The sequence below is a fragment of the Rhinatrema bivittatum genome, chromosome 16 (assembly GCF_901001135.1).
Source record: "Rhinatrema bivittatum chromosome 16, aRhiBiv1.1, whole genome shotgun sequence".
NCBI classification, from domain to species: domain Eukaryota; kingdom Metazoa; phylum Chordata; class Amphibia; order Gymnophiona; family Rhinatrematidae; genus Rhinatrema; species Rhinatrema bivittatum.
In genome coordinates, this window is record NC_042630.1 from 38,138,962 (window position 1) to 38,283,140 (window position 144,179).

Sequence of the window (144,179 nt, forward strand, 5' to 3'; positions counted from 1 at the left end):
CCACATCGTCCCTGGTCCAGCTCCCTGCACAGTTACTAACTACAGTGGCAAGTGCTGGCGCCGCCTCTAAAGCCCGACAGCAAGGTGTCCAGATAAGTTAATTCATCTAAAACGTCTTCAAGGGGGTAGTGGCTCACCACCTTTAATTGGCTTACCTAAATCAAGTGGCTTAGATACCGGTCTAGAATTATTAAAATCCTCTGTTTGTTTTATAGGGCAAACTACCGCCTTCCTTAATGCCAGAGGCATTGTTCCCTGTTCCTAACTGGGCCTGTTTATCTGCCTCCAGATGATTTTTATCAGCCATGAGGGGCAGGGGTTGAGGTTGCAAGGAGCAGGTCTCGCTGTGCTGCGATCTGACCAGAGCTGTTATTTCCCTTTAGTGCACTGTAATCCTTTTTCCTTTTCCCACTCTGAAGGCCATTTTGCGACGGCCTGCACGACCCCCCCCCCCCCCTCATTTATTCAATCTCGGGCCCAGGAGAGGTGCTGGGCACGCGTTAGGAAAGTGGGTGCTCATTACTGGGTGCCCATTTCCCGTGCTGATTTTATTTTGCATCGGCCCCAGCGCGTTTTCCAAGATTTTACGTGTGTTTGAAAATGCCCATGTACCTGCGTACATGGAAATTCCTCCTCAGCCCCCCCCCAAAACAGCTAGAGGCTATATCCACGTTGTTTACGCCCGTATCAGGCAAGCAATTTTAAAACGGGTCACTGCCGCGGGTAAACCACCGTTTTTTTATGCACTGAAATATCTTTAGAAAATTACCCTCCCTATGTACAGTATTCGCTCTGCCAGGCCAATTTTGTAAGGTAGGGGAGTTGAGAGAGATTGAGTAACAGGCCGATACAGTACAGTGCGCTCCAGCAGAGCCAGCCACCTCTCCTGGGCGCCCGCCTCCTTGGCAGCATGACACCCCCCCCCCCCCCCCATTTAAATATTCAATCTCGAGCCCAGGAGAGGTGCTGGGCGCGCGGTAGGAAAGTGGAGCACTTTGTTAACCCGCAGTTGGATGCGCGTTTTCGATGCGCTAGCTTTACCCCTTATTCAGTAAGGGATAATAGTGCGTAAAAAATACGTGTCCAAACCCCCCCCCCGCAACTAATAGCGCCCGCAACATGCAAATGCATGTTGATGGCCCTATTAGTTATTCCCGCGTGATTCAGAAAGTAAAATGTGCAGCTTGGCTGCACATTTTACTTTCAGAAATTAGCGCCTACTCAAAGGCTGGCGTTAATTTCTCCGGGCACCGGGAAAGTGCACAGAAAAGCAGTAAAAATTGCTTTTCTGCACACCCTGCAACTTAATATCATAGTCTGAGGTCTCAAAAGTTAAAAATAATTAAAAATTTAAAATCAGTCCGCAGCTCGCGGGTTGAAAACTGGCCGCTCAATTTTGCCGGCGTCCGGTTTCTGACCCCATGGCTGTCAGCGGGTACGAGAACCGACGCCGGCAAAATTGAACGTTGACTGTCAAACCCGCTGACAGCTGCCGCTCCTGTCAAAAAGGAGGCGCTAGGGACGCACTAGTGGCCCTAGTGCTTCCTTTTACCGCGGGCCCTAATTAGCATAATTTTATTTACTGCATCACGCGCACAGGACACTGGCCTGGGCACTTGCCCGCTCTCCCACGTTTCTTTCTGTATCGGCCTGTAAGTTAGTAGGAAAGGATGACGGTTGAGACAACAGGCAAACAGTGAGGGAGAGAGGTCAAAAAGAGTCAGACAGAGAGAGGACTCAGGTGAAAACTGCTTCTGCCTGCCAATTGGAGTTGGATAATGTGTTCCTGTGCTTTTGTGGTGCTTGGTGACTCACAGCTGGCCAACTGTTCTCCTACTCCTCTGCCTCCTGGTCCAAAGTGAAGCAGTTACCTTGGCTAAAGATCTTCTAGAGCGGTAGGGTTTTTAAGTTGACCAGATATTTTGCCACCTATGGTTGCCAAGCAGCCATAGCCTACAAAGGCTTCTGAAGCTCAGCTGGAGTGTGGCTTCTTCTGCCGAAGAACAACGCACCATTAGGGAATTCTCAGCTTCTGGAAAACTCTGAAGATTCTTGCAAAATGTTTGAGACTTGGAGAGTGAGAATCGGGTTGCTTAAAGGTTTTCTGCCATTTTGTGTCTATGGGATGACTGCTGGGCGACTAAAACTTAAGAATTTCCATACTGGGTCAGACCAAGGATCCATCAAGTCTACTAGCCTGTTTCCAACATTGGCCAATCTAGGTCACAAGTACCTGGCAGGATCCCAACCAGTAGACAGATCTAATGTTGCTAACGAGCAGTGATAAAGAATGGCCACTCCCCAAGTCTACTTAGTTAATAACAGTCTATGAACTTGTCCAAACCTTTTTTTAAACCCAGTTATGCTAACTGCCTTAACCACATTCTCTGGCCATGAATTCCAGAACTCAATTTGCATTGAGTGAAAATGTTCCTAACAGTGCAAGGGCCGTTAGCTGTTTTGATGCGTGTAGATGGCAGGGGTACAGGGAAAGTATAGCTGGTCACGCTCACCTCAGTGCAGCTCTCTTCCTTCACTCCCTATTCCATCCAGGTGCAGTTCTCTTTCTCAACCCTATCACTCTTGTTATGCTTGTCCCCCCTGCCTCCTACTGCAGCCCATTGGAGGTCAAAGACCTGGCCTCTTCTCCCAGGCAGTAGCTATAATTGGACCCCCAAGGCTGCAGTAGGAGGTAGGCGGGGCAGCTGCAAATCCTTGGCATAAGGAAGATGGGGCCAGCATTTGTCTTTGGCTGGAGAGGCCTGGAGCACTCTACCAAGCCACCTGTTCTCCTTGGGGGCACTATCTCCACCTGAGTTTGTTTTGCACATACCTTGACTAGAATGAACCTCATTCATGAACCAGGAAACATATACTCTAGGGAAAGATCTTAATGAAATGTACTGCTAGGGCTTTTCTTAATATTTACATTGTGGCGAAGAGAACGTCCTGCTGGAGCTCATAGGATGTAGTAGGAGCAAGCAACTTATCAAGGTGCAGTGGAAAATTCTTTTTAAGCAGGTCGGTGGCACTCACTACCATTAAGCCTATTTCTGTATCTTTCTGCCACATTTTCTTGATCTCTAAATGCATCTCTTGACGCGAGTATCTTCTCTTTCTCCATATTGTGTACAGAGTCTGCGCTGGATACCGACACATCTATTAGTAATACTGCTCTTGCATTGTTCTCCTTCAGCAGTATGTCTAGTTTTCTTGCATGAAGCTTTTTATCAGTCAGAATGGACATGTCCCAGGCGATCACAGCCTTCTGTTCAGTTCTGTTAGGGAGCCCAGTGTTTTTCTGATACAATGACATAATAGTATTTACACAGCTTCCAGCAGCAGAGCTGTGCCACTGGGTTGTACCTTCCTGCATTCAGGCTTTTCTCAGGCCCAGTGTCTCCAACTAGGCTTGTTTTGTCTTGACAGGGACAAACCTCATTTGTAAGGCAGGGTTTTATTTGTCCCTGTGCTGATACTTGCTGCTAAGAAAACTGCGTCTGTGCCTGCAACAATGATAAATTACAGACAAACGGTCCTACATTATTTACTCTGAGGAATCCCTAAAAGCCAGAGAGGATATCTTTCAAACAACTGCATACGGCGGCAGATACGAATGTAAGGGGCTGTGAGCATATTTGCTATGGTATTATATAGTATGTGCACGTTTACTAAAATATACCCACTTCTACCGTATGCACTGACGTAGGCTTACCACCTATATTGGTGGATTTGAACGCACGGCCTTTACCCACTCATTTTAAATATATAACGTATGTATATTTTATGTGTGAAAGTAAACTAGACCTTACCTGGGCCCATGGAGGAAAGTACCAGTTTACCATTTACTCCACCCGTTCACCCGGTCCTTCTCCAGAGCGAGACCCTCCTGCTTCTTCAGCCTGAACTTAGTCCATCCAGACTCCCCCCCCCCCCCCCACTACTAAGCACGTTTCATATCACAGATGCCAGATCACTAACAGTTTGGAAAATTTTTTTTTTTTTAAATTGCTACTTATGCAAATAGCGGTTAGCCCTGTCCCAGAATGCCCCTTGTGTGTGTGAAAGTGAACACGTGTGCGTGCATATTTCTACTTTTACAAAACACAAACGTACAGGCTACTTCCATGCTGTATTATGCAGTCGTAACGTTTAGAAAATTCACCTTTCAGCCACCGAGGCCCGGGTTTTCCTGGGATCCCACTTCTCTTCCTGCTATATGGACTGACAGGGCAGAGAGGTCAGGAAGAGCCCAGTGGGTAGAAACAGAGAGAGGCCCAGCTCCATCCCCTGGGTCTGACTGGAGGCCCCGGGAATGGGACTGCTGGGTCAAAAAAACCACCCAGTCCTTTCTTATCTCTTCCTTCAGACCTTTATTCTCTGCTGCTGGGCTAATGCAATTCCAGTTGTCAAAAGCTCCTGTTTATAACCTTCAGTCTCACTGCTGCATACCCAAGGAAAAATCAGACCACTGCTGTGCTGAGCTGCTGAGAGAAATCTGGGACCCAGCCCATCGCCTCTGCTGGTGCCCTGCTCCTTGTTCCAGGTCATCAAACAGGCTTCATCCGCTCCTGCTTTTATTTTATTTATTCGTTGTGTTTTACATACCGTCGTTCGGTGAAGCCATCGCAACGGTTTACAAGATTCAAAGGGAAGTTAGTACCTTAACATATGCAAATTCAGGATATAACAGGACACGTATTATATTCGAAAATGAACGGTTAAAGGGTTCATTTTTAAACTATCCCCTGCCTCTATGGATGCTTAATATCCATGCATCTAAGAAAAGCTGGCACTGTACGTCCCCAGGCAAGAAGGGGAAAAAAAGCAGGAGCGGCTCAGCCTGTCCTGGACGAGCTGGAGTCAGCCCCTTCACATAATCCAGCTGCGCTTTTATTCTCAGCAGAGAGAAGCATGCAGGCACCAGGGCCGGCCTTACTGTAGGGCACTGCAAACCAGGGCAACAACTTACTCCTGCTTTCCCTCTCTTCATGAATGCGTCTTACTGTCCTAGGTCAACACTGGACTTCCTTCTTGAAATCCCCCAGCATTGTGTCCGTCTGGGAGAAGTGGGTGGGGTTTTGTTTTGTTTTTTTAACTTTATTTAATAAGTTTTCAAGGCGTACAATCAGATCATCCAGCTGCAATCAGCAGCCATCTCAGCGGAAGCATGAGAAGTGGTTTTGATCCCTCAAATGGAAATCTGTATCTGGCAATACTGGCATAATTTCATTAAAAAAAGAACGTCTGTCTGGTTAAGGGATTTCCACCTCTGCGGCTATCGCCTCAGTTTTAAATAGGGATGGGATGTTTTCAGCTTCCTGGTTTGACCAGGCTCCACATCGTGTCAGATCCCCACTAGGTTCTGGTAGCAGAATATTAACGCTCCCTTTGGCGGGGGGGCAGGGGAAGCCTGGCTACGCAGGGTGCTAAGGTTGGCCCTGACTCCATCAGCCTCCTCTCCTCTTTCTGGCCAATAGGGAGAGAAGTGCAAATCTTCCCGTGCAGTGCAAGCACTACTGGAGGGATCCAGGGCTTTACTCAAACTGGGAACATCTCTCTACACCAGAGAGACTCTCCCATTTATCCGCCTTGATTACAAGGCACCAAGGATGCTGCTGCTGTTGCCAGTGGAGTACATTTTAAAAGAGAGCGCGCCCGCGTACTTTTGTTCGCGCATCAGGCGCGAACAAAAGTACGCTGGATTTTATAAGATACGCGCGGATCTTATAAAATCTGGGGTCGACGCGCGCAAGGGGGTGCACATTTGTGCAACTTGCGCGCGCCGAGCCCAGCAGGCGCTGCCCGTTCCCTCCGAGGCCGCTCAGAAATTGGAGCGGCCTCGGAGGAAACTTTCCTTCCACCCCCCCGCACCTTCCCCTCCCTTCCCCATCTAGACCCCCCCCCCCTACCTTTATCAGAAAAGTTACTACTGCCTCTGGGCACACCCCCAGACTGCCCACATGCCCCCGATCCCAAACCACGCCCCCTGGCCACGCCCCCGATTGCCCCTTTTTGCAAGCCCCGGGACTTACGCGTGTCCCGGGGCTTGCACACGCCGCCGAGCCTATGCAAAATAGGCTCGGCGCGCACAGGGGGGGTTTAAAAGGGTTACGTGCGTACCTTATGCTCGTAACCCTTTTAAAATCCGGCCCAGTGTGTTTTGAAAGGCGCACCCCCGTTAATCTAAGGCTCATCCCTTTGGGAGAGGCTAACTAGCACCCCCTCCTGTGTTGCCCACAGCTATTTACCATTGATGGTGCACCATTACAAAACCGAAGGCACGGAGGTCATTTCTTTTGTAGTAAATTTATTCAGTTACAGCCTCTCTGCTCTTCCATAATATTTACAAAAGAATGTTCTGCGGCCGATTGATTTACAAATAAGGTTTCCTTCTCCTGGTCCCGGACCTCACCGAGGTTCTCCTCGCCAGTCTCTCTTCTTCCCAGCAAGGCTCTCTGAAAAGATCTGTCACTTACTTTAAAAAAAAAATAATACATATATACAAATCTATACAATTCCCACCAGAGTTCCTTTTTACAAAAAAAAGCCCCAAAAAACAAATATCCTTAAAAAGACAAAAATAGAGGTCTCTGAGGTAAACGTTTCGGGTACATTCATGATTTAATACTTTTATTAATTCTTATTATTGTTTCTTCCAGTGAGGGTCGTCCATCTCGTAGAAGAGAACGTAGCCTTCGCTGGACTGCACCTGGTTCTCCCGGATTGGAGACACTCTGCCATGGAGGAAACCAGAGAGGAAGGAGTCACTACGTTGTCATCCCAGCTCTGGGAAAGTTGGGGGGGGGGGGGGGGGGTGAAAGCTGACAAGCAGGCAGGGTCTGCAGTATTGTAGCAGGAAGGGAAAACGGGTCAAGCTTGGGGCTCTTTATTTGCCATCAAATTTTTTTTTTTTTTTTTTTAGCAGGGCAGCGAGAGGGAACAGGATCACGGGCTGGTGCTTGGGAGAGCTAGGTTCAAGTCCTGACTGTATTATGGAGACTTGTCACTTCCTTCGACCATTTGATTGCCTGTTGCTGTACGTATACACTTAAAGGCCCGCTGCAAGACTCCACTCACAACCGTCTTGCAAGCTCTGGGGGGAGGGGGCAGTGATTCTCTGTGAGTCAACTTGCCCAGTGCTAGTGTAAAGCAGAGCTGCTTACCTGTAACAAGTGTTCTCCGAGGACTGCAGGCTCAGCCACACAAGTGAGTAATGACAGCTCCAGTGAGTGTTCTGGAAAAAGTCGCTGCACCACATGGAAGTAGTGATGATCTCACTGAAAATGGCAGGTGCCCTGCCTCCACCAGCTGGCAGGGGAACCTGGACTGGTGTATCAGGGCGAGGAGGAGTTAGCACAGTGAGGTCCCATGACACTATTGCTGGCAAGCACCACTGAAGTCGGGCAACTAAAGGTTATCTAGAGACGGGTTCCTTCTTCATTTTCATGATAGGCACCAATTGCACTGAGGTAGAACCTGCCAGAGTTGGTTTTGAGGCCAGACTCAGAGATGAAGAAAGTATTCAAGCATTTTTTTTTGTGTGTGGAGCAAGAAAAGGGATCCAAGGCCTTGCCCTTATATGAGATGACAAACCTCTACCTTTTAAACCCATAAGATCTTCTGGTGGCTTTCTTCCTAAGAGCCAGAAGAACCTGAGATGATCATAGCAGTGAATCCAAAGGAACAAACTAACTCCCCTCTCAACATCCAGGCTGTGAGGACTGGAGACTGGATGGTGGGGTGAAGTAACCTTCCTCGATTCTGCAAGACTAGAGTTACGGTACTGTCCAATCCGGTAGGTTTCCTAATAGTAACTCCTGAGGAGTTACCTTACTAAAACTCAGTAGAAGCCTAATAGTATCTGCAATAGGGAACTCAATGTACAAAAAACCTTTTCCCCAGTGAAGGCAGACGTCTTCTGATGCTAGCTTGCTCTTTGACCTTCTCCTGCAGCAGAAGGTCTGGACCTCTCTGTTCAGTAATGGATTCTGATCCAGGGCACCACTTGTGCAGGTCCAGGATCTCATTGAAAGGCTGCCCAGATAATTTTTTTTCTGCCAGATTCATATTTTTGTTTTTATTGTTTACCGCTTCGGATAATCTCTATGAAGATTTGGAAGGCAGTATATGAATGAATGAACTGTATGGCTCTTAAGGCCATCCCATGAGAGAGAACCCAGTTCCCTACCATGAGCGCCTCCCACCACAGAGGAATAAACCTGTTCCTTCCTGCTTGTTTAGGTAGAACACTAGCCAGTTGTCTAAAGTAGGACAATTTTGTCAACCACCAAATCTCTGAGAAGGCTCTGAGCTATCCCGAAACACAGATGTGCTCCCTTTGTCCTCAAGTGCCTTCAATGCACTGCAGCTTTAAGGTCCATTGGGCTGGACTCACAAGGAGAAGCGCCAAGACCACTGAAGCAATATGAACCAAACCTCTCTGCATGTTCCATATGGATGTATGCCTGCTGACTCAAATACTTCCATCACCCTGGATATTAATTCAGATATCATGTTGGTGGGAAGAAACAAGCCGATGGACTTAAATTAGATTTGGGGTAATTTATAGCAAATCCTACTAACTTCAGCACCTGGCTGACACTGCACATAAAATCCATTAATTCTCCCCAAGATGTGCTCTTGATCAACCAGTCTTCTAGTACGGAAACACATGAATCCCCAAGTTTACACAGAAATGCTGTGGTTCCCCTTAGACAACCTGCAGTGTAGATGCTAGGCCAAAAAGCAATAAGCAGCAATGGAGATGGAATTTGCCTAGAGGGAGTCTGAGATACGTCTTGTGAGTGGGATGTATCGCTCTGTGGGTATCCATATCAGTAGCATCCAGACAGCAGAACCAGTCTCCTTTGTTTAGGTGGGGAAGAACTGTGCCCAGGGAAATCACCTTGAACCTTTCTTTCACTAGAAATTTGGTCAAGGCTCTTAGGTCTAGGAAGGGATGGAATCCTCCAGTTTTCTTGGGCCCTAGGAAATATTTTAGAGTAAAATCTCCACATCCTTTCCTGTGATAGGATAGATTTGACCTACAAGAGGGAGGACAGGTCCACCTCTAGCACTTCCTAGTGAGAAGAGGGATGAAATAACCCCAATGGAAGTGTGATTTGGGATTGCCAGTAAGTGCAATCTGTAACCTCCAGCTGCCTGCGGTCACTTGAGGCCACGTTTGCAAAAAAAGATCTTAACTGACCTGTAGATTACTTGAAACAGAGACAGGCAGATTGGCCAGATCCCTGAATCCAGTTCAAAAACCCACATCTGGTTTTGACTGTGAGGGTCTTCAATCTTCTGTAATCACACGGGCTTTCTTGACCTTATCCCTGAAGAGATTCTGTACAGTGTGGGGCATGATCACAAGCCTAAACCACAATCCTCCCTTAGATCTGAGGCTGACGACCATGAAAGCCTGTAAGCGCCAACAGCCATGGCAGAGGCTGTCTATGCTGCTGTGAAAGTATCACAGGACTGGATGCTTTCCACACCAGTGTTTGGCAGATGAGAGAAATGTCTCTGCCACTTTCAGGATAGAAAGCAGGTACTGGACCATACAACTCTGATTGAGAAGTATGCCTGAACAGAAAACCAACATAGAGAAGGAAATCCCCAGAAGCCTCTGCGTGTCTTTGGCCTGCCTGGGCTGAATGGACTCTGAGTTACTTACAGAATGTCCCTGGATATCTGTAGAGGCAGGCAAGCTGGCACCAGACAGGTGATGTCTATTCATAGAGTCACAAAGAAGAAACCACAGAGGAGCTTCAGGCAGTATTCTCAGGAGTTTGTAATCCACACAGTTACAGACGTGTTGATTATCTTGACCAATAAAGAGTTTAACAGAACAAAGAAAGCCATGGGAAATGGGCCACACCTCCTGGGAAGAAACTAATCAGGGATAGTTAGGGATGATTTAATCATACAGTTGACATTACAACTTATGTAAATGATCCTTTGGGCAATCATGCAAGACTCTAGAACCTTCTATCCTTTTCCTGTATTTAAATGTTATCTATAAAACAAGGGTCACTTCCCGTATCCAAGGAGATGCTGGTCAGTTTTGTAAGACTAAGAGCACCCAGTACCCAGCATCTCCCGAGAACACTTATATTGATTAATAAAAATACATTATACTTTTACTGAGTCTAAGTGTTCTTGTGTCCCTGGCCATAAGCATAGAGTAAGCTTTACATTTTTGGCACCTGAACAGGGCGATGTGGGAACGAAGCATAGTTTTATGAAAGAACGTTTTCTCCCGTTAAGGTCCAATGTCTGCAACCCATGCCCAGGAGTAATCAAGGGGTGGGCCTTAGATTTCTTGACCCTAAACAGGGCAGATTCCATGATACTTGGTGTCAGTGGCTTGGCCACTGTTGGAAACAGGATACTGGGCTTGATGGACTCTTGATTTGACCCAGTATGGCAGGTTCTTATGTTCTTAAGATCTCCCACATTCTTTTCTGTACATCCTGAAAGATTTGGTGGATGGACAGTGCCACCAATTCCTTAGAGGCATCAAGGTTCTTGAGGACTATTAATGGTACCTTGGACTCATCCTCAGCCTCTAACTCAAAGGGAAGTGTCTCAGCCGTTCTCTGTATAAAACAAAAAAAGGAAAAAGGAAAGGCCCCTCCCCCCCCAGAAGCCTGCCAAGGAGAGAGGTCCAAAAGGAAATCAAGAGAATAGTCCTCACAACCAGATTCTCTGCACCCCTGATGAGGACACCAGGATGTTCAAGTTTAAAACTAGAGCTGTAATCTGAGAAGACATCAACTCCTCAGTCATAGCCTCCTCAGGTTTCCTTGATATTTCGGTTGCAGGATGGGTCTCAGTGAGGCAGGACTTCTTTCTCTGTTCTGCTTCAGTTCAGTGCAGCGAGCACTCATGCAGAGTCTTGGCTTCAAGACACCAATGTCAGCACTGACTTGCTCAGTGCCTGGCCACAAGACTCAAGGTTTGGAGTTAGTCAACACCACATCAGGTGCAGAGACATTCTGTGCTGGCACAAAGAACTGGCTGAGATGTCGAGTGAGGACCTCAAGGATTCCTCTAGTCCAACTTGCTCTCAAATATTACTAAAGCCAGGAGAGGTCTCGTTGTCCTGGATAACCAGAAGGGAAATACCATGGCAGTTAATCTCAGGCTTTAAAGTCTGCTCCGGCTGAGTCTGTCAGAGCTCACCTCCTCTTACACCTGCCTGGGTGTGTGGACAGGGGTAGCGATTAACTCCCTGCTGATATTTCGGTGCTTTTGCTTGATGACAAATATTCTGGGATTCAAGTCCAAACGGAAGGAACCCGTATCCACGGCTCCTTAACTCCTGTACTATGCTTCAACCTTGCTGCCAGTGCATTGCCAACAGTTGGAGCTGCTCCGTGGCCTTTCACCGCTGATGCATTTTGTGCTGGTGGGATTTCATCAAACGTTTGCTTTGAGGAAAAGGTGCCCTCCCGAAGTCCATTCTGCAGAGCCTGATGGCCTTGAGTGACAACTCGGAGCAGATGTCACAATCAGGAACACCATGACTAGTCCCAAACCGTGCATGCAGCCTTCACGATTACCACTGTGGCCAAAAATGGATTGGGGGGGGAATGCATGGGGCACAGCAAATTCCCCTTACGCTCAGAAAAGCTTGGAAAGACTTTTTCCAGAAGTCTCTGTGAAACTGTCAATGTCTGTGCCATCGAACGACATCGTCCACTTGGGTGGCTGATATATCCTGCGCGTCCTCACAGAATACTGATTCTCCCCCAGAATAGGCAGGGGAAAGCCTGGACTCTATCCCTTTATAAACGGGGGAAAGAAAGGGTCACAGCAGGGCAAAGCTTTACTGGTTATGGCCACCCCCACATTAAAGCCTCAGCTTCTGAGCCTCGGGTGGGCTGCAGGTGTCTGCAGTCGGTGGCGGGCTTACCTGGAGTCGTTGTAGATGTACCAGCTGGACTGATCCCTGCAGTAGGCAGTGTAATGACCGTAGTGAACGCTGCCAGAGTGATTGCAGAGAGCATAAAGGTTGTACATAGGACTCCCTGCAAGAACAACAACAACAACAAAAAGTCAGTCAGTCTGTTCTTCAAGACCTAAAGGCAGAAAGAGCTGGAGCGGACCAAGGGGCACCGAGCCGCTACAAGCAGGACTGCTCGTGAGCCCCTGAGCGTCCGCCAAAGGCTGCACGCACGCTGAGGCACCCCCGGAGGGTTGACTATAACCATAAAGATACCTTTCAGCTTCAGCCTTGAGACAGTAAACAGGTGCATCCCTAGAACTAACCCTGCTTATGTTGACCAGACAGGTTACACAAGCCACTGTAATCCTAGATGGAGGAGAATCTGCTTAATCTCCCTGGCTTTTAGCACCTGGGGGGAGGGGGAAATCCTCTGTGCAGAAGGGACTTCATCCCCTCCCCTGACCTGAGGCCAGAGTACCAAGCTCTTAGCTTCTCTGCAAGGGGTGGGGGTACCTTCTGTCTTGTACCAACTTTTCCATGGAGCAGGACTGGACACTTGGGGGTGGGGGGCAGATGCAGCCACCCCCCCCCCCTTTTCCCAGGCAGATTCTGACTTTGGGGCTGGGGATTGACTCTCCTCTTCCTCTGCAGGACAGCGTGAAGCAGCGAAACAGCTATGGGAGAGGCAGAGGAGGAGGAGAGAGTCCAAAGCGAGCCCCGAAAACATGCAGACGACTGGAGCGCGGCCAGGCTGCGACCATGGACCGATCCAAAACTGGGCGGCTGGTCACCCCCTACTTCCACTCTCAGCTCAAGCTGTGATAAGCAACAGTGGCTGAGCGCTGGCGAGACAGGAAGCACAGGAACTGTACAATCCCCCTCTGCTTTAATATTTAAAAAGTGAAATTCTCAAAAGCAAGCAGGACCTGACAATGTGACCCACACTCTTGGCAATCACAGGCTAAATGTTCAGATTTGACAGTTTAATGAAAGCATCAGGGAAATAAAATGACTCACCCCCAAGGTCTCGGAGATAAAGGGATGAGCTCAGGGGCACTCAGAGTCGGCCCGAGCAGAGATCAGACACCAGGCAGAGGGCGGCAAAGTGACTTACCGCAAGGTCACAAACAGAGAGCCTGTGGCAGAGCAGGGATTTTGGTACCGCGGCCCAGGGAGATAAAGTGATTTTCTCCAAGTTCAAACACGGTCAGTGGCAGCAGGGATTAGGGATTTCACTGGGTTAGTAGTGGAGCATAACAAAGCCAAGTTGTTAACACTGGGAAAACAAATTCCAGTATAAAATCTTGACACATGCATAGCTAGGCCCAGTGGCTTGTCACTTTAATGCGGGTCTTCCCAAACCTGTCCTTGGAAACCGTGGCATCTCTAGACAGAAATATTTGGGGGGGGGGGGAGGGGAAGGGGGAGCCAAAGTGACGTTTCTACACATCACACCCACCTACACAGCACAGCCCCCTGCTTTTAAATTTGGCTACAAGAGACAATATAGAAAGAAAAGCCCGAAGGGCTTCAACCACCAGGTAAAACTACCATTCCCTGTACGTACCAGGATCAGTCCAGGACACCTGGGTTGTGACTCCGCACCAGTAGATGGAGACAGACTAAAACTTGTGGGCGGAGCCATATATGCCCCTGTGCCAGTCACAGCCCCTCAGTCTTACTCTGTCTCCAGTAGATGGTGCAGGTCTGGTCACAGCCCTGCCTGCCCTGATTCTGGTAGTTAGTCAGGGTTGCGGTTTTTTTTTTTCTTTTGTGCTCAGTTCTTAGGCCTAGTTAGTGGTTTTTTGCCAAATTAGGTTGTTTTCTTTTCGTCAAAGAGTCAGATCCCGGCCGCCCTGCCTCCCAGGGGGGTTGAGAGGTTCTGAGGGGACCGCCCCCCCCTGGTCGAGGCCGCTGCTAGGATCGAGGACCCGGCTCCACAAGTAGCAGCGTCAGGGGTGACACCGGGGAGCCCGGTTCACTCACCCCTGCAGGTACAGGGCTCCAGGACCCGGGACAGCGTCAAGCGTCAGTAAAAAAAAAAAAAAAAAAAAAAAAAGTGTTTCTGCTTTGTTTTTGTTTTCAGCCGGCCCTCCGTTTCCTTGCATCGCCGTTCCGTTTCGAGGGGAGTGCCGCTTGCAGGGGGTTTTTTTCGCCGAATTAATTAATTAATTAATTTTATTTCTGAGGCGCGTCTTGGTCTTCCCGCGTTCGCCGGCATGCCGCGCGGCTCCCTGTGTCGGGCCTGCGGCTTGGCGCGCGCGCGCCTGGCTTGTGAGGGCTTTTGTTTTTTCCTGTGTCCCAGGCGGGGAAGGGCCGTCTGGGGCACCTCGGGGGTCTCGCTCCCGGATCGCGCGTTCGCCGCCGCGGGTTGGAGGCGACATAGGCAGGCCTCAGGACTTATTCCCGCTTAGCGCGGGAGTGGCGGCCATTTTGGCCACAGGAAGTAAAATCGCGCGGATCGCGCCAGGGGATTCGGCCTTGCCTCCCGCGCTTTCCCCGCAGCGGAACGCGGCGGGAGGGGGCTCCTCGGAAGGGCTTCGGTCCGGGGAGGTTTCTGGGGCCGATTCTTCTGGGTCAGGTTTTTTTTTTTTTCTCGGAGGACGTTGCGCTATGGCTGCGCAAGGTGCGTGGGTACAAACGTAGCAAGCGCAGCCGAGGGGGGGTCCCTACAGAGGGTCCCCACAAGTTTCCTCCACGGAACAGAAAAGCTATGAGAGCTGCGGAGGGCCTCCAGGAGCCCTCAAGGGGGAATCAGGCCCCTCGGGGCATGCCGCAGGAATCGAATTTGGAGGATTCCCCTGTGGAGGATGCTGATTTTCCCGAAGAGCCCCTGAGGGGGGCCGAGGAGGCGGCGGTGGATGGCTCCGCCCAGCCCAGCGTGGGAACGGGAGTACAGACCGTGGAAGGGGATGACCCCAAGGTAGTCCGGTTCTGCAGGGAGGAACTGTCGCCCGTTCTTCCGGCCATACTCCAGGAGCTGGGGATAGAGGCCCCACCTGTGGTGGTCCGCCAAGAGGCCATTATGGATCCTGTTCTGCTGGGCCTTACGGGTCCGGCAGTTGCCTTCCTGTTTCATTTTTCTTCGGATATCTTATTCCGCGAATGGGATTGAAGGTCAGCAAGTCCATGGATAAGCTCTATCCGCTCCCAGGGGAGGCGCTGGACCTTCTCCGTCCTCCAAAGGTGGATTCAGCGGTCTCCGCGGTGACAAAGATCTACTATCCCGGTCACAGGAGCTATGGCGCTCCGGGATATCCCGGACAGGAAGTTGGAAGTGCAGCTTAAGAAGATTTTGAGGTATCCGCCCTGAGTGTGCGGGCCGCCATCTGCACTAACTTCGTTTTTGAGGTATCCGCCCTGGGTGTGCGGGCCGCCATCTGCACTAACTTTGCTATGGGAGCTAGTCGGCGCTGGGCCCATGTCCTTCAGGCGAATGCGGGCCTGTATGCGGAGGAGGCTTCTCAGGCAGATTGGAGGCGGCGATAGCATATGGGGCAGACGCCCTGCATGATCTGCTGCGTACATCCGCTAGGTCCATGGTGGCGGCGGTGGCTGCGCGTCGTCTCCTATGGCTGCGCAACTGGGCTGCGAATGCTCGTCCAAGGCTCACCTGGAGGGCTCTGCTTTTCATGGGGAAATTGCTGTTTGGCAAGGAATTGGATGAGGCTTCGGGGGCCCAGGAAATCGCGCCCTCAAAGATCCACCGGCTCTTCGTATAGGCCGTCTTCCTCTCGGAACCTTCAGTGGTAGCAGTCCTTTTGGGGGACACGAGGCTTCGCAATGAAGTTCGGATGGTCCATCCCTCGCCGCGCCTGCAGCACGTCATTCCACATGTGGGAGCGTGGTTACCTTTATTTTTCGAGGAATGGACCAAAGTGAAGTCGGACCAGTGGGTCCTCAACGGGATAAGACACAGCTCCGAGTTAGAATTTGCTCGCATCCCAGCGGACAAGTTTCTGGTCTCACTCTGCAAGGACCCCAAGAAAAGGGCGGCGGTGCTGGACACCATCCGATGATTGGGAAGCTGGGGGCCATTTCCCCCGTCCCTGTCGATCAGCGGGGCAGGGGCAGGTACTCCATTTCATTCGTGGTTCCCAAGAACGACGGCACGTCATGGCCAAGCCTGGATCTAACAGGGGTAAATAGATGCCTTCGTGTTCCCCACTTCCAAATGGTGACTATTCGCTCGGTGATTGCGTCGGTGCGTCCGGGCGAATTTCTGGCGTTCCCAGATCTCACAAAAGCGTACCTTCATGTGGGCATCCAGCCATCATGCCAGCGGTTCCTAAGGTTCTGCATTCTAAGAAGGCACTACCAATTTAGAGCGCTCCCTTTTTTGGGCTCGCGACCGCTCCTCGGACATTCACGACAGTGATGGTGGTAGTGGCAGCGCAGCTCCGTCAGGAAGGTCTCCCGGTTCATCCTTACCTGGACGATTGGTTGGTCCGGGCGAAGCCAGAGGATCAGTGTCGGCGGGCAGTGGCCAGGGTCCTACAGCTCTGGCAGTCCCTGGGCTGGGTGGTCAACTACAACAAGAGTCAACTGACTCCCACTCAATCCTTGGTATATATGGGAGCCGTATTCGTCACGAAGCGGGGCTAGGTGGTCCTATCTCAAGATCGGATATGCAAGCTGCAATCTCTAGTGCGGCGTTGGTTATATCTCAGCCGCCCACGGGTGTGTGATTACCGGACAATTCTGGGATTGATGGCTTCAACGCTCGCGTTGGTACCCTGGGCTTTCGCTCACCTGCGGTCCTTGCAGTCCTCGTTACTATCCCGCTGGAAGCTGGTAGCTGGTTTCGGAGGATTTCTACCTACCGCTCCCACTCGCGGGCCAGGCGAAGTCCAGCCTACTCTGGTGGCTGGATCCCAGTCTTCTGTCCTGTGGAGTGTCCCTTCTGGTGCCCAGGTGGACGGTGGTGACCACAGATGCCAGTCTCTCCGGCTGGGGAGCAGTTTGCCTAGGGACATCGGTGCAAGGGCTTTGGTCAGAGTCGCAAGCCCGGTGGCCTATCAACCGTCGGGAGACCAGAGTGGTCCGTCTGACTCTTCAAGCCTTCCTACCGGTGCTATGGGAAAGGCGGTCCGAGTTCTTTCGGACAATGCGAATACAGTGGTCTACATCAATCGCCAAGTCGGGACGAGAAGTCCGCTGGTGGCGCAGGAGGCGCAGTCCTTGCTGGCCTGGTCGGAACGAAACCGCAGCAAGATCGCGGCGTCTCATATTGCCGGGGTCGACAACGTCCAGGCAGATTATCTCAGCCGTCACCGCCTGGATCCCGGAGAGTGGGAGCTGGCGGACGAAGCGTTTCTCCTCATCTGCAGGAAGTGTGGGGGTTCCCCACATGAATCTGAGGGCCACGTGGCACAACGCAAAGGCTCCGCGATTTTACAGTCGGCGTCGAGAAAGGGGAACAGAAGGCGTCGACGCATTGGTACTCCCTGGCCGACGGATGTCCGGCTGTACGTGTTTCCCCATGGCCCATGATCGGCAAGCTTCTGCGGCGCATAGAATTGCAATCCTGGTGGCACCGGAGTGGACGCGCCGCCCGTGGTTCGCAGACCTCCTCCAGTTGTCGGGGGCGGTTCCCCTTCGTCTCCAGGGGTTCGCGGGGCTGCTTCAGCAGGGCCCTGTCTGTTTGGAGGAAGCGGATCACTTCTGTCTCGCGGCATGGCTTTTGACAGGAATCGGTTGAGGAGAAAAGGTCCCTCGGACGCGGTCATGGCTACGCTGTGGAGGTGCAGTCTACGTCCCTGGTGTATGTCCGGGTATGGGTAATCTTTGAGGAATGGTGTGTTGAGTGGGGTTTGGACCCCGCTGCCGCTGCCGTTTCCGATATTCTGGCTTTTCTCCTGGCCGGGCTGGCCACAGGCTTCGTGTGCAGTTCGCTACGGGTCCAGGTGGCGGCGCTTGGTTGGTTGCGGGGAAAGATCCGGGGAGCTCCCTGACTCTTCACCCAGATATCTCCCATTTCCTGCGGGGGGGGGCTAATCGCCTCCGTCCTCCCTTGCGTTCACCTTGTCCGGCTTGGAACCTCAACTGGGTTCTTTCCGCCTTAGGCTCGGCACTGTTTGAGCCCTTGAAGCGCGCTACAGTCCAAGATCTTACTTTGTAGAACGTATTCCTGGCGGCGATGGCTTCAGCACGCCGTGTCTCGGAAGTACAGGCATGTTCATGTAGGGAGCCATTTTTTTGCGGATCTCTGCCGTAGGGGTTTCCTGACGGACTGTTCGTTCTTTCTGCCTAAGGTAGTGTCGGCTTTCACTTGAATCGATCAGTGGAGCTTCCCGTTTTCGCGGTCGGGGAGTCTTCGGACCCGAGATCGAAAGAGTTGCGAAAACTGGATGTGCGGAGGACCTTCGGGCCCAAAGAATGGTTCTGCGGCGTCTCGCACAGCGATCGCCCGTTGGATCACGGAGGCCAGTGGCTCAGCGTACGTAGTGCGGGGGAAATCCTCCGCACGAGGGTCTCAAGGCTCATCCGACGCGGTATTCCGCTGCGTCTTGGGCGGATTCTTCTCAGGTCTCGCCTCAACGGATTTGCAGGGTGGCTACCTGGAAGTCGTTGCATACCTTCATCATACATTATCGGTTGGAGGTTCAGGCTACTGAGGCCAGAGGGTTTAGAGAGAGGGTACTCCGAGCGGGACTCTCTGCTTCCCACCCTCGGTAACTTAGCTCTGGTACTTCCCAGGTGTCCTGGACTGATCCTGGTACGTACAGGGAAAGGAAAATTAGTTTCTTACCTGATAATTTTCGTTCCTGTAGTACCAAGGATCAGTCCAGGATCCCGCCCGCAGTGCTACGCTAACCTAACGGAGAGTCCGCTCAGGGTTCTTCAAGATTAAAGCTATCCGCTTGTTTGTTCGCTCTCCCGGTTGGGGAGTTTTGGTTCCCGTAGGGGTTGGTATTGTTTCCATTTATGTAGCGTGTTGCTAGTTGGCTATGGTTGCCTTATTGCTTTCTACTTTGACATTACGTATGACTGAGGGGCTGTGACTGGCACAGGGGCATATATGGCTCCGCCCACAAGTTTTAGTCTGTCTCCATCTACTGGTGCGGAGTCACAACCCAGGTGTCCTGGACTGATCCTTGGTACTACAGGAACGAAAATTATCAGGTAAGAAACTAATTTTCCTTTAAAACTGATAGCATCGGTCAACCAATTTTATATGGGCGTGAAGTCTAAAGTCTATACAGGAAGGGACAGAATCTTAATATACCACATCCACAGAAATTCCCCTCAACAACAGGTGCAAAGCAGAGCTAGGACTTTTTTCCTTACAATTCACCATTTTAAAAAGTATATTCAAATTCTGGTGTCAGTTCAGTAGTGACACCAGAAGCAACACAACATTCCTCCACTGCCTGTAACGCACAACCCTGCAAAAATAAAAAACCAAAAAAAACCAGACACGCCAAATCTATATAGTAGACCTGCCACATCATAACAGCACTAACTTCAAGAAGTCAAACAGCAACAACCCTACACATGAGATGGCAGCAATACAAACATCACACCGAGCCCCCGAGAACTAGAAAAAGTGAACGAACCAGACTGCTGTAGATGCCCTTACAGAAGTTACATGCTAGCAGAATTCCTCACCTCAGTCTGTGCATGTGACAGATTATGTGGCATACTCTGTCACATGCACAGATTGATCCTCGCCTAATAAAGAATCATAAAAGCAAGTTTGCTTACTTACCGTAAATGGTGTTTGTAGATAGCAGGATGAATTGGCCCTGCTATCTGGGATGTCCTCCTTATGGCCCAGGGCGCAGCTTCTTTCTAAGAATACAAAGCGCACCATTACTGATCCTCCTCAATCTGTAAGATAGTTTATTTAGTGCAGCGAAGGTGATGAGGCTGTCCAGGGAGGTGGGAGGTTAGCAGAGCTAATTCATCCTGCTATCTATGGAAAACACTGTTTACAGTAAGCAAACTTGCTTTTTTCCCGTAGATAAGCAGGCTGAATTAGCTATGCTGTCTGGGAGTCCCCAGCTTAGGGGTGGGGGAGGCCTACCCCATGCAGAGGTAATGTTCCTCGTGTCCTCAACCCACAATGGCCGTGGACAGTCTCAACTTCCAGTTGAGTAGGGTAACACTGCCGAACCCACTGCCTTCTGGTCAAGGCAGTAGTGTGACGTGAAAGTATTTAGAGATGACCACGTGGCTGCTTTACAAATGTCCAGCAACGCTACCTTGTGGAGATGTGCAATTGAAGCTGCTACGGCTCTCACTTGATGCGCCTTGACTGGATTCGATAGTTCTGCTGACTGCTTTGAGTAACAAAACTGAATGTACTTGGATATCCAATTTGACAAAGTCCTCTTTGCTACCGGTAGACCTGGTGCAATAGAATCGAAAGACAAAAAGTTTAGAAGTTCTGTTCGCTGCATGTGTTCTTCACTTGTAGTAATCCAAAGCCCTCTTACAGTCCAAGGTGTGAAGAAGTCGCTCCCTCTCATTTTTATGTGGCCTTGGAAAAAAGGTGGGTAATGTGGTGATTTGATTCAGATGGAAAGCCGAGATTACCTTTGGAGAGATGTGTTCTTAAAGTTACTTTATCATGGTGAAATTGCAAGAATGGAAGGTAGTGAACCAAGGCTGTGGCTCACTGACCCACCTTGCTGAAGTTACTGCGACTAGGAATATTACTTTCCAAGACAAATATTTCATATGGTTATTGTTCAAATGTTCAAAAGGTGGGAGCATGAGCTGTTCCAATACCAGATTTATATCCCAGGGAACTGGAGGTTTTGCCACGGGTGGCCTCAATTTTAAGATCCCTTTCTTGAAACGCGATACTAGAGGATGGTTGGAAATGGGAAGACCATCGAATAGGAGATGATACGTCGCTATAGCGCTCAAGTGAACTCTGACGGATGATGTTGCCAGTCCTGTTTGGTAGAGCATATGCAAGATTTCCAGTGAACAGGAGAATGAGTCTATACTCTTCTCTTCACACCAGGTCATGTAACATTGTCATTTGCATTGATAATGTTTCCTTGTGGAAACCTTTCTAGCCAACACTAGGATATCCTGGATTCCTGTAGGTAACTGAAGGTGGTTTAATACTCTCAGTCTCCATGCTGTGAAATGTAGGGAGGAATGCATGGGGTGCAACAGGGTGCCTCCTTCCTGAGTCAGCAGATCCGCACTGTTCCCTAATGAGATAGGACTGATGGATAGCTGAACTAAATAGGCATACCAAGGTTGTCTTGGCCAGGCTGGAGCGATGAGGATGAGATCCACAATGCATTTCTGGATTGTACGGGGATTATAATGACATCGGGGGATAAGTGTAGAAGAGTCCTCCAGTCCATGGAATGAAAAACGCATCTTGGGTGAACTGTTCCAGGCTTGGATAGACTGAGCAAAATGCCCGAACCTTCCTGTTGTATATCGTTGCAAAGAAGTCCATGCATCGGAGGCCCCATGTCGCAAAAAGATCATTCGCTACATCCTGGTTGAGAACCCACTTATGAGGATGGAAGATTCTGCTGATTCTGTCTGCTTCGGTATTTATGATTCCTGGGAGATAAGTTGCCTGACTATATGGAGCACGCCTCTGCCCATTCCAGGATTTGAATTGCTTTCCTGCAGAAGATCCAGGAACCTGACCCTCCTTCCTTGTTTATGTAGAACATAACCACTTGATTGCCTGTGTGTATTATCATGTTCTTTCCCCAAAGCTGACCATGGAATGCGTGGAGGCCATTCTTTACTGCTCTCAACTCTAGGAGATTTATTTGTTGGGTTCTTTCTAAAGGCGACCATAGACCTTGCGTCTTCATGTGCCATAAATGAGCCCTCCGGCCTTTTGTTGATGCATCCATGGTCAGAACAAGTTGGTGCATCAGGTTCTGAAATGGGGCTCTCATAGTTAGGATTGGTGGGGACAGCCACCATGTTATGTCCTCCTTCATTGCTTGGGTTAGTGTCACCCTCTTGGACAATGGCTGAATAAACTGGGACCACTGAGCTTTGAGACCCCATTGTAGGCGGCACATATGCAGGCGAGTGTGTGGCACCATATATATAGCTGTCACCATGTGGCCCAGAAAGGTTAGGATCTGATGTTCCAAGGGGCATATACATTGTTTCAACTGTGATGCTAGACTGCGAAACGTTTTGAGCCCTGTGTGCCAGGAGAAAGGCCTTGCCTATGGTAGTATTTATGTTTGCTCCTATGAACTGGAGAGTTTGAGTTGGCTGAAGGCTGGACTATTCGTAATTTATTATGAATACCAGGCTTTCCAAGCAAAGAATCGTGTCCAAGTGTGTGTGAAGAGTAGTCACCTGTGATACTAGAAGCCAATTGTCCAGATAAGGGAACAGTTGAATTTCCTTTTTAATCAGGTGGGCTACCGCTATTGCTAAATATTTTGTGAAAACTCTTGGGGTAGGGTGTGGTCTGCTGGCCCAGGTTAGATATATAGCTTGAAGGACTGCAAACACTCGTACACATACTGAATTATGTAAAATTGGTGGTTTTGAATTTTTGCATTCAACATTGCTGCTTGGAAGGTTTTATATCTGAATTCATGCAGTATCAATTGCCTTTACTGGGAGGCATGATTTCTTTGACTTTTTCATTGCTGATTTGGCAACTACTGAAGCATGGGGCAGCTGTACAGCCCGATAGTGTGGCAATTTTCTCATCCGGAACTTGAGGTCCATCTTTCTAGATGTTGATGGCCTCGAGAAGGGGGGGCCCCCATGTCTTGTGCATGGGAGTCCCCATGGATGGGAGGGCAAGGCTGTGGGCTCAGCCGGAGCATCAAAGATCTTCAATATCCTTAACACCTCTGATCTCGGATCCAGCACCTTCTTGGTATCAATTTTTAAAAGGGATCCCACTTTTTCTATAAATTTGGAGTAGGATAGGTCCTTTGGGGGCGAGGACAGTTCAGGTGAGTCTTCAGGAGGGTCTGATGGGATTCCTGTGGAAGATCCTGGTGAACTTGGTGGAGAGTCTTGGGGCTCCAAATGTGGTTGCAGAGAGAACTGCAGCTGTGGTTCTTCCGTCTCGTCCTGAGAGCCATGCTCTTCCTGGATGGGAGACAGGTGTAATCTCTTTGGGGAGAGTTCCTCTACTAGCAGACTAGGCGGTGGATTATCTTGTTTGCCGCTTCCTAGCGATATGAAAAAGTTCTGCAAAATTGCGTATATTTGCGACATCGCCTGCGAAGCTGGTCCCGTATCCTGAGGAACCTGCTGCATCTTCTTTAGGGCGGTGGGTGTATTCCATTCTTGACACACATCTACCTTAGCCTTATCAATCTTGGTCCTTCGTGACACGGCTTCCAGGAGAATATTAGAATCAGGGCCTCTAAGGCGCTCTTCTACTAGGTCCTGGGCCATGTGCCATGTTTTGTGTCTTTTCATGAGGGGCTCCTGTAACTCAGGGGAGTGCATTTTCCTCTTTGACACTGAAGACATATCCAAGTAAATCCAATGAGAGGAGCCTGAGGATCCCATGGAATGTTGGTCATCTGAGAAAGGTGCTATTTCTTCTATGTCAGACGCCTCAAAACCCAAAAGTTCTTCCGGCAGGAACACGACTTGAGGGTTACGTTCCAGTGCTCCAGAACCATGGGAAGTCTATTTCTGAGAAGGCTTGTGCTTACGAATCATCTGCTCTTGTACTGGGGTCGACGCACGGCTAGTGTGCGTCATGTGTGTCATAGCTTGATGCTGCGAAGCATTTGTGATGCGCTCCTGCGTCATCCTCTCTTTAGGGAGCACCTGTGTTGATCGGATCGATGCACCGAGTGTATCATGTTGAGTCTGCATGGTCTGCACCTGACTCGACGCATTTTCTTTGCACCATGTGTCATGCTCATCTGGCTTCGCATGAGTTGGCTCAGAACAATCGATGCTCTTGGCAACTGGCTACACCTTTTTTGGTGCGGTTTTCAACGATGCATCCCCTAATGCCTGTCAGTTCTTTTGAGGTCACTTGCCTTTCCTGCTCAGCGTGGTGGGTCTTTGGCCCTGGAGAGGAGTGAGAGGAAAGACGTTCTGATACTGGGGCATATGAACCTGTGGATGCCTCTTCGTTCCTTATTGACCATCTTCTGAGCTCGCTGGCTCTGGGTGACATTCTCCCGCAGTCCATAAAGGTGGACTGGTCATGCTGTGGGCCTAGATGGATGTAACAGTAGTTATCTTTATCTGCGGGAAGCTTGGGCACCATGGTAGCACTTAAAAGTGTTGTTTTGGGGTTTCACATAAATGAAGAAATAAGAATCTGAGGAGAAGAAAGAAGTGGATCCACGCATGCAACTAGCTGCATGGAAGAAAAAGACCGAGGAGAATCAGTAATTGCATGGGAAGAGCCGCACAGGGTCAAAGCTCTGTATTCTTAGAGAGAAGCTCCACAGAGAACATCCCAGATAGCTTGGCTAATTGAGCTTGCTTATCGACGGGAAAAACAGAAATATGCAGACAAAAAATTAAATGGACAACCTAGGAAGCCAGACTCTACACCAGAAAAAAACAGGGGTAGCCTAGTGTATAGAGCAGTGGGCTATGACCCAGGGAAACCATGGTTCAAATCCCATTACTGCTCCTTGTGACATTAGCCAAGTTACTTTACCATCTGTTGCCTCAGGTACTACATTAGATGATTATAAACCCTCTGGTGATAGGGAAATACCTGAAGGTAATCTGCTTTGAAGTGTCAAAAAGTGGAATATAAAAATCTTCTACACTTTATGGGATCTGTACTGGGACCCGTGCTTTTCAAAATATTCATAAATTATCTGGAAAGGAATACGATGAGTGAGGTAATCAAAATTTGCAGATACAAAATTATTCAGAGTAGTTAAATCACAAGCGGATTGTGATAAATTGCAGGACCTTGTGAGACTGGAAAATTGGGCATCCAAATGGCAGATGAAATTAGTGGCCAATCCAGGCTATAAGTACCTGGCAAGTACCAAATACTAAGCCTATCCCATGCTACTGATACTAGTAATAGCAGTGGCTATTTTCTAAGTCAACTTGATTAATAACTTATCCAAACCTTTTCCAAACCCAGCTACACTAACCACATCCCCTGGTAACAAATTCCAGAGTTTAATTGTGCATTGAGTGAAAAAGAACTTTCACCGATTAGTTTTAAATGTGCTACATGCTAACTTCATGGAGTGCCCCCCTAGTCCTTCTATTAGCCGAAAGAGTAAATAACCGATTCACATCTACCCGTTCTAGACCTCTCATGATTTTAAACACCTCTAGCATATCCCCCCTCAGCCATCTCTTCTCCAAGCTGTGTGTTATAATTTTTTGAAATGTATAATTAAAAAATAAAAAAATAAAAATATATTTAAAAGCACGGGTCCCAGTACAGATCCCTGAGGCACTCCATTGTTTACCCTTTTCCACTAAGAAAATTGCCCATTTAATCCTACTCTCTTTTTCCTGTTTTTTAACCAGTTTGTAATCCACGAAAGGACATCGCCGCCTATCCCATGACTTTTTAGTTTCCTTAGAAGCCTCTCATGAGGAACTTTGTCAAACACCTTCTGAAAATCCAAGTACACTATATATACCGGTTCACCTTTATCCACATGTTTATTAACCCTTTCAAAAAAGTGAAACAGATGTGTGAGGCAAGTCTTGCCCTGGGTAAAGCCGTGCTGACTTTGTTCCATTAAACCATGTCTTTCTATATGCTCTACGATTTTGATCTTTAGAAGACTTTCCACTATTTTTCCAGGCTCACTGGTCTGTAGTTTCCTGGATCGCCCCTGGAGCCCTTTTTAAATATTGGGGTTACATTAGCCACTCTCCAGCTTTTCATTCCCCCCTTCCCTCCCCTCCCACATAATTAAAACTTATGCATTCTTTTCCATTTTAAAATGCATTACCTTCTCCAACCTAAAAAGGCAGATTGCATATGGAAAATAGACATTCAAAGTACAATCTTCTGAAGTAAAAAAATCACAATAACGTATATATTATCTAGGCATACACTGCAAAAAAAACAACACACACTTTCAATAACAATAGTTTAATAGGCTTAATAAATGACCTCTCTCATAGTAATCAAGGCGGTTTACTGGATCCCATGTTACCTCTGTAACCCATCATTATTTGTTGATTATAGCTATGAATGTTTCTTTTGTAAACCGTTGTGATCTTTACATGGAATGATGGTATATAAAATGTCTAACTAAATAAATATATATTAGGCCTATGGTAAAGTGCACTGGGTGTGGACTTGGCCCACAGAAAGCCAGGAATAAACTGAACTACAATTCCAGTACAGTAAGCCTTCCATATCATAACTGTCAGCACACAACCTATGAAAAAGCCATACTGCAAACATTACATCAGGCCCTAAACACCAATACACCTCCTATTAGGAAAACAGATTAAAGCCAGGTTGTTGAAAATCCCTACACAGACACTGCATGCTAGCAGAATAACTAAAGCCTCAGTCACACAAGCAGACACAAACAGATTCTCACCAAATACAGAATAAAGAGATCATAAAATATAAAGTGAAACCTGCTGACCAAAACTGAACTGAAGCCAAACTCAATGTTTGCATTGCTTACAATCAAGAAATATAAAACATTAAACATACCAAGAAAAAGAATGTCAAATCTGCTGAGAAATTCAGCCAATTAAAAACACCTATAAAAATGTTTAAAATACCACCAAACAATAAAATATTTCAAAACAGCAGATACATCACATCCAATAATTAAAACTAACAAGGATAAAAAAAAAAAAAAATCTCCCACTCTCCATACCTGGGAACTTTGGATTTCCAGCCCTCCTGAGATTGTCGTAGATTGGAGGGCGATGCACAAACTTTAACCTCTCTCACACACGCTCGCACCCACGCACCAGGCTCTCATACTCACCCACACCCAGCCACCCAACCCCCACTGCCTCTCAATACACAAGCACCCACACCCAACCCCCTCTCATACACATCCACCCAACCCCCACTGCCCTCTCAATACACAAGCACCCACACCCAACCCCCTCTCATACACATCCACCCAACCCCCACTGCCCTCTCAATACACAAGCACCCACACCCAACCCCCTCTCATACACATCCACCCAACCCCCACTGCCCTCTCAATACACAAGCACCCACACCCAACCCCCTCTCATACACATCCACCCAACCCCCACTGCCCTCTCAATACACAAGCACCCACACCCAACCCCCTCTCATACACATCCACCCAACCCCCTCTCATACACATCCACCCAACCCCCAGCGGCCTCAATGCACACACGCACACCCACCCAACCCCCCTCTCATACACATCCACACCCAACCCCCACCACCCTCTCCTACACATCCATGGTCACGCTCACCCACCCAACCCCCACTGCCCTCCCATACACATCCATGGTCACGCTCACCCACCCAATCCCCACTGCCCTCCTATACACATCCATGGTCACGCTCACCCACCCAATCCCCACCGCCCTCTCATACACACCCCCCCCAACCACCACTGCCATCTCAATACACGCACACACACACCCATCCCTCTCTCCTACACATCTACGTACATCCACTCCCACCCAACCCCCACCGCCCTCCCATACACACACATCTACCCAGCCCCCTCTCCTACACATCCCACACACACCCCAAATCGCCACCGCCCTCTCCTACACATCCACACACACACACACACCCACCCAACCCCACTGCCCCCTCATATATACACCTACTCATATACACACCCCCACCCACCGACCCTCTCATGTGTGTGTGTGTGTGTGTGTGTGTATGAGAGGGAGGGTGGGGTTGAGTGTATATATGAGTGGGTTTGTGTATATATGAAAGGGAGGATAGGTGTGGATGGGTCTCTGTATGGGAGGGTGTGTGGGACACACACCCACCCAACCCCCACTGCCCTCTCCTACACATCCACACCATAGATATATATATATATATGAGTGGGTGAGGGTGGGTGTGTGGGTGGGTGTGTGTCTGTATGACACACCCACCCAACCCCCACTGCCCTCTCCTACACATCCACACCATAGATATATATATATATGAGTGGGTGAGGGTGGGTGTGTGGGTGTGTAGGAGAGGGCAGTGGGGGTTGGGTGGGTGTGTCATACAGACACACACCCTCCCATACAGAGACCCATCCACACCCATCCTCCCTTTCATTCATGCACAAATACACTCATATATACACACACATCTCCTCTCATACACACTCACAAAGTCTCTCCCTCACACAGACACTCACTCTCGTAGGGCAAGTCTCTTTCACACACACATTTTGGACTTTTTCTCTAGTCACACAGCAAGGCCTCCTCTGCTGCTGGCTGCACGGAAAATGCTGGCGGCACCACAGTGACTCTTCTTTGGCCGCTAGATCGTCCTTTTGCTGGCAAGGAGTGGGAATCCTGCCAGCAGATCACAAGCCTGCGCCACTGCGGGACCTTTCTTTTGCTGGCAAGGAGTGGAAACCATGCTAGCAAATCACAATTGTGTGCTGCCGCGGGACGCTGGGACCTTTCTTTTGCTGGCAGGGAGTAGAAACCCCACCAGCCTGTCGCTGCTCCACGCTACCAGCACTGGAGCTTTTCCTGCCGGCAGAGTTTGCCTGAATGAAGGGTTAAGCAGCCGTGGCAGGAATGCACCAGTAAGTTAGACAGGCAGCCGTGCGTGGCTGCATAGACTTCAGCGAGCTCCGAGATGGATGTGTTTGGATGCTGTTGGGTGACTATGTAAGTCTGGGGGATTGGGAGGGGAGTTGGGAGTAAGCTCAGCGAGAAGCCTTGGCTTGTCTCGCAGATTAAGAATAACGCAATTATTTCCTCTTTCCTCACCCTGCTTCTATCCCCATATAGGTTAAGGAGTAGAAAGAAAGAATGCCCACACCTATGCAACACACACACACACCTCAATCTACACAACTACCTTCCTCCCCACTCATGTACGCAGGGGTAAGAAAGGGGAGAGAGTTCCCCCAGCCACATGCAGACCCGGGCACTCTCTGGCGTTCTAAAGGAATTGCCGGGTCTCCGCACTAACCCTGGCAGATTCTGGGAGCAGCTGTTGAAGTTGCCAAGCACTGGCGGAGGGCCCAAAGCAAGATATCATTGGGGTCTGCGTCAACAGGAAGAAAATGTGTGTGTGTGTGGAGGGGGGGGGGCATCGTGGGCCCTGGAAGAGGACTGCATTCGGGCCCCATTTGTGCTGAAAAAAAAAAAGCCAGAAGCATCCAGTCTGCGGGTGGAGCAGGTAAAGAAGGCGGGAGAGTCCCGCGGCCTGCGCAGGCGCCAAGAAGGAGGATCAAGCTGCTGGATTCAGGGCAGGAGGGAAAAGAATGAGTAGCGTGCGTGCGTGTGTAAGAGGGAGAAAAGGGAGAGTGTAAGCAAGCATGGGTGTGTGAGTATGAGAAAGTTTGTGTGCATACCGTCTGCCCCCCCTCCGCCCCCCTGCCTAATCCACAGACAATCTCAGGGTGGCTGGAAGTGGAAAGTGCCCAGGCATGGTCACACAAACACACACACACGCGCACGCACACACACGCACGCACACACACACACACCCCATTCCCCCACTGGGGGGGGCTGGCGAGTGAAGCAAATGCCTAGTAAAGAATGTTTTTTGGGGTTTTTTTTGTAAAATGCTGCGAGTCCTTTTTGTTTCAAGGGCAGAGGGTTGAACACTTACCTGCCTTCTCACTTGCAAACTCTTTCAGGCACAGTTTCTGGAGAGGGAAGTCTACATGGATGGAGCATTTTTTGATGGAGAACCTGGTTGTGAAAAACCTGTTCAAGTCTGCAGGGTGACAATGAGTTAAGGACACAGGCACTGCACTATGGATTGTGGCCAGGCCCCAGAGGTGGTGCCAAGACACAGCAGCACATGAGAGGCCACCTCTGGGGGGAGGGAGGGGGCGGGGGTGCTCACTGCCCGGCACCCGACGGGAGAGGGAACAGAGCCATTAATAACAAGGACCAGAAACAGCTGCAAAACCCAAGGCATAGGGAGATAAAGAAGCATGTTCCAAGGTCACACAGAGTGGCAGGGGCAGAGCTCAGATTAGAAGAAGTGGGAGGGGACTCAATATAAAAAGGGGCAAGGAGAATCAGGCTCCTCTACTGGCAGAAAAGCTTTGTAAAACTGGTAGCACAGGAGTAGGCCACAAGCCCTTAGTTTTCTGGATAACCACAATGACTATGCATGAAATTAATTTGCATGCAATGGAAGCAATATATCCACTGTGGATATACTGAAAACGGCCTGTGACATTCGAGGACCAGGGTTACCTATCCCTGTTGTAAAACTTAGGAGAAAAGCTTGTTCTAGCCTGGTAACATGCTTCTTAGACTGTCATCTCTGGAGAACAGCAGCTACAAATAAGTAATTCTGCCTTTTCTCTTCAAAGGAGGCTATTTGCAGACTGAGTGGCAGAAGGCCATGCGAGGAGCTCGGAAAGGATACGCAGGACGAGGATGCGAGGAAAGCGCTGGATGGTTAATTTCTTGGTGCTTTTTGTTTTCTGCCTGCACCGGTCACAGATCTGCTCCAGGAAAGAGGAAAAAGAAATAACGTTATTCTTAGTCTGCGAGACAAGCCAAGGCTTCCTCGCTGAGCTTACTCCCAACTCCCCTCCCAATCCCCCAGACTTACATACAGTCACCCAACAGCATCCGAACACATCCATCTCGGAGCTCGCTGAAGTCTATGCAGCCACACGAGGCTGCCTGTCTAACTTACTGGCGCATTCTCTGAGTTCAGCTCCTCTTCTTTTGTGAAAAGGGCAAAACAGTCTAGCAGCGACACCTTCCCACTCGTGAAACCTTTCTGCAAACAGAGTATGGAGAACGGTGTTAGCATCTCTAACAGGTTTTTCCTCAGACTGTGCCCTAGTACCCAAAGGTGACTCAAGACCCAGCCCCTCTTACAGAAGGGAACGGTCTTCTCCCCATGTCCCAGCAGGGCTGCCACCATCCTGGCACCTCCCTGGTCCAAGCAGAGCCCCACGTTACATCGGCAACTCCCAGACCGCTCTCTCCATCTCAGTTCAGCACTCCAGCCGAGGGCCCTGGTCTCAGCTGCATCCACGGAAGAAAGAGAATCTGAACGACGCCTCGGGCCGGCAGCTGAGCTGAAGCTCTGCAGACCCGGTGGGAGCTACACACGTCGGGAGGCGCTGTACCTTTGGAATTGGAAGCGAGAGATCGCAGAAAACCTCAAAGGTGGGGGATCGATAGCCACAAGCTTGACACTTCAGGCAGCTTTTCAACTGTCCAACAAAGAGATCTAGAGGGAAGAAGGAAGAAAAAAAAATAAATACATGTGTCCATTCTCTGTATAATCCTTTTACTCCTCCCAATCCCCAAGGCACACACACACAGCACTACACAAAGGTAGGCATACACATTCACACAAATATGACTTCTGCTCGCCCACCCCCATATCCACTAGAGCCTGATGCTTTCCTACCATGGGGGCCCAGTCTGAATGAACTCCAAGGCTGGGCACATGGCCTGCACAGTGGTAAAAGGTGTCAGGCAGAGAGGTGCTCCAGAATTACAAAAGAACCTCTTGCTGTGAGCTGGGTGGAGCCAGGAGGACAGGATTTTCTTGGATCTGTGTCCTGCACCCCAAAAATAAATCTGGCAAAACTACAGAACTAAAACAGCAAAGTTCTGGACTGTTTCACAGACTGCTTCCTGCCCATGGAAGCAGGGAAGCCTCCCAGCAGTCTCTTTAAAAGGTGACTCGATAGCACGTCCCGGTGTTACTCTCATTGCATCCATGGACTTGTAGTTCTCATTCCTCTAAGCTCAATAAGAACTACAGAAGGGACAACCCCAGGACTGGCTCATCCTGTCCACATGACATGAACCACCTGATCAACTTCCTTTTAGAAGGCCAAGCATGGAGCATCTCTTTCTCAATGACTTTATTGGTTTTGTGTTACCAAATTTAATTTTTGGTGGGATAACATGGTCCTCCCTATCTGCTTGCTAGATTTTTTTTTTTTGCTGTTCTTTAACTGTCTTTAAGACACCATTCCCGCCCTCCTCCCCTTACAGAGTCACAAATGACAAACACACCGGGATCCTGATGGCTCAGACAGACTACATGAATCAATCCCCACCAGCATGAGTGACAGAACTGCTGATACGTGGATGAATCAAGAAATTAAGATGGTAGGGTAACGCTGCTCCAGAATGAGTATTACCATACCAATGAAATAATGAGCAGTAATACACAGAGGGGATTTATTTATTTTTCCCAGGACAAGCAGGATGTTAGTGCTCACATGTGGGTGACATCATCCAATGGAGCCCGGCACGGAAAACTTTTGTCAAGGTTTCAAGAAGCTTTGACCAGCACACTGAACATGCCGCTATCCACACGTCCAAGCAAGGTCTCCCCCCCCCTTCAGTCTCTTCTTTTCCGTTTTGTGGTGGGGCGGCTCATTACCAATACAGAGTGCTGCCCTTGGGGTTGGCTTCCACCCCCTGCATTTTCACCAAATGCCTGGCGGTGGTGGTGGCAGCCTACCTCAGACGTTGAATGGTACATGTTTTCCCGTACCTCGACGACTGGTTGATCAAGAGCGGCTCCCGAGCGGGGGGCTCTGAGTGCTCTGGTCCCGACGGTGCAGGAGCTACAAACGTTGGGGATCGTTATCAACTACCCCAAGTCTCATCTCTGCCCGTTTACTCAGCTGGACTTCATAGGGCCAGGCTGGCACGGATCAGGAGAGGGCGTTCTTGCTAAGGGACCGATCAGAGGCAAGGGAGGGAAGGCATAGAGGAGTACTATGGTCGGCCATGGAAGTACCAGCGCATTGACTCCCTCCGCTTCATGTTCCCTTCTGCGACTGAAGAAACGAGGAGCTTTGGCATTTCTTTGAGTAACCATCAAGTCCAGGTGGAGAGGCCCCCATCTGCGAGAGACGAGGTCCATCGCTTGGTCGGCAAGTTCCCACTCTCCTGGATCTATCCGCTGCCGACTCAGGAAATCTACCTGTACGTTGTTGGTTCCGGCGATGTGGGATATTGCTCCACCCAAGCCATGAGTTGTTTCGCTTTGGTAGCCACTTGGTGCCGCCCTGACAGTTGATGTAGGCCACCGTCGTCACATTGTCGGACAGGACGCTGACTGCCCGGTTGTGTAGCAGTGGTAGGAAGTGTTGCAGCACCAACCAAACTGCCTTGGTCTCCAGGCAATTGATGGAACAGCTCGTCTCCTCTGATGACCAATGGTCCTGAACTGAGCAGGACTGACAGACCGCTCCCCAGCCAGAGAGACTGATATCCATGGTTACCACAACCCATTGTGGAACTTTGAGGTCCACCCCGCGAGTCAAGGGCTCCGGGACAAGCCACCAGCCAAGACTGGACCTGGCGGAATTGGTGAGAGGTAAGGGGACCTGAAATTCCTCCAACTCTGGATCCCAACGGGAGAGTAACACTCACTGTAAAGGTCTCATATGAGCAAATGTCCACAAGACCAACTCCAGGGTGGACACCATGGAACCGAGGACCTGCAAATAGTCCCAAACCTTGGGGAATGGAAGCGACAAGAGGCGACGGACCTGCTGCGTCAATTTGGCAATCCAGTCCGGTGGGAGAAACACCTTCCCCGGGTGGGTGTCAAACCAGGCTCCCAAAAAGTCTAGCCTCTGAGATGGGAGGAGGTTGCTCTTGGCCTGATTAACAACCCATCGAGAGATTCCAGAAGACTCACGAATTTGGTGACCCCTGTCTTGCAGAGGGCTTTCGACTTCACTTGGATGACCCAGTCGTCCAGGTACGGGTGAACCAGTACCTCTTCCCTCCTGAGAGCCACCGCCACGACCACCATCACTTTGGTGAATGTGCGAGGTGCAGTAGCCAGACCGAACGGTAGGGCACACAACTAGAAATGCATACAGAGGGTCATGAAGCGAAGAAACCTCTGGTGATCCTTGCGGATGGCTATGTGCAAGAATGCTTCTGTTACATCCAGTGAAGCCAGGAACTCACCGCTGCGGACCGCCGCAATGACAGAGCGCAGAGTCACCATCCAGAAATGCGTGAATTTGAGTGCCCTGTTTACCTTCTTCAAATCGAGGATCGGCCAGAAGGACCCCTCCTTCTTGGGGATCATGAAATAGATGGAGTAGCGCCCTTTCGTCCACTCCACCTGGGGGACGGGAACTATTGCCCCCAGAGATCTCAGTCTGTCTTGGAGAGGCTGAGCAAATTCCAAAGCGTAGCCATGTTCTATGATGCTTAAAACCCACTGATCGGAGGTTATTTTGGCCCATTTCTCATAAAACTGGGACAGCCGTCCCCTTACACGAGGAATCGAGGGATGGGCCAACCGCATCTCATTGAGAGGACTTGGCTCTAAGAGACGCGGAAGCGACCCCGTCTTGAGAGGGCCTACAACCCCAAAAGGAAGGAGCCCAGGTGTGCGGCCTGCCCGCAGGCTGTCTCTGATCCAAAGGCTGCGCCCTGCTCTGACGGAATCTCCGTTGTCCCCGAAAGCGAGAACGGGCTGGAAGGCTTAGGCTTATCCTCCGGGAGCTTGTGAACCTTGTTCTCTCCCAGGGACTTAATCAGCTGCTCCAAATCTTCGCCAAAGAGAAACTTCCCCTTGAACGGTAATGCACTCAACTGGGCTTTGGAAGAGACATTTGCCAACCAGTTGTGTAGCCACAGGAGCCTCCTCGCAGAAACTGTGGACTCCATGGTCTGTGAGAAAGTGTGCAGAAGATCGTACAAGGCATCCGCTCCATTCGCAACCCCCACCTCCAAGCACTCTGCCTGTGCCGATTCCTGAGTTTGAAGGTTTCTGGAAGTCCCTGAAGAAGACCCTGGAGAAGGACCATCTCTACACAACAAGAAACTGGAGGGAAGCGGAACAGAGGAAAATCCATTTACAGTAGATAATGTATGGGAAGAGCTAAAGAATCTGAAAGTGGACAAAGCCATGGGGCCTGATGGGATTCATCCAAGGATACTGAGGGAGCTCAGAGATGTGCTGGCGGGACCGCTGTGCGACCTGTTCAATAGATCCCTAGAAACGGGAGTGGTGCCGAGTGATTGGAGAAGAGCGGTGGTGGTCCCTCTTCACAAGAGTGGGAACAGAGAGGAGGCTGGTAACTACAGACCAGTTAGCCTCACTTCAGTGGTGGGAAAAGTAATGGAGTCACTGTTGAAAGAGAGAATAGTGAACTATCTACAGTCCGGAGAATTGATGGACCAGAGGCAGCATGGATTCACCAGAGAAAGATCCTGTCAGACAAATCTGATTGACTTTTTTGACTGGGTAACCAAGGAATTGGATAGAGGAAGAGCACTCGATATCATATACTTGGATTTCAGCAAAGCTTTTGATACGGTTCCGCACAGGAGACTGGTGAATAAAACGAGAAGCTTGGGAGTGAGTGCCGAGGTGGTGACCTGGATTGCAAATTGGTTGACGGACAGAAGACAATGTGTGATGGTAAATGGAACCTTCTCTGAAGAGAGAGCGGTTTTAAGTGGTGTACCGCAAGGATCGGTGTTGGGGACCGGTCCTGTTCAATATCTTTGTGAGCGACATTGCGGACGGGATAGAAGGTAAGGTTTGTCTTTTTGCGGATGACACTAAGATCTGCAACAGAGTGGACACGCCGGAAGGAGTGGAGAGAATGAGACAGGATCTAAGGAAACTGGAAGAGTGGTCGAAGATATGGCAGCTGAGATTCAATGCCAAGAAGTGCAAAGTCATGCATATGGGGAGTGGAAATCCGAATGAACTGTATTCGATGGGGGGGGAAAGGCTGATGTGCACGGAGCAGGAGAGGGACCTTGGGGTGATGGTGTCTAATGATCTGAAGTCGGCGAAACAATGCGACAAGGCGATAGCTAAAGCCAGAAGAATGCTGGGCTGCATAGAGAGAGGAATATCGAGTAAGAAAAGGGAAGTGATTATTCCCTTGTACAGGTCCTTGGTGAGGCCTCACCTGGAGTACTGTGTTCAGTTCTGGAGACCGTACCTTCAAAAAGACAAAGACAAGATGGAGGCGGTACAGAGAAGGGCGACCAGGAAGGAGGAGGATCTTCATCGGATGACGTACGAGGAGAGATTGAAGAATCTAAATATGTACACCCTGGAGGAAAGGAGGAGCAGAGGTGATATGATACAGACTTTCAGATACTTGAAAGGTGTTAATGATCAAAAGACAACGACAAACCTTTTCCGAAGGAAAAAAATCAGCAGAACCAGGGGTCTCGATTTGAAGCTCCAGGGAGGAAGATTCAGAACCAATGTCAGGAAGTATTTCTTCACGGAGAGGGTGGTGGATGCCTGGAATGCCCTTCCAGAGGATGTGGTGAAGACCAGAAAACTGTGAAGGACTTCAAAGGGGCGTGGGATAAACACTGTGGATCCATAAAGTCAAGAGGCTGCCAATGAAGAGTGGGTGACTCGCCAGAATGATGGCTACTGCATGGAGTCAATACCCTTATTAAATAAACATACACAGGCTTACGGTGACTCCAACATCGCTCTAAGCTTCAACAGCAAGAGGAAATGTGGAAAAAAGGATTCACACTCACAAAGAGGGGAGTAGCTGGCTTGTTACGGCGGTTACTACCCCAAATCAAATAAGCCTGATACTTCACTTTCAATGCATATACAGCAAAGTTCTCTGATTCAACGGCAGGGGAGAAGAAAAACTGATACTTCACACATCCAGCAGAGCTCTCTGCTTCAACGGCAGGGGAGAAGAAAAGAGGGTTCGCACTCACAAAGCGGGGAGTAGCTGGCTTGTTACGGCGGTTACTACCCCAAACCAAATGTGCCTGATACTTCACTTTCGATGCACATCCAGCATGGCTCTCTGCTTCAACGGCATGGGAGAAGACTTATACGTCACGCATATCCAGCATAGCTCCCTGCTTCAACGGCAGGGGAGAAGAAAAACAACCAATAAGGGCTAATAACATAGTCTGGGTAAAACAAATAAGCATGGGTGCAGCTTGCTTATTGCGGCGGCTACTACCCCTAACGAATCAAGCTAGATATTTCACTTGGATGCAGCTCATCACTGCTCTCTACATTAAAGGTGGGGGTGGAAGGGAAATAGAACCAAGAGCTAAGAGAAACAGATAAGTATGAGAGAAAATATGTGTGAAGCTTGCTGGGCAGACTGGATGGGCCATTTGGTCTTCTTCTGCCGTCATTTCTATGTTTCTATGTTTCTATGTAAGTCAACAACTGTTGTACCCAGCGGATGCTCGCCTGGAGCATGAAGCTACTGCAAACAGCCGCTCGGATACCCAGAGCTGAAACTTCAAATATCCGCTTCAGGAGAACCTAGAGTTTCCTATCCTGGAGGTCCTTGACGGCCGCCACTCCAGCTACCGGGATAGTGGTTCTCTCCGTCACCGCCAACACTGAGGTGTCCACTTTGGGGAACTTCAACAGCTTCAGGGTTTCTTCAGGCAAAGGATAAAGTTTGTCCATAGCACGACGCACTCGGAGGCCTGCCTCTGGCATATTCCACTCCCGGATCATCAACTGCTGAACCATGGGATGAAAGGGAAAAGTCTTCGCTGGACCCCTCAATCCCGCCAGGACCGGGTCCACTGAATCCTGGGGTAAGACTTCCTGGGGGAGCTCCACCCCGAGCTCCGACAAGACCCACGGGATGAGTGGGTCTAATTCTTCCATGTGGAACAGGCAAACAACTTTCAGATCATCACCTTCCAGAGGAGATGCCTTCCCCAGGTCCTCATCTGGATCTGCCCCTGGCAGGGGTAAAGGAACCGTGAGAGGGTCCGAAGCACCAGCGCCTGCTGCCTCCTGAATGGCGTGTCCATTTGGGAGAGAGGAGCCCCGCAGCTTCTTCACCCGAAGGGATCCCTGGGACTCTAGGCATCTGGGAATCTTCTGGGGAGGCCCCTCAGGACGTCCCTACTGCAAAGCCCCGCTCTGCTGACCCTGGGTAGCCAGAAAGGCTTTGTGCATTAGAAGCACAGTGCTGCCCCCTTCCCCTACCAGAGGATCGGACTCACCCTCAGAAAAGTCCAGGTAGGGATCCAAAAGGTCCTCAGGACTGCCTGGAACTGGAGACAAATCAGGCGGGAGATCCCCTCCCCGCGATGCCTTGGCCTGCACATCTGCGAGTGTATTCAAAATGGCCGCCATTCCCACATTCAGCGGGAACGTATCGGCCTGAGGTTCCTGAGGGGCAGATCTCTTTGCGGTACCATGGGATTTAGCTGCCGACCATGGCCCTCTATCCAAGGTACCTTCCCCTCCGAGGAGGCACCTAGCACAGAGCCCTGAGTGGGAGAGCCGCGAAGCCGACTCCCCGCAGGCAGCACAGCGCGCCGGACCAGCAAGGGGGAGCACGGAGAGGCACCGACAGGGCAGAGGAAAAGATGTGGCTGCCGCCGGAGAAATGCCGCAGAGAAAGCAAAACTGCCTGTAAAAAACCCAAAGCCCAATTGCAACAGCCACTAAAAAACCAAAGAAGGCTGACAGGCTACTTTTCTTTTTTATTTGGTTGACTGGGAAGGGGATAACAAAAGGGAAGAGGGGGACGGGACCGGACCACTGGTAATCACCCTGGGTGCCTTAAAGTTCAGGAGCCCCGCGGAGTCACCAACCCCAGCTCCTCAAACCTACTACCAGGGGGGATGGTCCCACTAGGACCTGCCAACCTCCTGGGAAAGTTGTACCTGTTTGTCCTGCTTGATCCCGTTTCTTTTTCTTAAGGAGAGATTGTCTTAACCCCTAAAAACACAGGGCAAGACCGCAGGGTTTTCCACCTCCATCTGCTGGTGACAGAGAAATATGAAGAGATGCAGGTGGCACACCACATTAAGAGGGGGTGCTCTTCAAGTTTTTCTCTGTCTCCATCTGCTGGAAGGCAGTCTGAACTGATCTGGGTATCTACAGGGAACACCTGTTACAAGTAAGCAACTGCGCTTTCTTGCATTCCAGCCACCTAGATGCCATTCCCTGGCCCAGCCCAGGCTCCTAGCATGGAGAAAGTGCTGAGCAGTGCTGGGATTATACAGGGTCCTAGAGGAGCACACTGCTAAACCTGCCTCGGTTGCGGGAGAAGAAACTTGTGACGCAAGAGCTTCCATTCACACTTCCTGCCTTTTGCTCTTTCAGATTATTTTTAAGCAAGCACTCTCTGCCTGCTGGGGATACAGCTAGCATACAGACCAGTCTTAAACCGATGGTTAGGTCACAGGCCTTTATAGGTACAATAGATGCCTAATGGAATACTGAGTCTTTCTCTCGGCTTACTTACCAATCCCCTAACCCATCTATTCCTAGAAGTGACAAGCTGTGTATATCTGCATCCCTTCCCTGTGCCATCTTAGTCCAAGAGGAGACAAGTTGTGTATCCCTGTGCCCATCCTCAGTCACCAGCCCTAGAGGTGACAGGCTCTGTATCTCTGCACCCAGCCCTAGAAGTGACAGGCTCTGTATCCCTGCACCCAGCCCTAGAGGTGACAGGCTCTGTATCCCTGCACCCAGCCCTAGAGGTGACAGGCTCTGTATCCCTGCACCCAGCCCTAGAGGTGACAGGCTCTGTATCCCTGCACTCAGTCCTAGAGGTGACAGGCTCTGTATCTCTGCACCCAGCCCTAGAGGTGACAGGCTCTGTATCCCTGCACCCAGCCCTAGAGGTGACAGGCTCTGTATCTCTGCACCCAGCCCTAGAGGTGACAGGCTCTGTATCCCTGCACCCAGCCCTAGAGGTGACAGGCTCTGTATCCCTGCACCCAGCCCTAGAGGTGACAGGCTCTGTATCCCTGCACTCAGTCCTAGAGGTGACAGGCTCTGTATCTCTGCACCCAGCCCTAGAGGTGACAGGCTCTGTATCCCTGCACCCAGCCCTAGAGGTGACAGGCTCTGTATCCCTGCACCCAGCCCTAGAGGTGACAGGCTCTGTATCTCTGCACCCAGCCCTAGAGGTGACAGGCTCTGTATCCCTGCACCCAGCCCTAGAGGTGACAGGCTCTGTATCTCTGCACCCAGCCCTAGAGGTGACAGGCTCTGTATCCCTGCACCCAGCCCTAGAGGTGACAGGCTCTGTATTCTTGTGTCCATATTCCAGTTCAGACACTCCCTACTTTAACACACAGATACTCATTTATAAAAGAAGAAATCTATCCTCTCTTTTCCATGATCCATCTGTGAAGCCTTTAGTTGCATACACAATAAGAAGGCTATCTGGTAACATCTCAAGGGACATCGGTCCTTGGCACCACTCCAAGGAGAAAAATAATTCTCACCTACTATTTTGCTGTCTTCTCTCTCCAAGTAACGTTTCCACATGTGACTGGCTCTTTCATCATCACTTTAAAAAGAAGAGAAAAGTCACACCTATAAATACTACAGAACCAGAGTGTAATCTGCTTTGAAGTGCCTGAAAAGGGGAATATAAATTGAATAAAGGTAAATAAAATTAAAGCCATGCTTGTGTTACTCTAAGAAGCAGTCTCTGCCCGTTATGTCTGGTTGGGAACTCACATCCCAACTTCTAAAGCAGGGCGGGCCAACTCTGGCCCTCAAGAGTCACGAAGAGACCTGGTTTTCAGAATATCCAGAATGAATATGCATGAGATTTATTTATTTAAAAATGTTTATATACCGCTTTTACAATTCGGAAGAATTAATCAAAACGGTTCACAGCCAAACATACATAATAAGTAAACTTAACAAATAAAAACAAATTAAAACTAACAATTAAAATAATGACACAATAAACATTCAAGACCTGCGGCTTTTAAACAGTAAAAATTAGAAATGGAGTGAATGAAAAAAAAATTCTTATGGGTATAACATAACAGATATAACTGCTTGCAAATCTCTCCTGCATATTAATTATGGATCACCTGAAAACCAGGCCTGTTTGTGGCTCTCAAGGACATCCCTATTCTATAACCTCGTTAAACTGCTGAGCAAGCGAGTTTTGCTTACAATTTGCCCACTGGGACAGAAAAGAGAAGCCATAGTAAAATCACTGTTGAATCCACGTCTGTTAGGTAAAGCCAGATTGGGGGTTTGGGATCGACATGAAGCTTATACTGCAGAGTACACGGAAACCTCCTTCGCTGTGATTAAAACTCTAGGCTCCATCGTGCAGAGCCTCGTGCACTGAATGGATGTAGGGGCGGGGAGGGCTTGGGGGAAAAGTTCTGACCTCTGGCCGCTCAGCAGTCCCAGCGGTTAAGCAGATTCTGAGATTTATTGGCCCTCAAAAGACTGGAGGGACCATGGTAAAAAACCCAAACGGCAACAAGCATGTGGAGGTCGGATCTGGTTTTTTACCACAGCATCACAAACCTTGCTGGCTGTGGGGATTCTGGCAAAACCTGGCGATGGGAAGTGAGCCTGGGTGTTGGCAAGGTTATTGCGCTTCCTGAAAGTCCACTCCCGGCTCACCAGCTTGCGAATCTTCTTAAGGCAAGGGAAAGGCACTAGGCGGGCCCCAATGTCCATCCAGGACTGGCTTCAATGCCCTCATTATCCGACGCCTCCCGAGTCACCTTAACCTCCAATTCCTGCTGCACCTGGGGAATAAGGGGACGTAACTCGTCCTTCTTAAACAAGCAGACCAGCCTTGGAAACTCGTTTGGAACTGGATCATCCTTATCCGCATCTGGACCTCCCCCCTGCAAATCCAAAGGGTCCCCCATCAGAATCTTCCACATTCCCGGGATCAGGCTACGAACTTGCGCGGCCCCAGGCGTCGCAGCAGGCTCAGAGTCTGATCACAGGGACCCTCCAGAAGGGACCGCAATGGGGAGGCTTCCCCTTCGGATGCTTAACTCCCATCCCCTTCCTCACCAGGAAGGCTTTATGGAGGAGCAGAACAAACTCCGGCGAAAAATCTTCAGGATCCTCAACCCCCTGCTCAAGAAGGCTGCCGTGCGAATCCCCTCCCCTGTCCCTTCTCTTCTGCACCACAAGCGACAGAGGGGGGAGTGGAATCCTGCCCGTGATCCCCCCCCCCCCCCCCCGTGGGCACAGCTGTCCCCTGGGGCCTCCCAATACAGTAGCCGTGGCCCCCAGAGGGCCCCTCTTCTCCAAGGCCCCCCCTTGTCGAGGTCCCTTCCTCACCCGCCATGCAGCCAGAGCACAGGGACCTACTGCTAAGCCGAGCGGACCAGACCCCCGCAGGTCCTGCAGGTCACAACACGCGACTTTGGTGCCATCATAAACTCTGCGCCCTTAAAAGCGCCCATAGGCCACACCCACACACACACACGATTAAATCACCGCACATCGTTGAAGAAAATTGGCCTGGGCGGCGCGCAGGAAAAAGGTGCAGCGACCAATGGAGCTCTGCGGCATCACCGGCCTAAACGGCATACAAGGCTAAGCCGCACCCGTAACCGCCCACCAGGCTCCCCGGCACGACCGCTCGACTGCGACTTCCCTCAAACCCCTGGGACCCTCGGGCCGAAAGGACAAGAGAAAACTCCCTTAGACTTCCCCTTCTGAAAACGTTGACAGCTCCTGCTGTCCCAGGCGTACTCTCTGCCTTAGACTGCTCCTTCAGCCTTCTCCCTGACAGCTCAGCGAACACTCAGGAGGACCTCCAGTCAGTCAAGGACGAATACCAGCCAGGGGGTTTCCAACCCCCGGTCACCCTGCTCCTCCTGAGGGATGGTCCATGAAGGAGCTTAACACCTCAGGGAGTCTCTGGAACTTCTTCCTAAAAACTTCTCTCTCTTTTTTTTTTTTTAATTCAGACTGCAGGTTTGCACCTCTACCATCTGCTGCAGACAGACAAACACTGGTTATGTAGCAGTACCTCAGAGGTTTTGCTCTCTGCCTCCATCTGCTGGTAGGGATGCAAAACTCACCTGTCTGGACTGATCTGGCGTAGGAACAGGAATGGTTTTACTGCAGGCAGTGCCACCTGAAATAGCCTATTAGTCGAAAAGGTGGAGGCCATGCTCAGTTCAGATATGGGGGACAGAGGAATGATGTGCAGGGAAGGGGAGTTGGTGTCGGACTGCAGAAGGGGTTTTCTGTGTGCATCAAACTAATATGGATGACGTTATCTGGGCAGACTGGATAGACCATTTTGATCTTTTTTTTTTCTGCCATCATCTGTCAGGTTGCTGCTTTCCCACATATTTACAGACCTGGGCACCAGTCTGTATTAGTAGAACAGGAGACAGACTACAACGGCAAAGGGAGATTAAATAATATTCCTGCGGGGAAGGGGCAGAGGCAGAGTTGGTCATATTATGGATAAGAATTAAAGTTCCCTTCCACACCCACCCCCCAAACACAGAAAACAAGTGCAACAGGACTGAGATCTCACTGGACCAAATCCAATGGCGCAAGTCAAACTGACCTCCAGTGGATCATGTGCTGGCAGAACCAATCCAATGTACAAGGCACACATTTCAAGCCCCTTGCCCCCCGAACTGAGCCAATCTTACCAGCACAGGAGGAGGAAGTCACCCGCTAAGCTTGTCTGACTTTATCCTGTTTTTCTTTTTTTTTTTTTTTAAAAGAACTTTACCAGAGAAACAAAAAACAAAACGGAGACCTAAAACCTGCAATAAAAAGGAACAGGCGGTCTCAGAAACAGGGGCTGAGCCAAAGCGAAAAACCCCCTAGGAGCCTGCCCCGAGAGAAGAGGGATCTGGACAACCAGATGTGCATCTCCCCCCCCCACCGGTGCACAGACGGAAACTCAAAAGGGTAACAACCCCAGGCCGTCCTCCTCCACCGGACCCTCCAAAAAAAACTGAGGCCACCAAAAAGGAAACCCCCGGGAAGAAGGCTCAAAAGAACACAGTCCTAGAAAAAAAGGGTAGAACTGCGGGTTTCCCAGCCTCTGCCATCTGCTGGAGTCAGAGAAATACTGAGGAACTGCAGGTGGCACTGGGGTTTGTGAGGCAGTGTCATGAAACTCTCTCTGTCTCCATCTGCTGGCAGGCATGAATAACCCAGGAGTCCGGACTGATCCGGATACTTACAGGGAAGGCAAGTTGCCAACACCTTGCCCACCACGACGTGAGCTCAGAGCCAGAGGCCTGGTTACCTGGGGGCGTCTGAGGGTTCCAGCATAGATGGGCGCTTTGTATCAGAGAGGATGCTGGGAGTCCGTCGGCCCTTTCTGTTGACTTCCACATGGAGCCGGTCCATTAAAAACTTGAGGAACTCCTGAGCATCCTGTTGACTGCAAGAACAGAAACCCATTATAGTTAACGACCCGGCAGACAAAACATGTCTGCTAATTTCTGTGCACACAACTATAGAATCAAACAATATGTTAACAGGACAAATTAAGTATAGGAAAGTGAAAACTACATAAGAGAGGCCTGACTGACAAACGTTGTGCCAAGTGCTGTGTGCAATACGGATTAACTAATGGGTACAAGAAAGATCCAAGTTCAGTCTTAAGTTTATTTTTTTTCTCTACTGTAAGCTGCTGCTGCAGTGGGCTCAGGACCAAAAAACAGGGCTTAACGTTTGTCGTCCTCATCATGAAAGGTCCAATTTTTCATCATGTGTCTGCAGCACGTAAAGGTCCAGCAATTTTTCCCAGGGAGTTTGCTCCTTATCTTCCCACAGTACCACAGACTGGATGGACCAAATGGTTTTTTTTTATCCACTGACATCTTTTGTGTTTCCTCTTTTTGTCTTCTAGATAAACACAAACAGTGAAGGCTCGACTATGCAAGAGCTCCAGCAGCCTCCCGGCAGAATCCACTGCATCTAAACCAGACAGAAGTACGTCTAACCTGTTCTTAACTATCTCCCGTGACTAAAATCCTGCCACCTCCCTGAGGAGCTTGTCGGCAGTTTAAAAGGGGAATTCCATGCAGAAAATTCAAGGCGGCAACCAAAGTGACGGCTCCCCCTGGTTGAGTAATAAGCAGGTCTGTGAGCTAATGCCCCTTGAGGAGAGCGCTTCACTGCAGCAGCCATGCTTGCTAGCGATGTCGCAAAGCCCTCCCCACTGTGGGAAGCTGGGTTTCTGCGACATCGCTGGGTAGCTCCTCCTTTCTCTTCCAGCTCGATTGGAACCAGGACTGGGATTCCTTGCACCAGCAGCCTTCATTTGCAACTATCCTGGGATTTTACTCCTGTTTTAACAGACTCTCTCGCTGTTCTTTGTCTGGTCACTGGCTCCAGTCACAGGACTGTTAATATTACTTGAAACAGCCCACAAAAGAACCATTTGCATCGCAGGACTCAAGACCTTACAAACCATAGCTCACACTCACTGTTTTGCTCATATTGGGGGGGAGGGGGGGGGGGGGAAATTGGACAAATATCTAGCTCACACACACACACACACACACAAAAAATGGTTCTAAAAGAAAATGTAAAAATGATGGTGCAGAATGCCATAAAAATAGAGAGAAGCAGGAAACCACTTCCCTATTAAGCTGCATCAGCACTAAAGGAACAAACTCAACAGGACCTGACAGCAGCAGCTGTTTTGAAACCAAAAGGGCCTCCTGCCTCAGAGTGTGTGTGTGTGTGTGGGGGGGGGGGGGGGGGTGGGGGTGGATGCTGTGTGAAGACTTCTGACACCAGCAACACAGCAAATCTGTGTCTTCAAGACCTTACAGCAAGCTTCCACAGACAAAACATCTCGTCGAGATGAGGCACCAAAAACCTGTCCTAAGAAGAGCTGACACGATGATCTCAAACAGACACTTAAGCCACGATAGGCTGAATGAGATGCTACACAAAACTTCATGCAGTGACCACACTTGTTTAAAAATCACTGAATCTGATCAGGGCACACCCAAAACTGCTACCATCCATTATTGGTGATTTTGGCATCATCCTGGATTCCTGGAGTGAGCAGCTAGGCTCACTCAAGCAAACTTGAGGCTTCACCCTCTCAAATTCTCCACTAAAACGGCAGACTGTCTCAATCAAAATCCAGCACAGTCGGGATCATGCAAGCAGCTGTTTAAACCTCATTATCTGAAACTTAAAAGCTCAAGCTTTGGTAGCAGCATGAGACATGCCTCTGAATGTGGCACTAATCATACAAGTCCCTACAAAGTTTGTTTGAGGTCACGGCACGAAGCTTTTCAAGACTATGTGCCAACTTAATTATCATCGAGTTGAGACTCTTCCTAGGACAGGTCTTTTTACTGATATGGCTGGACGGCAGTCGTGTGATCATAGTGACAGGGTTGATTGTGAAATTCACCATCCCTTGATGTGTAGCACTCTGCAACTGTGTGGGGATGTGTGGTGGCTTCTCGCTTATCTGGGATCCTTCTCGGATTTCCATAGCACTGGATCGCTGCAGAAATGGCTTTGGAAAAGAGGAAGGTTCCTAGGTACAGATACAAGCCAGGGCCTGTAAGTAAAGCGCACACTGCTTTTCTTCATTCTCTACCTGTATCCCGTGAAGGAAGGAACATATCTCTGAAAGACGGTTTTGAACCACCCGGGATTCACAGCTTCTGAAGTATCGGAGTGCCACAGGGCAGCAATGACATCAGCAAACACTGAGGGAGAGGAAACAAAACCTGGTGAGCAACGGCTCTCTCCCCCCCCAGCCCAAATCCCCCCCCCCCCCGTGAGCTTTGGCACTCTCTTCAACCCAATACACCTCCCAAGAGCCTCAAAGCTCTGCACCCAGCCAATGCACCTGGGTGAGCCTCTGCATTCTCCCCTCAGCCCAATATGCCTTCCACAGGCCTCAATGCTCTCCGCCCAGCCAATAAGGCCAGGTGAGCCTTGGCACTTTCCTCTAGTGGATTTACTCCTCCCACCCCCCCATGAGCTTTGGCAGAGTCCCCTGGCCATTATGCCGTGAGCCTCAGTGCTCTTTTGGTTCATTATGAGTTCACTGAGCATCTCATTATTAATAGCATTTGAGGAACTTTGCGGTATCTCCAAATACATTAGGCACACTTCCTCCTGACATGGTGATTCACTTCCTCAGCCACACATGCCTGGCCTCACTCTGGCTTCCTGCCCTAGCCGGGGCTCACATGGACTCAAGATGAGCCTTGTATTTCATTTCCAGGTGACGAGTGCTTCTGAGGCCCAGCCCCAGAGAGACTGCACACCCCCATCCCGATATCCCACCTTCTGTGAGCTCCTGCTGTGAGCGGGAGCTACTAGGCTGTTCCTGACGGTATTCTCTCCGCAGGAAGTAGTCCCGGAGGGGTTGGGTGCTACTCAGACACTGAATGACGGCATTCATGAAGCACTGTAAGGAACATAAAAAAAAAAAAAAAAGATATTATATCAAATGCAGTCAAACTGGTCTTGGAGCCAAAAAAGGGATCACCCAGTGCCCCAGCATCCCAGCTCTGAAATCTAACCTAATGTAATCTTGAGTTTATATACTGCATTCTTAGTCCAATACGGCTTACAGCAATTAAAAACAAACACCACATAAATACATCCTACAATACATAATCTAAGTCCTAAAAATACAGAATTCATAAATACATTAACAATAATAAACCATACATAATCAGATCTCCATCCATTCAACAATCTGGCCAGCCCCCATCACTCACCGAGGGGCTTATCAATCACCCAACCAATTAACTAAACCCACCTCATCCCCTCCCTTCATAAAACCCAAAGCCTCGAAAAATATAAAACCTAACCCACTAAAGCAGCAGTGACAGCACAGCAAAACACCCCATAATGAATCATAGAAAATGTCTCCTTGATGGGTCTGCTTGAAGGGGTTTGTGATAAATTACAAAGATGTCCTGAATGCTGCATTACACAGGAGCCTTCCAGTCACTTTTTGCACTAGCTTTTTGGGTTGTTTTTTTTTTTTTCCTTTTCACACTATTCTTCTTTCACCAACTTCTCCCCTTGAGAGTCACATCTGCCACACTGAATCTCTAACTCACCATACCGAGGTGGTGTACCGGGAGAGCACTGCCTGTGCTCATGGACCCCCACAAGCTCAATCAGTTTTTGTTGACCTCGCTATACAATGGCAAAAACAGCAAAACAATTCAGGATAAGCAGAGAGGATCCCTGGTTGTGAGGACGTGAGGGGGAAGCCAGAGATCAGCTGGGGGTCTACGGCACTGCAGCAGGAATACGACTGGGCAGGGGGCCTCATGCGCTACGATTCTACAAGCTCCATTTAAGAAATCTTTCTAGCTATAGTTTCCATCTTAAAAAAGCACCAGTTAGGATTTGCTGGTGCAGTGAATTACAGTGAGAACTCCGAAAACCTGAGCTCATACCCAGGCTGCAGGAAAGAAAGGAGTTTAAGCCATCAGTCTGCATGATGAAAAGGCCAGTTTTCAAGAAGAGACCACGTGCCAAATTTAAGCAGCCAGATTTTGGCTGCCTAGGTTAGGGTGATTTCCAGTTCAATCGCGCTGTCTACATTCTGGGCTGAAAATCATCCTAAATCTAAGTGGTTAAAGGTGAGCCACTTTGCCGCCCAGTGTTGAAAATCAGTGCTGGTCAGTTAAGTCCTCTCTTGCTCAATTCAAAATTATTTTGTGATCCCCAGCAGCACCTCCTATTCCTCCCTTCCAGCTGATTAAAAATTCCAGGGCCTCTCTCTTCCACCCAATGAAATGATAAATGTAGCAGGGCTTTCAAATCCTCCTGCTACCTACTCAATTTAAACAATAAAGATAGCAGGTCAAGGGTGCCCCCAGAACATCCTGCTTAGCTGCCCAATTAAAAAGCACATGTAGTGGGTCGAGGGCACTGGAACCCCCTCCAGTTGCCTGATTAAATAATGTGTAGCAGGGCAAGGGCGACCTGATTATGCAGTGCATGTAGCTGGCAGCTCTCCCCATCCGCCCATCTGAAGGAAGAATGTAGCAGGCGAGGGGCACCCTGACTCCCCCCAAAACTCCGTAGCCTAATTGGGAAGAGAGAGGTTTATGCTCCTCCTATCTTAAAAGCTGTCAGAGCAAGGTTTGGAAAAGTCAGCCTACCAGAGTTTGCTACAATTGGCAGGGTGCGCTGTGTCAGCAGGAGCACCGCACATCAGGCACACCTCGAGGGCACGATCCGAGCTGCACAGCGTAGATTCAGTACTGGAATAGCATGGGAAGGACTGAGGTGCATTGGCAAAGCTCTGTGTGTGTGTGTGTGTGTGTGTGTGTGTGTGTCAGTACTGGAATAATTTCATGTACACCTTGTAACTGTTGGTAAAGCAAAAACAGTACATGGCTCAAGGATGTTTGTTCAGGACGCCCAAATGCCTCTAATCTGAAAACACCCTAAGAATACTATGTCAACACCAAACCAACAAAAAGGCTACAAATGTTTTTGCTGCTATAAAGTTTGCCCGGCATCTAATTAGAGAGACTTGTGCCGCCTATAAGGCTTTGTCTTCCCTCAAGATGTTTAGCGTTTTTAAATTCATTTTAGTGATTTTTTGATGCAATTTAAAAAAAGCAGTTTTATAGATATGTAAATACATTGGCAAGCTTTCTTTTACTCTGAGAAGCAATTTAAAAGTCTGCGTAAAGTACAGAACACGTCTTAAAACTCTCAAGGCAACGAACGCATTCGACATGCGGGTCCGTTATGGACATTGTTCGGTTGCAGGCCGGGCATTTTTTGAAGCCCGAAGTCTTTTCTGTCGACATCCGTCGATGAAATTTGGTGTTTTCTTTAGCGAAACATAGAAACATCTCTACATTAATGGTGGGGGTGGAAGGGAAATAGAACCAAGAGCTAAGAGAAACAGATAAGTATGAGAGAGAAAAAATGTGTGAAGCTTGCTGGGCAGACTGGATGGGCCGTTTGGTCTTCTTCTGCCGTCATTTCTATGTTTCTATGTTTCTTCCAGGATCTGTGTTAGTGATGGCTAGGGAGCATTAAACACAGAATTTAGCTGAATGATGGAAAGTTCCCTGCTGATCACAATTTCATGGGCCCGATGCTGGCAGCGTTTCGACTAAAATGTCTGCTTCTGGGGCTAGAGAGCGAGTGTGTTAAAGAGGTCTCAGCACTTCCAACCCGCCGCCCTGGTTTCGGCATCTGGCCGGCAGTAACACAGATCTTGGAGAGGCTTTTAAAGAACTTTTCTGTACTTTAATGGGACTTTAAATTGCTTCTCAAAGTGGAATTTATTTGCATCTCTATAAAACTGCTTTTTTTTTTAAAACTGCATAAAAAAAAAGAAAATCACTAAAAAGAATTAAAAACGCTAAACATCTTGCCTTCTACGTGGCACTTGTCTCTCTAATTAGATACCGGGCAAACATTATAGCAACAAAAATATTTGCGCTCTTTTTGTTGGTTTGGTGTCAGCGTATTTGTTTGACAATCATCCCAAGCTCAAATGAATGTGAGCTGAAACATAAAGATTACTTACCGTGTTACCCAAGTTTCTAAGTCCTACACGCCCTGTCCCCAGGCTAAGAGCTTGCTGTGGCTGGGAGAAGGGAAAAGAGAAAAAAAAGACACATTACAAACTACGGCTGACACTCACTGGAAGAGTTCTGCAGCTGATTTTACGAGGCAGGGATCACAGGACTGAAACCTGCAGTCTTCTGCTTCCAACCTAGGGCCTCTTACAGCTCCCCTCCCCCCCCCCCCCCCCCCCCCCCCCAACAGAGCTACAAGAAAATTATTATTTACCTGCTAATTTTCGTTCCTGTAGTACCATGGATCAGTCCAGACAGTGGGTTATGTCCCCAATCCAGCAGATGGAGTCAGCACAAGCTTTGAGGGGGCGTATCCATATATACTACTACCCCCTCTGCAGGAGTTCAGTATCGAGTATATCAAAGCCCGAGTAGAAACCCCCGAAGGATCAAGTTTGTGGAAACAGATAATGAAAACAATTGTAACCGCAACAAGTAACTGCAAACATCCTACCAACTTGTAGGGAGCTGTGAAAAACAGCGAAAAGAAACAACTGTGAAGACACAGAACACTGCGAGCAAGAAGCAGCGCAGAGCTGAGCAGGATCAAGAACCCAAACGCGGTGGGCGTCTGGACTGATCCATGGTACTACAGGAACGAAAATTAGCAGGTAAATAATAATTTTCTTTTCCCTGTACGTACCTGGATCAGTCCAGACAGTGGGATGTACCCAAGCTTCCCTAAATCGGGTGGGGTCCTGCAAGGCCTGCTCGGAGAACCTGCTCGCCAAAGTGTCCAGAGACCGAAGAGGCGAGGTGCAGACGATAGTGCCTCGAGAACGTGTGTAACGATTTCCAGGTGGCTGCCCTACAAATTTCCTGCGAGGATACCGAGCGAACCTCCGCCCAGGAAGCCGCCTGAGAACGTGTAGAATGCGCTACGATTCCGGGTGGGGGAGTCCGACCCGCCCCAATGTAAGAAGCAGCAATGCCGGCCTTCAGCCATCTGGCAATGGTAGTCTTCGAGGCCTGAGACCCCTTCTTAGGACCGGCCCAGAGTACAAAGAGATGGTCAGAGGTTCGGAACTCATTTGTAGCCTCCAGATAGAGGCGCAGAGTGCGCTTGACATTCAAGAGACGGAGAGACTTCGGCTCTGAGGAAGAGAAGGACAGCAACTCCACCGTCTGGTTCACATGGAATGCAGAAACCACCTTCGGAAGGAAGGAGGGAACGGTGCGAAGCGAAACTCCAGAGTCGGAGAAACGGAGATAGGGCTCTCTACACGACAGAGCCTGCAGCTCCGAGATGCGTCGAGCGGAACAGATGGTCACAAGAAATACAGTCTTGAGAGTGAGATCCTTTATCGTTGCGCTGCGCAGCGGCTCGAACGGTGGTCCCGACAGGGAGCAAAGCACAAGGTTAAGACTCCAGGAGGGACAAGGGTCCCGTAACGAAGGACGCATATGCTTGACACCCTTGAGAAAACGAGCAATGTCAGGATGCTGTAGAAGAGAGCCCCCATCGCTCAACAGCGAACCAAGGGCGGCCACCTGAACCCGTAGTGAATTATAGGTGAGCCCTTTTTCCACCCCCGCCTGTAGAAACTGAAGGATCTGAGGAACAGAAGCCTTAGCGGGTCTCGTGGCCTGGGTGGTACACCATAGCTCGAACACCTTCCAGACTCGAACATAGGCAGATGTCTTTCGTGCCCGCAATAGCGTGGATACTACCGCCTCCAGGTAGCCCCGACGCCGGAGGCGGCGCCTCTCAAAAGCCAGGCTGCAAGACAGAAGAATTCTGCCTGCTCGAAAAATACCGGGCCCTGATGTAGGAGCTGGGGGAGGTGCCCCAGCCTGATTGGCCTGTCGATCACCAGCTGTAGCAGGTCCGCAAACCAGGGTCGCCTGGGCCATTCTGGGGTGACGAAAACCACGGTCCCCTGATGGCTTTCTATTCTGCGGAGCATCCTGCCCACCAGGGGCCATGGTGGAAAAGAAAGATATGGCGGCCACGGGAGGACCAGGGCATCCACTCCCTCCGCGCTCTCTCCGGCGACTGAAGAAGCGTGGAGCCTTGGAGTTGAGAGCGGACGCCATCAGATCCAAGTGGGGGGCCCCCCACCGATGGACGAGAAGTTGCATTGCTTTGTCGGAGAGAGACCACTCTCCGGGTCCAGCAGTTGACGACTGAGGAAGTCCGCCTGGACGTTGTCCACACCGGCGACGTGCGAGGCCGCTAGCCGGACGAGATGACGCTCCGCCCATTGCATCAGCAGCGCCGCCTCGAGCGCGACCTGCGGGCTGCGCGTGCCTCCTTGTCGGTTGATGTAGACCACGGTGGTAGCGTTGTCCGATAGGATTCTGACTTCTCGGTTCCGAAGAAGCGGGAGGAAATGTCGCAGAGCTAGCCGGACCGCTCTGGTTTCCAGACGGTTGATTGACCACTTCGCCTCCACCGTGGACCACGTCCCCTGCGTGGCGCTTCGATCGCAGACTGCACCCCAGCCTGCTAGACTGGCATAGGTGGTCACCACCACCCAATTTGGCAGATCGAGGGACATGCCACGGGCCAGGTTCGGCGGATCCAACCACCAGCCCAGACTGTCCCTGGCATTCTGTGGGAGCGGGAGAATCATCTGATAGTCCTGCAATACTGGTTTCCAACGGGAGAAGAGCGCCCACTGTAAGGTCCTGAGGTGCGCGAAAGCCCAAGGTACAAGGTCGATGGTGGACCCCATCACTCCCAGGAGTTGCAGGTAGTCCCAGGAGGTGGGCTCTGGTAACGCAGAGAACCGTCGTGTGTGATCCCGCAAGGATTGAGCTTTGTCCTGGCGCAGAAAAACTTTGCCCAGTAGGGTGTCGAAAGTTGCCCCCAAAAAAACCCCAAGCGTTGCGAGGGCATGAGGGAGCTCTTGGAGAAGTTCACTACCCATCCCAGGGAATGTAGAAACCATACTACTCGAGTCACCGCTGAGGGTCCATGATCGAATGACTTCGCCCGGAGGAGCCAATCGTCCAGATAAGGATGAACCAGGATGCCCTCCTTCCGGAGAGCTGCCGCCACAACTACCATGATCTTGGTGAAGGTGTGCAGCGCCGGCGCCAATCCAAACGCGAGAGCCGTGAACTGAAAATGCTGGTCCAGAATTTTGAAACGAAGGAAACTGTGGTGGTCCGGGCGGATGGGAATGTGCAGGTAGGCCTCCGTTAAGTCCAGGGAGGCGAGGAACTCCCCCCGATGCACCGCCGCAATCACTGACCGGAGCGTTTCCATGCGGAACCGAACGACTCGAAGGGATTTGTTGACTTCCTTGAGGACTAGGATAGGCCGGAAGGAACCGTCCTTCTTTGGTACGACGAAATAGATGGAATAGTGGCCCGAGCCCACCTCTCCGAAGGGCACGGGCGCAGTAGCGCCTATCTCCCGGAGTCTGTCCAGAGTCAGCTGCACCGCTCCTCTCTTGAGGTCCGAGCCACAGGGGGAAAAGATGAACCTTCCCTGCGGGGGGCGGACAAATTCCAATGCGTAGCCGTGTTTTATGGTATCCAGGACCCACTGGTCCGAGGTGATCCGTGCCCACTCCGCTTAGAAATACGTTAGTCGGTCCCCAATCCTGGGGACAGGGGAGTGGGCGAGACTGGCATCATTGTGAAGACTTGGTATAGGGGTTCCCGGTTCCGGGAGTAGTGCGTGCGGGCCGATGCCCGCGGAAGGCGCGCAACCAGGGCTGAGACCTGGGGGCGGATGGCCGGGAGCCCGTCTGTCTGTAGCCCCTGTAGCGCCGTTGCGCTCTGGCTCTGGTCCGAGAAGAAGAAAACGCTCTGGATGGTCGAAACCTATCCTCCGGCAGCCGAACGAACAGCGTTCTCCCCCAGGGACTTGATGATCTGGTCCAAATCCTCCCCGAAGAGGAACTTGCCCCTGAAGGGAAGAGAGCCCAGACTGGACTTAGAGGACGTATCAGACGCCCAATTGCGTAGCCACAGTAGTCGTCGTGCTGCCACTACCGAAACCATGGATCTTGTGAGGACCCGAAAAAGGTCGTACGAGGCGTCCGCCCCATACGCCACTGCGGCTTCTAGCCGATCTGCCTGGGCAGCCTCATCGGACGGCAGGTTCTGAGACGTGAGGAGTTGTTGCACCCAAAGGAGACTAGCCCGCTGGGCAAGCGAACTGCACATCACCGCCCGCATACCCAGAGCGGAGACCTCGAAAACCCGCTTAAGGAAAACTTCCAACTTACGATCCTGTGTGTCCCGCAACGCCGCACCTCCCGTCACTGGGATAGTCGTCCTCTTCGTGACCGCCGACACTGCGGAGTCCACCTTTGGGACCTTGATGAGGTCCAGAAAATCTTCGGGGAGCGGGTACAGCTTTTCCATAGCCCGGCTGCTCTTCAGGGAGGCCTCCGGGGTGTCCCATTCCCTGGTGAGAAGTTGTAAAAACGAGTCATGAATGGGAAAAGCCCGAGCCCTCGGCCGGAGTGCCGCCAGGACAGGATCTCCCTTCCTTGAAGAAGTGATGACAGCGGGAGCTACTGGGGCAGGCGGGTCTGGTGGCGGATCCAAATCTAATTCTTGGATGATCTGCGGGATGAGGTCGTCCAGCTCTTCCCTCTGGAAGAGGCGTAGGGTATGCGGATCATCCCCCTCCTGTGTGCCGTCCCCTTGTCCCCCGTCCGGGAGGTCAAGTCCATGTCCCGCTGGGTCTGGCACCGCCCCCACTGCCGCGGGCGTGGATCGGACCCGGGTAGGAAGGCGGGAGGCCCCCACTCCCGGAGGGTCGGGGGGGGCCGGCGTCGAGGGCGACATCCGAGGGATCTTAGGAGGGGGGGGGGGTCCCACAGGTGCTTCCAGCCCCTGCAGATAAGCGGTATGCATGAGCAGGATAAACTCCGGAGAGAACCCCGGCCTGCTCGGGTGCGCTTCGGGGGCGGCGTGGTTCCTGCTCCCTGGCTCTGGGTGCTTGGTTCCTGCACCAAAATCGGGGGAACACCCCCGCTGGTAGAGTCCTCCAGGGATCCGTTCCCCCTCGTGGCCTGCGCCTCAGGGCGCTCAGAATGTAAAATGGCCGCCGTTCCCGCCAAAAATGGCGGAGTGGCCGGCCCGCACCGCCCGGGCAAAAAAGAGAAATCAGTCAGGGACTGTGAGGTACCTTCCCCCCCGGGAAGGCATCGTGCACAGATGCCCTCCCGGGAAATCCGGGACCCCGGGTCTCCGCAGGCCGCACAGCGGGACGGCCGCGGCATCGGGATCGCTGCAGGAGAAAAGAAAAAGCCACGGGGGGGGGCCACGCGCACAAAGGCGCCGCTGCGGAGGGGCCCGGTCGGCCCGCACTGCCCGCTGTCTGAAAATAGAGGAGGGTGCCGCGGGGGGGCCTTCCTGGCCACACGACCCGCCCCAGACATCTTTCCCTAAATGGCTCAGCAGCCCATGAGGAGCTGTAAAATGGCCGCGGGTGAGGGAGTAAAGAGCGAAGAGGCCGGCTCCACCGGCTTTCGCGGGCACCGGGGGCTGAGCTGTAAAGGAAAAAAAAAACTACAAAGGAAAAACAAACTTACCCCTGGCTGCAACGAGAAATAAACAGCAAGGCCGCAGAGAAGAGACAAGGAAGATAAGCCACTCCCCAGGAGTTGAAAGAACTCTGCCTTTTTTTTTTTTTTTTTTTTTTTTTAAACTTAATACAAACTTGATACAAACTTGATCCACAGAAAAAGACAACAACAAGCCATAATCAAGCAAGAAAGTGAAGGAAAAGGAGGGAAAGCCTGATTCCCCTACTCGCATCTGCTGGAGTCAGAAGATACTGAACTCCTGCAGAGGGGGTAGTAGTATATATGGATACGCCCCCTCAAAGCTTGTGCTGACTCCATCTGCTGGATTGGGGACATAACCCACTGTCTGGACTGATCCAGGTACGTACAGGGAATTGGGGATTCCGGTCTTCTTCTCTTCCCCCCCCCCTTCTTCTCACATTCCCATTAAGTGCCACGCAGGCAGGGATAACACCGTCTTGAGAATAGTTACTGCCATTAGCAATGGTAACATGGAATAGACTTAGGTTTTGGGTACTTGCCAGGTTCTTATGGCCTGGATTGGCCACTGTTGGAAACAGGATGCTGGGCTTGATGGACCCTTGGTCTGACCCAGTATGGCATGTTCTTATGTTCTTAGCCTTTCGAGAAAAAGTCATTTCTCCTGCCTGCCCCACCAGACTCCTTCAAGGCTGAACCCCTTCAGTTGCCCAGCTTGGTGTCTAAGCCCGGGTCTTGTACATGACAGTGTGCGTTGCCGCTGCTGCACACCCCACTCACTCCAAGCTTTCCATTTCAATCCCAAGTACATTCTGAGCCATCACGAACAGCTCAGGTCCCACAGAGGCAGGCTATGCCGGACTTTTGGGGGGTGGGGGGGGGAGGAAGGTCGGAGGGGATTTCTGCAGGTAAACAAATGTTTGAATATTGTCTCCCCCCCCACCACCACCACTGTGGTGAAAAGGGACAACACGAGCCTCTTAAGTATGCCTGGGGATTTTGTTTGGAAAGGAAAAAAAATCAGTTCTTGCCTGCTAATTTTCGTTCATGTAGTACCACAGATCAGTCCAGACTCCTGGGTTTTGCCTCCCTGCCAGCAGATGGAGACAGAGAAAGTTTCACTGACACTGCTACATTACCCAGTATTGACCTGTATCCAAGCCAAGATGACAGCAACAACCATACATTTCTAAGCAAACTTTTAAGAAAACGCCCTCCCCTCCAACAAGCTGGAAAAAGGTGAAGATATCCAAAAAGACAATGGAAAACTCGTTTCCCAAATGTACATAAGCGATCAGCATTGAAAACCTCCAATAACTCCGCACTATATACAAATCAATAGTATAAGTGGCAGACTCTCCCCCCAGTTAATGGACAGGACTCTGGACTGATCTGTAGTACTAAGGGAATGAATATTAGCAGGTAAGAACCAATTTTCCTTTCCCTGTACTAGTCCAGATCAGTCCAGACTCCTGGGATGTACCTAAGCTCCCCTTAACTCGGGTGGGACCTGGAGAGTTCCACTTGTAGAATACTCTCACTAAAGCACATGGAAGCCGAAGCCCCAACATTCAAGCGATAATGTCTAGCAAAAGTGGGCAAAAACTTTCCAGCATCCATCCAGCAAATTTCATGGAGGACACTTGTTGTGATTCAGCCCAGGAAGTCGCCTGAGAATGCATGGAGTGAGCCCCTAAACCCCCCGGCAGTGGGTGACTCGATCGCTTTCTTCAGCCACCGCACAATTGTAGCCTTAGACGCCTTACATCCCTTCTTTGGACCACTTCACAGTACACAAAGGTGATCTTTTCTACAAAGAAGTTATCTGATCTAGGGAAATCATAAGTGACCTTTAGATACCTTAATAATGCACACCTCCCATCTAAAAGCCTAAGCTCCCCCGCGTGTGGCATAGAGGAATCCAAATCTGGAAAAGCCGGAAGCTCCACTAAGATGGAACGCAGAGACTCCATCAGGCAGAAAAGAAGGTACCATGCATAAAGATACCCCCGAATTTAACATCTGTAGGAAGAGATCTCGACACGACAGTGCCTGGAGCTCCGAAATTCTCCTGGCTGAGCAAACAGCAACCAAGAAAACCACTTTAAGAGACAAGTCTTTAACCGTAGCTCTCTTTAGTGGTTCAAACCGAGCCTCACACAATCCTCTAAGGACTAGATTCAGATTCCAAGACAGACAAATGTTCCACACTTGAAAACGCAAGTTCTTAGCTCCGTGAAGGAACTGTATAATATTCAGATGCGCGGACAGAGGATACCTTTGCACCTGACCCCAGACACAACCCAATGTTGGTAATTGAATTTTCAGCGAGTTACAGGCCAGTACCTTGACCCGAACCTTTCTGTAAAAAAGCCAAAATATGCAACACCAAAGCCTGAACAGGCTGAGGCTGGACTCAGTCAACAGCAGACCAGGACTTGAAAATCCTCCAAATTCGCACACACATCAAGGATGTATAAGGTATTCTAGTCTGCAATAAGGTGAAAATAACCATTTTGGAATATCCCCATCATCTCAGTCGTCTCCTCTCAGAAGCGAAGCCGCATGACAGAAGTGAATCGACTGAACCAAAAATATTGGGCCCTGGTAGAAAAGAATAAACCAATATCAGAACCTCAGGGGCCCATCTATGGCCATGTTGATCAGATCTGGGGAAGCATGGTCAATATGGCAACTCTGGTGCTACCAGGATCACATTGCCTGGATGTTTCTCTATCCGCCATAATCCATTGTCCACAAGAAGCCAAGGAGGAAAGACAAAGAAAAATTCCTCAAATCCACGGCAGCACCAGTGCTCCAATTTCTTCCATACCATGTTCTCTTCGGCAGCTGATAAACCACAACACCTTGGTGTTCACTTTGGTCGAGATAACCCCATCTTCTATGAATGAGACACATCGCTGCCTCAGATAGCTCCCATTCCCTCGAGGACTAACTTTCTCCGAGAAAATCCGTCTGAACATTGTTCACTCTGGCAATGTGAGACGCTGCCAGCCACTCTGCCCACAGAATCAACTCCCAGGCCTCTCGAGCCACTGCCTGATTCTTGGATTCACCTTGACGGTTGATGAAGGCTACCGTCGTCGCATTGTCTGTCCTATCAGAATAGCATCGGTGGTGAATATTACCCAATTCAGAACCTCCAATTCCACACCACGCTCAAGACTGGTGTGAGTAAGCCACCATGAAGCCACCTGGCTTCCCCATCTAATGGAAGAAGAAGATGAAACTATTCCAATAATGGATACCAGCGGGAGAGAAGAGCTCCCTGCAGAGGCCACATATGCAAGAACTCCCAATGCATTAATTCCAATGTCGATGCCATAGAACCCAAGACCTGTAAATAGTCCCAGACCCTGGGCACTGAAAGCTCTAGCAGAAGCCTAATCTGACTCTGCAATTTCCACAATCTCTCTCCATGAGAAACCCTCTCTCTGCCAGCATGTTGAACTGAGCACCCAGATACTCCAAACTTTAAAAGAGGACTGAATAACTCATTCACCACCCATCCTAGAAACTTCAAGCGCATCGGTACCTTTTGTACCGATTGTCAACAGGGTCCTCTGATTTTACACAAAAGAGCCAGTCGTCCAGACACAGATGCTCCTCCTTTTGCAGTGCGGCTGTCCCCACCACCATCATCTTGGTAAAAGTATGTGGAGCAGTCACCAGTTGAAGGGAAGGGCTCAAAATCGAAAATATTTCCTTAGGACAATGAACCTCAGGAATCTCTGATGTTCCGGCCTGATGGCTATGTGCAGATACGAGTCTGTCAAGGCGAGAGATACCAAGAACTCTCCCTTGTGTACTGCCGCTATGACGGACCTCAGAGTTTCCATATGGAAACGGGGAACCTTGAGAGCCGCATTTACCTTCTTTAAATCCAATATCTCTTGAATTGAATATAGGGGAAAAAAACAGGATACTTAACTTAAAATTGACTTTCGGCACACTAAGCATGTTCAGAGTCTGAGCCAACAAACTCAGAAAGACATCTCTGTGAAAAAGAGAAAATTCTGAGCAAAGTCCGAAGCAGTTCTCAATCATATACAATTTCTTCCTCTCCTAGTGATTAGAAAACCAATTTCCCATTGGAATCCTCCGAGTCTCATGATCCACATTCCCTTGAACATTATCAGGGACAGCCTCCCTACGACATTTGCCCGCCATGACTGACAAATGGGAAGCCCAACATAGTAGGTTGCTTCGCCTTTGCTGAACGTCTCTGCAGAAAGGTCTGCAGGCCCTGGAAATATTCCATCCAGGAGAAGGAGGACGGATTTATACAGGAGCCCATAGGCCCAACCTTGCTCTCTCCAACCTCTCTCAGGGAAGCGTCTGCCCTCAGGAACAAGGGAGGAGAACTGACCATTGCCTCGCCTCCCATCCCACTCCCCCTCCAGAGACACCATAGGCCGAGGGGATGTCCAATACGGGCAAAAGTTGTAGTAGTCAAATCGCTTTGCGTGCGCCTCCCAGTGCCTCCTGCGTGTGAACCAATGCCACCCGGGAACACATGCACACCCCTCCAGAATGTGCACAAATATGCGTTCAAGACTAGGCCAAGGTCATATGCGAACAAGTACCTGCGCAAATATGCGCTTAAGTTTAGGTTGCAGTCTTAAGTGCACAAGTACCCGTGCAAATAAATGTTCCAGTCTAGGTCACAGCCTTATGCGCACATGCAAATATGTGCTCAAGTACCTGCGCAATTACGCACTCAATTCTAGGTCACAGATGTACGAACTCAAATCTAGGTCATGTGCACAGGTCCTTGAGTATGCAACTGCCATGCAGCGAGAATGCATGCACACGCCTACGCATGCGTAAAAAAACCCACTGCCATGGCCTCCACATAGCTAAGCAAAGCCTGCCTACACCTTCAGCGCATTTAGGCCTGGATCCGTCAACATCCGGCACTAAAAATCATCGAAGGCCTGAAGAGCTTCTCAAAGCTCAGGCCTCTTGACCGGCTGAGAATCCATAGAGCCTGGGGCCGAGAGCCAGCATCTCCTGCTGCTTGTTCCACTAATCAAGCTTTGGGCATAAGCAAATTAAAACTGGCAGAAGACCTCTACCAGAACCAGAGACTCCTCTGTGTAAGTGCCTCTCTGCCCCTTCCTGGGACAGGGAACAACTGGCAATAGTTGAGGGGATTTCCCCTGTCTCTCTCGCTGACACTAATAGGGAATTAAAAATGGCCACCGTTTCTGCACTGACAGGGGAAAGCCTCAGCACTAGACTCAGTCACTCACGAGGCTCATTCTACCAGTGTGGCTATGCTTGATGCAGACGCCTGAACGTCATGGCACTTTTGCCGCACACGCCGCTGTTCCTCCCCACACCACCACCAGCACCTCAACGGCAAGCAGGGGAACAGTCTCTCAGCGCCACGGAGCCAATACCTGGTCTCCTCTGCAGGCAGAGAAGCTGCTAAAAAAAACCCCATCGCTGAGCTCTCTGAGCTGCTAAGGTAGCTCCTCCCCCCCCCCCCCCCCCGGAACCCTGATGCTGCATAGATACTTCTAACTAGTTCCTTGTTCTTTATTTTCTGTTTTTACCGTCTGAGAATAAATAAAGATAACAGAAACCAACACTTTCCTTTGGTGCAGAGGTTCCAGTTCCAGGAGCACAGGTTGCATAGCAATTCTGAAAAGAGCCAGACTACTGGCTATATCAGTCTCCTTTTGCCAACCTTTAGCGATCCAGTCCAGAACAAACCGTATAAAAGGGATACTTTCCTGCTCTACTGGGTTTGCAGTGCAGAGCTGCCAGCAGGTTCCACCGCTGTCTCATGGGGCATGAGGATTTGGACCACCAGATGTCCACCCCACAGACCTCCGGACCGAGCTATCAGAAGGGTCACCAATCCCTTGCTCATCCACCTCAAACCAAGGGGGATGAACCCACCAGAACCTCACAACCCCCTGGGAGGCTCCAGAAATGTTGTCTTTTAATCTTCTCTTTTTTTTTTTTTTTAATATATTCCAGACTGCAGGTTTTACACCATCTACCATCTGCTTGAGTCAGAGAAATACTGAGGGACTGCAGGTTACGTACAGTGTCTGTGAAACTTTCTCTGTCTCCATCTGCTGGCAGGGAGGCAAAACCCAGGAGTCTGGACTGATCCCAGGGTACGTAAGGGGAAACCCTCTTCCTTACCCTGAGTACTTTGCATTCGCAAAGACCCCCTGCAGTACCAGCGCACCGTGGGAGCATTTTGTTTTAAACAGCCTGCAGGGCCCGTGTGGTACTGCAAGTGCCACAGAGAACTTCACAAGAGTCCCGTGCATGTCCCGTATGCCTGAAAACCTTTATGCTTAACAAAAGCCTATGAGGAATACAGACTACCACAGAATCATCACAAAAATATCAACCCCCCCTCCCCCTTCTCCCCAGGAAAACTGAATGGGTGACTTCTTGCTTACAGCTGATGTAGCAGCAGAGCAACAACTATCATTTTACACTAAGAAGTTGAAGGCAGCTGATTTATTTTGTTTGTTTAGTACGAAATTCAGCCAAGGCGGTTCACAGCATATTGGAACAGCAGCGTACAAACGGAAATCAGTTGTGGCTTCCCGATAAGAAAGCGGTACAACAGAAAGTGAATGGCAGCAAACAATTGCATTACAATTTGTCGACAAAAGGTGTCCCACAGGACTTATTCTAGATAGATCAATAAACACGGACTAAACTCTACCAACAACACAGCAGAAACACTAGTGACTAACTCCCAAATAAATAACCATGGTCAATAGTTTTTAGCGGCACATTTCAGGCATTTGAGGTGATGTCAGGCAGTTTTTCTGTGGTCAATTTAGCATCTTCGAGTCCTGGGCTGGGCATTAAAAGTCTGACAGAAGAGCCAGGATTGTATCTGCTTCCTGAAGTGGGAGTCCAGCTCTTCTGAGAGAGAGGTCCAGAGGGCAGGTGCTGCTCCTGGAAAGGAGCTGGTGCAAGTCTGATTCCGTTGTCCAAAGAACTCAAAAGAGCAATGTCAAGGATCAGAGGGATCTTAGTGGTCTGCATAAGGACAGCCTGCAAAAATGTCTGTTCCCCACGAGTCCAAAACCGTTACTAGAACTACCTTTTCCTGCTGACCAATATCTGCAAGCCTTGGAAAGCAGCTATGGGATTCCCTATGAGCTTACAGCAGGGGTGAGGAGCAATGCACAAAGCTGGCTCCATCAGCATTCAAAAATAACCCTGAATCTTTAGGTGCATCAGGACATGCTACTTCTCGCCCCCAATCAGCTTCCTTCCAAGGAGAAGTTTACAAAAAGAAGAAATGGACAATTCCAGGTCTGGAAGAGAGGGAATCCCTTCCCCCTGCAGCATGCAAGCTAACATCACCAAAATTATCCCTAGGCACCCCAAAATAATTTTTGTAAAGAGCTGAAATAGCAATAAGTCACATTGCAAATTGACTACAGACTACGTTATATCATCAGCACTATATCAAATGTCTTTGGTTTGGCAGTCAGTAAGGAATGTGTGTAGCCCTGGCAATGGATTCAGAAGCGGAAATGGCCTCGGGATACAACTGCATACAGGGCGTACAATGAGGATCACTGTATTAAGCTACGCTTAAACGCTATTCTTTTATATTGAGCTCCACCTGCACCAGACACCGCACCTTTAGATCCACGTTGGCTCTGTAGAGTGCACGTAGCAATATTTCATGATACGGGCTAGTTAATCACCTTACAGAGTCAGATAAAATGGTCATTGCTTCCTGAAAGCAGTTATGGACCACCCTCCTCCTCCTCTCACTTTCCCCATCCTGCTGCCGTGGACCCCTGGGAAACATTACCTCACTCGCCACCAGAAGCAGGCCCATCATGGCAGTGCGGAGCACGGACTCCGAGATATCGGCCCCTTTGCCCTGCCAGTCTTGCCTGGTGGCCAGTGTGCCCTGCAGCGTCTGGGGCAGTTCCGCCAGGGCGGTCCCCTGCAGGCCAGGCATGGCGCTGCTCCGCTGTGGCGTGCTGTGGAGGAGAGCCACGCACCAATGCTCTGGGCCTTCTGCGCAGACTGAAGACGCTCCCACGGCATTAGCTGAGACAAGTGCCGGTGCTACTATTCTTAGCCCTGCTTTTAGATCGGCTCTTTGGGATTAATTAGCTGTCATGCCAAAAGGGATTCAGGCCCTGCATATGAAGTAAGGTAACAAAGCGTGGGATTATCCTAATGTTTCTTAGTTTAATTAGAGAGTAGTATAAAACAACGGCGACCTGTCATCAAATTACAATTTTTCAGACTCGAGCACTAGTCCCTGCTGCCGAGACCCCAGTCAGGAAAGTATTCCCTGTGCCCTGAAACAGCCATCCAGTGCTAGGGCCAAGGTCAGAATTGGCAATCAAATACATAGTACGTAACATAGTAAAAGACAGGAGATAAAGCCCAAAATGGCCCATCCAGGTTTTTAAGGTTGTAAAGCAAGTTTGCTTACTGTGAACAGTGTTTCCCGTAGACAGCAGGATGAATTAGTCATCATCCAAGAGAGCTGAACAGACTCCTGCTCTCTTAGCTCATAGAGCATGCGTGGGAGTTCCCACCTGGGCACTGCGTCGTGAGCCTCTCAGTTGATTTTAGAGACGTTTAGATAGGCCAGTGGTTCTCAAGCTTTTTTTCTGTCGGGACACACCTGATAGATGGTCCTCACATGCGAGACACACTGAACACATGACCACCCCCACCCCTCAGTAATGGATATAAAACAGAACTAGAACATTCCCCATACAACTCGCCAATCAAAAAAGATATTCTGGTGTTCTCAGTAACAGCAACACAAACTCCCTCTACTACCAGGTACACTAGCCCTACTTATAAAAAGACAGCAGTTGACCACCAATGCATGCCAATTGAGAAAGCACAACAAACAAAATGAGGTATTTTATGTGCCTACATGCTACGGTAGTTAAATATCTCACCACGGTCCTACACACAAGATCGACCTTCACCAAATACAGAAAGACTACAAATTACAAATATGGAGACAAACTGGAATGAAAACCCAAAAAAGCCACCCTGCATGCAAAGCAAACCTGGAGAAATGGAAACAGAAATATAGCAGCTAACATAGTACCAGGATCTGCAATAATGCACACAGACTAATCCACATAAAGTTACACCTGCATTATGGCATGCACTCAAATGGAACAACCCTACCTATAAAACGGGAACACTACAAATATTAAACCAGGCCCTAAACACCAATACACCTCCCATTAGGAAAACAGAAAAAGCCAAGCTGTTATAGATTCCCACACAGAAATAATTGTAAAACTATATGAAAAAATGTTTCAAAACAGCTGATGAATAGAACATCTAACAATTAAAAATTATTAAAAATTCTTCAAACACCAATAAAATATTTCAAAACAACAGACACATCACATACTACCCAATAATTAAAATGGAAATCAAGAAAAGTGAACTTAAAAAGCCACCTTTACTTACCCTTTCCAGCAGTTATCCTACTCCTTTCCCTTGCAGGCCACACCAGAAGCAGCAGTAGCTGCTGAAGCTGTCCTCACGGTCCTCTTCCTTAGGGACCACAACCAGTCTCTTCTCTCTCTCTCTCACACACACACACCAATCACACCCTCAGGACCAGTTTCTGTCTCTCACACACCAATCATCTCCCCAACCAGTCTCTCTCTCTCTCTCTCTCACACTCACACACACACACACACACACACCAGCCATCTCCATGATCAGTCTCTCTCACACATACACAAGTCACCTCTCTGACCAGTCTCTCTCAATTACACAATGCTCTCGCTCTCTCTTACTTACACACATGCTTTCAATCACAAACATGCTCTCTCTATTTTACTTACACACAAGCTCTCGATCACACACATGTTCTCTCTATCTCACTTACAAACAGGCTCAATCACACACATGCTCCCTTTCTCTCACAGCCATAGCCAGCCACACAAGCACCCTCTCTAACATATACACCACACACATACAGAAGCACCCTCCCTGTCTCATATACACACACCACAGACACAGAAGCACCCTTCCTGTCTCATATACACACACCACAGACACAGAAGCACTCTTTCGATCTCAAATACACACACACATAGAGACACAAAGGCCCCCAGCTGAACAGCTCATCCTTGGCTCCGCCAGCCTGGTCTCTGGCAGCAGCTAGCAGCGACAGTCATTTCTTCAGCCCCGCCAGCCTGGTCTCCGGTGGCGGCTAGCAGCACCGGTCTTCGTTTATCCAGCGGCAGCAGCCAGCAGTTCCGATCTTTGGCCCCGCTGGCTGCAAGTAGCATGCGACACACTGGTGTGTCGCGACACAGCGGTTGAGAATCGCTGAGCTAGGCTAATTCATCTTTTTGTTTGTGGTATGCAAACTCATTTGCTCCATCAACAAGCAGGGCTGAATTAGCCATGGCATGGGAAGTCCCAAGCTGAGGCTATGCAAAACTGCTGTCACTTCTTGATAGATTGTCCAGACATTAACGGGATGGGGAGGTGGGCACTGGTGACCAAGCTACAGCTTTGCAAATATCTTCCATAGGCATGGCTCGCTAATGAGCCACTGATGCAGCCATAGCTCTCACTTGATGAACCTTAATGGAGTCAGTAATCTGGAGGCCTGCTAGCAAATAACAATGTGCAATACAGTCTGCCAGTCAGTTGGACAATGCATGTTTGGCCACTACTATGCCCAGACAGCTAAGATTGTACAAGACAAATAACTGCAAGGTGGATAATGTGGCCAAATTGTCTTCGGACAGTAAGCCTGGACTCTTTTTCACCTTCATGTGCATGTGGTCTCAGAAAGAATGTGGGTAACACAATGGCTTGATTTATACGAAAAGCTGACACACCTTTGGTAGAAACTTTGTGTGGGTGGAGAGCACTACTCTATTGTGGAAGAAGTACACATAAGGAGAGTAATGAATTATTGCCCAACTCTTCTGGCTGATGTGATCGCAACAAGGAATAATACTTTCTATGAGAGAAACTTCAAAGAAGTAGACTCCAAAGGCTCAAAGGGCAGCTTCATAAGTTATGCCAGAACTAAATTAAAGGTCCTAAAGACAGGGCCGGAACAAGCGGTGCACTTGCACAGGACTGTGGCTAAGAGGGGGCAGCAGCGTGGGGGTCACAGGCAGACCCCACTGGCTGCTAAAACCAGGAAGAGAAGAGAAGCAGTTGCTACTACCCAAAATAAACTTGCTGGACAGACTAGATGGACCATTTTGGTCTTTATCTGCTGTCTTTCACTATATTACTATGTAATGGTTCGATTACAATCCACAGGGGTTTGATAGCGCTTTGAAGGGGGGGGGGGGGGCAGCCCAGTTATTTGCACAGGGTAGCAAGACAGGTAGCACCAGCCCAACCCATAGAAAAGGCGGCTTGACCACTGGAGGTTTAGTATGTCATAAGCCTTTCATGAACTTTGACTCTAAAGCATGAGTGGAAATTGGTTTACCCTCTACCTGAACACAGTAGGCCACTATGGCGCAGAGATGCTTCTTGACTGATGAGGTACTGAGACCTGAGGAGAAAAAAAGAGCAAAGACTGAAGAGGTTCCTGCAGTTCACATGCAAATGGATCCAGGGAGCTTCGTTGACACCAGGAAGAAAACAGTTTCCATTTAAAGCCAGAAGCTATTTTGGCAGACACTAGGTATGTCTTCAAGCTCCTTCGGTAAAGGAAGTGAAGTGATAAATGAGCGCTCAACATCCAGGCTGTTAAGCTGAGAGAGAGGAGGTTGGGATGATAAAGATGACCCTTTTCTTGAGTTAATAAAGATAGATTGGCCCTCTAGAAGGATCGGAGAGGCTGATGGACAGTTGTACTACGTACACGAAGCAGACGTATCTGGACCAGACTGGTGCAAGAAGGCTGGCCCAGTCCTTGAACACTTTTTCCACTGTCTTGGCTGTCAGCGGAATGGGTGGAAAAAAGTGTGCATGAGATCTACATTCCAGGCGAGCAGAAAAGCACCAAATGGACCTGAGTTCACTGGGCAGAATGGAACAAAATCATTCTACTTTTATATTTCCCTTCTACATGAAGAGGTTTAATGAGGTGGAACAGCCTGTTGGCTATCAACCAATGGCGGGACCATTTGTGAGGGTGAAACTCCCTGCTGAGGCAATCTGCTAATGTATTTCTTCACAGAGAGGGTGGTGGATGCCTGGAATGCCCTTCCGGAGGAAATGGTGAAGACTGAAACTGTGAAGGATTTCAAAGGTGCACGGGATAAACACTGTGGATCTCTAAAAGACTAGAAGATGGGAATAAATGGAAAGCTTAACCGGCACGGAGCGGCAGTCACTACCCTTAAGAGAAACATGGGGGTAACCTGCACGGAGCGGAGGTCACTACCCTTAACAGAAACATGGGGGTAACCTGCACGGAGCGGAGGTCACTACCCTTAACAGAAACATGGAGGTAACCTGCATGGAGCAGCAGTCATTACCCTTAAGAGAAACATGGGGGTAACCTACAGGGAGCGGCGGTTACTACCCTTAAGAGAAAATGGGGGTAACCTGCACGGAGCGGCAGTCACTACCCTTAAGAGAAACATGGGGGTAACTTGCATGGAGCGGCAGTCACTACCCTTAAGAGAAACATGGGGGTAACTTGCACGGAGCGGCAGTCATTACCCTTAAGAGAAACATGGGGGCAACCTGCACGGAGCGGCAGTTACTACCTTGGGAAGCTTGCTCGGCAGACTAGATGGACAATATTGGTCTTTTTCTGCCGTCATTACTATGTTATGTTATTATGTATTGGCAATTCCCAGATAGTAGGCTGCTTTCAGAACAGCTTGATGGTCGCACGTCCTCGTCCATCTTTTTATGGCTCCTTAGCAGAGAGTCCAAGATCCCATGCCTCTTTGCTTGTCATTGCTACCTGGTTGTTGGTTTGGATGAGAATTCTCTTTCCCTCAGGAAGATGGGAGAAGGCACTTAAGGCAGGTCTGATCACTCATAGTTCCAACAGATGGATTTGAAACCGACTTTCCACTGCTGACCAAGTCCCTTGGGTTTGGAAGGGACCCCTGTGTGCTCTCCCATCTCCTGGTGAAAGTGTTTGCTGCTAACATCATCTGATGAGGGAAGCCCCCTCCTGCAAGATGTAAGGGTCTAGCCACTAGAGGAGCTCTCACTTCTTTTCTTCCTCTGAGACATTCATTAAAGTTATCAAGGGGTGAGTTAATGGGTCCCATTGGGAATGGAGACTCACCTGTGGAGGAGAGTTAGCAGCACTACATGAACTACCGCTGCCATGTAGTCCAGAACAACTAACACGCCCCTGGCTGTTGTCTGCTCTTTATTTACCAAGCAATGATCTAGGGACCTGAGAACATTTGCTTGCTAAGTCAGAAGAGACGCTCTCTCCTGCAAAGAGTCTCTCCATGCCTGGAATTTGAGTTTCTGAGATGGGATGAGGGTCATGTTTTTTTTTAATTCACTAGGAATCCAAGGGATTTTAGGAGTTGGGTTGCCTTCTGCAGGAAGGTCAACACTCCTTCTCGAGAAGTTGCCGTAACCAGCCAGTAACTCAGAAAAGGGAAAACCCAGATGCCCCGATGACAGAAATGTACTGCTACCACAGCTGGGCATTTGGTAAAGGCCCTCTGGGCCTGAGAGACCAAAGGATAGCCCCCAGCACTGGTAGTGAGAGGATTCCACTACAAAGCGTAGATAGTGCCAGTGGGAGGGATGGATACATATGTAGGCAGACGCATTCTTCAGATCCAGAGCACACCACTACTCCCCTGGCTGAATGAAGGGCAGAATGGTGTGGAGGAAGTTCATCTTGAATTTCTCCTGGAATAGAATATAGCAGGAGTAGAACCCCTGGCCATGTCGTTTCGGGTGGGATAGGTTCTATTGCTTGCTGTCTGAGGAGTGACTCCACATTGAGGTGGAGCTGCACGGAGGGAGATGCATCTGGATTGAAAGCTGAGCAATGGGGGAAGCATGGGAAGTTGGGAAAAACTCAAAGCAGTAACCACACTACACAATATTGAGTACCCAGTGATCCTTGGTGTTTTTGCACCACTCCTCCACGTAAAGAAGTATTCTACCCCCTACCGGAGGGGTTGAGTGCTGGGTTTGGAGAATGGTCAAAATCTTGGTCCAGGTTTAACATAGAGCCTACAGGTATCTGTCCCAGTCCACCTTAAGGCGCAGACACGCAAAGGATTCTGGACCCTGGAAGGGTCCATGCAAGGGACCTGGATCAGGGTCCAGAAGGCTTGGGGAGGTCCCGGGAAGCTGGTAGGATCTCATGGTAGGCCCATATGGAGTATACTAAACTGACATTAGTGCCTGAAGCAAGGTGAGCTACTGTTTTGATTTTGTTTCTTTGAAGCACTGTAAATAAATACTTGTACCAGAATAGATCTGCCAAGTCTCGCTGTGTTCCTTGGCTATTCACAATGCCGCTGCGAATATGCTACATTGCCCTAGAGGACTAGGGAATCCCTGCCTAGAAAGGCCACTGTCCCCTACGGGTTCTGGGATCATCCACAAGGGAAGTCAACCACGAAATTCTGGGAGAAAACTCACACAGGGAAAATCAGCCCTGAGAGATTAGTGTCCCGGGAGCACAGCGGACTCTACTAGGCCAGGATCTCACACAGGCTCTGGAAGATTTAAAAATGACTGGTCCTCACATGTCTGCAGTTGCAGGAGACAGACTACTGGGGCCCGGGGGGTCATACCTCCCTTATAGCCCAGAGTGAGGACATGAAAGAGGTGTGTCCTCTGTCTCCATCAAGAGGGGAGGAGAAATTCCAAGTGTAAAGTCTTGTCTAACAGGAAGCAAAAAAGCTCCATATATGCCATCACCGATCAGAGCGCACCCTGCGCTGAACCAGTGGGACCCTATGAAGGCGTGTCTAACTTGGCAACTGAAGACTAAATGGCCCTTGGCTTTTCCCTGCCTTTGAATCTTCCTCTGCAGCTTCCTGGCCTTTGCCCTCTAGGCTCACTGGCTCAAACCCTGTTGATTTTGACAAAGACTAAGGCACATTATCTATAAAGTAAAAGAAAAGTGCTTTGAAGATCAAAAAATGCTGTAAGAAACTAAAGCAGGCAAAAAATGCATCGATTGACTGCTGCAGAAAAAGACAAACTGAAGCACGCTGCATGGCTTTGGTAGCACAAAATTACCATGGCATGCTCAGGATGGGTCTTCCACAAATTTCCTGGAAAGCTCTGGAAATGTTTTCATTGAAACCAGGCAGCAATGACATTACCCAAGTGCAAAGCTGAATTTACAGTTGTGGCATTGCTAGCCAGAGGGCAGGGGTATGGTCCTTCCTTCTGGGGACTCCTCCCCCCTCCCCCAAGATTCTCACGCTCCTGCTTCCATCCCACACTCATGGTTCCCTCCCCCCTCCCCCCTCGATCCATCTTCCTCCTCTCCTCACTTCTGTGGCAGCGACAACAAGAAAAAAAAAAAATCCAGCTTGGGGCCTGTGAGCCCGTGAGCACTCACAAGCCCTGCATCAGCTCCACCCCATCGCACAAATTTCTCTAGTAATAGGAAGGACCGGTGCAGGGCCTGCGAGTGTGCGTCGGTGCCCAGGGCTGAATTTCTTCTGTCATCGCTGCAAGATCTGGGCCCCTCCTTTCCTCCAATCATATTGGCCATAGGTGGGGTGGGGTGGAGTGGGGGTGGCACCCTCCCAGCCCAGCCCTGCTGCGCTGATTGAGCACAATATAGAAAAGAGGCAGAGCAGCAGCAGCAGTGTGCCACCCCTAGGCACAGGGGCAAACCCAGCCCTGCCTACCTGTGCGACGAGGGTGAACTGCTCGTTTTCAGAGACGAGAAAGATCCATTTGAAACCCACAAAAGAAATACAAACTAAATTAAAAATGACATTTTTACCTTCTCTTTAAGCTCCCCCTTTTTCTTTTTGATTCTTATTTAAGGACACATCAGGAACTCAGCTTCCCATACTGCCCGCCCCCCTAATGTATGCCCATGTTTCAGGTTTTTACTGCAGTCCCCCTCCTAGGGCTACAGCAGTATTTCTGCCTCACATAATTACTATGCTTTGTCCCATGCAGCCTACTTACAGTAGCAGTTCTCTCTTCGGTCCTGCTCCCGTCGGTAGCAGGGGGCTTGCTGGAGAGTGCACTGCTGGATGTGGGATGCTGTAAAACAGCAAGCTCAGCCTGGGAGTCTGGCGTTTGCGTCCTACTGAAGCTGTCAGCCAGCGGGGCTAACAGCGTGGCAGCCACACTTGGCTTGGTCCTCCCATCCAATCCAGGCAACACATTGAGCTTCTTGAGTGAGGAGCTCCTCTTGAGAGAGGGGGCCTCCAGGATCGCCTTTCGACTGGAAGACAGACTGCACTCGTTCAAGTTCATCCTGTCAAAACCACGACATAGCTCCTCCCTTTTCTCCAGCATCTGGCTCAGGTCCCCATGGCTGACGGACTTTGAGCGGGTCAAGGTGCCTTTTCTCCTTTCCGACTCTTGGCTCCACCCGGAAATGATAATGCTTACAGGGTTAAAAGGTGCGCTCCCCAAAACCGCGCCGTCCTGCAGTGGGCTGGGGATGCCAACTGTGTGATCTGCCTTTACGGGCCCTCGCCGGGGTGCCGTCGTCCCTCGTGACGGATTGTTGCGTTTTGAAGTTCGTCCTCTTTCCTGCTTCCCCCGGTCGTCCAGTGGAGTGGGCCGTGGTGGCAAGAGACGGAGTTTCTGTGCAGAGGTGGCTCCATTGGTCATGACAGTGGGAGTGTAAGAGGAGCCCTGGCGCTCTTGGCTCAAAGTCCGTTGGGCACCTTGGACCTTGCTGAGGGATTTGGGCTGTATAGAAATGACTGCCGTCTCTCTGGCACGAACGCCCCGGGGTTCAGAAGCCTGGGGCATTGTAGGAGCAATAGAGAGGAAGGACCTACCAGGGAGACAAAAAGCATAAAGCAAGTTTTCAAAAAGGGCCCATAATGGAAGGTGGAGTTGTGAAAGGCCAGCTGAGAGTTAGTGCATAATCCTGACCTCCCCAACAAAATAGAAAATGTCCCTGTTCTACTAATATCAATGATAGTGGGTTTGAATAGAAAAGTTCACCACAGACACATCATACTATAACAATCTTTTTCCAATTGCTTTTAAATACAGAAACCCTGACTTCCAGACCGTAGCCTTCTCACTTTAAACATGTGTATTTGTCTTGTCTGTGTGTCTGAAGAAGATTTTAAGCTCCACAGAGCTTAAAATCATCTTGTATGCATCTAGACAGCACTGTGTATGTCTAGTAGTGCTCCAAAAAGGTTAAGAAATGGTAGCAGTAATAGGAGAAGCAGAGTGCTGAGGGATTGGAAGGCATCCATGAAAATCTGGGCTTCACAGGTTCGAATCCCAGCTCAGTTGAATCGGCAAGTCCTCCCCTGGAGTTCTTAGACTGAGAAGGGCCTTTGTCCGTACGTATTCAAGAATGAGATAGATTTTTAGGCAAGACAGGAAAGGAAAATTCGTTTCTTACCTGATCATTTTCGCTCCTGTAGTACCACGGATCAGTCCAGACTCCTGGGTTTTGCCTCCCCTCCAGCAGATGGAGACAGAGAAGTTTTCAAAACAAAACTCCACCTTATATAGGATGGTGCCACCTAAAGTCCAGCAGTATTACTCAATGTCAAAGCAGAATGGCTCTCAAAAACCCAACATAACTATGTACAATAACCCTTCAACAAGAAAAAGAAATAACCGGTTCACTTAACCCTCCTAGGAACTGAACCTGAAGAACCACTTGAGGACAGTGAATCCAAATTTCTGGAGATCTGAAAGCGAACTAAATAATAACCGAGCGAACTCTCCCTTACTTCCATGCCTCTGGACGGGACTCTGGACTGATCCATGGTACTACAGGAATGAAAATTATCAAGTAAGAAACTAATTTTCCTTTCCCTGTATGCACCCGGATCAGTCCAGACTCCTGGGCTGTACCAGAGCTTTCTTACCTGGGATGGGATCTGGAGAGGCTCGCTCACAGCACTCCTTCTCCAAATCCTCCTGAACTCAGTGCTTGTACATCCAGTCTGTAATGCCTCGCAAATGTATGCAAGGATTTCCAAGTAGCCGCCCTGCAAATCTCCTGCGGAAATACCATCTGGCACTCTGCCCAAGACGCCGCTTGCGAACGAGTAGAGTGGGTACAAAGCCCAACTGGAAGAGGTCTACCACGTAGCAAATAGGCCGAGCTGATAGCCTCGTTCAGCCAGCGAGCTATGGTAGTCTTGGAAGCCATTTGACCTCGTTTGGGTCCATTCCACAGCACAAAAAGATGGTCCATCACATGAAAGTCATTTGTAACCTCCAGATACTGCAGCAATGCTCTGTGAACGTCCAGCTTCTGCAAGTCCCTAGACAAAGGATCAGATCGGTCTAACTCCACAAAGGCCGGCAGCTCCATCAATTGGTTGACATGAAAGGAAGAAATCACTTTCGGCAGAAAGGAAGGAACAGTTCGTAATGAAACCCCGAATCCGAAATCCTCAAAAAAGGTTCTCTACAGGAAAGAGCCTGGAGTTCAGACATCCTTCAGAGTTGCCCTTTTCAAAGGCTCAAAAGGTGCCGAGCACAGAGCTGTGAGAACTAAATTCAGACTCCAAGTCGGAAAAGGATGCCTCACCGAAGGACGCAAGTGCTTAACTCCCCATAGGAAACGAGCCACATCCGGATGTGCCGCTAATGCTACGCCTTGAACCGTACCACGCAAACAACCACGAGCTGCCACCTGCACTCTCAGAGAACTGCACAATAAGCCCTTGGACAGACCATTTTGAAGAAAACACAGAATATCTGACACCGAAGCCCGGGTAGGAGCAACCTCCTGGTCCAGGCACCAAGATTCAAAAATCTTCCACACTCTAACATACGCGAGGTTGGTGGATGTCTTACGCAATCGCAGGAGGGTAGTCACCATGGCGGGAGAATAACCTTTACGACTTAGTCGTTGCCTTTCAGAAGCCATGCCGCTAGGCAGAAGCGATCGATTTCTTCCAAGCAAGCAGGCCCTTGATGTTGCAGGTCTGGGACAACTGGAAACCGCAGCGGCCCCGCCACTGCAAGACTGAGAAGGTCCGCAATCCATGGATGTCTCGGTCATTCCGGGGCTACCAAGATTACCTCCGCTGGATGGATCTCTAACCGCCTGAGCACTTTGCCGATCAACGGCCAGGGTGGGAAGATGCACAGCAGAACGTTGGTCGGCCAGGGCAGAACCAGGGCATCTACCCCTTCTGCTCCTGTCTCTCTGCGACGACCGTAAAAGCGCAGGGCTTTGGCATTCCGAAATGTTGCTATGAGATCCATGCTGGGCCTGCCCCACGTGTCACATATGATTTGAAAGGCTGCGTCCGCCAATTCCCATTCCCCGGGATCTAGTTGGTGCAGGCTGAGAAAGTCTGCCTGCACATTGTCCACGCCAGCTATGTGAGACACTGCGATGCTACGAGTTTCCACCACCACTAGCTGACTCCTGGTTCCTCCTTGGCGATTGATATACGCCACCGTGGACGCATTGTCTGACAGAATCCTGACCGACCTCCCTTGGAGGAGAGGACGGAACGCTTGCAACGCTAACTACACCGCTCGTCTCCAGACGATTGATCGACCACCTTGATTCGTCGGGAGACCATAATCCCTGTATCGATTTCCCCCCGGCATACCGCCCCTCAACTGGAGAGGCTGGCATTCGTGGTGACCACTGTCTACTCGGGCACTTCCAGGGGAACTCCTCGGGTTAAACTGTCCGCTACCAATCACTGCTCGAGACTGGACGGCGCCGCATCCATAAGCGGAAGAGGAAAATGAAAAGGTTCGGAGACTGGGTTCCATCGGGAAAGCAACAAGGACTGTAAAGGCCTCATATGAGCAAAGTCCCAGGATACAAGATCCAGGGTTGAAGTCATCGAACCGAGAACCTGCAAATAATCTTGGACCCTGGGTGGATGCTTGCGCAATAAGTCTCTCACTTGGCCTTGCAGTTTGGAAATGTGTTCTGTGGTAAGAAAGACTCTGCCCTGTTGAGTGTCGAACAGAGCACCCAAAAATACCAAGGACTGAGTAGGCACCAGCCAACTCTTGGTGAAATTGACCACCCAGCCCAGCAACTGCAGGAGCTGGAGCACTTGGCAAATCGCCACCCTGGCAAGAGATTCCGATTTTGCCCGAATCAGCGAGTCGTCCAAGTAAGGATGCACCAGAAACCCAGCCCTCCGGAGATGGGCTGCCACCACAACCATTACCTTGGTGAATGTCCTGGGCGCGGTGGCAAGACTGAAGAGCAGAGCTCGAAATGAAAATGATGATCCAGTACCGAAAATCGAAGAAATCTCTGGTGGTCTGGATGGATGCCTATATGAAGGTACGCTTCCGTGAGATCCAGGGACGCCAGAAACTCTCCCTTTTGCACTGAGGCAATGACCGACCGAAGCGTCTCCATACAAAAACGTGGCACTCGGAGACATTTGTTTACCTTTTTCAGATCCAGAATGGGCCAAAAGGATCCCTCTTTCTTTGGCACTACAAAGTAAATGGAGTAACGACCTTTATTTCTTGCCTCCGAAGGATCTGGGACGATGGCCCCTAGCTGAAGAAGTCGCTGCAAGGTGTCCTGTACCGCTTTCCTCTTGGTTTCATAACCGCAGGGAGAGATGAGAAACCAGTCCTGAGGCAATGTGCAAAATCTAAAGTGTAGCCTTGTCTTATCACAGTAAGCACCCACTGATCAGACGTTACCTTGGCCCATTCCTCGAAAAACAGGGACAGTCTGCCCTCTACTGCTGGTACCGAGGAATGGACCAGTGCCCCTTCATTGTGAAGAGTTGCCTCCCGAAGCAGACTGGGAATTACCAGCTCTGCTCAATCTTCGGCCACGAAAGGACTGGGACTAGGTTTGTTGCTTATTTGGCGTCTGTCAAAAGGAAGAACTGGAAGCTCTAGATGGTCAAAATCTCCGATTACCTCTGAATCTAGCCCAGGACGAAAAGGAACCCTTTGACTTCGGTCTGTTCTCCGGTAACCGATGGACCTTATTCTCCCCTAGAGATTGGATCATATCTTCTAGGTCATTTCCAAAAAGCAATTTTCCCTTGAAGGGCAAAGATCCCGCAAACCAGTTTCTTAACCACAGTAGTCTATGGGCTGAGACCGCTGATACCATGGATCTCGCCGACGTCCGCCACAGGACATGAAGGGCATCAGCACTGTAGGCCATCGAAGCTTCTAGGCAGCCTGCTCGGGCAGCCTCCTCATCTGAGAAACCAGCGTTGGCTTGTAACTGTTGAACCCAGTGGAGGCTCGCTCGCAATGCAAAAGTGCTACACATAGCTGCCCTCACTCCCAGGGCTGAAACCTCAAATATCCTTTTAAGCTGCAACTCTAACTTCCTGACCTGCAGGTCTTTGAGTGCCGCCGCCGCCCCTGTAACTGGGATCGTGGTCTTCTTGGTAACTGCGGACACCGCCGCATCCACTTTGAGCACTCGCAGCAGGTCCAAAGCATCTTCCGGCAGAGGATATAGCTTATCCATGGCCTTACTCACCTTCAATCCCAGATCCGGGGCATCCCATTCCCGAAAAAGCAAGTCTGTAGCTGAGAAATGAAAAGGAAAAGAGGTAGCAGGGCCTCTCAGAGCCAACAATACAGAATCCATAGCTCCCAGTTTGGATTCCTCTGGCAGACCCTCAATGCCCAGCTCAGCTAGAATAGAAGGGATAAGTGGTCCCAACTCCTCCTTCCTAAAAAGGCGGACCACCTTAGGGTCATCGCCTTCCGCAACATGCGAGCCCCTCGCCGTGCCTTGCTGCTGTAGATCAGGGTCCGCAACCACTCCCTGCAGGGGCTTGGGCTGAAGGTCTGGGTCCCCTGGGTCAGTATCCTGCCCAGAAGTATCGGTATCAGATTGAGGGACCCCTGTATGGAGGGGACGCTTAGGGTTAGAGGACCCGGAACCTCCCTTAGACCTGGACCGCTTCTTAGTATGAAGCTTGGAACCCAGAGAGGCGAATTTTACTCCAGACTGCTGCTTCTCTGACTTCCTTGCTTTGAAAGCCTTATAAAGTAATAAAACAAACTCCGACAAGAAAGAGGAAGAAGAGGAGAGTCAGAAGCCCCCTCGGGACTATCCTCTGTTGCTGGCGAATCATGCTGCAAAGGTTCTCTTTCACCTGGAAACCTCTGCTGAGGAGAAAGAGGAGGTGGTAAAATCCCCTCCTCCATGGCTGCACGAGGTGCAGACCTGAAAGTCTGCAAAATGGCCTCCGTTCCCATGCTGAACGGGAACGGATCAGCCCCAGCCTGTCCTGAAGCAGTTGTCCCCGCAGGAACTCGGACCGTCTTAGTTTTCGCTATTTTGGGCATTTTCGCGGCCCCGGAGGATCCCTTTCTCCGCCCCCCGGCAGACACGCAGAGCAGAGGCCCTTCTGGGACAGACGCGTGCGGGTCGAGCCGCACGCGCGGCAAGAGGAAGATCAGTCATCAGGAGAAGAAAGAAACATTAAAAATTTCAAAAATAGCCCACCCCTGCACCAAAACGCATTGAGACAGGGAGGAGAGAGAGAGAGCTGCCACGAAAGCAGAAGGAAATTTTTTTTTTTTTAAACTTGCCCGACAGTGGTCCAAGTTGCTGATCCTGCAGGGTGAAGTGAACCAGGATCCTCGGTGTTGCACCCAGAGCTGCCAAAAAGGGACGATAAGGCCCTCGACCCTGTGCTGCAGCTGCCTCAACACCAGTGGGGGATGGCCCTCTCAGGACCCCCTGGGAGGCTGAAGACCACACTGCTCCTTAGCACACCTGCTTTACTTTTTTTTTTTTTTTTTTAATTAAAGCAAAATTGAACAAGCAACCAAAGCCAACTTAACTCTAACTAACTCCTAGGAAAAAAACTAAGCACACAAACCAGACTGTAGGTTCTGCACCTCCATCATCTGCTGGAGACAGAGAAATACTGCCGGACTGTAGATGGCACCATCCTATATAAGGCGGAGTTTTGTTTTGAAAACTTCTCTGTCTCCATCTGCAAGGGGGGGGGGGGGGGCAAAACCCAGGAGTCTGGACTGATCCAGGTATGTATAGGGAATACCACATCAGGAAGGCCATTCTAGACCCATAGTGCCACAAGTCAGAAAGATATAATGGCACGATGCCCCTATGCTTCAGCATCCCAGCATGCCTACCCTATTAGAATGCTGTTGAGTAGCATTGAGGATTGGCAGGGAGACTGGTATAATTTGGCATTTGTAAGTGCCCTTGAGACAAACTGCTGTAAAGAATTAGCAGCATGGATAATACAGATGTGACGGACCAGGTGGCATGACCGATAAGCACAGCTACTTTAGAAGGCAGCAGTTTACAGTCACACAGTGAGGATTTCGGCTATGTAGCAGTTTGAGTTATTACTCTGAGTTTAACAAGACATGGGTAATGGGTAAAAGCCCTCGGCTACACCTCTGCAAGACATGAACACCTGTGTGTCCAGCTAAGCACCAAGTAAAAGCTGGAATGACTTAAATGACTGTGCAAGTCTTAAAATATTCTCTTTTGTTGAGAGGTGGGATTGGAACCTGGCTCTCCAGGTTCTGCCCAGGAGGCTACACTGAAATGAAAAGCTACATACCTCCCACAGAATGCCAGATCTTACTGTCAGCGAGACCTGGGCTCACATCGGATGCGGTCGGTACTTCTCCGGAGACGTCCCATTCACCATGTCCCTAATGCACAAACAAGGAGACAGACAGGCCACATAAAACTTTTTTTTTTTCCTCGCTATTTCTTTGATCTTTCCATGTCTTCTTCCTGCACAGCAGCGGACTGGCACAGGAATAAGTGCAACATCTCATCTGCACCAGAGAAGCAGCTGCGCTGTGGCAAGTTCTACAAGACCGTTTTTCTTGGGTCTAAATAAACCAGATACGCACTTTGGGAATCCTTCCTCAGGTGCGTTGTACTCGAGGCCCTAGGATCAGTGCAGGCTGGGAATACCAGCTAGAATACGCAGCCTTCCATTGAACAGATGCAGAATCTCTGAAAGCCATGATACCTTTTCAGTGCTCAAATGTAAGAATGCTAAAAAAAAAAAATAAAAATCTTTTGCATAGTTATTTTGTTTCAACAAGAAGGACCCCAACTGGCAGAGAAGCTGGTTTTCGGCAGCTGTTAAAACTTGGCAATACCTGATGTCAAAGCACTTAACAAACAGTGTGTCTGATGCCAGTTTAGAGTAAAGTTGCATAAAATCGGTTGTTAGTAAGGAGAGATGAAGAGACAAATTGTTATTGTTAAGAATTAGGAACAGGATGTCCATCTTAGTTATTTGTTTGTTTTTATATACACCGACATTCAACACACGTTGTCGCATCGGTTTACAAGGAACGAGATGAGTTGGTTACATTGTAACAGGGTGTGGTAACTGGGAGAACATAACAGGGGGAGAATAATGTAACAAATAAATAAAGAATAACATTGGGAGGGGGTTTTCTCTTATGAACATTTAGGTACATAGAAGCTTAACATTCTGCGTTAATTGTGGTTTCAGAAAATATGGCTTGAATCAGTGGGACGTTTAATATTTTGAGTTAACAGCTGTTTCAGTGCGGTAAGGCATGGGATGGATAATAGGGGGGATGGGAGTTTGGGCATTTCAAGGTGGAGATTGATTGGCGAGTAGAGTGGTGGGTTACAGGGTGTGTGAAGGGAGGAAGGAGGAAATGTTAAGGGGTGTGGGGGGGGGGGGGAAGTGGGAGTGCTGGGGGTCCTCAGGACAACAATTCAGTGTCCTGAATCACTGCTTGTGAATAGATATGTTTATGTTGGGTAACTGGATTAAAATCTGGGCCCCCTGTTTAGGATGGGATCTGTATCTGGTGCACAAAACATTTGCTCACGTTTGAACTTCCTGATTAAAGCAGCAATGCTATCTGCTGGTCAAAACATCAACTAGGTTTGGGATGTTTTGGATGCTCTCTTTTGGTTTTATTCCCAGGTCTCCTTCTTTTTTAGTCCTAATCGGTGTATTCAAGTTTCACACCATTTGTCTAATAAAAGGTGCAAAACATTTTATTATGGCCACAACCCAACCCTTTTCAAGCTTTAGAGGAATTATGGTCCAGATGACAAACAGCACCACAGCATCCCTTGATATTTTTAGATGTAGAATAGTGGAAATTTCTACTTAAGGGAAGCTAATCTCTTTTCAGGTATGAAACAGAAATCTGAATACAAAAAGAATCGTAATGTTTTCGTTTGTTCTAACTGAAGAATCTGGGAAAAAACAAAACAAAAAACAATGCTAGAACCTCTGTTTTAAGTCAGAACAGCTGGTGACTGAGCCTCGCAAAAACAAAGTCCTGCTAGATCAGCCCTTACAAGCACAACAGATGCGCTGCTCTGCTAAAGTCTTAACCTCAATCTGGAAAGCAGGCACAAGGTACTGCAGTCTCCATTAACTGCTCAGAACAGGGTTTACTGGGTTGCCTGCACCCAGCGAAATATGCGACTATAAAGCATGCAAAAGCCAGAGTCAGACCACATCTGGAGAGCATCCACGGAAGAGAAATATTTATTTCCCTTTCCTCAAACACGACAGGTGGGTAAGGCAGATTTGCAACCTTCTCAAAAATAAAGCAAAGCTGTTGCAATAAACCTGGCTTCCGTCAATCTTTCCCAGCAGGAAGCTTTTCCATCTCCTGGGATGTAAATGGCCAGATACACAGGGGCTTGCTGGGTGTAGACCCCTGGGACCGCAGTCAGGTTTTTTTTTCCCAAACAGTAAATGCAATATCCAGAACAGGGGATCCCAGTCCAGTCCTCGGGACACACCTAGCCAATTGGGTTTTCAGGATAGCCACAATGAAATAGATTTGCATATAATAGGAGCAATGCATGCAAATCTAACTCATGTGTATTCATTTTTTATATCCTGAAAATGTGTCTGGCTAATTAGGTCTGTCCTGAGGGCTGGTCTGGGATCCCCTTTTCTAGGTATTGCATTTACTGCTTGTTAAAAAACTGACTGCAGTCCCGAGAACCACTGATCTAGAAGAAATAGAGAAATTTGGGGTTAACGAGCCTCCAGCTTTTACGACTGAGATAATATAAGACAAATATTAATATGGAAGTCCTCTTGTGCTTTTAAGAGTATGTTCACATGCATCTTTTTTCAATGTGGAAACTATAAACCAAAGCTGAGCAGTCTTAAGAAAGACAAGTGAGAGCATCCTGTATATAAACGTGGTCAATGGGAAGCTCTCAGCACCCAGAAGGGGTGGCTGGTGGTGACAAGGGGCTGAGTGCTTTTGGAATGGGAGCAGAGAGCCCTCTTAAAAATGAAAAGGCACCCCCCCTGCTTAGGTTATTAGGGAAGAAATAACACCCACCTCGGCATGCTTTGGGAATCCCCAAGACATGCTCAGAAATCCTTCACAGATCTATTTTCAAAGGGAGTTAGCAAGCTAAATCCTTGGGCTGAAAATGCCAGGTTTTCCAACACTGTGAGATTTAGCTGAGGGCAAAAGGCACAATCCTGGAGGCAAAGGGGATTGGGGGGGGGGGGGCGCAGAGGAATTTGCATATAAAATAAGTGCGCTGCATGCCAGCCTCAGTATTATCATTGTAGTGTGCATGTAGCTTACACACACACACACAGGTAATGTAACCGGTCTCCTGGCAACTGGGCTGCACACACTCTGCCAAGTGCGGGCACTTACTCCCACAGAGGAATGCGTTGGCGCACAAACTGATGCTCACTTGCCCTCCTGTGCACAATATTATTGGAGATGCAGAAATTAAGAAACAAAGCAAGAACCACTTTTTCCAAATGACCCAAACTGGAGGGAACACACTAAACATAAACATACAGCCCCATCATAACACAGCTAGCTGACCTTGGTTGTCAGTTTTAGGGGAGAGACCAAGGATTATAGACTGCACTGGTGGTTCCTCAGCAGTGTTGAACTACATTGGTAGGGTAATGTAAGAGAACCCAGTATATGAGTGAAGCTTGCAGTTCAGATTGGAGAAGAAACAACTGAGAAGAGATATGATAGAGGTTTATAAAATCATGAGTGAGGTGGAACAGGTAAATAGGGAACTCTTTCAGATAGTTGCATGGATTGTCCCTTAGTCCTTGTACTAATGGGTAGCAGAAATAAAACAAATTGGAGAAAGTATTTTTGTCACTCAAGCACAAATGTGCTACGGAATTTTTTGCCAGACAATGTGGTCAAGGCATCTAACACAGCCGAGTTTAAAAAGGGTTTGGACAGGTTCCTGGTAAAAGTCCATAAACAATTATTAGTCAAATAGACTTGGGGAAAGCCACTGTTTCAGTGCTTATCCCTAGCAGTGGGCAACAAGAAATGATCTATTCTTTGGGATCTGTGGGGTATTTCCTAGTGAGCCAGATTGGTCACTGTCAAAGTTATGGATTCTTGGTTTGACTGAGTATGGTACCTCTCATGTTGCTGTTCCTGCGCTGTACCTGTCCAGGCCGTGTCTGCCACAGCACCAAAGTCTCTACTTCAGCTCCAGCAAGTCCAGTACCAGCTGTTCAGGCCACTCTGGCTCCAGCAAGTCCGGTGCAATGTATGAATAAAGCTGGCACTGCTGCCACCCTGTGCTGTATCTGTTCTATGGTGGGGCAATGTATATGTATGTAAGAATTTCTCCCATTTTATGCACAAGGGAGAAGTGATTGATTCCATATTCAGCCAATTGCAGTTTTATAGATAATGAAAGCCACTGGATTTTGTAACAGACATATTATTATTATTACTTTTGCAGACTTCCTAACAATAGCTGTTTTTCTCTGTCTTGTAAGAATGTAGAAATGTGGTCACTTTAGGAAAGGCCTTAGGGAGAGGAGGGAGTCTATATCACCTGTTCCTCATCCCTGTTAAGTTACTAATGCCTTATTTTACTAACCTTTCATCCCCTAGACACAGAATGGAAAAAAAAAAGCCTTAGTAAATCAGACCTTATGTTTGCTCAAAACTGAGCACAATGGCTCTGTACTGTGCAAGTAAACCTCTAAAAGCAGGACTGCAAAGAGGGATAAATCCCAGGCCAAATAGCTTGGCATTCATGAATTGTTACCAACCATCTGAATGTGTTTAAAATGTAGCTGTGATGTTAAATTGCTGGTGAACATAAAGATACAAAGAGCACAAGGCAAGGGAAACAAATACAAGATGCTCAGGTGCCCTGTGCAGCTTATATGGTTCAGTGAAACGATTTTTAACATTGTTTATTTTAGCAGATGCTTATTAAGCATTATTAAGAACCACATAAGCCACAGGGCTGGGTAGACAGCAGATGAGTGTTGGAGCAGGAAACCAGCTAAAGTTTTTTCTGGTCATGTGCCCATAAGTTAGTTTGATTCCTAGATATTCTTCTATCCTCTGCCCTTATGGAAGTGTAGGTGTTAAAGTCAACAGTGCTCTTCTCCAAAGTTCTGAACTCCCAACTCACTAAAAAGCAATGCACCTACAGCTTAGTGTTTCAATGTGGCCACTGGAGGAGTGAATGGCTTATCATTAGGACAGTTTCTATGAGGCAGACAGATCTGGAAGCAACTATGATTTGCTTTAACAGATAATGTGGGTTGAAAGATTTTCAAGTTTCTGATAACTAAGATTTAGTTTAGTTTATTGACATTTATATACCGCTGTATCAGACATACCTTCATAGCAGTTTACAAAGTTAAAACATATTCAGAAATAAATTATTAATAAAATAATAACAGCTAAAAACTACACAAGATAAAGGAAATAGATTAGCTGTTAATAAAAGATAATCTATAAACCAATAAATAAACTAAAAAGTGATTCTTAGGAGATAGGAATCAAATTAAACAAAAAAAAAAAATAAAAACATAATAATAAAACAACAATAATAAGGATTATCTCCCAATTATATAAAAAGATACAGTGACATATGGCGAGATAAGTAACCTAAATGGAGTCTCTCCTAATGCATCCCAACATTTTTTTGACTCCTAGTGGACAATGCTTGAATCACTGAACTAGGCTCCCTCCCTGTCCTGAAACAGCTGCTCTGACACCTACCCCAAATTTGGCTGTTGTAAGATCAAGACATATTGGGATCATGCCTTGATGCAACTGCTGATGCTTTTAATAAGATTCAGTGTAATTGTATTCCTGCAAAAACTCAATAAAGGCAAATATTAAGGAGGGGGGAGAACGACCTGCCAACACTCCCTGGATAGGAAGGAGACCCCTTAGGGAACCAGAAAGCTGTGCTACTTCCCCCTGCCTTCTCTTTGCATGAATGCAGGTCAAAGAAAGTGCCTCCTCCCCCCCAACCTGGGTCTGCACTTCTTACAGAGAGTTTTGGGACAGACGAGGTGGGAACTTAAGAGCTGGTCCGGGTTATTGGACCAACAGTGGAGTTTTGTTTATAGGGGATGGGTGATTCTGCCCTATGGTTAATTTCCGTACCTTGTTAACCCAAAATACTAGGTCTATTGATACTCCTGAATGCCTCCATCACCGTGCATTGTGGAATTTGTAGTCCATGCTTCCTCTATTGGAAATTAGCTACTACAGGTACCAGCATACATTGGGGGTGTCTAACTTCTCTCTATAGAGTTATGTCATAAAACCCCGGCACTGGATGAAGTTTTATTTTCTACGAATCTACATTCTTGTGTAGACTAAGGGCCCACAGGTGACCGCTGTCTCTTCTCTCCCTCCCCATCACTTTTCGGCCCAGGCAAGGGTGGAGGATGGGGGGTGGGGAAGCAGCAGCCCTTCGCGGGCTTCCATACACCCTCGCGCCCCCCTCGCCATTACCTTCCTCCGTCCGGGATGCGGCGGCGGCCTTGACCGCCGGGATTCAGGGCCTGCTCCTGCCGGGCACCATGGCAACTGCAGCCGCCGCCATCTTTGACGCTCCGCCCCGCCAGGCTTCATGCGGCGGCACTGCGCATGTGCAACCAGCGGCGCGCGCGTCGGGAGGGAGCAGGGACCCTCTCCTCCCCCCGACTCACCCCCTCCCGCCGTTTGTTTACGGCCGTCGCCAGGGAGACGCCGCGGGTCCCACGCACGCACGTGTACAGAGCGTAAGGGAGGCTGGAAACTGAGCGCAGGCCATACAGTTAGCCACGCCCCCTTTAAAGCGGAAGGCCCGGGGTAGCTGTCATGATTTCTGAGAGCGAGGGACGAAAATGATCAAAACTAATTGCACATGAGATACTGAAGACATTTTCAAGCCAACTGTACTGTTTTCTCTATGTGCAAAATACATAAACAAAAACCGCATGCAGTCTGCTCTTGGTGGTGATTTTATCCTATCATTCTACAAGATTAAGATGCACGTTAAAAACGAATACAAAGTGCAAAAAAAAAAAAAAAAGATCAAGGTATCGAATTCTGTTGAATATTCGCTGTAAACTTCAAATGAGGATTATAAATGTTCAACGAGCCATGGCCCCAGATCTTGCCAATCTATACATGAGTGCCTTTGAAGATCAATGGCTAACTAATCATCCCTTTCATGCCCACTTGCTAGTTTGGAAATGCTACATTGATGACATTTTTGTAGCATGGCACTTTAGATTCATTTGACAAATTTCGCTTTTGTTTTAATACTTGTAATCCACATTTGAAATTGGCAGCAAACATTCAACAATTTGATACATTTTTTTGGACATTAATATATTTATTTATTTATTTATTTATTTAAAATTTTTATATACCAACATTCATCCAGGATATCATATCGGTTCACATTGTAACATAAACAGGCACCAGGCATGGCGCTTTACATTGAACGATTGTGGTTTTACCTCTTCTATGTACTGCAAGCCCATTTGTTCTAATACTTATCTTCATTTCGAGAGTGCCCACCCATGTGCCCTAAAAGTGGGTCTTCCTGTTAGTCAATTTATCCCTTTGAGACACCTTTGTTCAACTATTGGGGCTTTTGAGATTCAAGCTCGATTGTTGTTTGATCTTTTTTTAAAACTAAGTTATCCATACTCTTGTATCTGAAAAGCATACCTATGAGCAAAATATGGCCACCGTGAGTGGCTTTTTCTTCCTCGTTCAGTTGAAGATCCATCCCATTATACATATATTCTTCCATTTTCTTCTGTGGCCAAGTTGATTCGAACATCTATTTTAAAGAATTGGCACGTTTTGAAAGTTCATGATATTTTTCAAATTCCTCCTCGTATCAATTTTTTGCGTGCCACTAATCTAAGAGATCTTTTGGTACATTCCAATTTTGTTACGTCAACGAACTCTGATGAGGCTAATGTGAGTTCCCATCATTCCTGCCAGACATGTTCAGTGTCTATGACTGTTCTAGGATCTTTGCAAGTTAGGTCCAGACTAAACATAAGTTTTAAGTACACCACTACATGTTTGTCAACTGGTCAGGTGTCCCTGTGATTTACTGTACATCGGGAAGACTAAACGGGTGTTAAAAACGCCTATGATTGAACATTGGTTTAACATCAAACATGCTCGGAGAGACGAACCTTTGGTGTCCCACTGCATTGAATTCAATCATCGCTTTGAAGATCTGTGGTTTTGCGCCATTGATCGTGTCATGGAACATTGGTGTGGAGGGAACCAGGAGTACAATTATTGAGACTTGAATAGCGCTGGATTTACCGATTAAAAACTGTAACCCTTGATGGTCTTAATGCCGATTTGAAAGTACATTTTTTTTGTTAAAAATCTGCCTCGATCTGACAACTTTATTTGAATCACAAGGTTTCCAGTGGATGTCACTTGCTTCACGTCTAGTACGTTTAAAGGGATGGCTACGTCAACTGCGGGATTCCGACTTCCTGTGAGATGAAGTCAACAATCTCACTCAACCAATCCAAAATTCACTCACAACAGCTAAGCAGACAAACATCAGCGACCACCTGGCCCAATTCTTCAAAAACAAAATTCTAAATCTACTTGCAAAAAACCCTAACCCAAACATTGAGGCCACAACAGATCCACACTCAAACAACAACAAATAGACTCACTTCGACCACGTTACATCAAATGAAATTGATTCAATCATAGAAAACATTAATCCTGCAGCTCATCCCATTGACCCAATTCCTATAAAATTCCTTAAACAAATACCAAACCACATAGCCAAACCAATAGCAACCATAATCAACCTTTCATTCGACCAAGGCATCTTCCCCGAAAACCTAAAATGCACCATCATCAAACCGATACTCAAAAAACCTCATCTCGATGAAACTGATCTAGCAAATTTTAGACCAATATCGAACCTACCCTTCATAGCCAAGATCCTCGAAAAAATTGTAAAACCATCAACTCGTTGAACACTTGGACTCCCACAATATTCTCTTCCCCATGCAACACGGCTTCAGAACCTCTCTCAGTACTGAAACAGTACTACTCTCCCTCTCAGACACAATCCTCAAAGGACTCGACTGTAACACCTCCTACTTATTCATCCTCCTCGACATATCAGCTGCATTTGATACAGTCAACCACAAAATGTTAATACACAGACTACAGGAAATCGGACTACAAGACAACGCTCAACTGGTTTAAATCCTACCTATCCAACAGGTCATACAAGGTCAAATTCAATGACACCGGATCCAAGCAAATCCCCCTTCCCCACAGAGTTCCACAAGGCTCTTCTCTATCCTCCACTTTATTCAACATCTATATGACCCCACTATGCAAACTCCTCAACGAAGCAGGTCTTTTGCATTATGAATACGCCGATGATGTACAAATCTTACTCCCAATCAAAGATTCTATCGAACACACCCTGGAGCAATGGAACACACACCTTTCATCAATAAAGCACCATCTATCACAACTATCACTTACTGTCAATCACACAAAAACTGAAATCTTAAACATATCCAGAAACCCCCCCCTACCACCCTCCACTGACCCCGCCACACAATATCTTACAAACCAAACACTCTCTTCAGTCAAAAACCTTGGCATCATGCTTAACAATCAACTGAACTTCAAGAAACACAACAACCTACTAAAAGGCGGATTTTACAAACTCCAAATCCTAAGAAAGCTCAAGCCACTGCTATACCCTCAAGACTTCCGAACAGTTCTACACGCTCTTCTCTTCTATAAACTTGACTACTGCAATGCCCTACTACCAGGTCTCCCAGCCTCCACCCTCAAACCCATTCAACTACTCCAAAACGTTGCGGCTAGAGCACTCACAAACAGCAAGAGATCAGACCACATCACAGCCATCCTCAAAGGCTTACACTGGCTTCCAATCCCTCAGAGAATACAGTACAAAACTCTAATCATCATTCACAAAATCCTCCACAACAACAAAACCAACTGGCTGCCCACCCCCCTTCTCCTCCATACTCTCACACGGAATCTTCGCTCCTCAAACTCTGGCCTCCTACAAATGCCGCCCCCTAAAGCCACTCAATGGATATCAACAAGGGAACGAACATTTTCTTTTGCCGGCACCATCCTATGGAACAAACTCCCCACAGAATTAAGAACAGATCCATCCACCCAATCATTCAAGAAAAATCTTAAAACATGGTTATTCCGCAAAGCTTTCCCAACATCACACACGAACCAACCCTAAACCAGACCCTAACCCTGCACTCAGAGCAATCACCGCCCCCCACCACCACACCAATAAATTCACCCCTCCACTCAATAGACACCTGCTCCCCTTAATACATTTCTCCTCCCCATCAAGCTCCCTCAAGATAAGCCCCCTATTACTGCCTTTGATACAAAATATACCTGATAATTGTTACTCTAATGCTAATTATTATCATATTATTATTTATGCTGTCTATTCCTTTATTGTTACACTATTATTATTTATGCTATCTATTCCTCCATTGATACCGATGGTTTCCATTATTGGCTCTGTTTTTACCCATGTTGCTGCTATAACATCTTATTACATTTCTCTAATCATTTACTGTATCTGTCAAAAAGAAAGGACTTCCTTCCTGCACTTTTCAAATTATTTGTAAACCGATGTGATATGTAAATCGAACACCGGTATATAAAAACAAACAAATAATAAATAAATAAATGATGGCTGAGACGCCGAGTCCTCCTCAGAACGGTAGTCATTTGTAAGGTAAGTATTTTTGATTTTACCATTTGCTGTTTGAGTAGTTTGAATTGTGTTTTTTGTTTTTTGTTTTTTTTGTCATGTTACATCTACAGGCAACAGTCTTTCTTGATTAAGAGGTTTATTGTGCCCCTGATGAATCATAGTGTTTGTGAAACATCGGCCGTTTTGGGCTGGTTTTGATATTTATTCTATCAATGACTTTGTCAGCAGATTTTTTGTGGACTTTGCTATTTGAAATTTATTAAGAAATAAAAAATAAAAATTAAGGACAATTCTAAGAAGAATGGATAATTGAAATAAAGAAAAATGTTTTTGCTTGCTTTTTTTTTTTTTTTAAATATCATGGCTCTAGTGAAGGTGAATGATTGAGAAGACCAATTGGTTCTGCTTTGCATACACAACGTCTGGCTTGCTGACACCTTAATTTAGGCTTTTCAATTTTTTGGTTATGTTGTTCTCAAGTTTCCTTTTTGGTTGGTAATTGAAATCTCCCATTTTTACTGCACTGCCAAATTGGTTAGCTTCCCTGATTTCTCTTAGCATTTCATCATCTGTCTGACCTTTTTGTCCAGGTGGACGGTAGTATACTCCTATCACTATACCCTTATCCAACACACATGGGATTTCCGCCCACCACCCTCCCACCCTAAACCCCCCCCCCCCCCACCTTACACCTTTACACTTTACCGCACCCCATCTACCTCACAACCTGTTCTTTTCCGCATGGTAAAAGTCAAAACTAATTGTCTCCTCACCTGCCTTATCTGCTGTAAAAAAAGCATATATATATATATATATATATGTGTCTCATAACTTGCCATAACTACCGCAAATAAGCCTCCACAGATATACTCCATGCAATCCATATTTCCTCATTATCCGCTGTAACTTTGTGACAATGTCCGCTGTAACTTTGTGACAATGTCTTAACCCTCATTTTATTGCCTCTCATGTAAATAATGTTACGTTCCTTTTAATTTCCCAGCTGCTATCTTCTTCCTCCTTTACTTTCTCCCCTCTCCCCCCCCCCCTTTTTTTCTCGAACCTGCTCCATCCCCCTCTCCCTGTTTATTGTAATTTCCTCCTTTCGCAAGTTTATTGTAAACCGGCGTGATGTGCCCGCACGAACACCGGTATATTAAAAGCTGTTAAATAAATAAATAAAATAAATATAGATTCTACTGAACATTTAGTCTCTTGTATGATCTTTAGCATGTTGGACTCTATACCCTCCCGGACATAAAGTGCTACACCCCCAACAAGTTGCTCCTCTCTATCATTGCGATATAATTTGTACCCTGATATAGCACTGTCTCATTGGTTATTCCTCCTTCCACCAGGTCTCTGTGATGCCAGTTATGTCAATCTCATCACTTTTTGCAAATAATGTTAAGAATTATTCTGAGAAGTGGTGTGGTGCTTATAAGGCCCTATCACAGCCATGAACGTGGTGAAGAAGCAGTGCAACACTTTTTGACATGTCACTCATGAAGTCATTATTGTTGTTCTAAGTTTTTTTTATTTTTTTATAAGCAGTTTTGCAAGTACTAACAACATTGTAGTCTCAGCCTTGTAGTTGTTTTCCTAGAGGAAAAGACTCTTTTAAATTAGATTAAAGATGAACTACAAGGTTGTAGAACTTTTTTTTTTTTTTTTTTTTTTTTTTAACAGAAACAAGTCCAGTTTACATTCCATCTAATTGCAAACCATAGATAACTTCATTTACATTTTAATATTTTTTTAATTTAGACATTTTATACATCACAACAGTTTACAAGGTGACATTCATAATTATGACAGATGAGTATTCCTGTACAAGTATTATCTATTAATATTGATCTTGTGAATTTTATATTATATATTAATTATATATGTTTTCATGTTTTGATTACTAGCTTTTGTCCTTCCTGTCCTTGGGGTTCTCAGTTTTTAGGTGTATTAGGTTAATTCATATGCGTTTCTGAATAACCATGTTTTTGGTTCGCATTTAAAACTTTCGATCAGGTAAAATACGTAATTTCTCAAGAGGAGAATTCCATAGCTTTGGGCCTGCTACAGAAAATACACAATCTCTTCTTTGCATTAGATGTGTGTCTTTTATTTTGTGATCTTAAAGTGCGCTGGGGTGTGTAAGGTTAAGAACATGCCATGCTCGGTCAGACCAAGGGTCCATCAAGCCCAGTATCCTGTTTCCAACAGTGGCCAATCCAGGCCATAAGAACCTGGCAAGTTCCCAAAAACTAAGTCTATTCCATGTTACCTTTGATAGTAATAGCAGTGGCTATTTTCTAAGTCAACTTAATTAATAGCAGGTAATGGACTTCTCCAAGAACTTATCGAATCCTTTTTTAAACACAGCTACACTAACTGCACTAACCACGTCCTCTGGCAACAAATTCCAGAATTTAATTGTGCGTTGAGTGAAAAAGAACTTTCTCTGATTAGTTTTAAATGTGCCACATGCTAACTTCATGGAGTGCCCCCTAGTCTTTCTATTATCTGAGAGAGTAAATAACTGATTCACATCTACCCGTTCTAGACCTCTCATGATTTTAACCACCTCTAACATATCCCCCCTCAGCCATCTCTTCTCCAAGCTGAAAAGTCCTAGCCTATTTAGTCTTTCCTCATAAGGGAGCTGTTCCATCCCCTTTATCATTTTGATCACCCTTCTCTGTACCTTCTCCATCGCAACTATATCTTTTTTTGAGATGCGGCGACCAGAATTGTACACAGTATTCAAAGTGCGGTCTCACCATGGAGCGATACAGAGGCATTATGACATTTTTCTAGTGTCACTCCTAACAAGCTGGAGTTATTGTAACAAATGATGTTGAAAATTATCATTAGTACTTTATAATAAATTCTGGATTGTACTGGTAACCAATGCAGTGAGATTAGCGAGGGTGTAACGTGGTCATATTTCTTGGATCCTAGTAAAAATCTTGCTGTGGTATTCTGTAACAGCTGTAGTGGTTTTAATTGACACACTGGAAGTCCTAGTAGTAAGGAGCTGCAGTAATCTAGGTATGAGAATATTAGAGCTTGCAGTACAGTACAGAAGTCTGCCATTGTTAATAATGGTTTCAACCGGTGTAGTATATGCAGCTTGGCATAACCACTTTTGGTTAGTTTACTGATGTGTATTTTCATTGCTAGGTTCTCCTCTAGTAATATTCCCAAGTCCCATACTTGGTCCGAGGGATTTATTTGAAAACTGCCTAGGTCCATGACGGGTGGTTTAGCTATCAAGAGTGTTTTTACTTAGCCAGATGATTTCAGTCTTTTTGGGGTTTAATGTGAGTTTCAGTTGCAAAAGTTCTTGGTGTGTTGCTTTCTTATAGTTAGAATGTATCAAGGTTGTATTTTCATATGGATTGGAGAATAGTATGTAAAGCTGTAAATCGTCAGCATACAAGAAGAAAGATATTCCTAGATGCGTTAGTAGTTTACACAGAAGGAGCAAGTAAATATTGAAAAGTGTTGCTAAGAGGCCTGAACCTAGAGGGACTCCTGTATCACATTGGAAGGTATTGGGTATGTGGTTGCCTAGTTTGTCTTGGGATGTTGCGTTGGATAGAAATGAGTAGAACCATCTGAGGAACCTTGTCGTCGATCCCAGTGTTTCTCAACTGATGGCAAAGCAGATTATGGTCCACTGTGTCGAAGGCTGCTTTTGAGTCGATTAGTACAAGGCAGTAAGATTTGTCAGCGTCTAGTCCTCTTAGAACAGAGTCCATTAGTGAGAGGAGTAACGTCTCACTTGCGTGATGTTTCCTAAATCTGAATTGATTTGGGAATAGAATATTTTGGCCTTCCAGATGATTATCCAGTTGGGTTAACACTGCTTTCTCAAGAACTTTTGCTAGAAAAGGTAAGTTGGATATTGGACGGTAGTTGTCCCAATCGTCCATTCTACCAGACTTTTTTTTTTTTTTTTTATAATCGGCTTTATTACCGCTTGTTTTTGTCCATTTGGGACAGTTCCTTCTGAGGGAGACAGGTTAATGTTGTGATTGCCTGAGTGATAACCCTTTGTATTTGTTTCAGGGAGATGGCTGGGATTGGGTCACGTGGGTGAATGGCAGGTTTAATTTTTACAATGATTTGACTAATTTCCAGCTTTGATACTCTGTCGAGTGCAGACCATTTAATTGTGCCACTTGGTTCGTCAGGTGTTTTAACTGAAGTATAACTGAGAAATTGCATTTTCAGCTTATTGATTTTGTTTAAGAGTGTGGTTGCATATTCGTCGCAGGAGGCTTTTGTGTAGTTATTTCCAGATATGGAAGATGCTGGATCTTTAATTAATTGTTTAACAACATCAAAGAGCAGTTTAGAATTGAATATGACCCCCATGGATTTGTTTGGCATAGTAATCTTTTTTTTTAACTTTATTTGTTAGTGTTTGGTATTTTGCAAAGAAGGATTTGTATTTTCCTAGGGATTCAGTAGATGGACATTTCCTCCATTGTTTCTCTAATTTTCTGAGGTTCCTTTCAGTGCTTCTTAATTCATCATTGTACCAGGGCTTCTTAAGTTTAGTGTTATTCCTATCTTTGTTGATAGTTTTCATCTGGATGGGACTAAGTTTTTCCGCTGTCACTCCCAGGAATCAAATACTGATGTAGGGCTGGATTGAATTAGCTCATGGAGCTTCAGTGAGTACTTCTCTCTTTATTTTATTCCTGAAGGTAAAGGTATGTTTATTCTCTCTTCTATTATGGTTATGATTGGTCATGTCATGGTTATTTCTGCATTTATTAACTGGTGATCAGACCAGGGCAATAGTGTGTGTGAAGATTGATTAGGCAATTGTTGGTGTTAGCAAAATATTAGGTCTAGAGTGTGGCCCACTTTATGGGTGGCTTTTGAGACAAACTGTGACCATCCCAGGGCTTCCATAGCATCTAAAAACATTTCACAGTCTAATGTTCTCGGAGTTTTGTTTACATGGAGGTTAAAGCCTCCTACTATTAATGTAGATTCTAGTGATGGAAACATCTTAGTAAAAATGTGATCAGTGGAGAGCAATCTTTTTGGAGTATTCCTGGGGGACAGTAGACCAGTCCTATGTTTAATTGTGATTTTAGGTTTACTGCTTCATATGGTGGATGTATCTCTATCTTATGAGATATTAGCTTAAGTTCTTTTTTAATGATTATTAGTAACTCTCCACCTTTTTGTTTGGGTCTTGGTAGATGAAACATATCAGTTAGCATTGTATATTTGGTTTAATAGCATGTTGTCTTTGTCATTTAGCCAGGTTTCAGTAATGCTGCAGCTCGCAGGGTTGATGTCCTCTAGCAGGTCGTTAATTAATGGGATTTTTTTTCTTGAAAGGCTATGTATTCAGTAGGAACATAGTAAACATAAGACAGGAAGAGAATTAATAAGTTATTTAAATTGGAGAGAATCATCTTTATGTTCCTCTGTGGTTTTTTTTTTCTGGGCTTTCTTCTTAGCTCTCCATATATACCTTGTCCTAGTGACTTCAATATTGTATATGTGATCCATTATGTTAGTAGGGTTAGCCTGGGGGCAGTAATTAGTTATCACTTTAGGATTGTATTTCACGTGTGCACGCAGGGGTGCATAAATGGTCAAGCTCTTTTAATCACGAGCATCTCGATGTCGCAGGGTAGGCAGTGGGAAGAATTGCCTACCTAGCGCTGGCAATTTCCCGGCTTCCTCCTCTTTCCACAAGGTGGTGTTATATCAGCAGCGCGAATCCCCACTGCCCTGTGTCGGTGCACTTGCCAGTTTTCCTGTTGCAGGTAGGAAGCTTGTTTTAGTTTAATACAGTCTGTGAGCTTCCAGCTCGCACCTCAAGCATGCACGAAGTGGTACGCAGAGGGGCACACTCCTTTGGTCACACTCCTCCTTGCATGCACCCCTCGGCACGGGCACCTATGGCATCACCGCTGCGATGTTCTTACTGGTGGGCAAGTGGTGGGTGGGCAGACGCCACATCGCCAACACTTCTCCTCTCATTCAAGGGGGGGGGGGGGAGATCCTCACCACTTCCTCCTCCTCACCAGTGTCGGTTGTTGGGGGGCCGGCGGAGCAGCAGCACATCCCGCAGGTCCCAGCCTCGCCGCCGCGGTGATCTTGCAGGTTGCTGCGGCGCCCACACTTCCTCTCTCGTTCTGGGGGGGGGGGGGGGGGGGGAGGAGAGCTCCTCACTACTTCCTCCTCCTCATCACCGGTGTCAGTTGTTGAGGGCCGGCGCAGCAGGCAGCACATCTTGTAGGTCCCGATGTTGCCACCATGGTGTTCTTGCAAGGATAATTAGGATGCAAGCCAAGAGCAAATTACCATATGTCCATTCATCTTATTTGTTTATAATCTAAAACCAGTCATAAGACATTTTGGCAATTATTTAATCTAGCTTAGGGGTGGATGAAACAAGTGTAGAAATCCTATATATAGTCTTGCTACCAGTAAAATCACATGAGTGTTATATCAGTGCTTTGCATAATATGCTGCCTCTCTCTCCAAGGAACACCTTATATTATTTTGTAGCATTTAAATAAAAGAAATTTGTTTTCTTACAGCTATTGGCTTTAAGCAGTCTTATTTCAGTGAACCACAATAGGGGAACAGAGAATAAAACTGATAATACCTCGGTATTGATTCATGAGTCTTGTGTGTAGTCCTGGTCACCCCATCTCAAAAAGGATAAAGCTAAACTAGAAAAAGTACTCCACAACCCTGAAATGAACTGGCCCTCCAACACCTTTCAATTTAATAACTCTAATAGGCCAATTCGAAATCCCTATATTGCTACACTACAAACCCCCTCACCTAAACTATTTAAATATGCATCTACCAAAGCTCGTGCCATTTCCATAGCCGGCCCCACACTATGGAATGCTATGCCCACTGACTTACGCCTTGAACTGTCCTCTAAGACCTTCAAGCAAAAGCTCAAGACATGGCTTTTTACTAAAGCCTACACTTGATTATTACATGTTCCCCTTTAACTCTCTTGTTCCTAACATGCTACTATCTCACATTATCTTTCTTAACTCCTTTACTCCCTTTCTTAAACTATCAATCCTTCTATCCTTTCCCTAAACTATTACTCTCAACTTTAATTTAGCTAAGCCCTCTCCTGTTCTTTCCTAGTACTTTTGTTACCTTTTTTATAACCATTGATCTTGCCCCCTGTATATATGTATATATACTGTTCCATTCCTGACCCTTTCTCCTTCATTCCCGCTCCACTTTGTTCCCCACCCCGTTTTGCCCTGATACTAGATAAAGTTGTGCATTCACAGTTATTTTTTACTCTATTTTATCATCTATTATTAGCTAAATAAGTTGTTCTTGATACCATATGTAACTGTTCTAATGTTTTATGGAATTCAGCTATTATATTGTTATATGTACACGCAACTGCGTATTTTTGTTCTATGTGCACCGACGTGATATCTTTGATGAGCGGCGGTATATAAAAACCAATAAATAAATAAATAATAAATAAATAAAAATGATAAAGAGGATGGAACAGCTCAATCAAGCTGGGGAATTTATCACCAAAGGGTGGGAACAATTCAGGTCAACACTTTCTGACTATATGTTAAAGGAGCTTGTTCTCTCTGAACCAAAGAAAATGGAAAAAGAGCAAAGCATTCTGGATATTCTTCTATATGTGCTGGGACTAAGAAACACAGACCTGCCCGAAAGAATGCCTAGGCTGTAAAACAGATCCTTGGCATTGTCGCCACTCTGTCTGCTTGAAACAAGGAGCTTTGGTACGGATTAGAGGACTCATCACTAATGCCATTTTGAGACTATGCAAGCTTTCTATGCCAACATGAACTCTTCATGTCTATTAAAAAGTGTGAAACTCCCACTCAAGAGAGTTATGCTTGGTCCTCATCCATATGCACTGACTGTGCAAGCATTATGCAATTCACTTTTATAACAGTGAAATAAAGGAACTGGGGATCCCGGTCATCAAGGAGCCTGTAGGGAGATATCCCATGTTTTACCACTGAAAGCAGCAAATATGAATCATAACCACCAAGAAATATGCAGTCAAATACTGACTGGCCACAAAAGCACTCTCTAAGTGGAAAAACGAGAGACCTTGCCCTGATACACTGAAGGGCAAGGTTTAAATACAAAAAAAGAAGACAGGACAATAAAGCAACTAAAGCTCATAAGCAGGAGTCAGGGACCAGCCAAGCAAGTCCAGAGGTCAGAAAAACCCCACCCTTGGAAGAGGGGGGGGCAGTCTGAGACAGAGAAAAACACTCTGGCATAACAGCTTGGCATACAGACATGGCAGCCCCCCCCCCAAGAAATGGGGAGGGGAAAAAAAGACCTGCAACATAGCAGGACTCCCCCCCCACCAAGAAACGGGGAGGGGGTAAGACCTGCAATGGAGAAAAGACCCTCCACTCACCTTATGATTATGCATGAGCTTATGTATATTTATCAGCTGGAAAGTATAAGAAAGGTGGGCAAATAAGGAGAAAAAAGGGCCCTGGAAGAGAGACCCTTAAGGAGAAACCAGAAGAGTGACCTGGAAAGTAAGAGCAAAAGGACTAGCACTCCCTGCTATCAAGTAGGGAGAAGACTAGGTGTGGCCAGGAGACCAGAGAGAGAGGAGACGCCCTGACGAGAGCCGATGGTGAGCAGGCTGAGATGACGGGGAGCCAAGAGTAGCCTGACAGCTCTGCCAGTACAGGAAGGGACCCAGAAGCAAGCCCCCAGACAGCCAGTAGCTCTGCCAGAACCTGTCCCAGAGTCAAGGCTCCTCATCTGCCCCCATTCTCCAGCTGGAGCCTGCTTCAGAGGTAAACAGGGGAGATCACCTGAAGTTGGGACCAGGGGTAAAGTCAGTTAGTCAAAAGTATTATTAATATAATTATTTATATTAATATATTAATATTACATTAAGCAGGCTAAGGTTTATGGCATGTGTGTGAACTCACCCATGGTTCAGAACTTTCTTTAGGATAAACTGGTGCTTAATAGCCAGGATGTTAGAGACTTACTATTGTTATCTTCTAAATGCTAAATCCTGCCAAACCTGATAAATAAAAGTCTACTTCTGAGGAGAACGCGTTGTCTTTTTCCTGAGCTTAGGATTGCGAAGTAAGATGGGAGGGCAACTGAAAGAGTCTTGTAGCAGACAGATCCCTGCGCCCCTAAACTTGTTTACAAGCCGGCCATCAAAAGGGCTTCCACCGAATAACCAAGACATCTTCTTCGGACCAGAAGAAACTAACTTAAGATGTCTGAAGTTACTCTTAGGTTGGGGAAGATAGCCTGGGATTATTCTGAATTAAATCTGTGCAAAGTCATGGTTAATAATCTATTGTGCTACTTTGGAAACTGCCTCTATCTAAATCACTAAAACAATTGTTTTAGCAATTAAAATGTAATTGATTGATATCTCAATAAAATCTGTTAGACAAGCTGAATGAGTGCTTGTTCTGATTAAAACAAACAGACTATAGCATGAGTAATTAAAAAAGTCATAAATACTGGACTCTGTACAGTTGGAGGGGTTACATTACCTACAGAAGGATGTGATCAAGGTAGGCTTTAGAATGGGCTTGGACAAGTCCCCTGGAAGAAAAGTCCGTAACACATTATTAGCCAGGTAGACTTGGAAAAGCCAATGCTTATACCCGGGAGCGAACAAAGTCGAGATCTACTCTTTGGGTTCTGCTGGATATTTCCTAATGATCTAAACTGGCCACTGGCAGAGACCGAATGCTGAGCTTGATGGACCTTGCTCTGACCCAGCAGGGCACCTCTTATGTCGTCAATAATATGAAATTTCTGTTAGAATTACCTTTGGTCCATTGTATATAAGTTTCTGAATTATGTAGGAAGTTCCTACCTAGAAGAGATGACAGGATCTCCCACCTGCTTCTAGATGTGAAATTGCAAGCGACAGGAAAAGTCCTCAAGATCTGAGGGAGAAAATACTGCGGAAAGGGAGATGGGGAAACTTTAGAAATGGAGAAACTAACTTTCTAAAAGCTCCGGCTGTCTTACAAATTTATGCTGGTATGGGGGGGCGACTGCTGGATTTATTTATTTATTTAACCGTCTTTTATATACTGGGGCACGTTAAAAACATCATCCCGGTTCACAATGTAACGTAACGTAGGATTATTGGAAGGACAGAAAAATGTAGGTCTCAGATGTCCAAAAACAAAAGCTGGTGTGAAGAGCTTGGTTTTCAATGTAATGCTGTCTGTCTCTCTTTTGGCTCTATTAAAATATTTTGATTTCTCTCCGGCCCCTGGACTGTGAGAGAAGAGTATTATTGTATTATTGAGAAAATAAGGATCTGAAAAAAAAGAACGCAAAGAGGGGAGCTGGGGACCTCACAGTATGGGGGTCCCCTGTGCACTTGAAAAACCTCCATCTCCTCCTTAGAATGGATTTAATGTAGGCTTGGGTCATTTCATATAATGCTGATTTGTATGTGCGGGTATATATATATATATATACATATACATACACACACACATATATACATACATACACACACACACACACATATATATATATATATATATATATATATATATATAAAGTGAGAGCATACTACAATTATCTATGCAATCTGACATGGGTATAAAGAACCTTGCTAAAGCAGAGTTAAGAGCATAAGAAGTGCCGACCGTCCCTCAAAACAAGCAGCCTTTCTCCGACCGTGGCCAATCTGAATCACTTGATAGTACCCAGGCGAGCCTAAGGGGGAGATCCCTTTCCCCACTGCACGGGAAAGGTGATGATCTCCAGCCCTGGCTGGCTAATAATCGTTTTCATCTTTTATGTATTCATTTTACATTAAAAACTTCAAAAAAGCTTACACTGTCCCCCCAAAGCAAATAAAAATGAGGAAATAAACCTTTCGCCATGCAAATCAAAATTTAAAACCAGAATTTCAGAGGAATAATTAAAACATAATTCAAAGAATTCTAGAAAGAAAGAAAGAATTTCAAGCAAGGCAATGCATAACTAAATTAACGAAAACTATGCAAGATGATATTACGGACATAGGACCCAGGGGCTCAAGTCTGACCATTGTACAAACTTATCGGTCAAAAAGAATTAACTGGGCCAGTTCAAAAAACATATAGGAGACATCCTTATAATCTAATAAAACGTTTTCAAGGAAATTAAACAAAAACCAGGCTCCTATGTAAAACCCTAGGTCTCATTAACAGGAACTATCTGTCTTTTCTGCGTCATTTTGGAAACGCCAGGAAAAACTCAAATTTTACAAACAAAAAAAAAAAGCTTACTTTGCCGTTTAAAGACTCGCTTTAGTAGCTGAGCTCTATCCGAGTCTAAAACAAAAGGCGGCAATAAGCAAGTCTGTAAAAATGGCTGAGTTCATCATTGGAAACGAAGGACGCCTTGGTCCTCCCGGGCTCGGCTTCCTTAGAGACAGGAGGGACACAGACTGCACTGGAACTTTGAGGACCTTTCAAACATTGCTGCAGCTGATGCCATTTAGGAACATTTATAAAAATGCAGATTGTGGTGTCACAGGTTCTTTATTTTCCATTTGAACCCATAACAGATTGTTGCACTGCTGCCATTTGATCAGTTCCAGTTGTAATACCAATCACTGTTCAGTAACCCCTTTGAAGCTTTCCATATCCTGATTTATTTTTACATACATGGAATTCTTCTCTGCTACCAAAGCTATTGGGGACATAATACTTCCCCCAAACCCTCAATAGCTTCCAATGTAAAGAGAGTTTCCTCAAGCTAAGCTCGCCATGATCCTCAGCCCCAGAAGGGGCTATAGGTACCCGATCTTGCAGTGAAGATGCTCTGGGAACATTCTCCTGTTCCCCTACTCCTCCAGGCATCCCCGCGTTCACCACGTTCAAAGCTGCTGGTCCCTGCCTTCCAGCAGAATGCCCTGCACCCATGGCTACGCCGCCATCATCTGAATACGAGGATCCCTGAAATGGACCGGAGACCTGACCTGGTGGATTGCTGACTGGCACAGAGCCTTGGATTTCGCCTGAATTAGCCAATTGTCCAGGTAAGGATGTACTAGTGAGCCTTCCCTCCTGAGATGCGCTGCAACCACGACCATCACCTTGGAGAACGTCCTGAGTGCCGTGGCGAGACCGAAAGGCAGAGCCCGGAACTGATAAGTGTTTTCCCAGAATACAGAACCTGAGGAACTTCTGATGCGCTGACCAAATACCAATATGGAGATAGGCTTCCGTGAAATCCAGAGAAGCCAGGAACTCCCCTTGCTGTACCTAGGCGATGACTGATTGAAGGGTCTCCATTCGGAAACGAGGTACCCGAAGGCACCTGTTTACTCTTTTTAGATCCAAGATTGGTCTAAAAGTCCCTTCCTTTTTTGGGACTACGAAGTAAATGGAATAACGACCCCTTCGTTGTTCCGCGGACAGAACCGGTGTGATAGCCCCCCCAAGGCCAGTAGGCGCTGTAGTATATCTAGCACCGCCTATCGCTTCTCGCGGTACACGCAGGGAGATATCAGGAATTTGTCCCGAGGGCACTGTACAAAATCTAAAGCGTAACCTTGACTTATCACAGTGAGGACCACTGGTCCGACGTTATCTTGGTCCATTCCTCGAAGAAGAGCGAGAGTCTAGCTCCCACGATTGGTACGTGATGGGCGAGCGGTCCCGAGGAATGAACCGGCAGTATCTCATTGAGAGGCCTTGGCCCCTGCCGCCGCCTGCAGGGTACCTGGTTTGCCAAAACGTCTGCCGCAAAAGGACCGAGATCACGACTGTTGTCTGTTGGAACTTGTGCGAAAGTATGACCCGGACGATCGCGCCGGCCTAGGTCGTTTACCACTACGGAACCGTGACCGAGCCGCAAAAGACCCTCTTGACCTGGGCTTGTCCTCCAGTAGTTTATGAACTTTGTTCTCTTCCAGGGACTGGATCATGTCCTCCAATTCCTTGCCGAATAACAGCTTCCCTTTGAAAAGAAGCGAGCCAAGATGGGCCTTGGACAACACATCCGCAGCCCAATTCCGAAGCCAAAGGAGCCGCCACGCGGCTACTGCGGAAACCATGGATCTGGCTGAAGTGCGCAGGTCATAAAGAGCATCAGCGCTATAGGCGATGGCCGCCTCCAGCCGATTCGCCTGGGTAGCCTCCTCCACCAAGAGGTCAGAATTGGCTTGGCGTTGCTGTGCCCATTGAAGACTGGCACGTAATGCAAAATTACTGCACATCGCTGCCCAGACCCCCAGCGCTGAGACTTCAAACACCTTCTTGAGCTGCAGCTCTAGCTTTCTGTCCTGTAAATCCTTGAGGGCCATTGCTCCCGTAACAGGGATCGTGGACTTCTTAGTAACAGCCAATACTGCTGCATCCACCTTAGGGACACGTAGCAGCTCTAAAGCGCCCTCCGGAATGGAATATAACTTGTCCATAGCCTTACTCACCTTTAGTCCCAAATCTGGGGTGTCCCATTCTCTGAACAGAAGATCCTTCGCTGAGAAATGAAATGGGAAGGAAACCGTAGGACCTCTGAGACCTAATAAGACAAGTTCCATAGCTCCCAGCCGGGACTCCACCGGCGGCATTTCAAGGCCTAGCTCCTGTAGGATGGCTGGAATAAGTGGAGACAGCTTATCCTTCTTGAAGAGATGAACCACCTTTGGATCATCCCCTTCCATCGCCTGAGATCCCCTGCCTAAAATAAACTGGTGGGGGATCTGCATCACCCAGGGGCTTAACCGACGGATCTTGCTCATCCTGAGAAGTAAAGTCTGTATCAGTCTCCACCGGTATGGACCGTAAGGGCCTCTTACCCCTATTTGGGTCAGGACCCCCCTGAGGACCTGTCCCTCTTCCTAGTCCCCTGGGCATGTGGCGGCAGCAAAGGCTTCTCAGAGACTTGCTTCTTTCCTAGCTTTTTTCTCTGAAGGCCTTGTGCATCAATAACACAAATTCAGAGGAAAAGGAAGATTCTGACGAGGAATCAGTAGCCCTCTCAGGGCTCTCCTCGTGAACGGGAGAGGCTGCACCCGTAGGAGAACCCCCCCCCTCGGCAGGAATCTGTGGTGGAGAGCGCGAGTGGGATAAGATTCCCTCCCCCATCGCCACCCACGTGGCCTCCCGAAATGTGCTCAAACTGGCTTCCATTCCCACGCTTAGAGGGAACGGGTCTTCTGACAAGCCACTCGTCCCTGCACGCGCTGCGGAACGCAAAGCTCAACCGCGACCCCCTCCCGGAGTGAAACGGAGGATCCTTCGTCCCCCCTGCACGCAATCGGAACAGAGGCTGTCCCTCAACAAACGCGCGCACAAGCCACATGCGCGGCAGGAAGAGCCCCGAGGCATCGCAGGCCCACCAAAAAAGGAACACAACGGCAAAGTAAAATAAATCGGCCGCTCAGCCCCCCCGATAACCCCCACTAAGTTTCAGAGAGCCGGCGCACAAGAAAAAATAAACAGTTGTTTTTTTTTTTAAAAGCTATACCAACTTGCTGTGCGCTGTCCCCGGTTCTGGAAGACAGGTCTTGCTCCTGTGGGGATGAGTGAGCTGGGCTCCCCGGTATCGCCCCTGAGCTGCTGTAAACTGAAGGATCAGGGTCCTCGACCTTTAGCAGCAGCCTCAACCAGAGGGGATGGTCTTCTCAGGACCTAGCAACCCCCTGGGAGGCTCACAGAACCACTGATGGGGACGGGACTTACAGCTAATTAAAACTTTTTTTTTTTTTAAACTTAAGGAAACAGCTAACCAAAAGCTCAAACCCTGACTATACTCCTGCACTATCAAACCTGCAGCAACCAGGGAAACAGAAGAGACTGCGGGTTTTGCACCTCCGCCATCTGCTGGAGACAGAGTAAGACTGAGGGAGTGTGGGTGGCACCTTGGTATATATGCCAGGGTTGTTTGAAAAAACTTCTCTGTCTCCATCTGCTGGAGGGGAGGCAAAACCCAGGTGTCTGGACTGATCCTGGTACGTATAGGGAAGGGGCTATAGGTACCCGATCTTGCGGTAAAGATCCTCCGGGAACATTCTCCTGTTCCCCGACTCCTCCAGGCTTCCCAGCATTCACCACGTTCAAAGCTGCTGGTCCCTGCCTCCCAGCGGAATGCCCTGCACCCATGGCCACGCTGCCATCATCTGAATACGAGGATCCCTGAAATGGACTGGAGACCTGAGCAGTAGCAGCATCTGCAGGAGGTTCTCATCACAGGGCGCCATGACACACAGGCTAAGAATTGTTAATGGACTTCTCCTCCAGAAACTTGTCCAAATCTTTTTTTTTTAACCCAGCTATACTGCTAACCTTGCTCTTGCCAACAAATTCTGCCGCTTGAATTGGTTTAATTCAAATCTTTTCATTAACCAACAAATCCCCTAGTCCTACTACCACTGGAAAGAATAGGGAAACTGTCCCCTATTAACCTGTTTCATCCCACTCATGATTTTTATCAACATCCTACCTTGCCCCCTCTCACTCATCTTTTCTCCAAGCTAAAAAGAGCCACCACCTGTTTAGCCCTCACTTCATAAAGGCACCAGATCCATCCCCTTTACCTTTTACCCTTCTCAGTGACTCTTCTAGTTCCAATCTACCTTTTCTGAGCTGGGGGGACCAGAACTGCACACAATACTCAAGGTGTAGCAGCTCCATCCATCTAAACAGAGGCACTATGATATTCTCTGTTTTAGTCCTGAGATTGACTTTTACTGCACACCAAACTAATAATGTCAACATATTGATTACAAGGTCCTTCTCCTGGGTAGTAACTTCTTATGTGGACCCCAGCACTGAGCTTGCAATACACCCAAAGTGGCAACTGGTACTCTGAAGAATCCAGTCCAAGTGGTTTTCTCCTGTGTCTGTGCACTAGTAATCGACCCTGTAGAGGTTTCAGAGTTAAACTTACCAAATGCACTGATCTCTACCAGCATGGAGCTATTTGTATATTAGTCACCACCCAGCGACCGCCAGCGGGTGGAAGCACTGGCTTTTAAACATCAAATTATCCCAAACAAACAGAACATGGAAACCCACGCACACGCAGGTGGGGGGGGGGGGGGGGGGCATGACACAGCCATCACTGTCCTCCCACTGGTTAGAGGAGGAGGCAAGGAACTCAGTCACACACCTCCCCCCCTCCCCCCACCACCACCATACACGATAGCCTGGTTTCTTTCAGAGAAGAATTTGGGGGGCCCTGATAAGAGATACGGTATTTCAGAGAAGCTGGCGCTAAAACAGTGTACATGGACTGCATGCACCTTGCCACTTGTGTGCTCCGGCCAGTCCAGGCAGTAACGGATTAATGCATTTAAGCACAAGATTATATATAAAAGAGGCCGTCATTGCTGTGTGGACCCCAGAACTGCTGTATAATGTGAGAGAGGATGAGGATCATCGATGCAGAGCGTTTCTCAAGGCTGTTGTCCAATGTGAGAGGGATTATTGTAGGAAGGATGAGGATTATCAGTACTGTAGTGTTCCTCAGCACTGCTCTGTAATGCAAGCGAAAGAAAAAAAAAAAAAAGAGAGGACTTGATACTATGTGCCTGCTTAATTGAAAGAGAAACGATCCGGGTTTTCAGCAACCCTTCTTCAGGCAGGTATGAAAAACTGACATTCGAGGATGAAAAGCCACAAGGAGCCCTACCCAACAGCCATGCCTGCTGCTTTGGTGTTGGGCTGTGCCGGCAGGCGAGATCCCTTGGCCCAAGAGATTTCAGGTGGTCTCCCCCCCCCCCCCCCCCCCCATGGTGCCATTCATGCTAGTAGCACCATGAAGTTTGAGCACCAACCGGCTGTCAGAGGTTGGTCACAGAGTCGAGGGCCAAGCCCTCCCTGGTCACTGAAACTGTTCTATTCCCCTCCCCCTCAGTCAGACTGGGGACCAGTACCCTATCTACACCAGCAAAAAAACCCCCACCTCCTCCTCTGTAAATCAGAATTAGGCGTAGAGGGCATTGTGCAGTTTCATTTATTTATAAGGCTGTTCCAGCCTTAACTTCTATTACTCACAGGACTTTCGACAAGACAAAAAAAAAAAAAAACTACAAATCAACTTTGCTCTAAGCAATGGGAAAACTGAACTGGACAGATGTGACAGAGATTCACTCTCCCTGAAAAGAAAGTGAAGCAGTCGCTGTATTAGCAAAAATATTTGCAGATGATTCTGTTATCCGTTATGACAAGAATAATTAAAACCCCCTTTTTTTTGGTTCTAATACTTATTTAAATCTTGAAGATATTCTAAAGCTCCTCTTACAATGCCGCTCTCACCATTATGAAGCAAAGTGAGCTGGAGGGTGCTGCTGAGCTGCTCATCATCTGTATCCCCATTCAGGCATCAGCTGAGACCAGGACTCAGGGAAAGGGATACTTCCATGTCAGTGGCATGGCCTAAGTAAAACACAGACCTTTTCTTTCTATGTGTACATCACAAAGGTTAAGCAAAGCAGCCAAAGACCAGGAAAGAGGACATTATGAGGAGTTTGCACAGCTCGTGCTGTTACTTGCAGCCCTACAATAATGGAGCATGATTGCCATTTTAGTCCACTTGATTACAAAGCAGTAAACATCACGAAGATCTGCAGGTGATACCTTTTTATTAGACTAATCTCATACATTTCTGACTAGTTTTTCTAGATAGACAGAAATGTATTAAGTTAGCCCAGTAAAAAGGTATCACTTAGAATGTTAATTTTTTACTACAAGAGAATCCTTAAGAAATATCCACCTGCAATCTCCCTCTTGGCCACACGATGACGCCATTGCTCCACAGATGACAGATCAGCAGACAGCCATGTCCTAAAGATAAGCGAAGTCATGCTGTCTGGAGAGAGGGAGCAGCGGAGGACTCTGCTAAGGGAGAATAAAACAGACAAGCAGATTTATTTAACTCTTTTTCACCATGGAAACTTTACAATCCGATATAACTTGAGGGGACGATCCTGGTGCTGGGACTTGCAGATGGAGGTCCATAAGAGCTGACAGGATGAGCACAAGACCAAACCGGTGGTACAAAAATCCCCAGGGCGGTAACAATGTTTGCTCCGTTCCTCTCAGGTCCTTCTCCCGAGGCAGCCTCATTTTTCTTTGTGCTCAATCAGACCCTTGGCGATGAGGTCCGGAATCTCCACCGCCAGCCACGGACCCAGCTGCGGGGAAGAAAGGACAAGCAGGAAAGTCTTGCCACCTGACAAAGAGCGTGGCTCAGGTTAGACCCTCCCCTCGGGAAACTGCTGCTACTCACCCCGAGTGCCATGAGGTGCGCCAGCCCGAACTTGGGAACATTCCTGGCCCAGAGGGGCTTAAAGTGATCCGTCAGACAGATCTTCCCGCCTCTGCCAAAAGAGGAGACAGAAGTGCAATCAGAAGCTGGTTTACTCCTGTGCCATAAACCCCCCCCCCCCGGGAGGGCCACCCGGTCTTTTTCTGCCGTCATGTTTCTACGAGAGGGGAAAGAAAGATGAACTGAAAGAAAAAGGGACACAGAAAGAATAAAGTGAATTACAGATAACGGTTGATGGATTTATTGCTTGAAGGTACGGTCTGTGATATTCTGCGGCTAGTGTCTGTTCGGTTTCTATATTTATGAACGTGTGATGTAAACCGTATTACAACAGTTGTAGGATTGGTTCTACGTTATCTCATCCGCCTTGGCCAACCCCTTCTGGAAATGCAGAAGAATAAAAGTTCCGCTTGAGAGAAAGAGGGGCGACAGGCAGAAAGAGTTAAAAGACAAAAAGGAAAAGGGGAGAAGAGATGAGGAGAGATCCCCCCCCCCTCCAAGGAGGAGTGGAGAGGAAGAGAGGAAAGCGAGAAGCCCAAGGCCAGAGAAAAAGTGAACAAGCTTCTGTAAAGGATTGCACGAGAGGCTACGGGCCTAGGAACTAGAGAAAAGGTCTTTAAAAAAAAAAAAAGGAGAAAAAAAAATTTTAAGATGGGTGACAGGAACGTGAAATGCTAGCAAAAAAAATGGAGAGAAAAGGAATGGGTTATTGAAAGGTGTCAAAATAGTCAATCATCAACATAAACTCCCACGGAGAACAAATCAATCAATGGTATTAATAGTGACCACAACCGGAATTAAAAAATGGACCACGGTGGAACGGATGAAAGAGTGGACGACGCTATAGTGTGTCAGATTAATCCCCTACGCAGAATCTTCGAAACACGGCATGTATCGGGACTCTTGGGATTACTATTTGGATAGCAGCGACTAAAAGTTAAATTGCTTTTCAATGTTTATGTGCATTTAAAAATATTTTTAAAAAAATCTTGAACTTTGAGGACCGATGACTATTTTTCAAGCAATGGTGGTCTTTTTGACCGGGAGTGCTTAGTATGATGGTCCATTTTTAATTCTGGTTATGGACTCTATTAATATTATTGAAAGGGGCAGCAGGAGAGTCTGCGAAGGCTGGTCACACACTGGGAGACGGAGGAAACGGGTGTGCGTACACATCTGCCATCACGTGGAGAAGCCGCCCCCTTGCTCTACCTGTACATTTTGGCTGTTTTCCCGTCCAGCTCTGGAATGGCCACCTCTGGAGCAGTGGAAGGGTAGGTGACTGGAATCTGTGGTGGAAAAAGACCAGCACTTATCACTGCCCAGCAAGCAGATAGCAACTCTCTCATGCATGCTCTCTCCCCAGAGTAAGAAGGGGCTCACCGAGTACCTTCAAAAAGACTCCTTTTATTATTTATGGAACAATGCCCCTCTCTTCCCCTTTCCCACACCAAGGAAAGTCAGAACTCAGCCTGACAGTGGTACACCTTGCTTTTCAATCTAACACTCAAAAGTCCAAAGCAGGAAGAAGACCTCATCACTGGAGTCAGTTCTTGTGCCTGTTCCCCCATACCCCCCAGGGACAGCCATGATTGGTGTGTGTCACACAGAATGAATGTGATGTCGCCTGTGACACCATAACCAATAGCAACTAATCAGATCCAGCAAGCGAGAGGACTTTTGTGACTCCTGCTAACATGGCTGCTTTCAGGAGCTCAGAGGAAACGGAGAACAGCTACTTAAAAGACTTGCAAAATTGAAGCTTTTAAAAAAAAGTGTTTCTGGTAGCAAAAAAGATTTGTAATCAGTCAACCTGTAGTTGTCAGAAAAAAAAAAATCATTACGATTCCTTTTGAATTTTCTTTATTTTCTGAAGAGACATTGAAAGCTTCCACTGTTATACATGCAGGCCAGTCAGAAGGGCTGATATACTGATCAAGATGCAGGTATGCTGAGAAGATTTTTAAAACTCTAAGGGCCTCAGCCGGAAGAGAAGAATCACTGGGGAAGAAGCAGCGGCAGCAGTAGCACAGCTGTTACACACTTCAGGGGGTGTCCAAACAGATAAAAATTGAAAAAAGGTTTGATTTGGGGATTGTTTTTTGGGGGGGTTTTTTTGGATTGGCAATTTCCTCCTGCTCTTCTGGGCTTCCAGCTCAATCAGAACCAGCCTCTTTTGGCTACAGTTTCACGAGCCTCCATTCACAGCTACCCAGGATTCTCCCCCCCACATACACACGCTTCTTATATCCTCTCCCAACTTAATCCAGTCACTGCAATGGTAAAGTGGACTCCGATTCTGGCCAGTAGGTGTCACCGTTGCATAAGACTGGGACTCCCTCACACCAGGGGCTGTGAGCACGGTCTCCATGGCATCCCCAGCCTCCGGTGGCCCAGGAATCAAACCCAGGTCCTCTGCACGGCAGTGCACAGCACTCGCCATCAAGCCGGCCAAGATAAGATTTTGAGTTTTGCTGTTAACATTGGGGGGGGGGGGGGGGGAAGAGGAGGGAGGGAACTCCACCACTTACATCAAATTCAATATCAAACTCATATTTGAGGAGTTCATGAATGTACCAACATTTCCCGAACCACCTGGAAGAGGGAGACAGAACAAAAAGGGAACACGTGATTTCTTCAGGCTTAAGTTCATGAACCAATGCCCCTTTACGGATGCCGGCTGTGAGACACAGGATCTGGCATATTTGCTCATTACTGTTGTGTTCTTTAATCCAAGACCGTGAGGGCTGATGAAAGGGTAGATCAGGTGCTGCTTTTCCCCACAGCCCCCTGGGCTGCATGCAGCAGCAGAAAGATGCTAATTTGAGTGACAGAGATGGCTCAGCAGGAGGAGGCCAAATCCTCCAGCCTCTGTCTGACTGTCTACGCCATGCTACTGATACACCACAACTGTCAAGAAATATCAACCCTGGTCCTCTAGCACTGGAATAGGCAGCTCCGGTCCTGGAGTGTAAAATATCCACACTGATCATATGTAGGAGGTATATCTCATGTGTATTCACTGTGGATATCCTAAACACCAAGTCTGTTTGTGGCACTCCTGGACTGGAGATACCCACGTCTGTTCTAGCATCCTCTACTTATTATGAACTTTTTGCATGAACCAGATAGTGAGCGGCCCAGCCTCCCAATAACGTCCCCCTGGGCATTTGGTCACATACCTGCTGCCTTCCTTGTTGGACTCCAGTCTGAACCAGTCATTGTCTGCGCTCTTATTGTTCTCCACGTACTGGGAAGAGAAGGAGCAGGCCGCGGTCAGCATTATCCAACCCCCAGCTGTCTACTGCCCAAGAGAACCACCACCCCATGCTTAGGCAGGAGCAGCACCTCCACGCATTCAGGACTGCAAATGAGCCCTATTCTCATTCCAGTGAGTCGGGATATGCAAACATCTCCTATTTTGGTAGCCTTGGATAGCTATAAATGGAGTCCGGCTGTGGAAGTGGGCAATGGAGAGGTGTGAGGTCTGCCAACTGGCTCCATGTCATAAAGAACAGGCTGATCAGTCCTAGTTTTGTACCATTTCATGCATGGATTTATAGTTCCAATTTTCTTGGAGGAAGTGAAAGGGAAAATCAGAACTACGAGTCCACTGTAAGGACATTGAGAAGATTTCATAGATTACTTCGCATTTTATCTTTTCCCTAAGGGACGTTCACACTCTATAGCAGATCTTAGTGTTATTCTGAAAAAGGCAAACATTTCCTTCAATATCCTTGTAAACAATATGATGGAGATATTGAAGGAACCCCGAGGCACTCAACTAATCCCCTTTTCCTTCCTCTGAGTGAAAAGAAAATTATTACTTACCTGCTAATTTTCGTTCCTGTAGTACCATGGATCAGTCCAGACCGTGGGTTATGTCCCCAATCCAGCAGATGGAGTCAGCCCAAAGCTTCGAGGGGGCGTCACCATAAGTACTACTACCCCCTCTGCAGGAGTTCAGTATCGAGAATATCAAAGCCCGAGTAAACAGAAAACCCCTGAATTGGATCAAGTTTAAACAAGACGGCAACAATGAGCCGCTGAATTTAGAACAGAGAGAACTGTACCATCCCACCAACGGATGGGAGGTCACAACTCGTGTCGACCCCCAAGAAAAACAGTCACGGACAGTGAAACGGGGAACACGTGAAAGAACATAGTAGGAGAAGGAGAAGAAGACACTACCATATAACAGGCAGCCGAGCAGGAGTAGAACCCAAATGCGGTGGGCGTCTGGACTGATCCATGGTACTACAGGAACGAAAATTAGCAGGTAAGTAATAATTTTCTTTTCCCTGTACGTACCTGGATCAGTCCAGACCGTGGGATGTACCCAAGCTTCCCTAACCCGGGTGGGATTCTGCGAGGCCTGCTCGTAGAACCTGTTCGCCAAAGTGTCCATGGACGGACGAGGCGAGGTGTAGCCTGTAGTGTCTCGAGAACGTGTGTAACGATTTCCAGGTGGCCGCTCTACAGATTTCTTGCGAAGATACCGATCGACTCTCCGCCCAGGAGGCCGCCTGAGAGCGTGTAGAATGCGCCACAATACCGGGTGGAGGAGTCCGCCCCGTCCCGATGTAGGAAGCGGCAATGCCGGCCTTCAGCCATCTGGCAATAGTCATCTTCGAGGCCTGGGATCCCTTCCGGGGACCAGACCAAAGGACGAAGAGATGGTCCGAAGTCCGAAAGTCATTCGTAGCCTCCAGGTAGACCCGCAGAGTGCGCTTGACGTCGAGGAGACGAAGAGCCCGCGGCTCAGACGAAGAGAAAGAAGGCAATTCCACCGTCTGATTCACATGGAAGGCGGACACCACCTTCGGGAGGAAGGAAGGCACCGTACGAAGTGAAACGCCCGAATCGGAGAACCGGAGATAAGGTTCCCGGCAGGACAGAGCCTGCAGCTCCGAAATACGCCGAGCGGAGCATATAGCCACCAGGAACATCGCCTTGAGAGTGAGGTCCTTGATCGTCGCACTCCTCAGTGGTTCAAAAGGAGGTCCCGACATGGAACGTAGTACCAGATTGAGGCTCCAAGAGGGACAAGGATCCCGCAATGGGGGCCGCAAGTGCTTGACACCCTTGAGAAAACGGCCGATGTCCGGGTGCTGTAACAGAGATCCTCCTCCCCGCAGGAGGGAGCCAAGAGCGGCCACTTGAACTCGAAGTGAGTTGTAAGCGAGCCCCTTTTCCACTCCCGCCTGTAGGAACTGGAGAATCTGCGGGACAGACGCCTCCGTGGGTCTTGTGTTCCGGTCGGTACACCACAGTTCGAACACCTTCCAGACTCGCACATAGGCCACCGACGTCGAAGTCTTCCGAGACCGCAGCAGCGTTGATACTACCGCCTCCGGGTACCCCCGTCGGCGGAGGTGGCGCCTCTCAAAAGCCAGGCCGCAAGACAGAAGAGTTCTGCCTGGTCGAAAAATACCGGTCCCTGGTGTAGGAGGCGGGGAAGATGTCCCAGCCGGATGGGTCCGTCGATTACCAGGTGGAGGAGATCCGCAAACCAAGGTCGTCTTGGCCACTCTGGCGCGACGAAGATCACAGGCCCCTGATGAACCTCTATCCGTCGGAGTAGTCTTCCCACCAACGGCCAAGGGGGAAACGCGTATAGGAGCAGATCGGCCGGCCACGGGAGCGCGAGAGCATCTACGCCCTCCGCCCCCCGTTCTCTCCGGCGACTGAAGAAGCGAGGCGCTTTGGTGTTCTGGACGGACGCCATGAGATCCAGGTGGGGGGAGCCCCACCGCCGGACGAGCAGTTGCATGGCCGTGTCGGAGAGAGACCACTCTCCGGGATCCAGCCGCTGGCGACTGAGGAAGTCCGCCTGGACGTTGTCCACGCCTGCGATGTGCGAGGCCGCCAGGCGGCGCAGATGCCGCTCCGCCCACTGCATCAGCATCGCTGCCTCGAGCGCGACCTGCGGACTGCGAGTGCCGCCCTGACGGTTGATGTAGGCTACCGTAGTCGCGTTGTCCAATAAGATTCTGACTTCCCGATTTCGAAGGAGCGGCAGGAATTGGAGAAGCGCCAATCTGACCGCTCTGGTCTCCAGACGATTGATGGACCACTTTGATTCCTCCGCGGACCACGTCCCCTGCGTGGCGCTTCGGTCGCAGACGGCTCCCCAGCCTACGAGACTGGCGTCGGTGGTCACCACCACCCAATTTGGTAGGTCGAGGGACACGCCGCGAGCCAGATTCTCCGGGACCATCCACCAGGCCAAGCTGTTTCTGGCAAACTGGGGCAGCGGAAGTATCACTTGGTAGTCCTGCGAGAGTGGTTTCCAACGGGATAGAAGCGCTCTTTGTAGAGGGCGGAGGTGCGCAAATGCCCAAGGCACCATGTCGATGGTGGAGCCCATCACCCCCAGGAGCTGAAGATAGTTCCAGGAGGAGGGAGCTGGTAATGCAGAGAATCGCTGTATGTGTTCCCGTAGGGCGTGCGCCTTGTCCTGCCGTAGAAAAACCGCGCCCAGACGGGTGTCGAAGGTCGCCCCCAAGAAATCCAAGCGCTGCGAGGGCACGAGGGAGCTCTTGGAGAAGTTCACCACCCATCCCAGGGACTGCAGAAACTGTATCACCCTGGCTACTGCCGCCTGTCCCTGTGGAAAAGACTTCGCTCGTATGAGCCAATCGTCCAAGTAAGGATGTACTAGAATCCCTTCCTTCCGGAGGGCAGCCGCCACAACTACCATGATCTTGGTAAAGGTGCGCGGGGCCGTTGCTAATCCGAACGGAAGCGCCACAAACTGGAAAGGCTGATCCAGGATCTTGAACCGTAGCAGACAATGATGCTCCTGGCGAATGGGAATGTGAAGGTAGGCCTCCGTCAGGTCCAAGGAGGCCAGAAACTCCCCTCGATGTACCGCCGCGATCACCGAACGTAGCGTTTCCATGCGGAACCGGACCACCCGAAGGGATCTGTTGACTTCCTTCAAGTCCAGGATGGGGCGGAAGGAACCGTCTTTCTTCGGTACGACGAAGTAGATGGAATAATGGCCCGAGCCCACCTCTCCGGAGGGTACGGGCGTAATGGCGCCTATCTCCCACAGTCTGTCCAGGGTCAGCTGCACCGCCCTTCGCTTGATGGCCGAGCCGCAGGGAGAGAAGATGAACCGTCCCTTCGGAGGGCGGGCAAATTCCAACGCGTAGCCGTGTCCTACGGTGTCCAAAACCCACTGATCCGAGGTGATCCGTGCCCACTCCTCGTAAAAGAACGCCAGCCGTCCCCCGATCTTGGGAACGGCGGAGTGGGCGAGCTGAACATCATTGAGAGGATTTGGGCGAGGGCTGTCCCGCCGTGGAAGTGGCCCGCGCTGGGCGGCGCCCGCGAAAGGAACGGGACCAGGGCTGAGCCCTGGAGGGAGGAGGCCGGGATACCGCCGGCCTGTAACTCCTGTAGCGTCTTTGCGCCCTGGCTCTGGTCCGGGAGGACGAGAACGCCCTGGTGGAGCGATATCTGTCTTCCGGCAGGCGATGGACCGCGTTTTCCCCCAGCGACTTGATTATCTGGTCCAGCTCCTCTCCGAACAGGAACTTACCCCTGAAAGGCAGGGAACCCAGGCTCGACTTGGAGGACGTGTCCGCCGCCCAGTTGCGGAGCCATAGGAGTCGACGCGCCGCCACTGCCGAGGCCATGGAGCGGGCGAGGACCCTGAATAGATCGTAGGAGGCATCAGCCCCGTATGCCACTGCGGCTTCGAGTCGGTCCGCCTGGGCGGCCTCCTCGGGAGGCAGCACCTGAGAAGTGAGCAGTAGCTGTACCCAGAGAAGACTAGCCCGCTGGGCAAGAGAGCTACACATTGCCGCCCGCAGTCCCACTGCGGAGACCTCGAAGACCCACTTGAGGAATACTTCTAACTTGCGATCCTGCGTATCCCGCAGCGCCGCTCCACCCGTCACCAGAATGGTCGTCCTCTTCGTGACCGCCGTCACTGCGGAGTCCACCCTGGGTACCTTGATGAGATCCAGAAAATCTTCCGGCAGCGGGTACAGCCTTTCCATGGCTCTGCTGCCCTTTAGCGCAGCTTCTGGGGAATCCCATTCCCTAGTAAGAAGTTGCAGGAATGACTCGTGGATGGGAAACGCCCGCGCCCGCGGGCGCAGCGCCGCCAGGACCGGGTCCCCCTTCTTCGAAGAAGTAACGACAGCGGGCGCGACGGGAGCTGGCGGGTCCGGCGAGGGATCGAGGTCCAACCCCTGAATGATTTGTGGGATTAGGTCATCCAGCTCTTCCCGCTGGAAGAGGCGCAGCGTGCGTGGATCCTCTCCCGCTGAAGTAGAATCCCCTTGTCCCGAAACGGCAGGGTCCGATCCCGGGGAAACTGGGTCCGAGCCAGCCCCCCCCGAACCCACAGGGAGCCGGACGTGTGCGGGGAGCTGTGGGGCCCCCACGCCCCCCGGAGGGGGGGGGGCCGAGGAGAGGGACGAAGGTCGCGGTAGTTTGGGGGGCGGAGGCCCCGTGGGAGCTGCCAGCTCCTGCAGGTACACTGTGTGCATCAGACGAATAAATTCTGGGGAGAACCCCGGCCTACTCGGGGGAATCTCCGCGGGGGGGGGGGGGGGGGGGGGGTCCCGGAGGGCCCTGCTCCTGTGAGTCCAGCTCCGGATCTTCCTCCGGCAGCAAGTTCGGGGGAGAGTCCCCTGAAGCCTCCCCATCCCCCAGCGCTGTCCGATCTCCCTCGCGGCGCAGCACGTGCAAAATGGCCGCCGTTCCCGCCAGGAATGGGGGAGGGGCCGGCCCACGCCGCCCGGGCAAGGCTAGCACCGCTGGAAAACGAGTGCGGGGCCCGGACGTGCCTTCCCCCCCTGGGAGGCACCTAGCACAGATGCCCTCCCTGGAAATGCGCGAACCGGGCTCGCCGCAGGCCGAGCAACGCGACGGCCGCGGCATAGCAGGCGCTCAGAAAAACCACCCACGGCAGCTAAAATCACTCGGTGAGCCTCGGGGCGGAAGGGGGGGGGCCCGCGAAACGGCACGCCGCTGCGGGGGGGCCCGGACGGCCTGCACAACCCGCCGAGAAAAACAAGCGGCGCCGCGGGGGGGCCTGTCCTGGCCTCGCAACCCGCTGAGATCACTCACCCTGCTCCCTGCAGCCCACGAGGCGCGTGCAAGATGGCCGCGGGAGCGAGGGAAATCGCTGGCAGGCCGGGCACACCGGCAGTCTCAATCAGCAAGCTGAAAATAAAACTACAGCCCAGAAAACCAAGAAAAACAACTTACCCCGGCAAGAACACAGGCTCGCGCTGAGGAAACAAAGGAGACAGAGAGGCAGCACAAGGAAGGAGCCCCGCCTCCCCAATTAATCAATTTATCTTTTTTTTTTTTTTTTTTTAAATACAACTTGATCCAAGACAAGACAGAGACAGAGAAGAAAGTTCCAACCAAGGGAAAACAGAATAGGATATAGGAAATCGGGAGCAAGCCCAGATTCCCCTACTCGCATCTGCTGGAGTCAGAAGATACTGAACTCCTGCAGAGGGGGTAGTAGTACTTATGGTGACGCCCCCTCGAAGCTTTGGGCTGACTCCATCTGCTGGATTGGGGACATAACCCACGGTCTGGACTGATCCAGGTACGTACAGGGAACTCCATATACCACTACTCTGTTTATCACTCAACCAGTTTCTAATTCAGTCCATCATCTTGGAACCCAGCACTAGGCTGCTTAGCTTGTTTATGTTGGACAGTATCAAAAGACTTTGTTGAAATCCAAATAAACCACATCCAACACATACCTTGATCTAATTCTTCAGTCACTCAGTGAAAGAAATTGATTAGATTTGTTTGACATATGACACAGTGAGGCAGCCCAACAACATCGGGCACTTAATCACACAAACTGTGTAAAAAAAAGAACAAAAAAATGGAAAAACTTCGCCTTGAAACTAAGAACACAGAGCGGACTACACAGTGGGGAAGAACTCCGCCCACTCCTGACGTCACCTCAGCGTCGAGCCGGTAAACGGCGCCTTCCAACAGGCGTTGCGCGCCGAAGGGGCGCGACAAAGGGGCTTTCCCCTTTGTGCTAACCGTAGGGCTAATGTTAAAATATTTGTTTTACATGTTTTCATTATAAAGTTAACACTTTATTACTGTTGTTTAAATTTTTACTCAGTTTACAATTATTAACTACAGAAGTTCAATGTATTAGACTAAGGAATTCTATTTCCTGTTTATAATGTTTCAATGTAAACCGGTTTGATATGCATTTTATGCAGGAAAATCGGTATATAAAAAATTTAAATAAATAAATAAATAAATATCTCAGGTCCTGCAACCTGCTGAATTCTATATACTTTAATATTCTTTTCTTCAGTAGAGTCTCCATTAATTTTCCCACATTGAGGTAACTTGTCTGTAATTTCCTACTTCCTGTCTGTTACTACTTTTATAAAGGAAGACAACATGCATCTATCCACCATTCTGCAGTCTCTTGGAACCAAATATCTACTGAACAGGTCCTAGGCAGACCCTCTGAGTTCCCATCCAGCCCCATTGCTCACTTTCAGTTTAGCAAATTCCACACAAGCACTGCCTTTCATTAACAGTGTCACATCTCTCCCAGTATCATATGTCCATTTGCCAACAACCGGCAGTCTTTTTCCAAACCCTTCTTCAGTGTATAACAAATAGAAGTATTTGATTAGCATTTATACTTTTTTCCTCATCGCCCTCTTCTTTTTCTCTGCTAAATTTTACAATACCACTTGTATCCAGAATGGTAATGAACCAAAGAAGACATATTGTAATATGGTTTTATATATCGTTGTATATTGTATAGTTTCATGAGGTTGTATGGGAAGATCAATTTTATCCTATGTATGTTATTAGGCGTACCACAGCATGCATTGCCTGTGGGCTTTGACTGCAAAAAAGTGTGAGTACACAAACTAAACAAAAATTAGCTTGGCTAAGGAGTTATATCCTATAAGCAGTCAAGCTTCTATGGCTGGCAGTTGGGATAGATCCTTAGTACTGTGAACAGAACTGGGCAGACCGGATGGGCCAGCTGGCTTTTGCCGCTATTTACTCTTGTTACCGTGAAAAAGTGCAAAACTAGCGCTGCACCAAACTGCCCCTTTCGACATGGAACCCTAGGAAATAAACAGCGACAGTCAAAGGGGGTAGAAGGGGGGAAGGAGCCAAGAAGTAGTGCATTCAAGTGGCCTAGTACGTCAACCACGCGTTATCCAACAGGTACAGGTCCCAGAGCAAGGGTTTCTACCAGGTGGTCGCCCGCAAAGGAACAGGGTCACACGTCGGCCATAGCCAGGCAGAACCCATAGTCTTGCACAGAAGAATCATACACCTGAACCCAACCCAAACAAAAGCCACCCCCCCCCCCCCATAAAGAAATGGAAATCCCACAGCACCCGGAAACACCTGCCGGAAGGAAATACCGCACGGATACATTTCGGTGTGACGCGCGATATGCAAAAGTGCCGGGAGCCCGCCGCCGAGGCTCTCTTTCCCCTGACCTTGATGAGCGCTTGGTACTCTTCCTTCAGTCGCTGCACCCATAACTCCTTGTCGCGCGGGCCCGCGTTCGTCTTCAATATCGGGATCTGGGCCACGACTCGCCGCGTCGCCTCCTCCGCCATGTCGGCTCAAGAAAAGCCGGACCGGAAACGGAAATGACTAAACACTACTTCGTCTAGGTTTGAGGGAAGGGCGGCCATCTTTAGTGAGGGCATTATTTATCCTGAAATAGTTCGTTTTGTGTAGCAAAACTGAAATGCCAGAACTTGATTAAACATTGTTCTAACCTTTTTGAACCAGGTATTTTCATTTCCTCCTGTTTGGTTTTCATTTAGCCTCCCTTCCTATCATTTCTCCTTCCCCAAACTGACCTCGTTCTCTCTACAATCCCCAGCCCATCTACTGCAGCTACAATCTACATTCAGTTCTCCCCTCTTCATCTCATTGTTCATTCCATTCCCCTCCTCTTCCCCAATTCCAAACGTCCAGTCATGTTCCCTCACTTCCATTGCACATTCTCCCGTATTGTTTTACTTATTTGGATGTTAAGGTATCTAATCATAAAATAAGTCGTTGTAAGCTTAATTATGACCCTTTATTAGCAGCCATCCATAAACGATCTCAGGGTTTAGATGGATCTGTTCATTTCATGGTCAGGTCAAATCTTATCAAGTTGTGTGTATTTTACCCAACCTCATATTGTAGGAGTCCTGAATCCTGCCTAGCACCAGATATCTTGGCTGGACATTCCTGTTTAACTGAGCCAGCACTGAACTGTACTGCCATCTAGTGGGCCTTTTTAATCATGTACTGTATTAATAAGATGCTTGCAGCTGTAACCTGCCTGCCTTAAGTTTCGTTTTTGTTACATACCAGTTAGTTTCATTTCTGCTTTCTGAGTGTGATATACTCTGACTGTAAGCTACGCCTCTTTACCAGCATTACTGTATAAAAGTCAGCTCCCTAGGGGGAGTGGCATGCAGTTTTTCTGAGCACCAGCCAGGACTGCATCATTGCTAGCAAATAAAGTCTATCTTTTACGGACCAGTTGTTGTCTGGGGTGTTTGTTCTGACGGTAACAATATACCTATCTCAATACTTTGGTTAGCTCTGCAAAGGTTTTTGTTTCCTTAAATGGATAGCTGGGCAGCTTTATTGGGTACAGCAAAGTGACACATCAACCTTACTGTTGTAACGGGAATAGTCCAACCATTCCATAAACTCTTTCAGACTAGTCAGAGATGGACATATAAACCCTTAAGGCTAGTAACAGCAAACAGACTACAATTAAAACTCGCACAAGTTTGGACATCCAGTAAACAGGCAACAAACCAACAACATGTACAAAACATGTTACTCAAGCATCATCTAATATACAAGCCAATACAGAAAGAAACGCGGGCGAGCGCCCACTTTCCCGGCACGCAGGATCCAGTAAAGAAAAATATGCTAATTAGGGCCCGCAGTAAAAGGAGCGGCAGCTGTCAGTGGGTTTGACAGCTGACGCTCAATTTTTCCGGTGTCGGTTCTCGAGCCCGCTGACAGCCACGGGTTCAGAAACCGGACGCTGGCAAATTTTTAAATTTTTTTTTATTATTTTAAATTATTTTTTTACTTTGGGACCTCAGACTTAATATCGCCATGATATTAAATCGGAGGATGTACAAAAAAGCAGGTTTTTTTTTAATTCTTTATAAGTTTTCATTCACATATACAATTAAGTGAACAAATGAAATATTTATAATCACATCTTGAAAATCCCATTACAATACTTATAATATTCATAAAATGGAATATTAACTCTTTGACAGTTTAACAACTATTCACAAAGAATAATCTCTATGTCAAGCATCATCCAATCATATATTAATACCTTCATACATGTGATTAATTTCTGTACTAAAGAAGAAAAATGAGACTTAGAATTGAGTACTCTAATATTAAAACGTGGAGATATTTTTAGGAAATATCCAATGAAAAAGCTTAACATAGAACATCAGCTGGTATTTACTACATATATGCCTTGGTAGCCTACTCACTTAAAGGAATAATACTAGTAGATGGTTCTACAATTATGGGAGACATTCCATTATCAGGCAAAGGCGAGGAAACCAAGGTTGCTGTGCATTGATAAATTGCTGCATTTGCTCTATCTGATGAAAGAATAAGTGTGTTCCCCTTTTTTAAGTTCACACTTACAGGGGTAGCGTAGAAAAAATGTATAGCTTAAAGAAGTAACTTGAGATCTTAACGCTAAAAATTCTCTACGTTTTGTTCTTGATATTAAAGCAAGATCAGGATAGATTTTAACCACTTGTCCATAGAAGTTAGTAGGAAACTTCTGAAAATATCGCTTCATTACTTTATTAATATCCTGAGTCATAAGAAAGGATACAACCAATGTATTTCTATGAACAACCACTTGGTTGGAATCCTCCAGAAAATCAGTTAAATTAGTAGGAACTGGTAATTTTTTAATTAAAAAATAACAAGTATTTATTGAGGGAATTTCTTCTTCTTCATATAATAATATTTCTCTGAAATATCTCTTTAAGGAAATATAGGGAAGTTCCCCCAATATTTGTGAAAATTTGTTATCCTAATATTTAAGTGACGTATATGATTTTCTAGAGCTTCCAACCTTCGTGAACTGGCTATTTGGTCTTTAATCACACATACATTAACTTTTTGTAATGAATGAATATTTTCCTCATTTTCTTTAACCTTCTGAGACATCAAATTACTCTGAGATTGAACTGCAACTAATTTTGTCTGAAAATCTGATGTTACTGTGTCCATCTTTTGTTCAAGTCTAGACACCGCTAGACTTAAACCCGAACTGCTTCCCATATTGTCTCTAATGTTACCTTCTCCAGCCTAATTTGATTTTGACGTTGATCCTCCAAGTTCTGAGATCCTGGGCCCTCTTGCTCAGATGCCACACCCGTCTCCGTGGTTGATGTCTGGGCTTCTCCATTCTCCACACTACGTTGGGCTGGTGGGAGTCTGCTATCCGGGCTCAGGGATGCTTCATCTTGGGAGACAAACACTTCTCCACCTTGTGTCGCTCCAACAGATTCCTTAGCTTCCTGATTCTCCAGCTATGTCAGGAATCTATTTATTTCCAGTTGAGTCAGAGAAGAAACTGTGGGTATTGAGGGAAATACCCTTATCTTCCCTTTCCTTTTTGGTGGCATAATTCTTCCAGAATTGATCCTGAACTCTATGTCGCTTGAATTACTCAATTTCAACGTGAGTGAAGAGAAAGAAAGAAAGTGAAAAACTTTATTCCAAACAATTTGAACCAAGTCGAACAAAGTTGCACGCGCTCCTTGGGCGCGCGCGGCTTCAGCGACGCACCGGCAGTGGCGGCGCACAGCAGGGGGTGCGTTTATATGTGATCTTCCGGCGCCTTCCCCCCCCCCCCCCGGCTTCCGGTCCGGTCTCCCTCTCTGACACAGTCACTTTAATGGAAATACCTTCTTCTCGTGGCCCGAGGTAGGAAAAACAAACTCCTGACTTCACCAGTCTCCAGAAAAGCAGTTTTTACTGCTTTTCTGTACACTTTCCCGGTGCCGGCAGAAATTAACGCTTATCTTTGGGTAGGCGCTAATTTCTGAAAGTAAAATGTGCGGCTTGGCTGAATCGCACGGGAATAACTAATAGGGCCATCAACATGCATTTGCATGTTCCGGGCGCTATTAGTTTCGGTGGGGTTGGCCACGCGTTTTCGACGCGCTATTACCCCTTATTCATAAGGGGTAAAGCTAGCGCATCGAAACCACGCGTCCAAATGCGGGTTAACAGTGTGCTCCAGCGGAGCGCACTGTACTGTATCGGCCCATTAATGAGCAAGCTTATATGCAGGGAGTGTGATGACATCATCAGGGCAAGTCACAGGAAGTCCAAAGTGCAGGGCCTATAAAAAACCAGGAAGTAGACAAATGGCTGATGTTAGACACTGTATTAGAATGCTTACATGTGTTAGATGTTATTGTAATTATTTTGTCAGCCTAAAAACCAGAGAGGTAGAGAATGTCAGATATTTATAGCTATTGGGTTTCAAAGTTGATTTGTCTGCAAGAGGAGTTCAAGCTTGATTCTTCACGTAGGTGGTTCCAACTGGAGAGTTTGCAAAAAGAGGGAACAGAACATTCCTTGCTCTTAATTTTACATAATCAGTCCTCTGCTGCAAGGAGGATTTCAGTATGGTGGGAGGTCAGTAAACACTTAAACTTCCTAGTGTCAGACTTCTCTCCTATTATGCCTTTAACTAAATATCCAAGCTTTCGTATTGTTGTGGTGGGGTTTTTTCCCCTCACATATAGGATTGGCAGATTTGTAGCCTGAGATTTCTTTAGCAAATGGAGTGGAGAGGGGGGGACTGTATTGTTGCCTCTGCAAAGTTAAGTAATAAGCACCATGCTGCTTGTGGTACTACTTGCAGATGAGGGATGGAAGGCCTGGGATGACCTGCTAGTCGAAGAAGTGGAGGCCATCGATGTGGTGGACTTAGGATATGCTTGGAATAGATATGGAGGGTAGTGGTGAAGGGGGATGGAGTTTGAGAGAGAAGACATGGAGGAAGGGAAGTTTATATAGAGTTGCCATTCTCAACTAGGTGGCCTGGATTGGCCAGTTTGGTCTTATTTGCTATTATTTACTATGTGACTCTGCCCATGGCAGTGCTCGGTAGCAGAGTGCATACTTCCTTACTACTTGCTGCTGCCATCCTCTGCTTCATGAGACTTTAGAGAGGGAAGGATTAAGGGCTGAGGGAGCTGAGAGAGAAAATGTCTGCTGTACTCATGGCCCCTGAACATTCCTGCTTGGGAGCCCTGGCCCGTTTGGCCCCATGCTTTCTGATGTTAATGGGCCTGGATGTGTGGTGGGCTATCGATGCAGGGGTGAGCTAAAGGGGTTCACCCCCTTTGTGAGCCAGGATTTTGTTGTAGGGTTTATTATAGGCCTAATATATATTGAGGCTGATATTCAACACTAATTAGCTAAGTGGCAGCTACCGAATATCCAGCTACGTTCAGTGATCACCACTTTACTGGATAAGTCACTTATCCAGCTGGATAAGTCAAGGGGGGCAATGAGCATAATAGGTGGTGCTACTTATCCAGATAACTGGCTTAAATTCAAACATCGGTACTTAAGTTAATCGGCTAAGTCAGACCTGCCAGAGAGCAGGTCTGACTTAGCCGGATATGACTTCTCCATCTAAGTGGTGATTTATACACAGCTATGCTGCTGAATGTCCTGGATAAATATTATCCAGCCAACTTACATAAATGTTTGGGTTTGAAGATTGGCTCATTGTGTTTTATGATGTCTTGATTTATGGTTGATTTTGTTTTTTTATTGTATGCATATGGGTTTTATTGTGATATTTTACAGCTTGTAATTGTTTTACCATGCTTTGGGTACAGTTTTATGGGAAAGCATGGAAGAAATTGAAGATTAGATTAGAACAGTGGTTCTCAACCTAGTCAGGTTTTCAGAATATCCATCATGAATATGCCTCCGTTATATGCAAATGTTTCTCATGCATATTCATGGTGGATATCCTGAAAACTGGCCTGGCTAGGTATGCTTCTAGGAGAAGGTTGGGAAACACTACCCTAATGGCTAGTGGATGGAAATGAGGAAAAGGGGTAACCTTTTGTTAAGTTTTTAAGTGCTACCTTTCGGAATGGGGGTCACCCGCCCAGAGCGGCAGTTTCTACCATTAAGACAAGGGAGGCCCAACTCCTCAACAGCCACAAACAGGCCTGGTTTTCAGGATATTCACAGTGAATATACGTGAGATACATTTGCATACAGTGGAGGCAGTGCACATAGACTTGTGCATATTCAGTGTGGATATTCTGAAAACCAGTCTTGCTAGGTATTGCCTGAGGATGGAGGTGAGAACTCCTGGATTAGAGGGAGCAAGAATCTCACACGCCAGGCCTCTTTCTGTTTAAGTTCTGTGCTTGGCCACCTTAATCCCATATCGACAAAGTCCTTATTTTTGAAATTCAAAACTTGGGTCTTTGTATGACTTCTCTGTGTCCTATTTGCAAAACTGAAGCGCACATCTGATGTGCAGCGGTGCTCAGGTGAGCCATTACCACCATTATTGAGCTCCTTTTTGAGTATCACACCCTCTCTCGTAGGTTTCATTACCATTTTGTGTGAGTAGAGCCCCTTGAAGGGCACCCACCATCTCTCTCTCTCGCTGCTTCTTGCAGATTCCGCAGAAGGGATGCTCCGGCCTACGGCTGGCAGTCTGCCCAGCAAAATGTAAAAGCCACAAACCATGCTCTCTTCACAAAGAATGTGCTAGCAGCATCAGGTGCTCCCACTCCTCCTAGCGGCTTCTCTTCTTCCAGGCTTTCCTACTTTTAGAAAGGAAGCTTCTGGCAGAGGAGGAGGAAGGTGGGGCCCTGCTCACAACAGGCCCTGGGTTTCCTGATCAAGTACTGCATGGGAGAGGAGCTGATCTCAAGGATGCCCTGCACGGCTGCTTCCCAGTACACCGGAGGCTGGGGAGGGGGCGGGGGGGGGGGGGTGCTGGCTGACCACGGTCCCAACCCTTAGCCTACTATGCCTTTAGCTCAGAAGTCTCCTGTATTTTCAGCTCCGGAGTGTCCATAAGAATGGCTGTACCGGCTTGGAGCAAAGAACTGACCCACCTGCCCCAAGTTGTGGACAGGGACCCCCCCCCCCCCCTCTCCTCCACAATGACAAATCAGCCAGCCCTAAGTAACGAGATGACCACTGGAGTGCTTTTCCAGTGGCAGAGCAGCTGCCCCCTTCCCTAGTCCGCCCTGAAGCTTCTCAGCATCCTATCTGTCAGTGGCGACAAGCAGCAATTGCTGAGAGTGGGTGAATAAGAAACGGGACAGTTGTATATGTCCATCCCTATGTCACATGGTCTGGTGTCCTGTGGTTGTGGTTTAGAAATACACTGAAGCCAGGGTGACACCCCTGTCTGTTACGTGTAATAGTCTATCATTAATTTCCATAAATCTGTCCCGTTCCTTAGCAAACCTGGTTATTGTGCCGGCCTCCAGAGCTTCCAGTAGTAAGGAATTTTAGACTTTAATTATGTCGTGTCCTGTACTTTGTCTGTGCTCCTAATGGATCTCTGAGAAAAGTGGAGTATGCGCCCCTTGCAAATTCTTCCTGAAATGTTGACATCGTGCTTGCCCGCAGGCGTGCGCCGGGAGGGAGGGAGGGAGGCAGTGAAAGATGGTTAGTGTTGCTTTGGCAATGTTTTGCCACCGATGGCGTATTGAGCCTGTGAGGTTCTAGCTGGTCTTTTTGCTGGTGCTTCCGCTTCTCCATCCTGAGGTGGGGGGGGGGGGGGGGGGGGGGGGGCGCAAAGCTCTTCCCTGCCGGCACTCATCCGGGGGACAGTGCTGAATTGCACACCACTGCGCTGCCTGGCGTGGTGGTGGTGGTGGTGGTACAGTGCACCATTCTTGATCACGTAAGAGTAGACCTGGTTTATTAAATGTGTGGTCACAGCTCAGCCTGCCTTGCATAGAACGTTAGTCACTGCATTCCGTGTACACTGTGGCATGATCTCATGTTGCTTTATCATCTTTTAACAGTGTTTGCTTTGTATTGTGCTGAGCTGCATTATGCCACATACAGTGGCTATAGAAAGTCTATGCCTCCTTCCAAAATGTTGGTTGTGTTTGCCTTACAGCAGTGTTTTCCCCGACCTTTTCAAGCCTGAGGCTCACCTTCATTAACAGCACTTTTGTGTGGTGTATCAGCTTTCGTGGAGCGGATGTGTATCCTTCTATTCTTTACCTCACTCAGCTGTCTCTTACCATGGGCGCCTCCTCCACCTGCCTATGGACTGTGTCTTCTCTACCCTCAGCTCTTCACCATGCATGGATTCCTTTTCTGTCCCATCCCTTCAGTTGCTTTCCCCACTATTGGCTCTGGGGGATGGTGACATCTAATTGTTGGATTTCAGTTTTTAATTTTTCAAGCTGTACATGCTTTGTCCCCTCGATTTAAAAAGCAAAAAAAACCCCACATATTTGGTCCTGAATGGTGGTGTCTTTCTGAGTGGAGGAACAACCTCCACTCAGAAAGTGTGCAAGTCTGATGCGTTGACACATGAAAAACCATGCAAGGGAGTGCAGACTTTCAATAGCCCCTGTCTTTTTTTTTTTTTTTCCTGCATTTTCAGTGTAAGGTTTACCATGCCTTGAATTGTCTTTTCCTGAGTTATCGTATTGTATAGTGCTAACATGTTACCAAGCTCTTATAGACCACCTGCCCTGAAGCATCAGCTGTGTAAGTTCAACATTTTATTTGTCCTCATACTACAGGAATACAGTAAAAAGGGTGTTTTTAGGATGGCATCCAGGAGAGCCTATTTTCACTCAGAATGCCAAAGGGAGACACTGCGATGTCAGACCTCCCGCTCCGGGGAGGGAATCATTTGCTTGTGGCACTCTGCGGTCACTCACTGTCCTAACATCTTCTGTGTTTTTTCCAGCAACTGCTTCCCCCAGTTTTCTGCTTCTGCTCGGATAGGCTCCATGTGCGTTTTGTACTGCTTGATATAATCCCTACAGAAGGGGGAGAAAAGTCATTACACCGGAGAATGGGGTACTGTAGCTGCTCAATCACATGCAGGCTTCTAGGCCTGAAGCCTGGTGTAAATGCAGCTCTCTTTACCACTGCACGATTGATTACGGCTCCATCGTCATCATGTTTTTTTTTCTGTTGGCAAATCCATGCCATTGGAGAGGAGAAGGTAAAGTAGAGGGGCAACCACAGGGACAGCCTGTGCAAATCCTTTACTGACTGCAGAGGCAGGCACTGCGCCCTGTTGATTCAAGGCTGCAGTGCTCCCGTGGTTACCGGCTGGCTCCACACCTTCTGCACGGGTTAAGCCAGACCTGGGTGGGCCCCCTTGGATGCATGGCCCTGTAGTTCTACTTGCCCTCAGAAGAAAAGCAGGAACTGCAGATCCATGCATGCTGCAGGATACAATCAGAAGTGGGATCAAGCTCCTCCCTTGGGACTTGGAGCCATTTGCACATCCTGGGCACTGCTGCATGGCTGGGAGAGCCGGGGGGGGGGGGGGGGGGGGGGGGGGAGATCTGCTCTAGAACGGACTACAACCCCACCTTCTCAGGCAAAACAGAAGCCACCCATCTAAGGCATTCAATCTCAAAACATTTTCTGTTTCCAGGAGTGGCTGTAAGATCTGCTGAGAGAATCCTAGTCACATGACATCGTGCATCCCGTAGTGTTAGCCATTCCCCATGTTCTTTTATATCCCTTGTTAACAATCCCCATATTTAAATGTTTAATGTATTTGATACAGGTAACGCATAAGTTCCTGCAAATTTTGTTTAAATGTAAACCGATGTGATATGTAAAATCGAACACCGGTATATAAAAGTAAATAAATAAATAAAATAAATAAATGACGGGAGAGACTGTGTTTCTTAATGTCGTCAGGGGTACGTGTGACGTTGACCCAATTGTTCATAAGCAGCCGCCGTGCCATCTAAAAAATGCTCACAGTAAAATCTTTGCAAACAGCAAATATTTTTACGTTGATTGATTGTATGCTTCAGCTACTCTCGTCTTCTACAAGGCACAAGCTCACAGTCTGAGCTGACAGGAATGGAAAATGGGCCCTGTTATGAAAGCATTAAGAGTGACTTAGGGCCGGAGCGGTTGAGGCTTTTCATTCTGACTAAAGGAAAAAAAAAAAGTCTGGTGAAACAGGCTCTCATCACTGCATTGCATTTCATGGGGTAGGCGTTCGTGGTCCTTCTCCCTACCCCCCCCCCCCCCCCCAGGACCTGAATGCTACTTTTGTAGCTTGCCCCTCCCTGGCCGAGCGGAGGCGTACAAGCCAGGCTCTGGAACCAGACCGGGATTGCCCTCATGGTGGCTGGAGCCATGAAGTCAGTGGGCCAACGCCAATCCTGATTTTTTTTCCAGGTGGGTTCTACGAGCAGGGGGAAACGTGGCCCCCGCCTCCTCCTCCTCCGGTGTCCAGCCTGGTCCAAGGTTGTTGTTAATCCCCCTTCACCCAGCACTGAAAGATTCTAGAGAGCTTTGGACCGGGGGAGGAGGAGGCGAGTAACAACAAAAAGAGAGAGAAGGCAAGGAAGAGAAGTCTTACTGGGCCTGTCGCTGTATGTCGGGTACATTAACAGTTTTGCCCCATTCTTCAAACTTCTGAACCATTGACTGGATAAGGTCTGTAAGTTGGGTCATAGAGAACTCTTGAGTCTCCCTCTTGACCACAGCAGCTGCGTGAGACACAAGACAGGCAGGTAGGAAACAATGAGAGGACCCAGTAACCAAGCCTTGCTCCTGGCCCCCCCACCCCCATCCCACCTACCTTCCATATGTGAGTTAAAGCAACGCCGGCTACTCTCCCTTCCCCCCCCCCCCCCCCGGGGGAAGGGGTAGCAAAATCCCATTCGCGTGAGGCCCATTGGTGACCATCCCACTAGTGACCAAACAGCGAGAGGTCCGGGGCCACTGGTAGAGCCCCCCTCCCCCCGCTGGCTGAAGAATACAAGCCTGGATCTGCTGAATCAGGCAGGGAGAGAAGGGGGAAGGAATGCTTGTTAGTGTGGAAGGGTGGAGAGAAAGAGGATGGTAAAGGAGAAGTGCTGGGGTGTAATGAGGGGGTGGTAGAGGAGGAGTTGAACATTTTGGCAGGGTGGGGGGGGGGGGGGGGAGAGGGTGCTGGGTGGATGAAGGTGGGGTGGAGAGGGGATGGGTGGTAGAGTGGAAAGAGGGCAGAGAGCTTGGGTGTGCTTAGGCACGGAGGGAAGAGAGGAGAATGCGGTGGGGTGGAGATAAGCGGCATGGACTCGGTTTACCTTTGGGGATCCCGCTGGCTACTTGTGACCCGGATCGGCCACCGTAGGAAACGGGGCCCTGGGCTCGATAGGTCACGGGTCAGGCCCAGCACGGCGATTACGTTATGAAGGTGGAACGGGAGGCTGCTGACGGGTCTGGCACCAAAGAAGGGAGCCTTGTGCTGGGGGAGGGCCTCACGTCCTTCACCAGCCCGGACTCCCCTGCCACAGCACAGGAATCGTACAGAGTCAGTGGCAGGGCAAGCTTCCCCGCCCAGGTGCTTCAGCCCTCCCTGCAATCCCCTCCTTCTGCTGCAGAGACTCTTCTCACTTCATGCCAGACGTCCCCCCCCCCCCCCCTGTGGATCTCGGAGAATTTGTTTCCCTGGGGGTTTTCCTCTTGCCGCACAATTTCTCCTTAAGACGAGGGATCCCAGACTGGGGCAGACCCTCCTGGAACCCTCTTTTAACAGCACATGGCACTTTTATAAGGTTCAATCCCCCCTATCCTCCCTGCTCTCTGGCTATTTTTTTTTTTTTTTTTATTTAGCGTTTTTTATATACCGAGGTATAGCAGAGTTGCCTTCACTCCGGTTTACATTATAACAACCAGTTACATTGAAATTTGACAAATTACATTAAACAGACTGAGAAACTGACATATAAAATTAGTCTAAACAAAAACAAGATATACTATAAGTTAGGTATACTGAAAAAACAGGGTTCATAGATAATAGGAGATATCTGTAGTTAGTAAGCAGGATAAATTGTCCAATCAGGATAAAAAAAAGCTATGGAGCTGGGAAAAAAGAAATCAAACAAAACCAAACCCAGGGGATGGCAAGAAACTTCCTGCCCCGGCAAGGAACCAAGGGAGCTATCAGAGAGCAGTTCCTTCCTCCAGAGACTGGGGTGGGGGGTCGTGAGGACTGACAACATGCTTGCCCCACTACACAACAGGAAAAAAAAAGAAATGTCCTGCCAGCAGTGTTGTTAATAGGGGCGCTGCTAAAATTGCTACTTTGCTATACCTGAAGCAGATGTAAATCCTGCCACTCCTGTAGCCTCCCCCCCCCCCCGCCCCAGGGCGTGCCGCCTCATCCCCTCTCTGCCCCCCCACCCAGCCCCCAGGGTGCAGGTCTTCCTACCTTCCATGCTGCTGACGGCGATGAGCAGAAAAGTCAGCACCCAAATCTTCATGGCTGCAGATGAAGGCTGCACTGCTGGACCTGCATACACTGGACATCAGAGAGGGGGGTGGAGGTCAGCTGCGGCCTGCTGGATTTCTTCTCTGTCTGGTATCTGGCGGGACTGACCTCCTAGCTTAAAGCATCTATGGAGTTAACTGGGTTGACTTGTCCCCCCCCTCAAAGAAACACAGAATAGGACAGCAGATAAAGAGCTGCCTCTGCCCAGTTTTGAGGGGGAGACTCCCCGGGGGGGGGGGAATTAAGACAGCAAATCTCGCTAGAGAAGGCTTCTTAGTGGGCCCGGCCTCATAAGGTCCTGAGTTCTAATCTTGGTTCTGCCATGGACCGACTCTGTGTGACTTCAGCCCATGCCCCTTGCCTAACCTGAATGAGAACATCGCCCCCCCCCCCCCCTCTCTAGCTTTTTGCCAGGCGTTGAGGGTGCCCATCCACTCTGGAGGTGGCTGCACATTCCATTCCCAGCGTAAAAGCCTGGGTGAAAAAAGTTCTCATTTCCAGTTTGCACGGTTAGCAAAGTCAGCCTTTTCTCTCGAAGAGTTAGCGTCCTGGCTCCCTCGAACCAGTGCTGGCAGGCCTCGCTGGTCAGAGCTGCCCCGCTCACGAATGGCTCCTATGCTCTCCGCTAACTGTAACGCACATAAATAAAAGGATGTGCTGGCATCTGAACAAGAGGGCACTGGATCTAGACTGGCTGCATTAAGGTAACAAATCACAAGCAACGAAGAAAAGTTACAAACATTTCGACACTATCATAGTGGTCAAAGCTGTCCTGTGGTGCTGGTGACGCCTTAATCACTCTCCTCGCTTTACAGACAAATATTATTTTTTTTCTATCATTCCTTGGACCTATAAAAGATCATAACAGTTAAAGGATCTCACCTGAAACGTCTCGTCTGTGAGCGGAGCCCTTCCCAAGCCTATATGAGTGCCAGCCCCGCCGGGCTGCCGGATATATACCTGGGGAGGATTCCAGGAAGCTCGCCCCCCACCCTCGGTGCCTGCTCGTGAAAGGGCGAGGGGGACGGATGACGGCGAGCAGGTCGAAAGGTCCTCCCGGCCCACGGCTGCTTTATCTGGGTCCAGATTTGTTTTACTGATTCTGCGTTGCACACAGCCTTGAGAGTTTGACAAAATAAAAGGAGGGGGGAGCACGAGGGAAACGAGCCAAAAAAAAAAAAAAACCAAACCAAACAAAAAACCCCGCCAATCAGACAAACAGGTCTAAGGGTCAGCTTTCGTGTTTGGGACGATGAGACTGCAGGACCGGCATGTGACGGGGAAGGTCTGGTAATGCTGTGGCCTCCTCAGCTGGAAGTCTGAAATTTTTTAAAATCCATGACAAAATACAGGCCCACAGACAAAGCTGAGCTTCAGGGAGGTCCTGTGCCCTTCACCGTGCCCCCTGCGGCCGCCCACCCAGGCCCCTTCTGCAGGGGGCACAAGTCGTAAGCAGGTTGGGTGAAAGTTATCACAGCCTGCGGCCAGTTTATGCCAGGGAGCACTAAGCAGACTAGGATTTATGTACGGGCCTGCTCCCCCATACTGCCACCCAATCCTGCCTTGACTGCTGCCTCCCGCCACTGCTCTCGGACCTCGGACCCCATCTCCCATGGCGATCCCTCGCCGTGAAGTAAGCGTGGAACTACGCCCGCGCTGATGGCCCTCGACCCCTATGGGCATCCATGGGGGTGGGGAGCGGGCGAGCGCAGGCTTAATCCCCCAAGCTTACTGCACTGTGAGGATCGCCGCTGGAACCAGGCGCTGAGGTCCGGTATTAGTCCTGCCGTGCCATTCTCAGAGATTTGCCCGGGGTGGGGAGTGACCTGACGCTACCACTGATCAGTGCCTAGGGCTGGCAGCCAACCAAATCCATCCCTGACAGTACTAGGGCTACCAGACATCTGCAGCTTAAAGCGGGATATAATGCCCCTCTACGCTTGCCATCCCAGGAGGTGCCCGGGCTTTTAACATGCATTGGCTTTCTCTATTAAATTAGAGGTCCGTTCTCCCTGCCTCTCCCGCTCTTTCCTCAGCAGTTCCTGTGACTGCTTATTGCCCCTGCTTCCTCCTGCCTACTCCTCACCCTGCCTTTGCAGGTCTTGTGTCTGTTTATTGCCCCTCTCTGCTCCTCCCCCCCCCCCCCCAGGCAGGTCCTGTGTCTCTTAATTGCTTTTGTCTTACTCTTGCCTGCCTCTTTATCCTTAGCGTTTCCTTTTCTCTGATTATTGCACCACTGCCTCCCTCAGCAACTCCTGCGTCTCTGGTTATTGCCCCTCCCTGCCCTTCTTTCTCCCCCTAGCAGTTCTCGAATCTCTGTTTATTGCCCCTGCCTGCTGCCTCTGGGGCATTTTCCAGGATGCCCTCGCTTCTCTGTTCATGGGATGCTGACGATGTGTACACAGCCCTGTACAAGCCGAATAGGGATGGAGCAGTACAGGGGTGAGAGTAATGATTAACGCGGGCAGGATCAGGTCCACAGTCCAAAGGGGCAGGAGAGAGTGAGAGGGGTGGAAAGCTTCTCCCAAGACCTGCAGCTTCAGGTGGGAGCTGAAGAGGGAGGGGGGCAGCAGGGTAAAAGGGATTGGGGTGGGGGGGGTGGGGCGGGGCTTGTGCTGAGTGAGCAGGGTATGGGAAGGAGTTCATTTTTGAGGGCTGTGCTGCTTCCATATTTACTGATGTTCCACAGAAATAAAGGGGACAAATAATCCCCCCCTCCGTCCCACCACAAACCCTAAAATTCACTTTGCTTTATTTGCCCTTCTTGCATAGCCTGAGACGCAGACTGAGCGTCCTCGTCTTTCATTTGCTTAATCTTCCTCCTACGGTGGTTAATCACAGGGGCCCCTTTCCATTTCCTGCTCCAGAGCAATCCCCCGGCACACGGTGGCTGCCACCAGCTGCTGGGCCGAGGATCGGAAAAAGAACCAATGGACCAGTGGGAAAATGGCATTGGCTTTGAGTTGAATTGGATCCCAAGAGCTCCTAAATGAGGGATTTCAGCTAGCTCTGGCTCATGGGGGGGGGGGGGGGGGGGTTGAGCCACTTTGTCTTGATGCTAGGCTTGCCGCCTGGCTCCATGTCATAAGTAACAAAGTTAATCCAGTCCTGGTTTTGCCCCATTGCATGTAGGGAGTTGTAGTTCTGACTTTTCTCAGTGGGACAATCAGAAGTTCAAGGCCCATGCATGTAATAGGATAAAGCCAGGACTGGATCTGCCTGTTCCTTGACATGGAACCAGGTAGCAACCCTACCTGATGCTTGTAGGGAGCTACAGTTTAAATGCCTCTTTGGAAAAGTAAAAACCCAGCCTGGTAACCCTTCAGTTTGTGAAATGGTCACTTGGATGCTGAGCCCTTGCCATGTCATGTACAAACTGTCCCTTAGTGACGGCATCGTGCTTTATCCGGCACTGCTTTTCATGCAAACCACAAAGTCATCGTAGACTGCAGCGTGATGGCTTAATTTCATTATTGCTGAAGTTATAATGCCATCTTATACTGCAAAGCTGTAGAAGCAGTATTGGAAAAAAAAATCAGATTTTCAGTCTGCTTCCTTCCATTCGTACTGAGCGTACCTTTCTCCAGCCTCACACCATGACCCCTTATTCTAGAACTTGCTTTCCGCTGAGAAAGGTTTGCTTTTCTTGTGGTATTTGTACATTTTCTTTTTTCTAGGGTATACACAGTTGGGGGGCTCTTGCTGCAGACCCCGCATTGTTTTGATAACCCCTCTCTGGCCCGCCTCTATCCTGGCTATATCCTTTTGGAGTTACGACCTCTGGAACTGGTCAGATGAGGTCTTACCAAAGATCTGTTCAGAGGCATCATTGCTTCCTTCCTTACTGCTTGTTTCAGACAAGTCAAAAAGGTAAGTAATTTGGATGTGGACATCTGTCTTGTCAGGAGAGCTGTCCAGAACAGGAGTGAAAGTTGCTTTTAATAAGCCCCTTTGCTATTGGTCATTCTTGTTTCTACGGGTTATGCGTCTCCTCTGTGCATCCCAGCATTCCTCTGCCTTTCGCCACTGCCTTGTTGGGTTGTTTGAGATGAGAGCAGAACTCCAAAGGCATCATGGGAAAGCATAGAGCACGAAATGTATTCTTTTAACTTGGTGCTGGCAATTTCTGAGTTGAAATGGCACATCAACAGCTGTCAAAGAGATGACTTCAATTCTAGATCTGTTTTATGTACCAGAGATTTAGTTTAGTTTACTAACTTGATTATCTGCTTTTTCCTGTGAAAACATCAAAGCGGATTACAAAGAAAATAACATAAAAACAAAGATATATATAAAATAACAGTAACATAAGCCACACAATAAAAAAAATCACATAGAAAATATAAAATTTAATAAAATAACAGTAGTATAATCCCCACAATAAAAAAAATCTCATTAAAATATCAGCATAACAATAGTCAAAGAATAAACAACCATCCCAAATTTTAAGTGCCAAATGCTTGACTACAAAGCCAAACTTTGGTTCCCTTCCAGAACATTGGATAGTTGTTCCCTTGTTGGCGTTCCAATGGAAGAGTATTCTGGAGAGAAGGTGCCAAATAGCCAAATGCTGTATGCCATGTAATCTCGAGCCTGGTTACAATAGCAAGGGGGCAGTGAGCAGGGGCCAACTGAAGAAACGAGGACCAACCTTATGCAAGCACCTAATCAACTGTTGAAATCTCGACTTTCACTGAATAGGAAATGGGAAGCCAGGAAAGTTCTGCCAACAGAGGGGAGGAGGAGAGGGAGGGGGTGTCACATGGTCCTGTTTTGCCCCAAGAAGTAGATTAGCAACAGTATTTTGCAATAACTGGAAATGCTTAAGAGATACAATTGTAACACCCTGGTATGAAACATTATAGTGATCTAATCTATTTAAAATCAGTGAGTGAACCATCATTTCAAAGTCCTTTTTCTCAGTAAAACAAAGATTTAAAAAAATGTAGAATGAATGACAGATGAAATTTGGCTCTGTGTAACTTAATCCCTAGACTAGAAGAACATATACTAATAGCTTTCACACATCCTCTGGCAACAAATTCCAGAGTTTAATTGTGTTGAGTAAACACGTTTTTAGCCTATTTGTTTTAATCATATTGCATAGCAACTTCATGGTATATCCCTTAGTCATTGTACTCTTTGAAAGAGTAAACAACCAACTCGCATTTACCTATTCCATTCCCCTCATTATTTTATAGAGCTCTCATATCTCCCCTCAGCCGTCTCTTCTCCAAGCTGAAGAGTCCTAACCTCTTTAGTCTTTCTTTATAGGGGAGGTGTTCCATCCCCTTTATCATCTTGGTCGCCCTTCTCTGATTCTGCTATATCTTTCTTGAGATGTGGTGACTAGAACTGAACACAGCACTCAAGGTGAGGTCGCACCATGGAGCGATACAGAGGCGTTATGATAATCTCTGCTTTATTCTCCAGTCCTTTCCTAATAATCCATAGCATTCTATTTGCTTTCTTGGCTGCTGCTGCTGCACACTGAGCAGAAGATTTCAATGTATTTTCAATGATGACACCAAGATCCTAATGTAGAACCTTGCATTATGTAGCTATAATTTAGGTTACTCTTCCCGAAGTGCATCACTTTGCACTCGTTCACATTAAATGTCTTCTGCTAGCCTACATCCTTATGATGGATAATTGCCCCTGAGATTGAAGAAAGGCTTGTAAGAGCACAATTTCCTGCTCTCAAAGTCTATCAGATTTTTAATTTGAGCTTGTGTTACAAGCCAAGAAATGAGAGAATCTAGACATGAGTTAAGTGTTCGCATTAGTTTTTGGTTTTTTTTTATGCAGAATCAACATATGCTATTAACTGAATAAAAATGCCCCGGCTCAGTTCGACCTTGGCTTAGCATTGCCAAAGGTGCTATGTGTAAATTAAAAAGCATTGGTGCTGTTGTCTTCTGTACAAACCTTGGTAAGTCTACACAGCATTGTATAAACAAGCTAGCAAGAAAAAGACCACGGCTAGGGATGCCACCTCACCCAAGTCAATCCAGAGATGCTGAACCAGTCCCGTGGCATGCAAGGAGTCATACTTCCTCTTTCCCTAAGTAAGGAGGAACTACATCTCCATGCATGCCTTGGGGCAAAACCAGAACAGGATGGGCCTCTTGGGTGGGGTGATGCAGGTGAGGTGGGAACCCTCTACCTGTAGTCTTGCATTCCAAAGCTGTCACACACACGTCGGCATTAATGAGCGTTAGACTCCCCTTTTTCTCAGGATTTATTTTCATGGTATCTGTTTATGAAACTCACTGGCGGGCCATGGAAGATCTCGCCATGAGGGACGCTGGTGGGGCGGAGAGGGAGATTTGAGGTGACCCTGGCCTGCAATCCCACTCTCGTTGGGGGCCCCAACAGCTTATTTGCCGAAGAGCAAAGTGCGGTGGCTGTCCCTGCCAGCAGTACACTGCATCCCTTGTAAAATCTCTCTTTTGTACTGTGACCTGCCCTTGGCAAAGTCTGTTTGTAGCAGCCAGGGACCAGCAAGAACAATATGTATTCAGTTTTTGCACATATTCCCAGGAAATTCACTTGAGAAAAAAGAACAATGACATTATTCTCCCTAAGAGTTTTTGGGGGGATGTTGCAAATTCAATGGCTGAACAGAGAAAAGTGTTTTCCCAATGGGGATGGCATTTCCAGAGTTTATTTGGCTGAGGTTTGGCTGGTATTATCTTCCTGCTAGCTAGGGGCCTGCAGAGAATGAAAAGATTATTCAACGTTTGAGGGTATGAACACACGGTTTGTGTGGGTGCACACTGCTGGGGAAATAATCTCAGAGTTCCCAACCTGTGACGGTTTCCGTTTTGTGAAAATAAACGAGACAGAAACGCCTGTTTCAAACAGGAAAACCCACGGACTCCCCGTTTGCATTACAAGGAGGTGGAGCTGTTTCCGAAGCAGTTTATTTATAAATGCTTATATTCTGCGGTCTTCCGTAAAGCTATGGTCGGTGCAGATTACAGGCACACATAATCCCAAAAAACTGACTTCATACAAACTTCAACAAACACAAGGCATAACATTTATAAGCATAAATAGCTTCTTAAAATAATTTAAAAAAAAGCAATCTAGCCATAAGCTTGCTTAAATAATCTTCCATGTCCTTCTGGAAATGCAGATAATCTGGTTCCTCTCCCAAGGCTCATGGCAGGGCATTCCACAGTGTTGACCCAATGCCTAAGAACGCTCTGATTGCAACACATCATGCCAGCCTTTAAGGACCCCAAGGATCATCTACGAGTTGATGCAGGCAAAGGACACCATGAAACCTGTGAGCAACCTCCCGGAAGTCACGTGTACCATGGCATTGCCAGAACGCCGCGTCCTGGAGAAGGAAGAACCAGCACCCGGACATCACATGGATGGCTGTGCCCATAGCTGCATGAAGGGGCTTCTGCAGACACAGGCATCGCCCTGAAGACTTTACCCAGCAGAAGAGATGGCCCTCCACGGGTTCTGGGAGCGGCTCTTCTGCGCAGGAAGCTGTGGAATTCAGAAACTGCATCCCAAGGAAATATGCAATCCTGCTGCTCGATGCTCTCTGTTCCTTTTACTGAAGACACACAGAGAGACACCTGGAGGCTCCTCTCTGTGTCCCCCCATGATCTTTGCCAGAAATCGGCTCCTGTTCCAAAAGAGGAGGTGTCTGTCCTGGCCCGATACTGATTGACCTAAAACTGTCTGTGACTGCCTGAGGCAGAAGATGAAGAATGAAGCCATCTAGGGCCACTGCAAGCCACGGGGTAGCCAGGTGGTACCAGACACCAACTGGGTCAGTCCTGGCAGATTAGTGGTGACATGGTACTGTCTGCATTACTATGTTCATAAAGATGAACATGGTTTTTTATTACCTGCCCTGACGACAGATAGATTATATAATCTGAGTTGTCTTTTTATAGTTTTGGCCAAAAAGTTTCCTCTCATTCTTTGGGTCTTCCAGGGCCCGCAAACCAGCACCATGAAGCTTCAGTCAGAACCACCCAGGCGTATTTTCTTTCTTACATCCTTTTCCAACTCGCCCAGCCCAGTCACTGCAGCAACAGCCCTGGGCCAGGGGCCACAAATCGGGGGACCCTGCTGGAACTCTATAATCACGGGTCTTAGATCCGGCCACTAGGTGTCACTATTCAGTAATGACATGGAACCCCCCCCCCCCCGGCCAGGAGCTGTGAGGGCTGCCTCTGCAGCATCTCCAGCCCCATCCAAGGTGTGGAAGATCTTAGCCGACAATCAAAGCCAGGCCTCTCCGCATGGCAGGGTGCAGCACAGTCACTGGGCCAGCAGGCCAGCCCAATTGATTTTCTTTAACCGTAGTATCTTTGTTACTGTGATGCTGAAAGTTAGTTTTAAGTTTTTATCTTTCAGGATTTTTATTGAATAAAAAAAATTCCAACACATTTTCAGTAAGTTATAATACGAGTATCAAATCTGAATATTTCTCCTGTCCTTATCACCCCATCCCTCCCCACCTCCTCTCTATAATATTTGTTGACAACCCCTCACCGTAAACTTTTATTCCAGTTGTTGTTCAGCATATATATATATATATATATATATATATATATATGCTTTATGTAACCTGCCAGTTCTAACAGATATGTATTGGATCTTTGCTTTAACATTTTTCTAGGCTCCTGTGAATTCGTTTTTGTTGGCTGTTATGTAGCGTTCCCTTTTTATGACTATGTATGTAAAATGGGTGAGCTGCCATGAACTATTTTTGAAAGGTGTGGGGTATAAACTTTATCTAAAAAAAGTAAATGGCAGTTGTTAATGATCATCACTGTAAAATTATACTTTTTATCAATAAAGTTTTTTTGTTTGAATAAATAAAGCCTCATTGCTGAGACAGAAGCACTGCATCTGCGTGCAGATAAAGCCCGCACCACTCGTGCACCCTGCTCATTGTCCCTGCCTGCTGCAGACCCAGACCCTAGACGAGCGCTGCATTTACCCCCCTCTGGTAGCCCCTTGGTACTTCTCCCATGGCTGTTCAGATCCCAATGGCAGGTTTGCCGGTCCAATGTATCCAGCCGGGGAGGTCGCTGGCTAAAATTACCCTGGATCCCCGCTCCCACCCCTCGTCCCTGTGGGCTTGCGTCTTTCACTATCCCACAGACCGATTCAAAAGGGCAGCATGGTACCCTGCCATCCCTCTCGGGCTTGGTGCCCCTGGTGGCCCCACCACCCTTTCTGTGAAGAAATATGTTCTGAGGCAAGTTTATGCTGTCACCGAGAAGTCGAAAGCTTCCCCTTCCCTGCTGTAGTATTTATACGTGGAAAGCATTTGATTTGTCTCTATCATATTTCTTCCCCTCCCCCTGCCCCCAATCCTGAAGTTTTTGTGGCTGGAAGCAGAAGGCATGCAAACATGAGTCAGATTGGGCACTGGTTAGATCCTCACCAGGCAAGTCTTTGGGGGTTTTTGACTTGGCAGTTTGAGCTCATGGCGCCAGGATCCCACCGAGCTGGGGGCTGTGCATCAAGGCTCCTCTTGGAAACCCCCCCACCCCCCAGTCATGGGTCCTAAGTCTGGTCATGAGGTCTTGTCCTTGAGCGATGACCGCCATTCCCTCCCCAGGGCTGTGAGCGCTGCCTCTGTATCTCCCCTACTTCCAAAGCCAACCTGGAAAGCGGAAGACCCGACTCTGGCATTGAACGGGGGGCCCTTTCCCATGAAGTGCTCATCTAATCTGAGCTTCCCCACTGGCATAGAGCGGGAATGGGAGCTCCTGCGGAGCCTGAACTGCTCAGCACCCTCCCTTTCATATCTGGACGGGTGTCCTCTCTCCGTGGCCTAGCCCCTACCGCCATGGTCCCCACAACCTTTCTTACTCAGTGATCTACTTTAGTCACAGTCCCAGGTTGTGGCTGAAAGAGCCACATTCATTTCTTACTTTGTTTTCAATCTATTCCCCCATTTTGTGTCTTTGGGAAAAAACGCTTAGTAAACAGGGCCCTTTATTTGATACCGCGGTGGTGGGTAAGGAGACTTCAGTGCAAAAAGAGTTCTAGACCGGATACAAGAAGGCGTTATAGTGTCAGGCAGAGTGGAAGATCTCAGGAATAGCATAAGAAAAATATTTGTTCCTACTTTTGTAATGTGATTTTTTTTTTTTAACTGAAAGCTGGTAGATGCCTCTGGAGCACCTTCCTAATAGAGGTGATGGGAACAAGAGTGTATCTGAGTTCAAGAGAGCCCGGACAAGAACAGAGGGCTCTTTAGGTGGCAGTCAAGAAAGAAGTCATGGTGAAGAGCAGGTAGGGTCCTGCAGAAGCTGTCTGGACTGGCTGGGTCTGCACTTTATTCTTATACCTGCAATCATAGGCTGTTTCTCCATTATAGCAATAGAAGGACCCGTCTTTGAGGCTATAATAATCTTTTAGGATTATTTACTGCTTTGCCATGCCTTAAAGACTTTTGGTTAATTTTCTCAGGCCTCTGGAAATGGATTTTTATATGTGCAATATTACTTACAGCTTTTAGGATTTACCTAACTTGTTGGGGTTTTATTTTTTTATATTGCTGTATACAAAATTGCTCCCTCTCCTGTTTAGGAATTTGAATATGTATGTCTCTATAATTGTAGAATTGTTTGATACTTTGATTTATTTTACACTCGGTTTCATGACGGTAAGGACTATTTTAAAAGCTCACTAGGTTGCATGCCTGGAGTGCTCTGGGGTAGGGACGTGCAACAAGAAGGATCGGTATGAGAGAGAGAGGGCTGAGGTGGCCCCTGCCTTGTTTCTATACAGTCTGGAAATCCTCCCCGCATTATCTGACAAAGGCAGAAGGAGCAAAGATCCAGGGCTATTATTGTGGCAGCTCCAACGCTGCAGGGTCATGCCTCCTCTGAGTAAAGTACTCTGCCTGATAAACCTTGGTGACACGGCAACTCCTGGGAGGCAAACATCAATTAGGTAGGACCTAGGGATCTTCCGGGTGTAAGAGAGGATGCATGGGGTGGGGGATGCACTCCAATAACCCTGACTCCCCCCCCCCCCCCCCCGCCCAGGCACTGCAGTGATACTGAATCATACCAGCAGCGGGAAAGGCCTTGGCCCAGTCGATCAGAAGCCAGTAACTGTCCCATCGCCTACCCCACGAGAGAGATGCTCATCTCTGGCTAGTGCCTGCGAGTGGCTGCAAGGCTCGCTATTCATCGGTGCATATACTCCAGCTGTGCGCTCTTCTGGTCTAGATTCTAGAGTTGAATGCTGTGTTGGTATTTTGATGTCGTACTTTCGTTCTGACAGCGATTGACTCCCTATTGGCGTAACATGCAGGCCTCCGGAGCAGCGGCTTCTTTCTCTTAACTCTCAGCTCCGTCGCGGCGTCTGCGAGTAGAGACGGAGGCCGCCTTGTGCCTGGGCACTATGGGCGGGGAGGGTTTCTCCCTCGTACCAGAATGGCCTGCAACCCACCAGCACTTCAAGAACGCCCCCGGGTACAGCAGGGACTAGCTTTATGCAAGTACGGCATGCCAAAAAATGTTCCCGATGCAAACAAGATGAGGATACGCCTCTAGCCTCGCGCGGGAAAGGACTCTGAACTTTAGCCAGAGCAGTGTGAAGATCCACCATCTCTATTTGTTTCTATATTAAAGTTTATTAATTACATATACACTATTGGCGCGCACACGGACGCGCCGATTTCATAACATGCGTGTGCCGGCACACGCATGTTATGAAATCATTGGGCTGTGCACATGAGTGCCGGATTTTGTAGTCCGCGCGCGTAAAAATCCGGCGCTCATGTGCGGGCAGCGCGTGCAAGAGGGGGTAGAATTCTGCAGATTTTGCGTGGCAATGTAATCCCGGCCTTCCCCAGTTCCCTCCCAGTCTGCCCCCCCCCCCCCGGGACCACCCCTTTATCTGGGCCTGGCACTTCGGTGCGTAAGGGGGGGGTTATGCCCCTTTGAAAATGTGCGCAGCATGCGCAAGGCCCAGTCATGCATGTAAGCTCCGTTTTGGGTTTTTTTTTTACGCGCTTGCGTGATTTAAAATCTAGCCGTAAGTCTTCCACAATCTTCCTTCCTTCGATAATTGTGCTTAAAAAAAAAAAGCGGCACTACTCAGTTCCTCTAATCACCTGCTTAAGATGAGAAGCCCCCCCCGTGGGAAGCCATTGCTTGTTTCCGCGGGTCATACGTACGTACGCCTGCCTAAGAAAAACAGTCTTAAGCATCCATTTCAATGACTTCAGCCACGGTGGGCACTGAAACTAGTAAAAGTCCCTTACTTACCTTTGCTTCAAAGAAAAGACTCTGCATTCTGATACACTAGGAACAAAAAGGTTTTAAAATGATAAGAGATGTATTTTATTGTGCACTTCCTCTCTTGTTCTTTTTATGATACTTTGTAACTTTGTTTTCTGGCTTT

At 48.2% G+C, this 144,179-nt stretch overlaps 2 protein-coding genes across 8 annotated transcripts; both read right to left on the reverse strand.

Annotated features, from left to right (window-relative positions):
• Window positions 1–6,299: 6,299 nt before the first annotated feature.
• Window positions 6,300–85,877, reverse strand: USP21 (ubiquitin specific peptidase 21). Of its 7 annotated transcripts, none has more exons than XM_029580595.1 (15): window positions 85,654–85,877; window positions 79,461–79,554; window positions 71,911–72,736; window positions 50,281–50,340; window positions 47,046–47,169; window positions 46,348–46,459; window positions 44,020–44,157; window positions 40,244–40,308; window positions 31,147–31,250; window positions 30,705–30,791; window positions 30,429–30,510; window positions 29,655–29,762; window positions 19,671–19,753; window positions 11,927–12,041; window positions 6,300–6,478 (listed from the first exon to the last, which is right to left on the reverse strand). In XM_029580595.1, the coding sequence occupies exons 3-15, from the start codon at window positions 72,709–72,711 to the stop codon at window positions 6,315–6,317; spliced, it is 2,043 nt and encodes a 680-aa protein (XP_029436455.1). In that variant the 5' UTR covers window positions 72,712–72,736; window positions 79,461–79,554; window positions 85,654–85,877; the 3' UTR covers window positions 6,300–6,314. The 7 variants fall into 7 exon arrangements, with proteins under 7 accessions (XP_029436455.1, XP_029436457.1, XP_029436456.1 ...); XM_029580597.1 differs by having other exon boundaries at window positions 30,429–30,507; window positions 85,654–85,876; XM_029580596.1 differs by lacking the exon at window positions 85,654–85,877 and adding an exon at window positions 85,300–85,478.
• Window positions 85,878–106,890: 21,013 nt separating this feature from the next.
• UFC1 (ubiquitin-fold modifier conjugating enzyme 1) lies at window positions 106,891–119,872 on the reverse strand. Its single transcript, XM_029580367.1, has 6 exons — window positions 119,710–119,872; window positions 111,403–111,470; window positions 110,752–110,815; window positions 109,433–109,509; window positions 108,182–108,272; window positions 106,891–108,086 (listed from the first exon to the last, which is right to left on the reverse strand). The coding sequence occupies exons 1-6, from the start codon at window positions 119,830–119,832 to the stop codon at window positions 108,015–108,017; spliced, it is 495 nt and encodes a 164-aa protein (XP_029436227.1). The 5' UTR covers window positions 119,833–119,872; the 3' UTR covers window positions 106,891–108,014.
• Between the last annotated feature and the right edge of the window lie 24,307 nt (window positions 119,873–144,179).

What these genes read in the sequence shown, in the direction of transcription:
- USP21 (XM_029580595.1), bottom strand. Translation starts at nt 72,711, where the DNA reads ATGCCCCAGGCTTCTGAACCCCGGGGCGTTCGTGCCAGAGAGACGGCA. An exon ending in CCTTCCTTCACGGGATACAG is followed by an intron (nt 44,158 to 46,347) that starts GTAGAGAATGAA and finishes CTGTTCTTGCAG; the next exon opens with TCAACAGGATGCTCAGGAGT. An exon ending in GTTTGCAAGTGAGAAGGCAG is followed by an intron (nt 19,754 to 29,654) that starts GTAAGTGTTCAA and finishes TTGTATTCTTAG; the next exon opens with AAAGAAGCTGCGCCCTGGGC.
- UFC1 (XM_029580367.1), bottom strand. Translation starts at nt 119,832, where the DNA reads ATGGCGGAGGAGGCGACGCGGCGAGTCGTGGCCCAGATCCCGATATTG. An exon ending in AGTACCAAGCGCTCATCAAG is followed by an intron (nt 111,471 to 119,709) that starts GTCAGGGGAAAG and finishes TTCTCTTCCCAG; the next exon opens with TACGTGGAGAACAATAAGAG. An exon ending in AGTTTGATATTGAATTTGAT is followed by an intron (nt 109,510 to 110,751) that starts GTAAGTGGTGGA and finishes TTTCCACCACAG; the next exon opens with ATTCCAGTCACCTACCCTTC.